The 144,179-nt window shown below is 43.9% G+C and overlaps 2 protein-coding genes across 16 annotated transcripts; both read right to left on the reverse strand.

Moving 5' to 3' along the window:
* Positions 1-11,409: 11,409 nt before the first annotated feature.
* On the reverse strand, positions 11,410-67,654 carry NOD1 (nucleotide binding oligomerization domain containing 1). Of its 12 annotated transcripts, none has more exons than XM_055347271.1 (14): positions 67,019-67,654; positions 40,742-40,885; positions 39,995-40,083; positions 37,567-37,888; positions 35,978-36,152; positions 32,059-33,883; positions 29,139-29,222; positions 27,808-27,891; positions 26,982-27,065; positions 24,491-24,574; positions 22,913-22,996; positions 19,995-20,078; positions 16,279-16,362; positions 11,410-12,593 (listed from the first exon to the last, which is right to left on the reverse strand). In XM_055347271.1, exons 4-14 carry the CDS (start codon positions 37,765-37,767, stop codon positions 12,521-12,523), a joined length of 2,862 nt encoding a protein of 953 aa, XP_055203246.1. In that variant the 5' UTR covers positions 37,768-37,888; positions 39,995-40,083; positions 40,742-40,885; positions 67,019-67,654; the 3' UTR covers positions 11,410-12,520. The 12 variants fall into 12 exon arrangements, 11 of the variants coding, with proteins under 11 accessions (XP_055203246.1, XP_018887151.2, XP_063564511.1 ...); XM_019031606.4 differs by lacking the exon at positions 67,019-67,654 and adding an exon at positions 59,389-59,984; XM_063708441.1 differs by lacking the exon at positions 67,019-67,654 and adding an exon at positions 56,657-56,964.
* A 9,494-nt stretch (positions 67,655-77,148) lies between these two features.
* Positions 77,149-87,773, reverse strand: GGCT (gamma-glutamylcyclotransferase). Of its 4 annotated transcripts, XM_055347282.2 has the most exons (5): positions 85,138-85,421; positions 81,099-81,244; positions 79,365-79,500; positions 78,271-78,428; positions 77,149-77,763 (listed from the first exon to the last, which is right to left on the reverse strand). In XM_055347282.2, exons 1-5 carry the CDS (start codon positions 85,276-85,278, stop codon positions 77,706-77,708), a joined length of 639 nt encoding a protein of 212 aa, XP_055203257.1. In that variant the 5' UTR covers positions 85,279-85,421; the 3' UTR covers positions 77,149-77,705. The 4 variants fall into 4 exon arrangements, with proteins under 4 accessions (XP_055203257.1, XP_004045302.1, XP_055203258.1 ...); XM_004045254.3 differs by lacking the exon at positions 78,271-78,428 and having other exon boundaries at positions 85,138-87,773; XM_055347283.2 differs by lacking the exons at positions 78,271-78,428; positions 79,365-79,500.
* Between the last annotated feature and the right edge of the window lie 56,406 nt (positions 87,774-144,179).

Consider the following 144,179-nt stretch of genomic DNA (forward strand, 5'->3'; position numbering starts at 1 on the left):
TTTGGTTTGAGCCTTATTTAAATAGAACAATGTGCCAGTCACCAGACCCCATGCACGGTTGAATCCTTTGGCCACTTACATAATGGATTAATTACTGGACACATGCTGCCCTCTTGTGATGAAAGTCACTCAATTGCAACCTTCTCCACTTCTCTGGAATGTACCCAGTTACTTCCTTTGTTCCAGTCTCATGGTTGGGGGATGGAGGATCTGTAGCCAGTGACGAAGCTGTTGGCTCTGTAGAGCCAAGATGTCACCTGCCATTCTGCGTGGTGCTCCCGGGCTGTTGGCTCTGTAGAGTCAAGATGTCACTTGCCATTCTGCAGGGTGCTCCCAGCCTGTGACTCCAGCCATGAGACATGACCCCAGAGTCCTGCAACTTGTAGCAACTGAATATAGGAGAAAAGATCAGGCTTCCTGAAGAAATCCTAGGAACATTAAAGAGACCCCATCTGTGTCCTTGGGGAAAGAGCTCCATTTTGCCTAACTTGCCCTAGCAGATTGGAACCAGTGATAGTGACAGAAGGCAGCCAAATGCCTAGGTAAATGGGACAGGTCCCAGGTGAAACCCCACCTTAAAGCCAAAAAACAGCCTGGGGGGTGAAAGGCCAGATTGCTGGTCCCTGATGAAACCCACGACCTAGAGTGAGAACTTCTGTTCCTGTTTGCCCGCCCTTTCCTGATTGATTCTTTCTGAAGAATGCCTTTTAACCAATCGAATGTTGCCTTTTCCAATACTACCTATGACCTGCCCCTTTCCCATTCTCAGCACATAAAAGCCCCAGACTCAGCCACAGTGGGGGGACTTTCCCACCTTCAGGTAGGGGGACCACCCCTGTATCCCCTCTCCGCTGAAAGCTGTTTCATCACTCAGACTCCTTGCCTTGCTCACTCTTCGATTGTCAACATATCCTCATTCTTCTTGGGTGTGGGACAAGCACCCGGGAACCAGTGCACAAGCCAGACTTGTCGCGGGCAGGCTGTCTCCTGCAGCAGGGTAGCATGGCTGAGCAAGGCCCAGGTGGGGCGTCGCTGGCCAGAGGTCCCTGGCTTGCAAAGTGGCCAAGAAAAAAATCCTGTGTCACCAGGTGATAGATTTGGCAGAAAGATGGTCAGTTGCAGAGTGAACTGAAGGTCACAAACCCTATCAGAACAGAGGGAAAATAAAACCAGACAGAAACCCTGTTCTTGTTCTACCAGTAGTTAAAGTGACCTTGAGTGAGTATCTTTTGCTCTCTGACACCAGTTTCCTCACTGGGAGAATGAGGAGATTGAAATCTTAGATATTGCCAGGAAAAACATTCTGCATTTGCCTAGATCCCTTCCCTGAATAGATTTGATAGTTTTGTTTTGCTTTATTTTATTTTATTTTATTTTTTTATTATACTTTAAGTTTTAGGGTACATGTGCACATTGTGCAGGTTAGTTACATATGTATACATGTGCCATGCTGGTGCGCTGCATCCACTAACTCGTCATCTAGCATTAGGTATATCTCCCAATGCTATCCCTCCCCCCTACCCCCACCCCACCACAGTCCCCAGAGTGTGATATTCCCCTTCCTGTGTCCATGTGATCTCATTGTTCAGTTCCCACCTATGAGTGAGAATATGCGGTGTTTGGTTTTTTGTTCTTGCGATAGTTTACTGAGAATGATGATTTCCAATTTCATCCATGTCCCTACAAAGGACATGAACTCATCATTTTTTATGGCTGCATAGTATTCCATGGTGTATATGTGCCACATTTTCTTAATCCAGTCTATCACTGTTGGACATTTGGGTTGGTTCCAAGTCTTTGCTATTGTGAATAATGCCGCAGTAAACATACGTGTGCATGTGTCTTTATAGCAGCATGATTTATAGTCCTTTGGGTATATAGCCAGTAATGGGATGGCTGGGTCAAATGGTATTTCTAGTTCTAGATCCCTGAGGAATCGCCACACTGACTTCCACAATGGTTGAACTAGTTTACAGTCCCACCAACAGTGTAAAAGTGTTCCTATTTCTCCACATCCTCTCCAGCACCTGTTGTTTCCTGACTTTTTCATGATTGCCATTCTAACTGGTGTGAGATGGTATCTCATTGTGGTTTTGATTTGCATTTCTCTGATGGCCAGTGATGATGAGCATTTTTTCATGTGTTTGTTGGCTGCATAAATGTCTTCTTTTGAGAAGTGTCTGTTCATGTCCTTCGCCCACTTTTTGATGGGGTTGTTTGTTTTTTTCTTGTAAATTTGTTTGAGTTCATTGTAGATTCTGGATATTAGCCCTTTGTCAGATGAGTAGGTTGCGAAAATTTTCTCCCATTTTGTAGGTTGCCTGTTCACTCTGATGGTAGTTTCTTTTGCTGTGCAGAAGCTCTTTAGTTTAATTAGATCCCATTTGTCAATTTTGTCTTTTGTTGCCATTGCTTTTGGTGTTTTAGACATGAAGTCCTTGCCCATGCCTATGTCCTGAATGGTAATGCCTAGGTTTTCTTCTAGGGTTTTTATGGTTTTAGGTCTAATGTTTAAGTCTTTAATCCATCTTGAATTGATTTTTGTATAAGGTGTAAGGAAGGGATCCAGTTTCAGCTTTCTACATATAGCTAGCCAGTTTTCCCAGCACCATTTATTAAATAGGGAATCCTTTCCCCATTGCTTGTTTTTCTCAGGTTTGTCAAAGATCAGATAGTTGTAGATATGCGGCGTTATTTCTGAGGGCTCTGTTCTGTTCCATTGATCTATATCTCTGTTTTGGTAGCAGTACCATGCTGTTTTGGTTACTGTAGCCTTGTAGTGTAGTTTGAAGTCAGGTAGCGTGATGCCTCCAGCTTTGTTCTTTTGGCTTAGGATTGCCTTGGCGATGCGGGCTCTTTTTTGGTTCCATATGAACTTTAAAGTAGTTTTTTCCAATTCTGTGAAGAAAGTCATTGGTAGCTTGATGGGGATGGCATTGAATCTGTAAATTACCTTGGGCAGTATGGCCATTTTCATGATATTGATTCTTCCTTCCCATGAGCATGGAATGTTCTTCCATTTGTTTGTATCCTCTTTTATTTCCTTGAGCAGTGGTTTGTAGTTCTCCTTGAAGAGGTCCTTCACATCCCTTGTAAGTTGGATTCCTAGGTATTTTACTCTCTTTGAAGCAGTTGTGAATGGGAGTTCACTCATGATTTGGCTCTCTGTTTGTCTGTTGTTGGTGTATAAGAATGCTTGTGATTTTTGTACATTGATTTTGTATCCTGAGACTTTGCTGAAGTTGCTTATCAGCTTAAGGAGATTTTGGGTTGAGACAATGGGGTTTTCTAGATATACAATCATGTCGTCTGCAAACAGGGACAATTTGACTTCCTCTTTTCTTAATTGAATACCCTTTATTTCCTTCTCCTGCCTAATTGCCCTGGCCAAAACTTCCAACACTATGTTGAATAGGAGTGGTGAGAGAGGGCATCCCTGTCTTGTACCAGTTTTCAAAGGGAGTGCTTCCAGTTTTTGCCCATTCAGTATGATATTGGCTGTGGATTTGTCATAGATAGCTCTTATTATTTTGAAATATGTCCCATCAATACCTAATTTATTGAGAGTTTTTAGCATGAAGGGTTGTTGAATTTTGTCAAAGGCTTTTTCTGCATCTATTGAGATAATCATGTGGTTTTTGTCTTTGGCTCTGTTTATATGCTGGATTACATTTATTGATTTGCATATATTGAACCAGCCTTGCATCCCAGGGATGAAGCCCACTTGATCATGGTGGATAAGCTTTTTGATGTGCTGCTGGATTCGTTTTGCCAGTATTTTATTGAGGATTTTTGCATCAATGTTCATCAAGGATATTGGTCTAAAATTCTCTTTTTTGGTTGTGTCTCTGCCCTGCTTTGGTATCAGAATGATGCTGGCCTCATAAAATGAGTTAGGGAGGATTCCCTCTTTTTCTATTGATTGGAATAGTTTCAGAAGGAATGGTACCAGTTCCTCCTTGTACCTCTGGTAGAATTCGGCTGTGAATCCATCTGGTCCTGGACTCTTTTTGGTTAGTAAACTATTGATTATTGCCACAATTTCAGATCCTGTTATTGGTCTCTTCAGAGATTCAACTTCTTCCTGGTTTAGTCTTGGGAGAGTGTATGTGTCCAGGAATTTATCCATTTCTTCTAGATTTTCTAGTTTATTTGCGTAGAGGTGTTTGTGCTATTCTCTGATCGTAGTTTGTATTTCTGTGGGATCAGTGGTGATATCCCCTTTATCATTTTTTATTGCGTTTATTAGATTCTTCTCTTTTTTTCTTTATTAGTCTTGCTAGCGATCTATCAATTTTGTTGATCCTTTCAAAAAACCAGCTCCTGGATTCATTAATTTTTTGAAGGGTTTTTTGTGTCTCTATTTCCTTCAGTTCTGCTCTGATCTTGGTTATTTCTTGCCTTCTGCTAGCTTTTGAATGTGTTTGCTCTTGCTTTTCTAGTCCTTTTAATTGTGATGTTAGGGTGTCAATTTTGGATCTTTCCTGCTTTCTCTTGTGGGCATTTAGTGCTATAAATTTCCCTCTACACACTGCTTTGAATGCGTCCCAGAGATTCTGGTATGTTGTGTCTTTGTTCTCATTGGTTTCAAAGAACATCTTTATTTTTGCCTTCATTTTGTTATGTATCCAGTAGTCATTCAGGAGCAGGTTGTTCAGTTTCCATGTAGTTGAGCGGTTTTGAGTGAGATTCTTAATCGTGAGTTCTAGTTTGATTGCACTGTGGTCTGAGAGATAGTTTGTTATAATTTCTGTTCTTTTACATTTGCTGAGGAGAGCTTTACTTCCAAGTATGTGGTCAATTTTGGAATAGGTGTGGTGTGGTGCTGAAAAAAATGTATATTCTGTTGATTTGGGGTGGAGAGTTCTGTAGATGTCTATTAGGTCCGCTTGGTGCAGAGCTGAGTTCAATTCCTGGGTATCCTTGTTGACTTTCTGTCTCGTTGATCTGTCTAATGTTGGTAGTGGGGTGTTAAAGTCTCCCATTATTAATGTGTGGAAGTCTAAGTCTCTGTGTAGGTCACTCAGGACTTGCTTTATGAATCTGGGTGCTCCTGTATTGGGTGCATATATATTTAGGATAGTTAGCTCTTCTTGTTGAATTGATCCCTTTACCATTATGTAATGGCCTTCTTTGTCTCTTTTGATCTTTGTTGGTTTAAAGTCTGTTTTATCAGAGACTAGGATTGCAACCCCTACCTTTTTTTGTTTTCCATTTGCTTAGTAGATCTTCCTCCATCCTTTTATTTTGAGCCTATGTGTGTCTCTGCACGTGAGATGGGTTTCCTGAATACAGCACACTGATGGGTCTTGACTCTTTATCCAATTTGCCAGTCTGTGTCTTTTAATTGGAGCATTTAGTCCATTTACATTTAAAGTTAATATTGTTATGTGTGAATTTGATCCTGTCATTGTGATGTTAGCTGGTGATTTTGCTCGTTAGTTGATGCAGTTTCTTCCTAGTCTCGATGGTCTTTACACTTTGGCATGATTTTGCAGCGGCTGTTACCGATTGTTCCTTTCCATGTTTAGCGCTTCCTTCAGGAGCTCTTTTAGGGCAGGCCTGGTGGTGATGAAATCTCTCAGCATTTGCTTGTCTGTAAAGTATTTTATTTCTCCTTCACTTATGAAGCTTAGTTTGGCTGGATATGAAATTCTGGGTTGAAAATTCTTTTCTTTAAGAATGTTGAATATTGGCCCCCACTCTCTTCTGGCTTGTAGGGTTTCTGCCGAGAGATCCGCTGTTAGTCTGATGGGCTTCCCTTTGTGGGTAACCTGACCTTTCTCTCTGGCTGCCCTTAACATTTTTTCCTTCATTTCAACTTTGGTGAATCTGACAATTATGTGTCTTGGAGTTGCTCTTCTCGAGGAGTATCTTTGTGGCGTTCTCTGTATTTCCTGAATCTGAACGTTGGCCTGCCTTGCTAGATTGGGGAAGTTCTCCTGGATAATATCCTGCAGAGTGTTTTCCAACTTGGTTCCATTCTCCCCATCACTTTCAGGTACACCAATCAGACGTAGATTTGGTCTTTTCACATAGTCCCATATTTCTTGGAGGCTTTGCTTGTTTCTTTTTATTCTTTTTTCTCTAAACTTCCCTTCTCGCTTCATTTCATTCATTTCATCTTCCATCGCTGATACCCTTTCTTCCAGTTGATCGCATCGGCTCCTGAGGCTTCTGCATTCTTCACGTAGTTCTCGAGCCTTGGTTTTCAGCTCCATCAGCTCCTTTAAGCACTTCTCTGTATTGGTTATTCTAGTTATACATTCTTCTAAATTGTTTTCAAAGTTTTCAACTTCTTTGCCTTTGGTTTGAATGTCCTCCCGTAGCTCAGAGTAATTTGATCATCTGAAGCCTTCTTCTCTCAGCTCGTCAAAGTCATTCTCCATCCAGCTTTGTTCTGTTGCTGGTGAGGAACTGCGTTCCTTTGGAGGAGGAGAGGCGCTCTGCGTTTTAGAGTTTCCAGTTTTTCTGTTCTGTTTTTTCCCATCTTTGTGGTTTTATCTACTTTGGGTCTTTGATGATGATGATGTACAGATGGGTTTTTGGTGTGGATGTCCTTTCTGTTTGTTAGTTTTCCTTCTAACAGACAGGACCCTCAGCTGCAGGTCTGTTGGAATACCCTGCCGTGTGAGGTGTCAGTGTGCCCCTGCTGGGGGGTGCCTCCCAGTTAGGCTGCTCGGGGGTCAGGGGTCAGGGACCCACTTGAGGAGGCAGTCTGCCCGTTCTCAGATCTCCAGCTGCGTGCTGGGAGAACCACTGCTCTCTTCAAAGCTGTCAGACAGGGACATTTAAGTCTGCAGAGGTTACTGCTGTCTTTTTGTTTGTCTGTGCCCTGCCCCCAGAGGTGGAGCCTACAGAGGCAGGCAAGCCTCCTTGAGCTGTGGTGGGCTCCACCCAGTTCGAGCTTCCCGGCTGCTTTGTTTACCTAAGCAATCCTGGGCAATGGCGGGTGCCCCTCCCCCAGCCTCGCTGCCGCCTTGCAGTTTGATCTCAGACTGCTGTGCTAGCAATCAGCGAGACTCCGTGGGCGTAGGACCCTCCGAGCCAGGTGCGGGATATAATCTCGGTGCGCTGTTTTTTAAGCCGGTCCGAAAAGCGCAATATTCGGGTGGGAGTGACCCGATTTTCCAGGTGCGTCCGTCACCCCTTTCTTTGACTCGGAAAGGGAACTCCCTGACCCCTTGTGCTTCCCAAGTGAGGCAATGCCTCGCCCTGCTTCGGCTGGCGCACGGTGCGCGCACCCACTGACCTGCGCCCACTGTCTGGCACTCCCTAGTGAGATGAACCTGGTACCTCAGATGGAAATGCAGAAATCACCCGTCTTCTGCGTCACTCACGCTGGGAGCTGTAGACCGGAGCTGTTCCTATTCGGCCATCTTGGCTCCTCCGCTTTTTTTTTATTTTTATACAAATCCTGATTAGTAAGATACATATTCATATTATTAGTCCTCAGTTTCCTCATTCAGGAAATAATTCTACTTCACAGGGTCATTGGGAGGAAGTTTTTATTTGGCCTGATGTTCATGGGTTTAGCCAGGCTGGGTTTGTTTAGGCAAAGGAAGGACACATACACACATTTATAAATAAAAAGGTTTTACATGAAGGAAAACTGATTTTAAAGATTGTGACACTTGCCCACTAGTAAGTGGTTATCTTCAACAGTGCCACTTTAAAACAGATGCTGATGTGTTCATTTATTCTTCCCTGCAGCCAGTCATTGGCATAGCACACGTATGTGTATGGGCGGTGCCTGAACACTTGTCTGGTGTGAAGGTTAGGGCAGGGAGTTTTATTCTATTCAAAAGAGACACTGCTGGCTTCACATTACATTGGTCTCTAATTTTCACTTGCTTCCAAACTTACTACACCCTTGACATAGGTTAAAAAATAATATTTCATAGCAAGGGTCCGGGTTTTTTGGTTTGTTTTTGGTTTTGTTTTTGTTTTGAGATAGGGTCTCACTGTGTCACCCAGGCTCACTTACAGGCTTGACCTCCTGGGCTCAAGCGGTCCTCCCACCTTAGCCTCTGGAGTAGCTGGGACCACAGTTATACATCACCATACCCGGCTAATTAATAGCAAGAATCTTTGCCTTGATAATCTCATTCCAAAGAAATAACTATAAAGAATTTTTTAATTCCATAGAAATATTGTCTATAGTGACCACCACCACAGTCAATCTGGAAACTTGAAGGTCTAACCTGAACGTCTGGAATATTATTAAGCAAATTCTCAAACTGGTAGAATATATTAATAAATAATAAAGACTAACAGTGTGGGAAAATGACAAAAAGAACTGCTAATGTACTCTGTGATTATAATTATGTAAAAAGATGTCTCAAAGTAGGCAGAGCATGGAAGATTACATACAAAAATTAAAATAGCTGTGTTAGTGTTGTGTTATTATAAACATTAAATTTTTCCCTTTATGACATTACTGACGAGGCTAATCCCCCCTAAAATGGAATATTTTCCTATTTGGTACCACAAAGCCAATACACAAAATTGAAAGTGTGCATCTAGCAGTGCAGGCTTTATTTGATGCCCATAGAATTGAGATGTGGGAGCCTGGCTCACAAATCAACTTCTCAGCCCATGAGGGATAGGGCATCCCCCTATGACAGCCAAGAAATCACAAATATAGGACATTCCCCATGAGAGCCAGGAAGTCACAGATATGGAGCATCTTTAATGAAGGGGTTGGGGAATTAAAAGCAAGGGAAAAAGTATTCATGTCTTTTCTGGGAATTAGGTAGATAACTTCTCAGAACCAGAGTTTTTGTCCCCCTTTTTTGTCCTTTTATGGTTTCTTCTGGTCATTGTCATGGTGATTGTCAGCTGTCTTGGCACTGGGGGGAGGGTCATTTAGCATGGAAATTAGATTATAATGAAGTTAGAGGTTCTTCAGAGGTCAAGTGAGCTGCCATCTTGGTTCCCACCACTCTTAGCTGGTTTGGTGTCATGATGGGGAGCTTTTGACCACAGACATCCCATTTCCTAAAGATAACCAGAGTTAAGGTGGGGAAGAAATTTACTTAGGTCACACAGACATTACACTGGGTAACAACATTACTTTGACAACAAAAATAAATGCACTTTATAACAGAAAAAAGTCCAGGAAAAAATTGAGACACTTTAATATTTGTTATTGGTCTGAAAAAACACCCAAGTAGTCATGGGAAAAATTAGAAACTTGTTTAACATCTTTGCACTTACTTTATAATTTAGTATTTAAATATTTTCGTTATAGATCCAGAGGGGCCTATAACCTTTTCAGTACTTAATGTCTCTAAGAGTCTTAAGCTGGTCTTGGGTGCAGTTCATTCCATTTTAAGGTTGAGAGAGTAGTGTTGGGATGTCCCCTGGTAAAATGAGTCTCAGCCTCCTCACAATGCCATTCTACTTTCATTAAAATTCTTCTTCATGATCCTGGGTTAATGGTTATGGTTTTGCCTTTCAGCTCTAGAGCAAGGTTTTTTTCTTGTAAGTAAGCAATTGGTTACTGGAAACAGACCTGTGGTCCACCTGGAAGTGAACCAAAATATGGATGAGCAGAAAGCGCTTTCCCGCTTGGCAAAGGCTCATGGGCCTGGCTCCGTAGGGTGGTGCCAGCTCCTGCCCTGTTCTTTTGTGCAGTGAAGACACAGGTGCCCCCTATGTTCAGTGACTTGACACTTAAATGGCAGTATGGTCTTTGGTAATAATAATGAAAACTAACAGCTATGCTTTTCACTGACAAAGGTAGGATATTGCAGGAAGCTTGATGTTGAATATTTTGGGGTTTTACTTTGAGAACTCCTAGTCCTGTATTGGACCTTGTTGGAAAGTTCCCTGAGCCTATGAGTGAGAAGGGGACAACTTGGGAGTCCCACGGTGAGCAGAAATGAGACCTGCTGGCTTGATAGTAACTGCCATACGTTGAGCAGGACCCTGTGCCAGGCTTTGTGCCAGCTACTTTCCATGACTCATTTAATCCTCTCAACAACCTTTTGAGTCAGATTCTCTCAGTTTTTCCAAGGAGGAAATCAAGATTCTGGCCGTCTTAGAGTGCTCCAAAGCCATACAGCTAGGGCGCTCCAGAGAGCTAATACCACATGGCCACACAGTGGCTCCACATGGCTTTTTAAAGAAGTTCCATGTCAGCATGGACATGACACAAGTGCAGGTGTGAAATATGGGAGCTGTAGCTTCTTTCCCAAAATCAATCAAGATGTCCTGCGGAAAGAAAGAGATATAGCCCTCGTTTACAGAATTTTTTTTTTCAATTGTCTTTTTCTTGATTAGGAAAATTCTCCATGTTTCTGCTCAGAAGCTCACCTGTTTCTAATAAGAGAACCTTTCCATCAAATTAGGAGCCTGGTCTCAGTTTTACAGGAGGAATAGAAAATCTACCACTTGCCATCTGGAAGATCAAAGTATTTCCAAATAGAATTTAAGTGAATACCACACAAATTCTAATTCCCTAGAGGCAGCAGTTTTAATTTTGATAGTCTCTAAAAGCAATAACATTTGGTAGTTTCTGAGTAAATTTTAGACTCTCAAGGGTTTAGTTTTAGCAGTTTAATAAAATGTGAATTTTGTCTGCTGAGAAGTGAACTTCGTGGTAAGACTTGGCGAGTCTGAGGTCTGTGGTACTCCGCCTTTGGCCTTCAGTGGGCCATGCTCATTCCCTTGTTCTTTCTGGGCATATTTGCTGCCCAGATTCTGCAGTAAGGAGAGAGTGGCTGCCTTGGGGTGATTATTAGGTGAATACTCAGGTCTGGGGTTGGGAGGGACCTCGTAGGAACCACCAAAATCGAGGCTTTAAGGGAACTGCCGCCTTGTAGTTGCTTAACTGTACAGGATTTCCCCCGCAACGGTCCCCTTCCTAACAGGCTGCTCTACAAAGCCAGGCTTGGACTCTAAGAACTCACTCAGAGGTGGACCGTTGGAGGCCCCGCATGCCTTCCTCTGTCACGTGCTACCCCTCGCAGCTTGGTGCTTCTTGCCGTGGGCCTACCTGGATCCGCCACTCAGCAGTGAACAGCCGAGGAAGGTAGGGGACGTCGAACCTGGCCCGTGGGCTCTACCATGGCATGGTGATGAAGGCATGAACTTTGGCCCACTTGGCCTGTCCTGGCACCAGCCACCCCCTACTCACAAGTTATTTCCTCTGATAAGCCACCTGAAGAGATTCAGAGGCCAGATGGAGAGACCTCAGAGGCTGCCACAGCCTCTTCCTGTCCCTTGGTAGGCAGAGAGGCCTGTGAAGGATCAAACTGGTGACACCCCTGGCCTTCATCAGGCTCTCCTCATAGCACATCACCCCAGAGCCCCTTCCCCCCAGTGGAGTGAATCAGGATGGGGCTCAGGAGTCAATGAGTGCTTACCAGGCCAAGTCCCTTCAAAAACTCCAGACTCAACCTGTAAGAGTGTTTTCAGTATTTTATTAACAAATGAGCTGGCAAGAGGACAAGTGATCTAGTAATATCACCCCCACCCTCATGGAGCAGCCACCACAAGCCCACCATGGTGGGGGGTGTCCAACATGCTCTGCTGGCCCAGTTCCCAGCTGATCCCCTGAGTCTTGGCACCAGTTTAGTCACCCTTCAGTTGCTTGGGAGGCAGGAAGAGACTTCCCCTCTTCACGAGGTAAGGGAGACAAAAGCAGCCATTTGGATGCCAGGGCCACAAAGGCAAGCCATGCCCTATTTCTTTGGAGGGACAGAATCACTTCTTCCCGAGGCCAGACACTGTAGCCCATGGTACTCAGCCTTCTAGAGGAGGGTAGCCTAGCAGAGGAGAAGCCCTAAGGGGAAGCAGCATTTTGAAGGCATCGTCATTCTTAGACCAGCTAAGAGCTGAGGGCATTCTCTATCTTTGCCAGTAGACAGTGAGACTCCAGGATTAAAATTAAAAGCCCGTGGTGCATCCTTTCCTTGACATTAACTTTCCACAAAACCTTGGAGGAGTCAAATCCCACACTGCACATACTCCGGTGTCTCCAGCTGTGAAGTGGGACCAGTATCAATACATGGGAAAGTGCTGAGAAGGAAGAAAATATTTCAGGTATAATACTAATCCATCAAACACGTTTTATTCAAGAAGCTTGGCACCAACTTTGTGCCACATCCTCAACTCTTCAATGAAAACAGCAGTGACCAACTCGCTCCCGTTGGTCCCTATGGCAGGTGTTGGAATGAGTTGAGGCTGGCCTCCTCTGTTTGCTCACAGCTTTATTCCTCTAGCTTCAGATAAAAATAATTATAATAGGCAATAAAGTCTCTTCACAGTGTATTTACTGTAACTACAACAGCTCACAAGACACATTCTTTTTCTGCAGAATTGTAGCGGGTACTTGGGGAGTTTGCCGACCAGACCTTCTGCACAGGAAGCTGGCTTGCATCATGGAGGCAGTGGACTCCTGATAGTCCCGCCTGCGCAGGCCCCTTTAAGACACTGACACAAAAGACTGCCCAGAGTGGCATTTGCTGCTGAGGCTGCAGGGCAAAAACCCCATGCACAGGAAAGCATCCTCTCAGAAACAGATAATCCGCTTCTCATCTTCATAGACTTTGGCCTCCTCTGGTTTTATCAGGTTTCCATTTAGGCTATTGAAAAGGAGGAAGACAAAAGTACACAGGTAAAATGTTAAGGACCCTCGCACACTCCTTCCCAAGGTGTGTTCATAGCACACACTCGTGTATCACACAATACACGTGTATCCCTGAAATTAAGGAACATACCCTTTGCAGATAGTTCCTTCATATTAGCATGGATCCTCTCCAGCTGCCATCCCTCTGTTCACTGGGTCTCACTAAGGTCACCTGTAGCCTCCATAAGCCTGAATTTAATGACATTTTCCAGGTCTTGTCTTTCTTGGCCCTCACAGGATTTTGGCTGTCCTGACCTCTCCTCTCCCTCCTTCTTGAGGCACTCCCTCCCCTTGGCTTGGTTATATGCCCTGATTTTTCTCCTGCATCTGAGCACTCTACTTCAATTTCCTTTCCTATATTCTCCTCCATGTGACCTCTACATCTGAGATTTCCTCCAGGTTTGGGGCTAAGCCCTTTTCCCCACCGGATCTCATCAATGCCACGGCCTTGTTTGTATGTCCGTGGAGGCGGTTACCTGCTTGGCATCCTCACTTGGACCTCTCCCCCACACCTCAAAGTAGCCACACCCCCTAGGGTCCCCTGGCTTAGTGAATGGACCACTCTCATCCTGCTGAGCAGGTTAGTAACCTGGGGGTCAACCTGGACACCTTCCTTCTCATCCCCATGTTCCTTGTATCACAAAGTTCTCCCCTAATTCCTAAGAATCTAGAATGCCTCCCTGGAACCTCTATGTCTTTGGCCGGCCATCTTGGTCTGAGCACCCATCATCTCTTCCCTGCATCAGTACAATGTCCTACTGACAGGTCATTTCCATGTACTCTGGCCTTCTCCAATTCAGTTTCCTAGAAGAGCCAAGAATTGGTCTTTTTGCAATGCAGAGCTGATCACATTCCTCTCCTGCTTCAAACTGTTCACTGACTTTCCATCACTTTTAGGATAAAGACCAAAATGCACATCATGACCCACAGATCTTTTATGGTCCAGTCCCTGCCTATCTCCTCAGCCTCCTGTAGTCCCCTCTTCCACACTGTCTGAACCCTGGGGCACAGCAGCTTCTGGCAGTTCTTCCAGGACACCACACTCCCTCCTGCCCCAGACCCTTTGCACATGCTGTTCCCTACACGGAATACTCACCTCAGCTGACTAGCTCCTATTCATCCTTCACGGCTTAGTGTAAGTGCTGCTTCCTCAGAGAGGCCTTCCCTGCAACCTCATCTAAATCAGGTTCCCTCTTGGCCTTCCCCTTTGTGATAGTACCCATCACAGTTGTAATTAAATAATTACACAAATGATTTTTTCTTTAATGTGCATCTCCCTTTCTAGACAGTGAACCCATGAAGCCACGTTGTTCACCACTGGATTTCCGGTGCTAGCACAGTCCCTGATGCTCAAGCGTTTCGTTATTCAAGGAATAAATGAAGACACAGCACTAGTCCCTAGGACCAAAGTCCCTAGGACCTTGACTCAGGCCCCACCCTCCCAGAGCCACAGTCTGGAGGAGATAGCCTCACAGAAAGCTGTTATACTGGAGTGGGATACATTTCTGTAATTTACAGTGTTCATTGTTCACCTCTAATTTCTGTTCTTAAAGACACAACTCATCAAGGGACTTCAGACTTCCAAGTTATTTTCAGAAAGGAATGAGGTAGAAATAAGTGTCAGTACAGATAACAAGTCCAAGGAGAAGGCTCACCCTGTAAGTGTTGGCTCCAAGCAGAGCTGCTCCCTGAACCTGGCTCCCCGGCCAGCTCAACCACAACCCTGTGGCCTGGTGTGGCAGTCCCTGGCAGGGCCAACAAAGCCACAAGCCTTCTCAGAGCCCAGTCCCATGAAGTCACACACAGAGGAGCATGCTCTGGAGGCTCCCAGAACAAGCCAGGGACCTAAGTGAAGACACTCCCAAGACCAGTACCCATGCCGCCTGTCCTGCCCTCTCTGAATTGGTGGCCAGTTCCCCTCTCCACCCTGACACAAGTGCAGGCCTTGAAGCTGAAGTCTCCTGGCCCTACTCAAATGGTTCCTTGTGTAGGAATGGTGACCCTCAAGAGGGAAGCAATGCAGATTTTGAAACTTGACAGAATTAAAGCAACTGTAGGTCTTTACTACCCGCCTGACCAGCTACAGAGAAAAGTGGAAGCCAACTGTGCTCTGCAAACTGTTCTGTAGTCTGGCAGTCTCCTTCCTCTCCCCCTCTGCCTGCTGTCCTCAAAACGTAAGAATCAGCAGAAACGGAGTGGCCTGAGGGCAAAGACCCATGCAAACAGTTCCAGTGCCCTCCAGTGCTTCCCAGGCTGCTGGGCAGGCTGGGCATCACAGGCACACAGGCCACAGGTGTCTGGTTAGATCTGGGCTCTATTCTCTATGACGGTGTTTTTCTTTTTTTCTTTTTTGTTTTTTGAGACAGGGTCTCTGGCACCCAGGCTGGATTGCAGTGGCATGATCCTGGCTCACTGCAGCCTTGATCTCCCATGCATCCATGCTCCCACATCAGCTTCCTGAGTAGCTGGGACTACAGGCACATAGCACCATGTCGGGCTAATTTTTGTAGTGACGGGGTTTCGCATGTTGCCCAGGCTGGTCTCAAACTCCTGTGCTCAAGAGATCTGCCCATCTTGGCCTCCCAAAGCGCTGGTATTACAGGCATGAGCCACCATACCTAGCCAACAGTGTTTTTTTTAAAAAAAAACCTTTTGTCTACAACCCTAAATAAGAATTACATTTTATGTTGTAAACCAACACTTATGCAAACACACACCCACTCACATGCAAGCATGAACTAAGATGAATGAAATGATACTTCCATACCATGCACATTGCATCCTGGTATTTTGTTCTGTTCTGTTTTCTTTTTAAATATTGTTGGTTGCAACTCACCAAAGTGATCTGATTTTATGACAAGTTCCAAACAAGTTCTAAAGCAAAGTTTAAAAAACACTGTATGAGGAGCCTGTGTTGGCCAAGGAGCTGTTTTTTGTTTTTTTTTTTTAATTAGCTATGAAATTCTCCCCAGTCATGGAAGGAGGACATAGTTAATGAGGCCCCTCTCCCAGCATCCACCCAGTCCCACGTCACCCAGGCAATTAAGTTGTTAAGGGAGCTGCTGAGTGGGGAGTGTCTGTGCCTTATGGGAGGCAAGAAAGAAGTGGCATGGCGCTCAATGTCACAGTAAAGCAAACTTTTTTTCTTCTATTAGCATAAGGAAGTTCTCAAAGCAGGAAAAAGAAGTAGACAAAGAGCACAGGTCAGTTCAAGTCAGCCTGGAAATCTCTCACGGAGCCCAGAAAAGGGGAAGAATGAGCTCCAAACTCCTGGCCAACACAGTCATCTCTCAATTGCTGAGTCCCGGGGGGATTTACTTCCACTAGGAAATCATTTCACTGGCCACTTCCCCCATCCCACCCAATGAAGGTAGATGAGGGCGGGGGCCCAGGGCAGGAGAGCACAGAATATGGAATCAGGCATTCTGGGCTGAATTCTAGCTTCTCTCGTAGTGACCTTGGGCAACCTTATTTCACTGGTCTGGGCCTCTGTCTACCTCTGTAAAACAGAGGTAATACCACTACTGTGCAGGGTTGCTGGAGGAATAAACAGAAACCACCCTGCGTTGTGCCTTGCACAGTCAGTGGTGGTGAGTAAACAGTCACTGGTGTTATTACTGTGACAAACGCTGGGATCTTACCAAATCTCTGTTATGCCAGTGTTGCTCTGTAACGCATCTGCCAGCTGGGCAGTCCCCTTAGCTGTGATCTGATTCTGGATAAGCCTGAAAGAAGAACATAACTTGTATAAAATCCATAATACTGGATCAAATTTGACCCCTTCGTAAGGGAGTTGCAAGGGTGTTTTGGGATAAGAGACAAGTTGGTCAGGGGAAGAACTGAGTCCATGTGACTTTGTATCTGGCTAAAAGTGTCTAGATAAGATCCACTAGAGTAAAGGATAGCTTGATATTTTTTAAATTTTCTGTTTGTTTTTATAGTGAACATAATGTAATACATGAACAGATGTGTGTGTTTGCATTTTTCACTGCAGAGGTGCATAATCAAAATATTTGGGGCCGGGTGCACTGGCTCACACCTGTAATCCCAGCACTTTGGGAGGCCGAGGTGGGTGGATCACGAGCTCAGGAGATCGATACCATCCTGGCCAACCTGTCTCTATTAAAAATACAAAAAAATTAGCTGGGCATGGTGGTGTGCGCCTGTACTCCCAGCTACTCAGGAGACTGAGGTAGGAGAATTGCTTGAACCGGGAGGTGGAGGTTGCATTGAGCCAAGATCGTGCCACTGCACTCCAGCCTGGGTGACAGAGTGAGACTCCATTTATATTTTTATATATATTTGGGAGACCACCAATCTGAACAACAAATTGTAAGAAACACACCATGGGACAGGAAGTCTGACGTCTCCTTCCAGGTAGCTAGGGAAAGGCAAGGCAGGTTTTAAAGTTAACAGGCTACCAACATGCAAGAGGGAGGGAGGAGAAACAGTTATGCTGCCATGAAATAGTTCTCATGAATAGCTCTCATGGGGCTCAGTGGAAAAGCTTTAATAATGGGGCCTCTGAGAATGCACCCCATTGTTCTGGGTAGCAGTGATTCAAATGAAACAAAGTTTTCAGCTATCGCTAGGAAGCCAGGCCTCTCCTGAAATGCTCCCTTGGGCAGCTATGCTTCTAACCCAACCAGGAAATAAATGCATCAAGAGGCTGTGGTGTCTCCGCTTCATCACAGAGTCATTCCCTGCTCCTGGCTGTCTGTAGAATAGGCTCCTGCTAAACATGACCCTTAGAAATCCTGGCACTGACCCAAGAAGGAAGCCCTTACCAGGAAGACGAGGGCCCTATGCTGTCATGAGTGAAGAGGACTCCCTCGTGAGAGGCAGTATTGCAGAGCGGCTGCAGCTCCTCTTAAACCCTCCCTCCCCACTTTTCAGCTACAGAACCTTGAAGAAATAAACGTATCTGTCTGTGCCTCAGTTGTGTCATCTGTAAACTGAGAATAACTATAAGAGTGCCCCCCATCCACTGGGTGTATGAGATTTCAAGAGGAGGGTATTAGGCACAGTGTCTAGGGGAAGGGAGCTCTTGTCACTGTTACTGCCCAAGCACACAGGACCACTGGTGGCTGGGCTGCAGCCAGGATCTGGTGCTCCCAGCCATACCCCACAAGGGCTAGGGCCCCTGGGTTCAATGGCAGAGGTAATGACCTTCCCTTTCAAAAGGGACAAAAATAGAACCAGGAAGTGGGCACCAAGTTCTGTATTCAGTTACACTCTGCTGTTTTCTAGTCACCACTTAGGCTTTTTTGAAGGCAGGGAAGGCAGCCTCCAACCAAGATGTGGCAGGAGGCCAGGAAGGAGAGCACCTAATGCCCCTAAAAAGCCTGCAGTGTCCAGGCACATCCACCCACTCGGGCTGCCTTCACTAGGGCCAGTGCAGGTTGGGAATGCACAAAGCAGCCAAGACTCTCTTTCTGGCCCTGTCCTAGCTCTGCTCTCCCTGGAGAGGCTGGCCTGCACTTAGGGAATGGGATCAAATAATTCTGCAGGCTAAAAAGCAAAGAAAAAACAATATGTAGCAGAGTCTAGTCTTTTTGCAGAAATTGACAAGGTGAGTTTGAATTCATAAGAAATGCAAAGAACCCAGAATGGTCTAAACAATCTTGAGAAAGAAGAACAAAGTAGAACTCATACCTCCTGATTTCAAAATGTACTACAAAGCTACAGCAATGGTCCTGGCATAGGAGATACATATAAATCAATGGGCCAGAACAGAGAATTCAGAAATAAACCCATACGTTTATGGTCAATTGATTTTTGACAAGGGTGTCAAGGCCACTCAATAGGAAAAGATAATCTGTTCAACACGTGGTGCTGCCAGGACAGCTGGATATCCACGTGCAAGAGAATGAGGTTAACCCTCACTTTACACTATACAAAAATTAACTCAAAATGGATTGCAGACCTATATGTGAGGGGAAACAACTATAACGCTTAACAGAAAACTTAGGTGGAGTTCTTTGTGATCTTGGATTAGGCAATCATTTCTTAGATAAGACACTGAAAGCACAAGCAACCAAAGAAAAAAATAGATAAATTGGACTTCATCAAAATTAAAAACTATTGGCCAGGTGTAGTGGCTTTTCGCCTGTAATCCCAGCACTTTGGGAGGCTGAGGCAGGTGGATCACCTGAGGTCAGGAGTTCAAGACCAGCCTGGGCCTAAATGATGAAACCCCATCTCTACTAAAAATACAAAATGAGACAGGCATGGTGGCTCACGCCTGTAATCCCAACTACTCAGGAGGCTGAGGCAGAAGAATCGCTTGAAGCCAGGAGGTGGAGGTTGCAGAGAGCTGAGATCATGCCACTGCACTCCTGCCTGGGTGACAAAGCAAGACTCCATCTCAAAAAAAAACAAAAATTAAAAACTGTTGTCCTTTAAAGGTCACTATCAAGAAAGAGGAAAAACTCCACAGAAAGAAAATACTTGCAAAACCTGTATCTAGTAAAGGTCTAGCACCCAGAATATATAGAGAACCCCTATAACTCAGCATTAGAAGACAAACCCAATTTTAAAATGGGCAAAGGATATGGAGACATTTCTCCAAAGAAGCTATACAGACTCCCAGTAGGCACATAAAAAGACATTCAACATTGTTGTCATCAGGGAAATGCAAATCAAAACCACAATATTACTTCACATCCACTAGTATAACTAGATTTTAAAAGATGGACAATAATAAGTGTTGGTGAAGTTGTGGAGAAATTGGAACCCACATACATTGCTGGTGAGAATGTAAAATAGTACATCCACTTTAGAAAACAGTTTGGTGGCTCCTCAAAAAGTTACAGAATTGCCATATGACCCAGAAATTCTATTCCCAGGTATATTCCCAAAAGAGATGAAAACATATGTTCACCCAAAAGCATGAACAGGAGTGTTCACAGTAGCATTACGCATAATAGTCAAAAAGTAGAAACAACCCAAATGTCCCATCAACTGATTAATAAACTGCAAAATTTCCTTAGAGTGAATTATCATTTAGCCATAAAAAGGAATGAAGCATGCTAGAACACAGAGACAAAAGGTCACATATTGCTTGATTCCATTTATATGAAATGCCCAGAGTAGGCAAATCCATAGAGACAGAAAGCGGATTAGTGGTTGCCAGGGTCTGGGGAGGAGAAGGATAGGGAGTGACTGCTTAATGGATACCAGGGCTTTTTGGAGTGGGGAGGAGGAGTGAAAATGTTCTAGAATTAGGTGGTGATGGTTGCACTAAAAGCCTCTGAATTGTATACTTTAAGAGAGTGAATTTTACAGTATGTAAATTTTATCTCAAAAAATACTTGAAAAGTAGCACAGTCTGAAATTCTAAGGCTCTCTGAGTTACCATAAATGCTTTAACGTCTGGTTGACTTTCAACATTTCTGCCAAACTCTCTGCCACTTCATCGTTGAGTTCATTTTGGGTCAGCCTAAGGAAAAAAAAAGGAAGTATTTACTCAAGAGAGCCTACTTGGCAGACATTGTTTTAGAGTTCACAGGAGTGGGGGCTCAGCCCAAGGCTCTCCAGCTATGCAGATGATCACTTGCTGAGAACCCAGAAAACAGCCAGGCTCCAAGCCCAGCCTGTCAGCCCCACAGAAGGTCAATGGGACACATTTCTAATGCAAATCCTGTACCTGGGCTCCTATTTCTTAGCCCAGCTACCTGTAGAGGAGCCCACCCTCCCTCCCCACCTTTGCTGAATCCTCAGATTTCACAGAAGATGGGGGCCCATGGAAAACAAAGGGCCAATGCCTGCTTCTCAGTTCTCCTCTAGTCCCAAGGTCCCTTGAACACCACTGACAGTGTGTTATCCAAGTTAGTTTGAAGACCTGAAACAGCCACTGACTGCACATTAAAATGCGTTCAGTACTTTGCTCTCAGTTAACTTGTGAGGGACCCAAGTTAAGTGACTGAAAGTTCAGGAAGTCTCTCAATGGTCCTTAGAACCAGAAGTGGTCTGGATAAAGCACCAAAGCTCCTCGGTGTAAACAGGGTAGGACCCACTTGTGCCAGTGGACGAAAGAAGCATTAGGAAGAAGAATAGAACAGAAAGAACATTTAAAAAAAAATAATTCCTTGAAGGGCAGTTTGGATGTGCCTGCCCAAATTTTTAATGTGTTTCATTTTAAGACAATTAGACTTCTAGAAATTTACCCTACAGTGTGCAAGGATATACACACAAAGCTTTATACATTGCAGCATGCATTGTGGTATTATCCTAATGTAAAATCTGAACAAATTTAGATCAGAAACAACTGATGAAATATATTGTGATATCTATTCAACGAGATGTTGTGCAGCTTGTAGGGAGAATGAGGTAGAATGAGGAGAGAGAAGAACACAGCGTTGACATCTGCTCCGGACTCAGCCTGAGCAGGTTTGTATCACCCACCAGCAGGGTGACCTCGGGCAACACGCTTAAGTTCTTTGGGTCTGAGTTTTCTCACTGGTGAACGTTAACAGTATAGATCGTATAGAGGGTTGTGAGGCTGAGTGAGTTAACACAGGGAAAAAGTGTAGAATAACACATGGCATGCAGTCAGCACTTGAGGGCTTCTAGGTGTTGACATTACTACTATCCATGTGATTTCACTCTCCATGGGGCACTTGGCCATGTCCGGAGGCATTTTTGATCCTCACCACTGGGAGGTACAGGGCAGAGATACGGCTAAACCTCCTATGGTGCACAGGACAGCCCTACCATAATAAAGAATCACTTGGACCAAAACGTCAACAGCATCAAGATTGAGAAACCCTAAAGGAGACATGTAAAATATGTGTAATCCGTGATTACAATATTTTTAGAGCCACTGGTTGAATGCTATTCTATTTTGCATATCTTTGAACATACACAGAACAAAAGGCTAGAAAGGAAAGGTTATTTTGGAAAACACGAAGGGAGGTACTTTCACTTCCTCCTTTTAGCAGGAACTTTAGGAGGTACTTTCATGTCCTCCTTTAGTGTCTTACATTTTTTCCAAAAAACATAAACTACTTTTCAAAATGTTAAACGATTTGTTGAGGGGAAGGAATTTAAAATGCACTTACTGGACAGCAGGCCTAATGTCAAAACTCTCTCATGAAGATGATATTGTCATTATTCTCAGTAACTAATTTAGCAAGATCAAATGAGCACTGAGCTCTAAGTAGATGATAGGGAGGGTGTAATACACCTCCCTCACTTAACCTGTAACGAATTTTTTTTTTTTTTTTTGTAGATAGAGGGTCTTGCTATATTGCCCAGGCTAGTCTCGAACTCTTGGACTCAAGCGATCCTCCCACCTCAGCCTTCCAAAGTACTGGGATTACAGATGTGAGTCACTGCTCCCAGCCACCTGTATGGAATTTACGATACAGAGATGTAAATACAAATAAAGCAAAATAAAACATTAAGTGGCCATAAAAAAGGGAACACCAACAAAAAAACACTCTCAGGAGGCCACATCCACTTAGTAAGTGCCCTGGAGTGCAGAGAGGGAGCGAGGACTGTGGGCTTCAGGTGACAAGTGACAGATGAGCTGGATGGAGCATAAAGGCCAAACCCTGATGTGAAGACCTGGGGAAGGAGGAGGCTGCCTGGGGGAAGGCAGGTGAAGAGGAGGAAGGGAGAAAATTTTGAGCCAAGTGTGTGGAAGTTGGCCTCTGCTAAGCACATCTGAAGGTATCCAAGGATACCTGGATAGCTTGCATGGCCAGCGTTCTGGTTCTCCTGGGGCCTAGAAGGCCAAGGCCTCAGATCCAGGCTCCTGGAGCCCACCTCCTCCTCCTGTACCTGTTTATGCTTGTAGAAGTGGCTATTCTCTTCTCTAGGAGGAAATTATCAACTTAACTGAAAGGCCTAGAGCCTTTCCAATTGGGAGACACCTTTTCTGTTAAGATTCCAGGCCATGTGCAGCCCCTGGGATAATTCCTGGGACCTAAACCCTCCAAAATGACTCTGTGCCAGGTGCAGTGGCTCACACCTGCAATCCCACGGCTTTGAGAAGCCAGGGCAGGAGAACTGCTTGAGCCCAGGAGTTCAAGACCAGCCTGGGTAACATAGCAAAACCCCATCTCTACAAAAAATTTTAAAATTAACTGGGTGTGGTGGTGCATGCCTATAGTCTCAGGACTCGGAAGGCCAAGGCGGGAGGTTCGAATGAGCCTGGGAGGTGGAGGCTGCAGTGAGCCGAGATCACACCAATGCACTCAAGCCTGGACGACAAAGCAAGACCCTATCGCAGAAAAACAAACAAACAAATGAAATGACTCGAGCTATTACCACAGTATTTCTAGAGACGTGTTCTGCTGCAGGGCCCTCGCAAGGCTCTTTCCTCCTTCTGTGGAGATGCCGTTGGACGCAAGACTAGGAAGGAACACGCTTGGGGTGAATTATTAAAGACACATCTACATTCAGTCTTAGCTTCAACATCAGAACAGCTGGGAAGCCTCTGCCTGGCTGTGGCCCCAGCCCAGGCTCACTCGGGGCAGGATGCAGAAGTGTTCAGCTGCAGCAGTAGTGCCCAGGCGCTGCTGCCCCAGAGCCCACACAGAGAGCACAAGGGCAAGCTGGACGGGAAATGGGTCATCAGCACAGCCTGCTCACACAACAGTGGGCTGGGGTCGGCACCTCAGGTTTCCGCACATGGGCAGGAGGCTGGGGAGGCCTGGCAAGCTGTCCTTCTAAAGGCTGGCCCCATCAAGGTACCCCATCTGCGAGACCTGGCAAAGTCTCTTCTGCTACTGTCCCCACCTTCTTGGACTCTTTTTCAGTGGTAGGAAGAACAGCAGCAGAGCCTTGGACATACCAAGGTCCCAAGATTTGGCCAGCAGCCTAAGCGGGGGCTGGGTAGGAGCATCCCCATTTATAGAGAGGAAGAGTCCCTCTTTTCCAGCATCATCCTGAGGACAAGGAAGGGGCAGGAATCTGCTGGCCAGCATCTTATTAAGTTTCATCTGCACTTAGGAAACCCTCCCTCTACCAGCAAGGGACATGCAGGGATGGCTGAGGGGCTGGAAATGTCCTCTGTCTTGATGGGGGTGGTGGTTGGCTGGTGTGGGACACATGCAGAATTCACTGAGCTGAATAAACACTTAAGGTGATTCCTCAGGGATCTAGAACCAGAAATACCATTTGACTCAGCAATCCCATTACTGGGCATTTACCCAAAGGATTATAAATCATTCTGCTATAAAGACACAAGCACATGTATGTTTATTGCAGCACTATTTACAACAGCAAAGACTTGGAACCAACCCAAATGCCCATCAATGATAGACTGGATAAAGAAAATGTGGCACATACACATTATGGAATACTATGCAACCATAAAAAAAAGAATGAGATCATGTCCTTTGCTGGCACATGGATGAAGCTGGAAACCATCATTCTCAGCAAACTAACACAGGAACAAAAAACCAAACACCGCATGTTCTCACTCGTAAGTGGGAGTTGAACAATGAGAACACATGGACAGAGGGAGGGGAACAACACACACCAGGGCCTGTTGGGGGGTGGGGGGCAAGGGGAGGGCAAGCATTAGGACAAATACCTAATGCACGCAGGGCTTAAAACCTAGATGACAGGTTGATAGGTGCAGCAAATCACCATGGCACGCGTTTGCCTATGTAACAAACCTGCACATCTTCTACATGTATCCCAGAACTTAAAGTTAAAAAAAAAGAAGAATGTGCTTTACTAGATGGCCTCTTATGCATCAAAGAAAGGTTTGACAAGAGTAAGGAAAATCACACATGCAAATTCCTCTTCTATTAGGAGCATGAATCACCCTTCCCCAGCAAACCTAGAGCAGCTGGGAGGGATCAGGTTGGCCCCCAGAGATAGCAGGGCCACAGTTACCTCAGGGTGGTCAAGCTGGGGTGGTTCCGCAGAGCCTCTGCGAAGGCTTTTGCTCCTTCATCCCCAACTTGATTGCCCCACATCCTGAGGGAGGAGACAAGATAGTGAATGTTAGCTCCCCCAGAAACAGCCATGCTCACCGCTCCTTTTTTGCCAATGGCCACAGCTCATTTCCTACCCAACAGGCAGATGTTTGTGCCCAGTCCCTGGATCTGTGGCCTGGACACTAATTCCTCACACTGGTCTCTGAATGGGCTGCTCTGGATTTCAAATTCAAGGGGTGATGCAAGATCGAAGAGCAGGGGAAGCCTTGGGAACAGAGGCCATTGGCAAGTGGCACACTTAGAGACCGAGCCTCACCACGAGCTTTGGAGAGCTGTCAGCCCAGGAGCCTGAGCTCATGAGAGAAAGCACCTGCATGTCTCCTGTGGAGCACAGAGGTGCGCAGAGTCCTGGAGGGAAGGCCGTGTGCAGGTGCTGGGTTCCCAGCATCTGTTCAACTCTGGGCAGGGTCAGAGACGTTCCTGAAGACACAGTCTTCCAGGAGACAAAGAGCAGGAAGTACCTTCAGAAACCCCATCAGCAATGTTCCTGTCATATAAAGAGGACGTTACCCAACCAAGCTCTGTGGCTGTGGCCATCTTGGTGGACAGGTGCGGCGATAAAGCTGTATTCTGTCCCCTACAGCAGATCCGGAGAGTCTGGCTAAAACAGTCTGCGTGGTAAGATGGTGGACTCCTGACCTGGCTCTGCCATCTGCTACCTGTGTGAACTTTGGGAAATTATGTAGTCTCTTGGACCTCGGTTGCCCCATCTATAAAATGGGGATAATTAGAGCATTCCGTCATGCAGTTGTTGTGAGGATTCATTGAGTTAACAGATGCAAAGCACTTAGAACCGTGTGTGGCTCACACAAAGCGTTGGCTGTTCCTAATAGGATCAGCACACACTGTCCACACACAACAAAACAAGTTCGTGTGGCCCACTCACAACACAATGGCAGCTGCCTCAACAACACGTTCACACCAAGCAAACTACCTGCTTACACCATTCCAGGTATGGCTTGCTGGAACCCAGAATAAGAGTTTTCAGTGTTTTGCTTACATATATGTATTTACTATACAATTGAATGGCATCACATTTTTAATAAAGTGGAAAGCTACTCAAGGCATGAGATTAAGTGAAAAAGGAAGGATACATATAGTCTCACCCCTACTATAGTATAGATAATATAGTCTCACCCCTACTATATTTTTTAAAAGTAGTACAAAGAGAGAGAAGGAAGAGAAAGTGAGAGAGCTTAACTGAGCTTAAATGTTAACAAGAATTATTTTCTGAGAAGATAATTTTTATTATTTTTCACAGTTTCCAAATAAAATTACCTGTGTTCCTTTTGTAATCCAATAAAAATTATAATGAAACAAAAAGCTTTAAAAAGCCTCAAGAATCAAAACCACAATGAGACAGGACCTCACACTCATTAGGATGGGTACTGTCAAAAAGAGAAAATAGCAAGTGTCGGCAAGGATGTGGAGAAACTAGAATGAACTGTTGGTGGGAACATAAAATGGTGCTGCTGACGTGGAAAACAGTATGATGATTCTTCAAAAAATTAAAAATTACCATGTGATCCAGCAATCCCACTGCTGGATATATACCCAAAAGAATTGAAGGCAGTCCTTGAAGAGACATTTGTATGCCCATGTGCACAGCAGCATTATTCACAATAGCCAAAGCATAGAAGCAAGCCAGTGTCTGTTCTTGGATGAATGAGTAAACAAAATGCGGCATAGCCATGCAATGGAGTATTACTCAGCCTTAAAAAAGAAGGAAATCCTGGCGGGGCACAGTGGCTCACGCCTATAATCCCGACACTTTGGGAGACCGAGGTGGGTGGATCATTTGAGGTCAGGAGTTTGAGACCAGCCTGGCCAACATGGTGAAACCCCGCCTCTACTAAAAATACAAAAATTAGCTGGGATTGGTGGCGGGTGCCTATAATCCCAGCTACTCGTGTGGCTGAGGCGAGAGAATCGCTTGAACCCAGAAGGCAGAGGTTGCAGTGAGCCGAGATCATGCCACTGCACTCCAGCCTGGGCAACAGAGCGAGACTCTGTCAAAAAAAAAAAAAAAAAAAGGAAATCCTGTCCCATGCTTCCATGTGGACGAACCTTGAGGACATGATGCTAGTGAAATCAGCCATCCCCAAAAGGCAAATACTGTATGATTCCACTTATATGAGATATAGTAGTCAAAACCATAGAGAGAGTAAGTAGCAGGGTGGCTGCAAGGGGCAGGGGAGAGGGGGACCGGGGAGTTATTGCTTAATGGGCACAGTTTCAGTTTTGCAGCATGGTGAAAGCTCTCCACTATCTCTCCCTGACAGCGAGCCCCAGTGGTCCTTCTGGTGTACTGATGTATGAAAAGAACAGCAGGGGCCCCCTCCACACACAGCAGGTTGTACCACATACATCCGTCCCCTTCTACTCACCCAACCTCAGAGATTGATTTGCTGTTCTTCACAGCCAGGGCGAGATACTTCCCTCCTTCACTCGTTATTTTGTTTTTTCCCAGTCTGCAGAGAGAGTCACACACAGTCAGCCTCCAGCTATGCAGGGGCTCCAATGTGGGTCACCCTCCTCCCCAGCACAGAGCCCCTTCCAGTCCCATCTTGGGAACCGTACACTTTCTTCTGGGATCCACAAGAGCCATGGCCTGGGCCTCCTGTCAGGGAGGGACCTGAAGCCCTGGGGACAGTCAGTCAGGGTTCCTCTCCAGGAGATGGTCCACAGTCTCTGCAGAAGCTCAGGGACCTGAGCCCTCCCTGAGGTCCTCTAAGTGACCTCAGCAGCATCACTGACTTCCGTCGGGAGACCTGGGAGGTCCCACTTTGACTGCCAAGGGTCAAGGTATGTGGCCACTGTCAGGGCAGGACCAGAGGCTCCAAGCCTGGCGCACTGTCACCCCCTGCGCAGGGCACACCTACAGCAGGGCAAGGGCCCAAGCTCTTCCTTGCAACCAGACAGGAAACTCCCTTGGGGCAAAAAGACCACCAGAAAGGGTGAGAGTTAGTCTTTTCTTCGGGCTAGTAGTTAATGAAATCAAAATGCCAACCTTTCCCCCTACCAATAACAGGAGGCCCTTCCAGAATCCAAGCCTCACAGATCACACAGAGGTATCTTTACTTGACCAACATGGCCCTGGGACAAGTGGAAGGCTTTAGGATGAAAGCTCTTTACTGTGACATTTAATCTTTGAACAACAGAAGGGGGTGATCAAGAGAATATACTAAGGAACCTGGTGCCTACCCCACTTACTTAAGATGCGTGAGGCCTTTGCATTCATCCAGGATTTTGGTGACGTACCTGGCTCCGACATCGGTGATCTGGTTGTTGTATAAACTTCAAGAGAAAGCACAGCCATGAGACTTTCTGGCTCCTGATGTCATTTTAATAGCCCCTGTTTTTTGAAGCATATAGTGTCTACTGATTTCCAAAGTCTGGGTTGAAAGGGGAACACACAGGCACCAGAGTTTAGGGCTCTGAGGTCTCACAGCTCAGGTTCAAAACCAGCTCCACTACTTTCCCCAGCTTTATGGCCTGAGACAAGTCACCTTACCTCTCTGTGCCTCAGTTTCTCCATCTGTAATACAGAGGTAATGATGATAGCCCCCTTGCAGGGTGGTTATGAGGATCTTAGGACATAACACAAAGCCCTGGTGCATGAGTGCTCGGTGACTGGCAGGTGATGGGTATTTACAACTAAGATTACATTCAGCATCTTGAGAAGAAAAGATTCTGAATATTGAAACTTCTCGATGTCTACCTTTCAGCCATCTCACTGCTCAATGCCAATTCAATAGTACAGCAGATGGAAGTTGAAAGGCAGCTAAGCTCAGGCTTCCAGGGTTCCACAGCCACACAGAGCCCTGGAGCCGAGTGTGGCCCAGGGTCATTTGCGTCCATGTCCTCATTAACATCGAAGGCCACTGAGGCCCCAAGAAACTGAACAACTGCTCCAGCTTGCAGAGCCACCAGTGGTGTGGGGCTGGCCCGCAATCCCTTCTCTCAGACTCCAAAACCTCAAAGGCTCTGAATGCCCAAAGTTTCTCACAATTCTTTTGGCAACTGATGTGGAGCTACTTATAGTCTTTCTTACCACACTTGGTTTGACTGTTTCATACATTCTGCGGGAGAAATATGAAAGTGTTTGAAAATGGGGCACTGCCTTAGACCCCTGCGGCCACGTCATGCCATAGCATGCACTCAGAATCCCCATTCGGGTCTTGCCCCAAAGGCTCTGGATGAGGGATTATGGACCCAAAATAGTCCAGACTAATATGTAAACGGGATTCTAGCATTTATTAAATATATCCCCTTATATTCTCGTTGCATCCCCCAATAACCAGTTGTAAGCCTACTTGCCTATACTGGGATCCCAGTTTTACAGGTGAGGAGGCTGAGGCTCAGCAAGACTTCATGACTGGCCGAGCCACAAAGAGAACCCAGGACTCTCAACTCCTGGGCCAGTGTTCTTCCCAGCCCTGGGCCATCCGTGCCGATCATCCAGGGACCTACAGGAATGTGAATTCCCTGCAGCTCTGTATTATTACTAGGTAGTTGGCCCAGTATTCTGGAGAAAGACATACCCCAAATAGGTCACAATTTTGTATTTGGTCAGCTCTTCACTTAGCACCTTTACCCCACCGTCAGTGATCTGGTTTACGCTGAGTCTGAAATAAAACAGCAAAAAAATTACGAGTCAGGGCAGGCACTCATTATGAAGGACCATTAATCTTACAAAGATCCAGAAGCCTTCAGGCCCTGGAGTTTTCTCAGGTATAGACGCCCCTGGAGAATGGCCGCAGCAATCAGCCAAATAAATAGCCCCTTACAAAGCCTGGCCAACGTGGGGCCGCCAGACCCATCCTGCACCAGCCCATGAGCGAGGCTGCAGCACAGCCCCTGGCTCCTCACACGACCATGAAGGACACAGGGAGGACGTGTGAGGCCTGCCACCTCTGACATCCACCCTTTGCGTGTGACCTATGTGTCAGCCAGACCCTGTACCTGGTTCTTGTATGGTGGAGGGCATGGGTTTGGAAACGTCAGGGGCTGCTTTTAGTGGTTGTGACTGGAGGAGGGAGTGCCCCGTCATCTTGCAGGCAGGGCCAATGATGTTAGGTGTCCTGCAAAATGCTGGACAGGTCTCACAAGAACTGTTATACCCAAAATGCCAACAGCTTCCCCCATCCAGAAACACATGGGCTAACCCTGATTTGTCACTGGAAAAGGCTGTGAGTCCCACTGTCAAAGGAGACTGCTCATGTCATTCTGTAAAGTGTCAGACAGCAAATATTTTAGGCTCTGTGAGCCACGTGGTCTCTGTCACAGCTACTCAGCTGTGTAGTGTGAAGCAGCCAGTAAGTAAATAAATGGGTACGGCTGTGTTCCAATAAAACTTTACTTAGAAACACAAGCCTTGGGCCCAATTAGACCCACAAGCTGACCTTGATAACAAGTAAAAGGCTGAACAATTAAAAGCTTGATTTTTAGGCCACATCAAAATGATCAAGTCAGACACTCTGGACCCTTCCCCTCAAGAGTCCCCAGCTTGGTGCTGGGAAATAGCGTGTATGTACATGGCACGGCCAGCCCAAGAAGCACAGGCTACTAGACATTCCCAATATCTATACTTTCTTAGCAATAGATTCCCCCATCTTTTAGCTGGGCCCATCTCATTAAGTTCTGCCCACACCATTAAGTTCTGAAATCTAAGCAGCAATATAATTAGTAATAGCCAGAAGTGTTCTTAAAAGATTGAGGCATGCCCTCCATCTTTGCCCTTCCTTCTTACTGATAGCTAGAGTGTCTACTAGATGGCTGGAGTTTGAGCAGCCCTCTTGGGCCAAGATGGGAAAGCCGGGTAGTGAGGTTAGCAGAACAGGAAGGCAGAAGAGAGCCTGGGCTCCGGAGGGTCATGGAGACTCCATACCAGTCCTGAACTACCTATCTCTAGACTTTTACATGAGAGAAATAAGCTTGTAACTCACCAATATTTGGGGTTTTCTCTCTCAGCTAAAACTAATCCTAACTGATGCAGCCAGAGAACTGAGTGTGCTTCCCGTGGTTACCCATATCCTCTGCTTTCCTACAAGCTGTTTTTTCTTGCACTGGTGTTTAGGAGAGCTTCACCTGGGGACAGCAGGAAGGGCAGGGCCACCACACTGGTGTGGAGTTTCCCATTGAAAAGATGGACAGAGGGGTCGGGTACGGCGGCTCGTGCCTGTAACCCCAACATTCTGGAGGGCCGAGGTGGGCGGATCACCTGAGGTCAGGAGTTCAAGACCAGCCTGGCCAACATGGGGAAACCCCGTCCTATTAAAAATACAAAAAACTTAGCCGGACATGGTGGCGTGTGCCTGTAATCCCAGCTACTCAGGAGGCTGAGGCAAGAGAATCGCTTGAACCCAGGAGGCGGAGGTTGCAGTGAGCTGAGATCATGCCACTGCACTCCAGCCTGGGCAACAGAGCGGGACTCCATTTGGGGGAGAAAAAAAAAAGATGGACAGAGGGTGGCACTGAGTGTGAGACTGCCTGGGGCTACAGAGGGAGAGTCACTGGCTGAGAGTACAGAGAACAGACTCCAGGTTTTCCAATTCCCAGGCTAGGGCAGCCTTCGGCCCCCTGCACCCCATGTCCCCATGCAATTATTTATACTCTGACACTGGTGTGACAGGCACTGGGAGTCAGTTCCAAATCCCTACTGCTTTTTAGAAATGCGTGAGTCAAGTAATGGCAAATTTAACCCCCTGTAGAGATTTACAAGGTTTATTTTACATAGGAAATGCTAATAGAAGAAAACAGACTGGCCTCTGTTTCCCGTAAACTATGGAACAGGAAAACAACCACGAGTCAGCATTTTAACTGAGGTCTCTAGCAGTGTGAAGGGCTGCTAGCTTTGATCACAGAAAGTCACCAGTGCCAACTGGCACAAGGTCTGCTTTCTCTGCAGTAATAAAAGCTCCCATATTCCAGAAACTTTTTGAGGGCTATCTCGGAGCCTTACATTAATCTTAAAAGGAAGGTTCTTTATGCATTCTGGCACTGCTATGTCTGAGCTGTGTGACCTAAAGCAAGCTATTAACTTCTCTGTGCCTCCACTTCCTTATCTGCCAAAATAGAGACAATAACAGTACCTAAGTTATAGGGTTGTAAAGAACATTCCATTAGGTAATATTTGTAATGCACTTCACCCATTCTCAATTAACATTGGTCCTTGTGGCCATAATTGATAGGATTATGAGCATCTTCTTTTTCCAGATGAGGGCGTGGAGGCTCTGAGAGTTAAGCACTTTGTTCAAGGGCACCCAGCTGTGGCTGATCCAGGTCCACCTGCCTCGAAGCTTTGCACCTTGCCCTCTGCCCTGCTAAGAAAGAAAAGGTCTGGACATTCCAAGGGCCATGGTCATGAGTCCTGGGGGATCCTGGTCCATGATGACAATCCTGATGCCCTCCGAGCCTGGCCCGCCCGGCCCACCTGTTGCTCCCCTTGCCTGGCAGCCTCACCTGAGAACAGTGAGGCGGCTGAAGCAGGGCTGCAGCTCCCGCACGCCGTAGTCGTTGAGATTGTTGTTGTCTAGGTCTAGGGCCAGCCGCTTGGGGAAGTGATGCAGGACGAAGGAGAGGGCGCTGCAGTCGGCCGAGCAGGCGTTGCAGTAGGTCAGCTTGAGGTAGTTGGCGCAGATGCCCCTGGCCGCCAGCTGCCCCACCTTCTGGCTCTGTGTCTCGTAGATGCAGCGCAGCATCCAGATGAACGTGGGCATGGCCTGCACCTGGTTGAAGCTTTCGACCTGAACGCGGGGCAGGCTCTTCAGGTAGCCCCGCAGGCTGGAAAACAGGTGTGCCCACAGGGCCTTGCGCTTCCTCCTCAGGGCCGCCGCGGGCACCAGGTGCCGCAGGAGTTTCTGTTTGGCTTTGGACAACAGCCCGCACAGGAAGAGGTTGGTGAACTGGAAGTGATCCTTGTTCTTGAAGAGGTCTTCCCGCGCCGGACCACTGCCCTGCAGGCACTGGAACGGGAGGAAGGGAGGATAGCAGGACGTGGTCGCTGCCCCCGCAGGGGGCATCCATTCCTGGAAGAACCTGAGCAGCTCCTGAGTGCCCACCCTGTCGTCCAGCACGAGGAAGAAGGCTGTAAAGAAGGCCTGGAGGGTGAGGTGGAAAAACTCATAGGACTGCTGGTCACCCCCGGGGCCCAGCTCTGGCAAAGCCCGCAGGAAGCCCAGCTGCATGTCTCTCTCCTGCAGCCCGGAGGCCTGCACCTCCTCCTGGGTGAAGACAAAGAGGCTCTTCTCCATGCCCCGGTGGGCCACCTGCCCCAGCGAGCACAGAGTGTCCCGGCCGGCGTGGAGGGTCTCCACTGGGCTGCGTGTGTTCCGCTGCACCAGGCTGCTGGGCTGCATCCTGTTCAGATGGACCTCGGTGACCAGGAGGAAGACATCTGTCAGGGTCATCGTGCAGTCGGGCAGCTGTGGTGAGCCTTCAAAGGCAGCACGGAAGTGCTGGAAGCACCGGAAGATGATCCAGCAGAAGAGGGGCACAGAGCACAGGCTGCAGAGGTTGGGGTTGGCCTCCAGCTGGCTCAGCAGGCGGTCCTGCAGGGCCCGCTCGGGGAACATCCTCCTGGCATAGGCGCGCAGGTGGCTGGGGGAGAAGCCCCGGAGAAGCACCTTCTTCCGCAGGAACTGGCGCGGGACCTCGATGCCTGTGCGGGCCGTGAGCAGCTTGCTAGCCCCCTTGAGCAGCTTCCCACTGAGCAGGTTGGCCAGCAAGACCAGGGGGTGGGCAGGCTCCCAGGGGCAGGAGCTGTCAGGCACACGGCTCAGGTCCAAGTCCGAGTGCAGCTCGTCCAGGCCATCGAAGGTGAAGAGGGCCACATGGGGGAAGCGCAGCAGGAAGGCAAACACCTCCTCGGGGTCCCGCTCTGGGTAGCAGTAGTGCTTGAAGAGCAGGTCCTGTAGACACAGCCTGTCACTTTCCTTGAAGCAGCTGAACATGCGGCAGCGAAAGTGGAAGAAGAATTTGACCCCTGTGTCTAGCCGGCCCGTGGCCCAGAGGCTCTGCAGCCGCTGCAGCAGCATGGACTTGCCCACCCCAGCATCACCCAGGATGAAGATGGTCTCACCCTGCTCATTGAGGATGCCGGTGGTGTGGTCCAGGAGGCAGGCCAGGCTGTTCAGGCTGCCCAGGCTCTCATTGCTGAAGCCAACCAGCTCCATGATGGTGTCCATGTAGATCTCCTCCAGCAGCAGCTCCTCCTTCTGGGCATAGCACAGCACGAACTTGGAGTCACGGCCCAGATGGTGTCGCAGCTGCTGGGTATACCTGCTCACTGGAGGGAGGGGTGGCAGGGCACAGCAGCAGGGTGAGGAGAGAGGCAGAAACAGCATCAAACAGGGAGGTCTCAAAGAGGAGAGGCAAGTGCATAAACAAAATTCACAACCTGGGCCCTGAGGCCAGCGCAGCCACTCCTCAGATGCAGGACCTGGGGAGCGTCACAGAGCCAGCATTCCTGACCCTGAGGGCCCCAGGCTTTGATCTCTCTGCTTGACCTCAGATTTGCCAGAGAGAAGGTGACAAACTTTAGCTGGGATCAGTGTCTGAGACAGGCCACCCTTATTCCTCCACAGTGTCATCACTGAACTGCAGCTAAACACTGAAGCCCCTTGCACTCGAGGGCCAGACCAGATGGCCACGCTGGCCCTCCTCCACCAACACTGCTTTTTTGTTGTTAGAGATAGGGTCCTGCTCTGTCACTCAGGCTAAGGTGCAGTGACCCAATCATGCAGTCTCAAACTCCCAGGCTCAAGCAATCCTCCCACCTCAGCCTCCCAAGTAGTTGGGACACAGGCATATGCCACCAAGCCCAACTAATTTTTGTGTTTTTTTGTAGAGATGGGGTCTCGCCATGTTGCCCAGGCTGGTCTCAAACTCCTGGGTTCAAGCGATCTGCCCACCTCGGCCTCCCAAAGTGTTAGGGAGTGTTATATATTCGTCAATAATTTTTAGTAAGTTTACAAAGTTGTGCAAACCTCACCACAGTCCAGGTCTAGAACATCTCTACCATCTTCCCAGAGTTTTCTGGAGCCTATTTGTAGCCAATCCCTGGGCCGTAGGCAACTACTGATTTGCTTTGTCTATAGATTTACCTTTTCTGGACATTTCATATAAACAGAATCATACAATATGTAGTCTTTTGTGTGAGACTGCTTGTAGAGTGAATTACACTGCAAAAGCTAGTAAAGTAGCTGGCTAACGGAACCAACAGAGAAGTCTTTTGAAAGAATGATTCCTCATGGGAATACTTGCTTTTTTTTTCATGGGGGAAGGAAACAAGGGGAGACAGGAAGGAGCAGACAGAATCAGAAGCTAGCAGTGGCTGGCAGGCACCTGCAGGGGCTGTGGAAGCTGGAGCCTAGCACTGACACTCTGCCGGCTGGCCTTGTTTCCCCTAAGCACACACCTGTCTTGTGCTTCTGTTTCCAACAACATATTGGATTCTTTAAAAGGCAGGATTTAGGTCCTTGGTGCTGGTATGTTACCAACAGCTGTCTCAAAGTGGAGAGTTCAAAAGCAGGGAAAGAAGACTCCTGCCCCCAGAGCAGATCCTGGCCTTAATGATATGTTCTCACATGCCTTGGACTGCCGCTGTCCTGACACATTTTTGAGATTGCTGACTGGTGGTCTCTTCCAGCAGACTTGAAGCTCCCTGAGGGCAGGAACCCTATCTGTGTCTGCTCACCGCTGTCTCCCTGACATCCAGCACAGTGTAGGGTCTTGGCATGTGGTGGATACAGCAAAAAATACTTATTGAACTAATCAGTTAACTGATGGGGTCTTCCATTAGTTTGGAAATAAGGACTGGCACTCAACGGTGACAGAATACTTTGCCTAGAATCAAACCTGGCAAGGCTTTTTAATTTTTTTCTTTCCTTTTTTAGAGACAGGGTCTCACTCTGTCACCCAGGCTGGAGTGTAGGGGCACAATCATAGCTCGCTGCAGCCTTAGACTCTGGGGCTCAAGCAGTCCTCTTGCCTCAGCCTCCCAAGTAGCTGGAACTACAGGTGTGTGCTACCATGTCCAGCTAAAGATTTTTTTAAAAGAAAAAAAAATACAACCTTGAATTTGTGCAACCATTAAAATGTCTACATATGTCAGAATAGGAAGAAAGCAAGGGGTCAGAACAGAGGCCATTCCCACACTTCCAAAGGCCCCTCTATAAACCAGACCATCGAGGTGTGGGCAGTTCAATCACAGCCACCTGGGCTGCACTTGGGAGACAGGATTCAGCTGTTCCTTTCTAAAATCAAAATAGCACCTGGGCCTGCTTCCTGAGGTGGCACTCAGGGCTGGCCCAGCCATTACCAAACCCCCCAGGGCCCTACTTGCACTGGTGCCTGCGGTCTTGCTGAGGCTGACTCCTACCTGGGTCAGTGTTGACCACGACTTTGCTCTGAGTGAGCAGGGAAGGGGAGAAGCCGATCTCCAGCAGCCAAGGCCTGAGGTCCACGTAGGCATCTGCAAGTTGCTGGAGCAAGTAGAGGAAGAACTCGGACACCTCCTCGCCCTTGCTCTGTACCAGGTCCAGAATTTTGCGGACCTGGAGGTGACGCAAGCATGAGGGCACGGGCTGGCATGAGGGGCATCCTCCTACCATAAGGACCCTCAGGCAGGCTCAGGGCAGGGGTCTGAGTTCTTAGTACAGCCGGTAGCTATGCCATCCCCCCAGCTGCTGTGACAGTCAACATATTGGAGCCTGAAAATCTGTGAAATGACCTCCTGAGCAAGAAATAAAACCACCCAGCTCTAAGAAACCAGGAGGCTTCCATGAGCCTAAAAATAAAAAGGACAAATAGCCATGGAATTCTCTACTTCTTTTTTTTTTCTTTTTCTTTTTCTTTTTTGAGACAGAGTCTTGCTCTGTCACCCAGGCTGGAGGGCTGGAGTGCAATGGCACAATCTTGGCTCACTGCAACCTCCACCTCCCAGGTTCAAGGAATTCTCTTTCCTCAGCCTCCCAAGTGGCTGGGATTACAGGCACCCACCACCATGCCCGACTAATTTTTGTATTTTTATTAGAGACGGAGTTTCCCCATGTTGGCCAGGCTGGTCTCAAACTCCTGACCTTAGGTGATCTGCCTGCCTCGGCCTCCCAAAGTGCTGGGATTACAGGCGTGAGCCACGGTGCCCAGCCTTCTCCTTGTCCCTCTTAACCTGACACAACTGCTGTGCAGGAATGAGAGTGGAGAGGTGGGAACCACCTCTTGGGCATAATGAGGTGGGCACCCGGGCCACACAGTAGGAGGGCGACAGGCCATATATTAAAAACGGTTTTTTTTCTTGTTAAAAATGCAGGAAAACAAATCAAGAGAAGAGAACAAAGCACACGAGTGTGCTACTGCTTCCCCCAGAAACTGTCCTGGTCTCTTCTGAGTCCCAGCGGGGTCATGTCATAAATGAGTTGTGTCATTCCTCTAACCAAGAAGGAATTTGTGGTCTCCATTTTATTTTTCAGGAGATAACACAAAGCTTAAGTGGAAGTAAGGGCTGTTAAGGCATCCCACAGTGGAGCAGGGAAGATTCTTCACTGTGGACCCACCGTGGGATGTCATCATTCCTGACCCTGAGTCGGTTCCCCTCCGAGTCTCACCCAGCAACAAGCAGCCCTCCAGCCTTCAGAGGCACTGAATGAACATCGCTGCTGGGGATGCTTTTATGCTTATGTTCTTCTTCCCTCCTAATTTAAAGGGGATCTAAAAATGAAGTGTCTGGGAACCAATACACACAGCAATGAGAACTGAGATGTCAGGGTTTGCTCCAGACACAAACACAGAAGTAAAATACCGGATTGTGCAACCTGCTAACCCAGGCATTTGTGTGCTATTAGTACCCCAAAATGCAGCCCTGCCCGCTGGACTAAACTCCCATGCTCTTCACTCAGATCAGCAGGGAGAGGCCTCTTCTAGCTCCCGGGGTCCACACAATGCCCATACCCGTCCCTGTCCCCGGGGCACCTTGTCGGGCTGGGTGGGGCAGGCACACACAATCTCCGCATCTTCGGCCGAGAAGTAGTCATTCTTCAGCAAGTTGTCCACCAGACACTGAGTGTTGCGGATGTGAGTGACCAGAAGTTCCCGATTGCTTTTCAGTAATTGAATGTGGGGGTGAGACTCTGATGGGATTATTTCCATCTCACTGTGGCCCTGCTCTTCCATAGTTAAAGTAGCAAGCGGCTACTTTCCCCAAATTCATCTTCAGCTGCGTGTGTCCTCCCAGCAGAAGGGCAATCAGGATTCAGGCCCCGCCCTCCAGGGCCCCTGCTACTCTGCGCAGCCCCTGAAGAGATCAATGACATCATCAGCAAAGCAAAAGCTACAGAAAGAGCCCACCCCACCTCCCACTGGTCGTGGGGTTTCTCTACCTAGAGCAGGAAGGAGCCATGCTTAAGACCTTTATCTGGCCAGGCAAGTTGGCTCAAGACTGTAATCCCAGCGCTTTGGGAGGCTGAGATGGGTAGATAGCTTGAAGTAAGGCCAGTAGTTTGAGACCAGCCTGTGCAACATAGTGAGACCCCCATCTCTACAAAAATAAAAAAAATTAGCCAGGCATGGTGGCGCACCTGTAGTCCCAGCTATTGGGGAGGCTAAGGCAGGAGGATCACATGAGCACAAGAGTTCAAGGCTGCAGTGAGCTATGATCACACCACTGCACTCCAGCCTGGGTGACAGAGCAAGGCCCTGTCTCTAAAAAAAACTTTTATCTTAGATGCATTAAAGAAAAAAAATCATAATTTAATTGTTTGCACTTGAGGGTTACATCTCTAGGGTAGGTGACCAGAGATAGCCAACTCTTTTTTATTTTTAAATCAAAACTTCTTTATTATTACTATAAAGCAAAAGTGTGCTTTGATCCTAGACTGGGATAGAGATGGAAAGGTGTTTATTTTACATAATAAGGTTAACAGGGCTTGGAGGTTTCTGCATTCCCCAAGCAGGGAACAGGCCCAGAACTGAGAAAGAAAGACCTGTGGGGTTTCGTGGGAGACAGTCTCAGCACAAAATAGCCTGAGAAGAGACAGCAGCATGAAGTCTCCTGTGGTAGCCAGAGCCAAGGAACCTGGGGACGGTGATGTCTCAGTCACTGTTGCCCATTTTGGGTTGTGCTATAACCTCTTCCCCCGTGTCCTTGACCTTCAGCAAAGTCTGTTATACACAAGCACCCTGGGAAAGGAGGGAAAAGCAATGGCCCATGTGGCATGAAGTGGGACAGAGGGAGGGCAGAGGTGCAGGAGGAAGAGGGAGAGCCGGCACAGAGTTCCCGGGATTAGATTCCCAAGAGAGGTATCTCTCTGGAAACCCTTGAAAACCTGGTGCAAGTGCTGAGTTAATCTTGTCTGGGTAGGAACAGGGACCCAAGCTATTTTATTTGGGCATTAAAAAACATTTGGGTTCATCTGAGTTATCCCAAAATTGCACTCACTACCTTCCTTGTAACAATAACAGCAAAAAATAATAATTAAAAAAAAAAATCCCACAAAAGATCCTTCAGCCTCTTCTTGTCCAGGAATACTTGCGTGTGTAAAATGATCTTGGAAGTGGAAAGGCCTGGAATTGGCCACTTTGTCGTTCGTCTAGGCAGGAAAACCCATGCATTTCAGACAGAGAGTAAAAAAAAGGTGTTTTTGTAGTTCAAAAAAAAGCTCATAGATCTTTTAACACTATCCACATCATTAATATGTTTCACAAGCCACATCTGTTAACATTCAGGTCCAGTGGTTCTCAATTTTTTTTCCACCAAGTGGCACATTAGTCTCCTGCTCTTTGACATGCTTCTATGTTTTCTTTTTTTAACCTATCAAATGCCAGACCCCACACAATAGCTTTCTTTTTAGAACCCAAATGATAGAGCAGGAAAGAGTACAATTTAAAATTATCAGCAACAGAAGGGCAAGAGATCCTCACCAAAAAAATTTAAAGGGATGAAAATATTAGTTATTGTTCCAATAAAAGTTATTAAATGCTAATCCAGCCTTTTCTTTTTTTTTTTTGACAGAGTCCCACTGTGTGGCTCAGGCTGGAGTGCAGTGGCACAATCTCGGCTCACTGCAACATCTGCCTCCTGAGCTCAAGCAATTCTCCTGCATCAGCCACCCGAGTAGCTAGAACTACAGGCGGGCGCCACCATGCCCAGCTAATTTTTGTATTTTTAGTAAAGACAGGGTTTCACCATGTTGGCCAAGCTGGTCTTGAACTCCTGACCTCAAGTGATCTGCCCACCTCGGCCTCCCAAAGTGCTTGGATTACAGGTGTGAGCCACCACGCCCGGCTATTTTCCATGGCAGTCAATTCTATGACCCACTTTAGGATCCTCAGCTTTAGAAAATCGGTTCATTTAAAGCATACCAGCTGACAATATTAAATTTAAATTAGCAGTTAATAATACCTTTTTAAGTTTCTGGCATCGTTCTTTGAAGTTAGAATATTTTAAAACAACATTGTTTAAATCTTCAATTTCCAATTTCTTTCTGGAATCTGCAAAATCAAAGAAAGACTTAAAAAAATTATTGTGGCACATGGTGAATGAATGAATAAAATTGGCAAGAGAATAATTTTAAAATCTAGTACTCCCGGGTATCAGACTACTCTCTGTACCTTCTTCTTTTAGGACAGTGTTTTCTAAATGTTCAACATCCCCACCATAGTCACTTTTTTGTTGTTCTTGCCATAATTGAGTCACACCTGTACTTTATTTGCTTAACTTTTTGCTTTCAATTGAGTTTTGAAAACTAATAATTTTAAAGGAATGTTATGTCACCATTAGAAACACACAAAAAAAATCCTTTGCAATACATAGAAAGTAACACAAAAATTAATTCACCAGAAATACCACAATGTTACTGTATTCCAGCTAGTCCTGCTGCCTGGAAAGGCTCCAGGGTTGGGGCCTGTTTTCTCTCGGAAGCATTTGAGAGATGTTAAAGACACAGTAGCACAGAATTGAGACTTTCTCTTTAAGATCATCACAAGGCTGAGAGAAAACTGGAAAGAAGTCACTTCTCACTTTGTGATTTAGCATTTTGCAATGCCATGCTCCATTCTTTAGAAAGCTGGGAAGGGGTGTTGCACAACTTCCTTCATCCCTCCTTTCCCGACCTTTGCCTGCCTACCATGAGGGGCCCATTTTACTCACTGCTTCTGTCTCTTCCAAGCCTGCGATTCCCATAAAAACAGCAGCTTGTCTTCCCAGATGTTTTCTGTAATCGCCGCCACAGACATCTCCACCTCTTGCCATCAAAGGCAGAAACCGAAGGAAAGTCTCCTGACTTACAATCACCTAAATAAAGCAATATATTATATGACAGCCATCTGGCAAGGAGGCTGCTTTATAATGTCCACAGCCCTGGCTGAAGATTTAATCAGGTGTGCAGAGTTAGCTCAATTCAGCAAGAACTTAACAAGGTATGGATGTTGGAAGGGAAAGCAGAGAAACTGAACTCTGCGTTGGTAAACAGAATCTAAGGGTAGACCAAAACCATACCATGGGAGACTGGAGATCAATTCGAAGTTCATGGGCACTTATTACCAGAAACGCCAGACAGCCAGAGATCTGCTGGCCCTGGGGGGCGATCCTTTCCTTTCTTTACTTGGTAAAGGGTGGGTCCAGTTGATGAAGAGGGTCTGGTCCTCTCTTCCAGGCAAAGAGAGGACGGAGATTGGGCTGGGGTCAGGTATCTGGGAGCTGGGTCTGCTCTCCTGGGTGGGGCTTTCCAGGGCCAGTGGTGCAGACCAATGGGGACTGAAGCTGGAGATCCTGGTAAGGCAGCTCCAGGGATACCCAAAGGAAAAAACCAAGCTAATGGAGGCAGCCAGAAAACAGGACACACCGCAGATCAAAAGATGGATCACCAAGTGGAAAAATGAAGCAGAGGAGATCGGAGGAGGGTGAGTCCACCACCAAAAGCCATCTCCTGAGGCAAAGGCAGGTGGGGGTAGAGCCTGTGGGCAGTGAGGGAGCCCCGAAGGGAGCTGGGGGTTGCACAGGCATTTCCTCCCAACCCCTCTTCTTTCTAGCTTTCTGCCCTCAGAGAGGGTTAGTTTCCAGGGTAAGGGAATCCCAGGGGCAATTCACCACTCCGGGCTCCTCACAGAAACCAGTGCCCAAGTCCCCTCCTGCAATGTGATCTTCCAAACTAAAGAAAAGGTCTGCAGAGCCTCCAGGAGAAGATTCAGGGAAGCTGCTCTGGTGAAAAGGAAGCAGGGATTGCAGAATGGCGGCTCTTCAAAGGGAAAAAGGAGACCACAGAGCAGCTCTGTTAAACTGAAATATGACACAGCTTTCCTAGTAATTTAAAACTTTCTAGTAGCCACACTAATAAAAGTAAAAATGGACAGGTGAAATTAATTTCAATGATATATTTTAATTCTAATACACTCAAAATATTTCAGTATGTCATCCATACAAAATTTATTTATTATTATTATTATTTTTTGAGATGAAGTCTCACTCACTCTGTTGCCCAGGCTGGAGTGCAGTGGCGCAATCTCGGCTCACTGCAGCCTCCGCCTCCCAGGTTCAAGCAATTCTCCTGCCTCAGCCTCCTAAGTAGCTGGGATTACAGGTGCACACCCCCATGCCTGGCTAATTTTTGTATTTTTAGTAGAGGCAGGGTTTCATCATATTGCCCAGGCTGGTCTTGAACTCCTGGCCTCAAGTGATCCTCCCACCTCAGCCTCCCAAAATGCTGGGATTACAGGTGTGAGCCACTGCACCCAGCCCATCAACAAAAAATTTATTAATAAGATAGTTTACATTCTTTTTCTTCATACTAAGGCTTGGAAACCTGGCATGTGTTTTAATCGCACATCTCAGTTTGGATCAACCACATTTCCAGTGCTCAAGAGCCACATGCGGCCAGGGGCTACTCAAGTGGACAAGTGCCACTCCAGGGCAATCACTAAAAGCTAGGGTGGTGAGACATCAGAGTTCCTGCCTGCTGCCCTTCCATTTGAAATACTGATGCCAGGAATGATCTTTTTTGTTGTTGTTGTTGTTGAGACGGAGTCTCTGTCACCCAGGCGGGAGTGCAGTGGCACGATCTTGGCTCACTGCAAGCTCCGCCTCCCGGGTTCACGCCATTCTCCTGCCTCAGCCTCCCAAGTAGCTGGGACTACAGGCACCCGCCACCATGCCCAGCTAATTTTTTGTATTTTTAGTAGGGACGCGGTTTCACCGTGTTAGCCAGGATGGTCTTGATCTCCTGACCTCGTGATCCACCCACCTCGGCCTCCCAAAGTGCTGAGATTACAGGCGTGAGCCACCGTGCCTGGCCAGGAGTGATCTTAATTGGCTTTTCAGATCAGTTTCATCGGCAACTCAGTGAGACAGAGGTTAAAGACATGAAGTCACTGAAAATTCTGCAAACTCAGGAAGAAAATACATACTGGACCTACTGGTTTATACTCAATGTAAAATTCCCTTCACTGCTGCATACAATTTTGCAGCTTTGCATCCTCACAAAGATAGAGAGTAAGATACAAAAATGCTGTTGATGTTTGGTGAGTCAGGACTCTCCTATACCACTGGTGGAAATGTAAATCTGTGGAAGTCTCTGGAAAGTCCTTTGACACAGTATGTGTCAACAGACTCTGAAAACTTTCTATTTAGTAACTTCCCCTTCTAGAAACCCACCTTTTGAAAAGAATCAGGGGTTCTGATGGTTTTTTTTTTTTGCTGTTTTTTCTTTTTAAACAAGGGACTTCCAGTCCTGGCTATAATAGAATAACTTGTAGCTCACACAGAGGACAACTGCTGGTGAATGGATTGACAAAGTATAGCATATTCATACAGTAGAACACAATTCAACAATAAATGCCAATGAAACAAGAATACATCATGAATGAGTGTCACAGATACTACACTAAGTGAGAGAAGCCAGACTCAAAAGAGTACTTAGGGCTGGGTGCGGTGGCTCACGCTTGTAATCCTAGCACTTTGGGAGGCCAAGGCAGGTGGATCACTTGAGGCCAGGAGTTCAAGACCAGCCTGGCCAACATTGTGAAACCCTGTCTCCACGAAAAATACAAAAATTAGCAGGGCATCGTGGCGCACACCTGTAATCCCAGCTACTAGGGAGGCTGAGGCAGGAGAATTGGTTGAATCCGGGAGGCAGAGGTTGCAGTGAGCCAAGATCGTGCCATTGCACTCCAGCCTGGGTGACAGAGTGAGACTCCATCTCAAAAAAAAAAAAGATTTCATGCATATGATTCTGAAAATCTGATCTAGAAATCAGATCAATGGTTTCCTGAGGCAGGGGGCAGATGGGAATGGGGGAAAAATTGACTGCAAAGAGGAATAAGGAAAATTTCTGGGGAGATAGAAATGTTCTGTGTCTTGATTGCATGCTTGCTCTCTCCCTTGTATACAGTCACATATGTGTGTGTATGTATATATGAATATACATATAGATACATACGACTTGTCAAAAGTCAGCAACCCATATGCTTGAAATCTGTGAATGTTATTGTATGAAATTACACTTCCATGAAATTGATTTTCTTTTAAGGAAAGGCAAAATAAAGTTTTTCCAGACAAAAACTGAGACTTTGTTGCTACCGTATCTGCACTAAAATGAACACTAAATAGACTTCTTCAGGTAGAAAAAAAATGATCCCAAGACAAAAACAAAAATGATGAGCAACAGGAAGTGTTCATAAGCTGGGAAACAGAAATGGGTACTAACCGAACTATATTATATTAATATCTCGTGAGGTCACCAGGACCCCCCAGGAAATGATTGACCTAGAAAGGAGTCTCACCTCCTGGAGAGCAACCAGGACTCTGTCCCTGAATCATGGGGTGGCCCCAGAGAAACCACAGATACACACACACACTCAGTGTCACTTTCGCCGCAGGCTTCTTTCTTTCCTTGCACTGTCCCAGGGGACCCTGAGCGGAGATGTGCATTTCTTATAACTGAGATGCTAAGATTAAAAAAAAAAAAACATTTTATAAAGATGTTCTCCACATGTTCCTTTCTATGTTTTAATAACTTTTTCTGTAAGTATAAAACAATACCTGCTCACTGTAGAAAATTTGGGAAATGCAAAAAAAAAATTTAGAGGAATAAATTAAGTTCCCTATTATCCACATGCAATAACCACTATTCTCATTTTGGAGCACTTCCTTTCAGCTTTTCTCTGCATGCATTTGCGCCCACACTGACTTTTTGCTTGTTTGGCATCACACCATGTTTTTGTTGTACTCTTACCATTATCTTGTGTTTCTTTGTAACTTCTAAGGCCCTCTTTGGAGCTGCAGAAGCTGGCTTCTGGGTGACTTGCCTTCTAGAAAGCAGAATGCTTTGCTTTCCCTGGTTTTTCTCTTATAAAGAAGGGTAAGAACTCACCTGCCACTCTGCTGCTTTAAAGCTCTGCATCTGAGAAATTCCACGTGCCAAAGGGAGGCTCAAAGATAATGGCAAATGGTCTCCCTTTCCTTGGCCCGGCCATGCCTGCCTGAACTGCTACAGCAAACCTGGACACCTTGCCCAGCAGCCTCTGCCAGCTGCGAGGCACATGACAGTGCTCTACCATCAGCGTGACCCATGGGATAGCTGCGAGGGGGTGGGCAGGGGTGGAGAGTGGTGGGACAACTCCATGAGGTTGCAGCTGTTCATTCCTTCTACAGAGATCCACTGAGCACTTCCTCATGTCCGGCCCTGCAACGTGCAAGGGCCCCAGCAGGGCCTAGTCTGATAATAGCTAACACCAAGTGTTTTACTAGGGCATCAGCATGGATGTTAAGGCTTTATACACATGGTGAGAGGCAGGACAACACAAGGGTGAAATCTGTGGTGTCTGGGATCTCTAGAGACAGCAGTGTTCAAATTCTGACTCATGAGCAAATTAGAGGGAAGTTCCTGCTAAATGGACCATGTTTGCTAGTGATTTTAGGCTGTGGGGAACAGGGGCACTCTCAGTTTATGTCTGTTCATGGGACTTTATTATAAGATCACTCATTATAAGGACCACCACTTGTTAGCAAGTTAGCCATCCTTTCTGTGCCGTGATTGCCTCAAGGTAAGAGTTCTACCTCAAAATGTTGCTGTAAGGATTAAGTAAGTTAATATGCACAAAATGCCTAGGCCAGGGCTGGCACTCAGTAATGAGCGAATCATTTACTAATTTCTATTATCTCAATCCTTGCAACAACCCTAGGTGGCAGGGGTCATTGTTACCACCAATTTACACATGAGGAAACTGAGGCACACAGAGGTCAAGTAGCTCCCTGACCTCACAGAGTTTATAACTGGGCAGGACAGACAGATGCAGAACAAGGAATCACAAGTATGGTGAATGTGTGGAAGAAGAAATGAGCAGAGAGAGACAGGGGGGTGCCATGGCTCTCAAGGGCTTTCTTGGGCTCCAGCCAGCATGATCACAGACGTGTCTGCTCCACTGCAGCCCTCTGTAATGGCAGGTGACAGGGAGACCCAGTTAGAGCTCCTCTCTCAGGGAGTTTGAATTTGAGACATTTAGAGAGATGCTGAGTCCCAAAAACCCACAGGAGGTGTGGGTTTGGCTGCCCACAGCTGAGGCCACCAGCCACGGCTTCCCTTATTTTGTGTATCTTTATAATAAACCCCCATGAACATAGACAGCCTCAGTGTGGCCCTGTTGTCTGCAGCCTAAAAAACACTAGCAAACATGATCCATTTAGCAGGAGCTTCATGCTGTGCAGAATCACCCAGCAGAGGTTTCCCTGCTCCATTGTGACTATGAGCGCCTTCCTCCCAGCATGAGCAGACAAGACTGGACTCCATCCCAACTGATGGGGCCAGATTGAGAACAGAAACCTCAAGAAAGTCATTTCCCATCATCCACACTGGCCTCATGATTTCACTCTTTCTTCAGGCACCCAATTGTTGGGAATCATTATTCGCTCTTTTTTTTTTCATGTTTATATTTCAAAATAAATAACACAGCTTTCCATAAATTGGTGTTGCAACAGTAGCAGCTAAGATTCCTAACAGATCTAAGCCCTGTTATAAAACATTCTTTAGCAATGTAGCAGATGCTATCTTAGAGTTACAACCCAGCGTTTTTCAACAGTGAGCTCTGTGTAGTCAGGCCATTCTGTAAGTTTTTCTACTGTGATACTTGCTATATAGTTTGGAAACAAATACAAGCATAAGCAAAACCAAGGCCAGCTTTGCTGGCACTCAGGTCATATGGAACCTGGCCCAGTGCCATGCCATCTGCCTCTGTTCCTGTCCTGACCCTCCCTCCTCAAGCTCTGACCACTTCTTGAAGTGAGTTCCCAAACAGCTCTGCTCTCTGCAACCTTGGCGGCCACAGGAAAAGGCCAGTGATTTTATGAACACAGAAAGGATTGGCTTCTAGGATATAACTTCATGGGTCACAGGAGAGTTTTCAAAGACTTTTCCACCCCTTCCTTGAAAACCAACACAGTGGCAGAAGTATTCGGTTCATCAAACAGTTCCGGTTCTTCTCCTAGACACCTGGTAGGATTACACTTCCCTACCCCTTTGAAGTTACAGGCTTTAACTCATGAAACATGAGCAGAAGTGGAATGTGTTGCTTTGGGTAGGAGGCTTTTAGCCATCACTGCATAATTTATCAATGTGCAATTTTTTTTTTTTTGCTTCTGGCACTATGATTAGCACAAGATGGGGGCAGCTGCATCAGCTCAGGCCCACAAATAACCACAATGAGTAGCTCTTGCCAACTCGCAAAGGACATAAGATATGAGGAAGAAATCAACCTTGATTGGTTGATAACCAGGCATGGTGGTGCACGCCTACTGTCCTAATGACCCAGGAGGCCGAGGCAGGAGGATCACTTGAGCCCAGGAGTTCAGAGTTCGAGGCTACAGTGAGCTATGATCACACCACTGTACTCCAGCCTGGGTGACAAGTGAGACCCCTGTTTCTTAAAAAATAAACAAAACAAAAAACCTTCGTTGTCTGAACCCACTACATTAAAGGACCCCTCTTAGCACAGAAAAGTCACTACAACCTTTTTCAGATACTATAACTATTTATGGAATTAAGATTTAAGATAAAATATAACACCATTCCCTGTCTACCTCAGACTCAGCAGTAATCTATATAGGGAGATACTACTTTACTAGGAAGAAAAATAGGCAGAACATGCACCTTCTTTATTTGTCCTTAGGTTACATCATTCACCTTCTCCCAACTCGTGTTGGGTCCTGCCACCTCACTCCACCCCTCACTTGGCTCCACAGAACCACATCCATCATTTCTGTTAGAATTACTGGGTGGGTATCCTTAAAAGCCAAGCCGACCAGTGATGAAAAAGAACATGGTGGAGCTACATGTACTGACATAGAAAGAGCCTTAAGACATCCTGTCACTTGAAAAATGTAAGTTGCAGAAAGAAATATAGAGTGTAATAACATTTATATGGCTTGCCCACATCCCCTGCCCTCCAAATACACAAAGCACTCCACGTTTTCTACAGGCATACGTCCGTGAATGTAAATGCAAAGAAAACCACCTGTGAGAAGACACACGGTGTGAGAATAAAAATTACTTCTGGAAAGGGAGAGGACACCAGGAGTAGGGTAGTACTTTTATTCGTAATGTTTTATTTTTTTATAAGAAGGCTATACACTTGCATGATTAAAATATTTTAGGGCCTTTTCCTCATTAGGGCATCTCAGGACATCTTGAGGCAGGCCAGCACAACATCCTCAGCGACTGCCTTGTTTTGAGGAACTATGACTTTCAACTCAAAGGGCCCACCTGCCCTAGAGAGAAAATGCTTGGTCTTCATTAAACTAAACGATGGTTCATTAAGACCAAACAAACTCAGATGAGATGTTAAGACTTTCTGTGCACCTGTAAATCAATAAAAAGCTCTTCCTGTTTTGTGAAAGTATCACAATAAATCTGATGGGATTGTGGGTGGGAACAGTTTTGTTGTTGTTGTTATTTTTGTTTGTTTGTTTTGAGACAGAGTTTCACTCTTGTCGCCCAGGCTGGAGTGCAATGGCGCGATCTCGGCTCACTGCAACCTCCGCCTCATGGGTTCAAGTGATTCTCCTGCCTCAGCCTCCTGAGTAGCTGGGATTACAGGCACCTGCCACCACACCCGGCTAATTTTTGTATTTTTAGTAGAGATGGGGTTTCACCACGTTGGCCAGGCTGGTCTTGAACTCCTGACCTCAGGTGATCCACCTGCCTCGACCTCCCAAAGTGCTAGGATTACAGGAGTGAGCCACCGCGCCCGGCCTATATTTTGTTTTAAATTTAGTAGAAGGCCATCAACTTAGGGTATTACCATTAAGCCTAGTTAGAAATAAGGAATATAAAGTGAAAAATAATCAGTCCCCACAAAAATAGTACAGAGCAAAAGTCAACAATACTGGCTTTCAAGTGGATTTTTAAAATCCCAGAGCCACAAGAAATACCATATTGAAGAAATGCTCAATGGTTGCCAAACGTTTCATTTCCTTTGTCTTATATTTCCTCTTTTTTTCATAAAACACATACCTCTGAACACTTCAAAACATTAGCAGCTCAACTGCCTTCTGGAACATTCTGACACCGAGTGATGTTTTAATTTTGATTTCTCAGCAGCAAATGGATGATGTCAAAGGGGCCTCACATTTTCCTAACCAGTATCAGCTCCCCAACCCAAATGGTTATTATTACCAAGGAAACTAGTTCAGATTCTTTTTCCCTTTCTGTTAAAAACACATCCTATCACCCAAGTTTAACCAGAAAATGCCATCTCTGGTAAAGTCACAACCTGCCATATACAACATGGGCTTCTAAGACATTCTGCCCACCACCATCCTGGACAATAGGAATAGATAACGGATATTCATTTATTGAATGAACTAAGTTAAAGCCATCATTCCCTGCCTACCTCATGTAGGTACCTGCCTACCTCAGAGGTGATATAACCCAGATTGCAAATGTCAATTAGAGTGGGCTCCACCAACCCCCAACATAACTGGCACACATATACCCATGAATGGGGACCACATCTGAATTCTCCTTTAGGAAATGACTTCTCTTGAATATGATTCATTTTGGTGAATTTAATCCACAGGCTCCACAGTTTTACAAGTAAAGAAGATAATTATACTCTAGTTGTTGACATGAACTGCTTGGATGTTCAGGGTTGTGGTGATGACGTGAACAACAGACTTCTTCACTCTGCAAGTTACCCAACAGCAAGCTGGGTGGATGAAGCCATGCCAACAGCATCTGGCAGGAGCCAGCACCAAGCACATTTTACACAGCTTCGACAGAGCTGCACGGAGAACACATATGCTTGGTCAGCTCAAATGGGGTCCTACTTTTCCTGCTGCATGATCCACAACAATCTGTGTTCTGTTGTTGTCTGTTTGTTTTTCTTGCTTGGTTTACAATTTCTTAAGGAACTTAACCTGGAAAACAAGCCCGGTCATGTGGGCCTCTGCCATGCCAGAACACTATAGACAGCCGACTCTGGAGAAAATTTAGCAGATGGATGAAGCTACAATTATTATTGGAAGCTTTTTAACTCCATTGACACTCACTGACTTTAAGTATCTGAAAGCACTTAATCCCTCAGAATTTGAAAGCAGATGGAAGTCAGTCCCTCCCGGAATCACCTTTCTCTCTCCCGGCTTCCTTCCCCTCCCTACTCCCTCTTCCCTCCCTCTAGCTCCCTCTGTCTCTCATACAAAGTACCTTATAGTGTGAGCTCCAGACACACAGACACTGCCATCCTGCCTACAAAGAAAGGAATGCAGACACAGCCAACGTCAGCATTCGGGGTGGGACCACAGTGGAATGCATACATCCTTTCACAGCTGCCAAGGCCTTCTGGGAAGTCCAGTGCCTGCCCCCACATCTCTCAGAGCCAAACATCTTCTTCTGGTCAAGAAACCCTGTTCAGAGTGCACAGAGAGCCAGCTCCTCCCCTCTCTGCTGAAATCCTGGGCTCCTGAGGTCAAACAGAATGTTGTCCAAGCCACCTATTTTAGAGATGGGAAAACAGAGGCCCTGGGCAGGGCCCCGGACTTGTCCGGATCAATCAAAACTAGCATCCAAGTCTCCTGGCTGCGAGACAGTTGCTTCTTTTGTCTACTTCTGGCCAGAGTAGCCTCTTCAGTAGCCAAACATTTCCTCCATCCCCCCAGCGGGGATGTCACCTGTCAGAATGGGAAAAGGGTAGGGTTCCCACCTTACTCTGTTTCTCCCCTAAGCCCATCTCTCCCTGCTGGGAAGGCCCATGGTATTCTATCCCCGCCTCTCTCAGAGGGCGTGCAACTTTGTGTCCCAAGTTGATTATTTTCCTTTCACATTGGTTGATAGCGGCAGTGAAGGACACAGACTCTAAAGCCAGGCTATCTGGTTCCAATCACCAGCTATGTGACTTGGACAAATAATGCTCTCTTCTGTGCTTCTGTTTTCTTCTCTGTAAGTACAGATAATAACTGCACCTACTCCATGTAGGGATCTCTGTGAGCATGCAATGAGTTAATACACGTACATACGGTATTTAGAACAGCACTGGTCACATAGTAAGCACCGGCCGTGACCTACAAGAGGGCAGCCTAGGCCAGCATTTCCATCTGTCATCTTCAAGGCCAGCACTGACGACAAGGGAGGGCGACCATCTGGTGAGTCACCGTATCTCCAGCACATAGAGGGTGCTCGATAGGAACTGTCGAATGAATGAATCTGGCCCGGTGCACTGCGTATAGCAGGTGCTTCATCATGTCCACTGATACCTGGATTTCCATAATTCACAGGCTCACTTAGGGAATGTCACTTACCAAGTTTATTGGTGAATAAATTCAATTTTCCATCACCAATATTTTCTGTTGCTCTAAGGCATTTATCTTCGCTGCTGTCTTTAAAAGGTTAACCAGAGCCCAGCTGTCAATGTCAAAAGCATTGCCTGTGCGACCACTTGGTACTTAATCACCTACTGCTTGACATTTTCTTGGTTTTATCCAGGCTTTGAAAAACCAAGTTCCCAAAACACTGCACTTGATATTCATCTCCGAGGGGCCAGTGAATAAAAATATCTTAACGAAGAAAGCCAACAGAAAACAACAGAGCCTTGAAGTGGAAACCGGTTTCCTGGAACTCCACTCTGCGAGAGGAAAGTGCCACACAAGTGGCCAATCTGGAAGCTGGAGGACATCTGGATATGGCATTTAGGACTGACACAGAAAGTGTCTGGGGCTTATCAAATGAAAAGCACTCCACAAGAACAAAATATATTAGTCACCACCAAAGTGGGAGTTGAAACCGGGCCCGCAGCAAATAAACACTCTGCTGATCGCTGGCCAAAATGCTTAGCTGAAGACTTTTATTAACCCCATTGAACATGTATACAGAGTCAGCAAGCATCTAGGACACAAACCTGTCACAGAGCTAAGTGGGAGAGTACCCAGGGATTTATGTGTGGTGACCCTGAGTGGCATTAAGAGGTTGAGAAGATGATAGAGCCATAACCCCTAAAGCATCTGCCCCAGACACTGCACCCCCTGGGCCAGGACTGCTCTCTTCCCTCACTAAGTGAGGTCCCATGTTAAGCAGAAGGCCCGCCCAACCAGCCGAGATACACCTGGCCTGCAACACATCTGGCACTGCAACCTCATGACCGCTTCACAGCAAGGAAGGAGAAACAGGGTCAGTGCAGATGCCTGGAAGCAGCCAGCATGCGGTGCTAAGGATGTGGGCCCCACACAGTGGAGGCTTTTCCCGTGACCTGAAAACTCCCAATAAAGAATTTTGTTTTTACCAAACCCTGGGCCTCCCAAGTGCACACAAATGATGAATTCAGATTTTCAAAGGTGAACAGAGCTGGGAAGGCACCCCCTTTGGGATTTCTGGGCAACAGCTAGGAGGAGCAGAACAGACTAGCGTGAAAAACTGACAGCCCTTCCCATAGCCAGGGTGCCCTGACATTTGGTGCCTGCAGATTCTGACCCCCTGACCTGTACATGCCCAACCTCCCTCCACTCTTCGGGGTCTTTTGTTCCTGTTTCTAAAGAGCCAGGAAAGACTGGACTCCACCCTAGTCCATCCACTGAAGCTCCTGATGAAGGATGCCGGGTGCCTAGGAGGCCCACACGCATTTACACTCATCTGTCCCAGAAACTACAGAGCATGTGCCGTGGGCTGGGCAGGCCTGGTTCCAAATCCTGCCTCTGCCTTCTTTCACTTTGTTTTGAGCCTCAGTTCCCTCATCTGGAGATTGAAAACTAGACACTCCAGAATTGTTTCACACACTAAGACAAGGTTTATATAGCTTAAGAAGTAGAGATTGTTCATTATCTGAATAAATAGAAGTGACTAATGATCTTTTTCTTGTATATTATGAATGACAGGAAAAAGTCAGGAGGGGAAATTCCTCCAAAGCTTCCCTCTGCACTTTAGAATAAAATCCCAAATCCTTACCCAGCCCAGGAGGCCTTACTTGGCCTGAGCGTGTCTCATTATTTAGCTCTGTACCCTCCTGGGCTTGGGCCTTACCACACTAGCCACTCAACACACCTACATCCTTCCCATTCACCTCTGGGTCTTTGAACCCACTGTTCTCTGCATCCAGCATGATTTCACTCTTTTTTTCATCCCAAGTCCTAGTTGAAAAGGCTCATTCCTTGAGAGGCGTCCCCAGACTCTCCTAATTCTAGTTCCGCTCTGATCTCCTGTCTCATGACATGCTGTTGTTTTCACTTAAAGCACTTTCCACAAGTTATAATTATGTATTTACCTGTGTGCTTACTGCCCTAACCTCCTACTTATGGACTGATGTTTATGTCCCTCCAAAGTTCACATGGTGAGGGAGAACCCCCGATTTGATGGTGTTTACAGATAGGGCTGTTGGGAGGTGAATAGGTTTAAATGAGGTCGTGGGGGTGGAGCCCCAATGATGGGATTAGTGCCCTTATAGCAAGAGACATGAGAAACCTCTTTCACAAATCAGGAAGAGGGTCCTCACCAAACTCCCATGCTGGCAAGCAGGTCCCACACTTCCAGCCTGCAGAAGTGTGAGGGATAAATGTCTGTGGCTTAAGCCCCCCAGTCTATGACAGTTTTAGCAACCCAGGCTGACTAAGACATCCTCTCCACCCCGCAGCCTACAAATTCCATATGGCCAGAGGCTGGGTCTGTTTCATTCATTGCTGTAATCCAAGTACTTAGTAGACTCCTGGCACCAGCAAGATTTTCTGATAATATTTGTTGAATTAACATGTTGCAGAATTGAAGCCGCAAAGTGCCAGAAGGAACCAAGAGCTATAAATAGCTTTCTAACAGCCTTCCACACCAGGGTGGGGGGCCAGCAGAGCACTTCACACACACAGAAAGCCAGAAAAACAATTACTACCTCATTATCGGGAATGCTAAAGCAGCCACACCTCACTCAACTGAGAATTTGCCTTTCTGGGCCCCCAAATTCCACTGACCCAGACCTCAGGGAAGATTGCCAGAACTCAAGAAGAGGCCAAAGCCACTGGGCTAAGGGAGGGGGAGGATGAGTAAGGAATGTCAGAAAAGGTGGTGTACTTAGAACAGACCACTGCACCTTTGATGTAATATTATTTTCAATACTGTTGCTGTCCACCTGAGTCTCAACCTGGGATCTCCTAGGCCTGGTTTCTGTCTTCCAAACACCCCCCACATCTGTCTGGGTGAAGGCACGTTTTATTACACACAGGCTAACAATCTCAGTGCATCAAGATGACATTTATCTCAAAACTAACATTGAAACCCACTCTAATAATGTTAGTCAATATCAGTATCAGATTTTTTTTTCCAGTTGATATTAGATTAACCAGCCTAAGCAATGGATGAGGTTTAATGTTATCTGGAAGTGGGAGGAGGCGACAGGAGGAGTGAGCTGCCACTTTCACTTCCTAAGTAAGCTGCTCTTTGGAAGCAGGGGCTCTGTTTCCAGAAATATGGCCCTACACAGAGCATAAGCACATCTGACTGTTAATGGCAGGAGGTGGGCTTCAGGAGGTAGGTAGAATAAGCAGGGGTGGGGGTACTCACTGAGCAGCTGGGGCAGTGGTTAAGAACAGGGACTCTGCTTCAAGTCCTGGGATAGACTTTGGGCTAGTTATTTAATCTTGTTAAGCCTCAGTTGTCTCCTCTATAAAACAAGGGAAATGATAACCACTGCACAGGGTCGCTGGGAAGATAAAATGAGCTAAAAACAAACAACAAAAGCCCTAAACTCTTAGACCAGTGTGGGACACAGGAAGTCTATGTAAATGCTATTCTTATTTAGGGTCTACCAGATCAGGCCTGTCATCATTTCATTTAATCAAATCAAGCCTCAAAGCAATCTTTCCAGATAGGTAGAGTTAGCCCATTTTACAGATTCAAAAGCCGAGGCTCAAGAAGATTAAAAACCTTATCTGAAGTCACACAACTAGGAGAAGGAAAGACCAGCCCTGGAACCAAAGTAATCATCATAATCTTTATCATCATAATCATGACTTACTAGAAGGTGGGTGATGTGGTAAGCACTTTACATAGATTAGCTCATCAAATATTGAAAACTACCCAGCAAGGAAAGCATTATTGTAACTATTTTACAAAGGAGGACACAGAGTTGGAGTGGTTAAGTATGTTGGTGAAGGTCACACAGTTAGTTAAGGCAGTGACCCCCAACCTTTTTGGCACGAGGAACTGGTTTCATGGAAGACAATTTTTCCACAGACAGTGGCGAGTAGGGGCACAGGGGAGATCGTTTTAGGATGAAACTGTCTACCTCAGATCATCAGGCGTTAGATTCTCATAAGGAATGTGCAGCCTAGATCCCTCGTGTGTGCGGTTCACCATAGGGTTCCCCTCGCAAGAGAATCTGATGCCACTGCTGATCTGACAGGAGGCAGAGTTCAGGCGGTAATGCTTGCTCACTGCTGCTCACCTCCTGCTGTGCGGCCCACCTAAGAGGCCACCGACTGGTATTGGTCCATGGCCTAGGGATTGGGGACCCCTGAAGTAAGGAATAAAATAGGAATTGGATCCTGGTTCTGACTCCAAAACCCATTGTTTCTTCCATTTCAGCCCTGCATGTCTGGTATACTTTATAGACCCAACATCTCTATTTGAAATCATCAACATGCCTGTTTTCATATTAAGTATGAAACACTAGCTTTGTTAAATGGAGTCCAGAAATGACCCACTCACTGAAGGGGCCTGTGTCGTAAGGAGTTAGGATATCCCCTGCCAAAAAAGCCTAGCTTTCCCCCAGTTCCTTCCAAGAAGGTTTGGTTTTGAGGTCATAGGCAGCAATCTGGGCATGTGTTACAAGAAGCAGAAGTTCTTACTCATTAGACTTTTAATCTTTTGGGAATTAGAAAAGGAATACTCTCCCAAGTAAATAATCATCTGCTATCAGCTCTGCTACCATGTAAGGCGTTTCCTTAGCAATATGTGACTGCCAGGCCCAGTTGCATGTGGCTCTGAAAATATCTACCAAGTGACTACATTCTCCCAATTCTGACCCTAACCTGTATGGTGGCAATGACAGAACAGAAGGCCAAGGGACATCAACTTTCTGAAACAAATGTAATCAAGGTGAATGTTCATGTTTTATTAAAATCTTAATCTGCCAAAACCTGGCACTAATCTGGTGCTCACTTTGAAATTATCTGGGCCTTACTACAGTGCTCTATAATTTAGAGGAAAAGGACGCTTCAGTAAAACAAATTCTAAAGTGGCAGTTTACCGGAGAGTAACTTTTAATTTCCATGCAATATAATACAAAATTGCCTTGTTGGCTCTAAGGACGTGCATCCCTCATCAGGGAACTCTGCCCCATTAGAGGACCAAGGTAAGATCCCTTCAGAGTGGCATCATCCCCGGTTGGCTCAATGGCTCCAGAGACAGGGAGGATGGCGAAGAGAAGGGCTGGTGGCATGCCTGCCTTAGCCAACTCTGCACAGGAATCTCTGCCCACAGTTTGGTCTGTGGCAGTTCCAGATAAAACACATGTTTAAATAAGAGTTCGAGCCAGGAAGTCTTGCTTGAATGAACTTTCTAGCGTGGGTAAAAAATGTCAGCTAACTGACATGCCAGTGACTACTCACCTCTCACCACAAGAGTCAAGTTTAGAAACAACACTTGCCCTCAACAAGTATTTGATGCGCTAAAGAGTTTTTCCAGAAACCAGGTCAGACGTTTTGGATAAATCAAAGGAGGCCCCTTGTGTGACATGCAACTAACTGTCCCTAGAAGATAAAAGAAAACGGGACTTCTGAAAACTTGTAAAATCAGCATGACAAAAATTCAGCATAAGTACACATTTTAGCTTTTCTAATTTCTTCTTGCCTAAAAAAAATCCCCCCAATAATAAGAATGATAGAAAAAACTAGTAACTTAAACCTTAAATCCTACGTTCATATCTTAGATTTTGAACAAATATTGAATCCTTTTCTTTGAATAAGAGATAAGACTTTGATAGTCTTGTTTAAGCAAATATCGGTGATCACACATACACTAGAAAAACACTTGATCTTTATGCCTATATTACTTACTGTTTCTATTTCTGATGTCTAATTTAAACAGCACTGCTGTTAGGATCAAAGTGACCATTCATGATGCACAGAGCATGTACCAGGGTAAAGTTCCAGCTGGGACGCAGGCATCAGCAATTGTAGAATTTGGGTTCTCCCTTCCTCAGATCCCTGACTGTCCTTGGTCATTCAAGAAAGATTCACTGTCCCTAGGCCAAGAGTCAGGAGCAAAACAGGAACACCAAGGGTATGGTCTGAGGATGTTGTCAGCAGGGAGCAACGTGCGTGTGTGTGCACATACACTAATTCTGAGACACTGTGCACAGCCCAGCTTTCTTGGAAAGCCATTTAAAAGATATATATGTGGCAACAGAGAGGAGGAAGTCTCAAGATTAAGAACAGCTTTTGAGTGTGTGTGTGTCAAAATATTCATTCCTATCACATGCAGTAAAACTGTATTCCAGAGCCATTAATACGCCCTGGGGGACTGAGGGGATTTGCAGCGTAAGATTTCAGACTTAAAGCCCGCTAAGGCCCTGAGCGGGGCAGCAGGGCAGGAGAAGGAATGGAGCGTTGAAGGGGACATTTTATAGACAAACATTCTCCCTCATAGTGGCTGTACTAAGTAAACAATTAACGGGCACAAACTGCCACTCCAGTGTCTAATAACTACCTCTGCCAGAGCACCTGCCAGCGCCACCACCTTCCAGGTGTGTGATGCACATCATCTCGCTGAACTATGCTAGCCTCAGGAGAGAGTTGCTCTTTATTTTACAGGTGGGAAAACAGGGGCTTGAAGAGGTCAAGGAACTTGCCCAAAGTCACAGCATAGAAGTGACAGAATCCGAGTTTCGACCCAGATTTGATGGGTTCCAAAGCGTGAACTTATTTCTCCACTCCACAAAAATAAAACCTACTCTTCTTACAATATTTGAAAGAGCCCTCTTCTACCACTCTGCTGTTTGTTTTAAACACAGCTTGCTTATCTGTCTGGCATATTCGGTAGAAGTCTGTACTTTGTCAATGCCTGGTTTGCCTGGATTTCAGCTACCTGGCCCCTGGCATCTACGCCTGGGTGAGAACAGGGAATCCACTCCTCTCTAAGATGCATCGTGGAGTTACTCTTTTACTCTTCCCTGAAAGTGATAGTTCAATCTTCAACAGGGGCTTTGAGGGAGAACAAACTCGACCCTTTGGCAAGCACGACTTCTGGCTTCACCGTTTTTTTTTTTTTTTTTTTTTTTGACGGAGTTTCGCTCTTGTTGCCCAGGCTGGAGCGCAACGGCGCGATCTCGGCTTACTGCAACCTCTGCCTCCCGGGTTCAAGCAATTCTCCTGCTTCAGCCTCCCGAGTAGCTGGGATTACAGGCATGCGCCACCACGCCCGGTTAATTTTTTTTTTTTTTTAGTAGAGACGGTTTCACCATGTTGGGCCAGGCTGGTCTCGAACTCTCGACCTCAGGTGATCCGCCTGCCTTGGCCTCCCAAAGTGCTGGGATTACAGGCGTGAGCCACCGCGCCCGGCCCTGGCTTCACCCTTAAAGCAGAAAGGCCAGAAGTCATCAAGGCCATGGGTTTACTAGCTTCCCCAGACTTAATTTCAAACACCAACAACCGAAATGTTTCCTAGAATGCAGAGCTAATGAGACATCAACCTCTGTCATTTCCTATGTTTTTCACAGTGTGCCAAAACAACTGCGCACATTGGAGGCGTTTTTGAATGTGATATTCAGGCGACCTTGCCAAGCATTGTCTCATTTCCTTACTTTGTGGAGCATGAAACCCAAGGGAAGTTCTCACCCTGTCTGCAGGACCAAGCAGGACACTGGGAGCTGCTGTCCCGTCTGCAGGCGGGACTCCATGAAGGCCCCTGTCTGCCCTTCCAGCCTTTGTCACAAACCCTCGAACGCTGGCTGCACACTGGAATCACTTGGGGAGCTTTTAAAAGATACGGAGGCCTGGGTCTGACTCCGTGAGATTCTGATGGAATTGATCTAGGGTGCAGCCTGGATATCTGGATTTTAAAAGCTCCCCAGGTGGTTCTAAGCTGCTGGCACGATTGAGAACCCCTGCATTCGACCACAGTGGGATAAACGATTCCGCTGACTGTGAAGTTCATCCCTCTCAACTTTCGCTACATGCTTCAAACTCGCGGGTTTCTCTGCTTGGTTCCACCCAGAGCTCCTCCAGAGCCGCGCTGCGTTCTGCCCGCACGCAGATCCCGCCTCCCTGTGCCTCCTCGCTCGCGGCGCCCAGGACCCCAGAAAGGGTCTGCCCCGCGCGAATCCCCAGTCGCTGGGACTTACTTGGCCACCAGGTTTACAGACTTCGCAGCCGCTGAGAGCTAGAGAAGAGCCCGGAGAGCGCCATGGTCCGGGGACGCCGGGGCCGGGAGGACGCTGCTCCCGCAGTAGCGCGAGGGAGGGGCAGAACCGGGGCGGCCGCCTCGCGGGCCCGGAACGGGAACTGGCTGCGACTACAGCCGCAGCCGCGCCCCTCTGTTGGCGCGCCCAAGAGCCTGCCCGCTGCTGGGAGAGGCCGCCGTCGGGCGGGGGCGGTCAAGGCAGGGTCCCACGGTGCTGCCATTCGCCCGGGTCTGGCGCGGGGGGGCGAGAGAAGCTGCGCGCAGAGGGGCGCCCGGTGCGAGAGGGTGAGCCTCTGGCCACCGCGCAGGGCCGAGTGGACAGGCCCAAGTTCGCCCAGAGGTGACACACTTGGGAATTTATGGTGCCATCGTGCCAGGCCCCTCCTCGTAAAAGTGCCTACCCAGCGCCTGCAACCAGAGCCAAAGCCTGGACATGATAGGGAAACTCTTGTTAAAACGCGACACGTGGTCCTGATGAAATGGAGGTTAACGTAATCAAATGTTAATTACACTGCATACATTTCAATTTATACTTTTTTAAAAATGTAAGCTTTTCTTCCTATCCTTAAATTTGTTCTTGGCAGTGTACATTTTATGTTCTATGCATATGCTCTAATAGGTTGTAAAAGAGTTTTAACATGCTAATAAATGTCCCCAATAAAATAGTTTTAAAACGTTTTGAATGGGGAACGTGTCCATAAGGGATATCATGCTACAGAAAGTTGTCACTTATTCACACTGAAGAAGTACATTCAATCATATAGCCACTGATGCTTGTGAGTATTAAAATTCCCATCAGAGGCTGCCCTCTGAGAAACAGAAAGTATGTTCTTAAATCAAAAGTGAAAGTGCAAACTAAAGTTGATAGGATCAAATGTGCCAACTTGTGTCAGGCCTCTGAGCCCAAGCCTGCGTGTACACATCCAGATGGCCTGAAGCAACTGAGGAATCACAAAGGTAGTGAAAATGGCTGGTTCCTGCCTTAACTGATGACATTACCTTGTGAAATTCCTTCTCCTGGCTCAGAAGCTCCCCCACTGAGCACTTTGTAGACCCTCCACCCCCCCGGCCCCGCCCTTGCCCACCAGAGAACAACCCCCTTTGACTGTAATTTTCCACTACCCACACAAATCCTATAAAACTACCACACCCCTAACTCCCTTTGCTGACTCTTTTTTCGTACTCGGCCCACCTGCACCCAGGTGAAATAAACAGCTTTATTGCTCACGCAAAGCCTTTTGGTGGTCTCTTCACACGGACACGTGTGACATTTGGTGCCGAAGACCCGGGACAGGAGGACTCCTTCAGGAGACCAGTCCCCTGTCCTCACCCTCACTCTGTGAGGAGATCCACCTATGACCTCGGGTCGTCAGACCAAACAGCCCAAGGAACATCTCACCAATTTCAAATCGGGTAAGCGGTCTTTTCACTGTCTTCTCCAGCCTCTCTCACTACCCTTCAATCTCCCTCTGTTTCCAATTCCAGTTCTTTCTCCTCTCTAGTAGAGACAAAGGAGACATATTTTATCCATGGACCCAAAACTCCAGCTCCAGTCACGGACTCGGGAAAACAGTCGTCCCTTGGTGTTTAATCACTGCAGGGACACCTGCCTGATTATTCACCTACATTTCATTGGTGTCTGATCACCGCAGGGATGCCTGCCTTGGTCATTCACCCACATTCCCTTGGTGGCAAGTCAATTGTGGGTCACCTGCTTTGGCTGCTCAGCCACATTGCAGCCCAGGGCTGCTCACCACCCCCCTTCTCTGGGTCTCTACCCTCTTTTCTCTGGGCTTGCCTCCTTCACTATGGGCAACCTTCCACCCTCCATTCCCCCTTCTTCTCCCTTAGCCTGTGTTCTCAAGAACTTAAAACCTCTTCAACTCACACCTGACCTAAAACCTAAACGCCTTATTTTTTTCTGCAATACCGTTTGACCCCAATACAGACTCAACAATGGTTCCAAATAGCCAGAAAACGGCACTTTCAATTTCTCCATCCTGCGTGATCTAGATAATTATTGTCGTAAAATGGGCAAATAGTCTGAGGTGCCTGATGTCCAGGCATTCTTTTACACACTGGTCCCTTCCTAATCTAATCTCTGCTCCCAATGTGACTCATCCCAAATCTTCTTTCTCTCCTGTCTGTTCCTTCAGTCTCCACCCCAAGCTCTGAGTCCTGTGAATCCTCCTTTTCTATGGACCCATCTAACCTCTCCCCTCCTCCCCAGGCTGCTCCTCGCCAGGCCGAGCCAGGTCCCAATTCTTCCTCAGCCTCCACTCCCCCACCCTATAATCCTTCTATCACCTCACCTCCTCACACCTGGTCCAGCTTACAGTTTCGTTCCGCAACTAGCCCTCCCCTACCTACCCAACAATTTCCTCAAGGTTAATGCTCCTTTTTCTTTATCCAACCTCTCCCAAATCAATTAGCATTTAGGCTTTTTTTCATCAAATATGAAAACATAGCCCAGTCCATGGCTTTTTTGGCAACAATCCTTAGACACTTTACAGCCCTAGACCCTGAAAGGTCAGAAGGCTGTCTTATTCTCAATACGCATTTTAGTACCCAATCCACTCCCAACGTTACATAAAGCTCCAAAAATTAGAATTCGGCCCTCAAACCCCACAAAAGGAATTAATCAACCTCACCTTCAAGGTGTACAATAATAGAAACGAGGCAGCCAGACAGCAATGCATTTCTGAGTTACAATTACTTGCCTCTGCTGTAAGACAAAACCCAGCCGCACCTCCAGCACACAAGAACATCAGAATGCCTGAGCCGCACATGCCTGAGCCGCACATGCCTGAGCCGCAGCGGTCAAGCATTCCTACAGGACCTCCCCCATCAGGATCTTGCTTCAAGTGCCAGAAATCTGGCCACTGGGCCAAGGAATGTGTGCAGCCCGGGATTCCTCCCAAGCCATGTCCCATCTGTGCAGGACCCCACTGGAAATCAGACTGTCCAACTCGCCCAGCAGCCACTGCCAGAGCCCCTGGAACTCTGGCCCAAGGCTGTCTGACTGACTCCTTTACAGATCTTCTCGGACTGACGCTGCCCGATCGCCTCAGAAGCCTCCTGGACCATCACAGAGGCTTTGGGTAGCTCTTACGGTGGAGGGTAAGTCGGTCCCCTTCTTAATTAATACGGAGGCTACCCACTCCACATTACCTTCTTTACAAAGGCCTGTTTCCTTTGCGTCCATAAATGTTGTGGGTATTGATGGCCAGGCTTCTAAACCTCTTAAAATTTCCCAATTCTGGTGCCAACTTGGACAACATTCTTTTATGCACTCCTTTTTAGTTATCCCCACCTGCCCAGTTCCCTTATTAGGTCAAGAAATTTTAACTAAATTATCCGCTTCCCTGACTATTCCTAGGCTACAGCCACACCTCATTGCTGCCCTTTTTCCCAGTTCAAAGCCTCCTTTGCATCCTCCTTTTGTATCACCCCACCTTAATCCACAAGTGTAGGACACCTCTACTTCCTCCTTGGCAACCGATCACGCACCCTGTACCATCCCATTAAAACCTAATCACCCTTACCCCGCTCAACGCCAATATCCCATCCCACAGCATGCTTTAAAAGGATTAAAGCCTGTTATCACTCACCTGTTAACAGCATGGCTTTTTAAATCCTATAAACTCTCCTTACAATTCCCCCATTTTACCTGTCCAAAAACCAGACAAGCCTTACAGGTTAGTTCAGGATCTGCGCCTTATCAACCAAATTGTCTTGCCTATCCACCCCGTGGTGCCAAACCCATATACTCTCCTATCCTCAATACCTCCCTCCACAACCCCTCCATAACCCATTATTCTATTCTGGATCTCAAACATGCTTTCTTTACTATTCCTTTGCACCCTTCATCCCAGCCTCTCTTTGCTTTCACTTAGACTAATCCTGACATCCATCAGTCTCAGCAACTTACCTGGGCTGTACTGCCATAAGGCTTCACGGACAGCCCCCATTGCTTCAGTCAAGCCCAAATTTCTTCCTCATCCATTACCTGTCTTGGCATAATTCTTCATGAAAAAACACATGCTCTCTCTGCTGATCCTGACTGGCTAATCTCCCAAACCCCAGCCACTTCTACAAAACAACAACTCCTTTCCTTCCTAGGCATGGGTAGGTACTTCCACCTTTGGATACCTAGTTTTACCATCCTGACTAAACCATTATATAAACTCACAAAAGCAAACCTAGCTGACCCCATTAATCCTAAATCCTTTCCCCACTCCTCTTTCCATTCCTTAAAAAACAGCCCTAAAAGCTGCTCCCACACTAGCTCTCCGTAACTCATCCCAACCCTTTTTTCATTACACACAGCCGAAGTGCAGGGCTGTGCAGTCAGAATTCTTACACAAGAGCTGGGATTGTGCCCTGTAGCCTTTCTGTCCAAATAACTTAACCCTACTGTTTTAGGCTAGCTCCCATTATTCCTGATACCACACCTGACCCCCATGACTGTGTCTCTCTAAATCCACCTGGCATTCACTCCATTTCCCCATATTTCCTTCTTTCCTGTTCCTCACCTTGACCACACTTGGTTTATTGTTGGCAGTTCCACCAGGCCTAATTGCCATTCACCAGCAAAGGCAGGCTATGCTATAGTAGTATCTTCCACATCTATCCTTGAGGCTACCACTCTGCCCCGCTCCCCTACCTCTCAGCAAGCCAAACTCATTGCCTTAACTTGAGCCCTCACTCTTGCAAAAGGACTACACGTCAATATTTATACTGTCTCTAAATATGCCTTCCATATCCTGCACCACCATGCTGTTATATAGGCAGAAAAAGGTTCCCTCACTATGCAAAGGTCCTCCATCATTAATGCCTCTTTAATAAAAACTCTTCTCAAGGCCGCTTTACTTCCAAAGGAAGCTGGAGTCATTCACTGCAAGGGCCATCAAAAGGCATCAGATCTCATCACTCAGGGCAATGCTTATGCTGATAAGGTAGCTAAAGAAGCAGCTAGAGTTCCAACTTCTGTCCCTCGTGGTCAGTTTTTATCCTTCTCATCGGTCACTCCCACCTACTGTCCCACTGAAACTTCCACTTATCAATCTCTTCCCACACAAGGCAAATGGTTCTAGGACCAAGGAAAATATCTCTTTCCAGCCTCACAGGCCCATTCTATTCTGTGATCATTTCATAACCTCTTCACTGTAGGTTACAAGCTGCTAGCCCATCTCTTAAAACCTCTCATTTCCTTTCCATTGTAAAAATCTGTCCTCAGAAAATCACTTCTCAGTGTTCCATCTGCTATTCTATGTCTCCTCAGGGATTTCTCAGGCCCCCTCCCTTCCCTACACATCAAGCTTGAGAATTTACCCCTGCCCAGGACTGGTAAATTGACTTTACTCACATGCCCCGAGTCAGAAAACTAAAATACCTCTTGGTCTGGGTAAACACTTTCACTAGATAGGTAGAGGCCTTTCCCACAGGGTCTGAGAAGGCCACCGCGGTCATTTCTTCCCTTCTGTCAGACGTAATTGCTCGGTTTGGCCTTCCCACCTCTATACAGTCCAATAATGGACCAGCCTTTATTAGTCAAATCACCCAAGCAGTTTCTCAGGTTCTTGATATTCAGTAAAACCTTCAATACCCCTTACCATTCTCAATCTTCAGGAATGGTAAAATGGACTAATGGTCTTTTAAAAACACACCTCACCAAGCTCAGCCTCCAACTTAAAAAGAACTGGACAATACTTTTACCACTTGCCCTTCTCAGAATTCAGGCCTGTCCTTGGGATGCTACAGGGTACAGCCCATTTGAGCTCCTGTATGGACACTCCTTTTTATTAGGCCCCAGTCTCATTCCAAATGCCAGCCCAACTTGAACTGTACCCCAAAAACTTGGATAGAACCTAAAAACTTGCCAACCAAGCAAGTAATTATGCTGAACCCCTTTGGTTACTCTCTAATTAGATGTCCTGGGTCCTCCCAATTCTTAGTCCTTTAATACCTGTTTTTCTCCTTCTCTTATTCGGACCTGTGTCTTCCGTTTAGTTTTTCAATTCATACAAAACTGCATCCAGGCCATCACCAATCATTCTATATGACAAATGTTCCTTCTAACAGCCTTACCACAAAATCTTCCTTCAGCTTAATATCTCCCACTCTAGGTTCCCACACTGCCCCTAATCCCGCTCAAAGCAGCCCTGAGAAACATCGCCCATTATCTCTCCATACCACCCCCCAAAATATTCACTGCCCCAACACTTCAACACTATTTTGTTTTATTTTTCTTATTAATATAAAAAGACAGGAATGCAGGCCTCCGAGCCCAAGCCTGCACGTATACGTCCAGATGGCCTGAAGCAACTGAAGAATCACAAAAGAAAGGAAAATGTCTGGTTCCTGCCTAACTGATGACATTACCTTGTGAAATTCCTTCTCCTGGCTCAGAAACTCCCCCACCAAGCACCTTGTGACCCCTGCCCCTGCCCACCAGAGAACAACCCCCTTTGACTGTAATTTTCCACTACCCACCCAAATCCTATAAAACTGTCCCACCCCTAACTCCCTTTGCTGACTCTCTTTTTGGACTCAGCCCACCTCTACCCAGGTGATTAAAAAACTTAATTGCTCATGCAAAGCCTGTTTGGTGGTCTCTTCACACGGACGTGCGTGACAGTAAGAACCAGAATTATGGCTAGGATATGTGAACCCCCAATATCTGAGGCGGTCTCAGTTAATTTAGAAAGTTTATTTTGCCAAGGTTGAGGGTGCTCACCTGTGACGCAGCCTCGGGAGGTCTTGATGACATGTGCCCAAGGTGGTCAGAGCACAGTTTGGTTTTATATATTTTAGGGACACGTGAGACATCAATCAATATATGTAAGATGAACATTGGTTCGGTCTGGAAAGGCAGGACAACTCAAGCAAGGATGTCTTCCAGGTCACAGGTAGGTGAGAGACAAACGTTGCATCCTTTTGAGTTTCTGATTAGCCTTTCCAAAGGAGCCAATCAGATACGCATTTATCTCAGTGAGCAGAGGGATGACTTTGAATAGAATGGGAGGCAGGTTTGCCCTAAGCAGATCCCAACTTGACTTTTCCCTTTAGCTTAGTGATTTTGGGGCCCCAAGATTTATTTTCCTTCACAGATACTAATTCCTCCAGTCTATCCTTATATGAGCCTATGGTAGAAAAATTAGACACTTTTTTTTTCTTTTCCTCTAGGATTCTGAACTTTATCTTCCATGTCGTAACCTCTCATTCTATTTTCCTTATCCTGTTTCTCTGGCTGCATTCTGAGTCACTTCAGTTCTGTCTTTTGACTCAGCAATTATTTTGTAGATGTTTGAATCTGCTTTTTAACCTGTCTATGGCAGGCAGAGTAATCTCCCCCCAGTGATGTCCACATCCTACCCCTGGAACCTGTGAATATGGCAAAGGGGCACTAAAGTTGCAGGTGGAATTAAGATTGCTAATCAACTGATCTTGATGGAGGGATTATCCTGGGTTATTGAGGTGGGCCCAATGTAATCACAAGGGAACTAAAAAGTGGAAGAAGGAGGCAGAAGAGGGAGAACCAGAGAGATGGCAGCCTGAGAAGGACTTGCCTGAGAAGGACTCGGCCGACATTGCTGGCTTTGAAGATGGAGAAATGAGACTGAGCCAAGGAATGCAGGTGGCCTCTGGTGCTGCAAAAGACAAGGAAAAGGATTATCCCACAGACCCTCCAGAAGGAATGCAGACCTGCCAACACTATGATTTTAGTCCAGTGAGACCCATTTTGGAATGCTGGCCTCCAGAACCCTAAGACAATAAATTTGTATTGTTTAAGACACTAAATTTATGGTAACTTGTTATAGCAGCAGTAGGAAAGTAATACACCATCTATTTAAGTTCTTAATTTTAACAATAATATCTTTATTTTCTAGGATTTTTAGATATTTTTTGGTCTTTCTAGCTGTCTTGGTCATTTTTAATAGTCTCCTTTTCTTTGCTGATTTTATATTTTAAAAACTATTTTATAGTTGTTTTTGCTTTTAAAATAATTTATTATTGAGACATAATGTTTGTATTTTTATGGGGTACATGTGGTATTTTGTTACATGCATAGATTGTGTGTAATAATCAAGTCAGGGTATTTGGAGTGTCCACCACTTTCTTTCTTTTTTTTTCTGTTTTTTTGAGATGGAGTATTTATCCCTTCTTTCTTTCTTTCTTTCTTTCTTTCTTTCTTTCTTTCTTTCTTTCTTTCTTCCTTCCTTCCTTTCTGTCTCTCTCTTTCTTTCTTTCTCTCTCTTTCTTTCTGTCTCTTTCTTTCTTTCTTTCTTTCCTTTCCTTTCTTTCTTTCTTTCTGTCTCTTTCTTTCTTTCTCTCTCTTTCTTTCTTTCTGTCTCTTTCTTTCTTTCTGTCTCTTTCTTTCTTTCTTTCCCTTCCTTCCTTCCTTCCTTTCTTTCTTTCTTTCTTTTTTCTTCCTTTCTTTCTTTTTTGAGACGGAGTTTCACTCTTGTCACCCAGGCTGGAGTGCAGTGAGTGGCATGATCTTGGCTCACTGCAACTTCTGCATCACAGGTTCAAGCGATTCTTCTGCCTCAGCCTCCTGAAGTAGCTGGGATTACAGGCACCCACCACCACGCTCAGCTAATTCTTTGTATTTTTAGTTGAGACGGGGTTTCACCATGTTGGCCAGGCTGGTCTTGAACTTCTGACCTCAGGTGATCCACCCACCTCGGCCTCCCAAAGTGCTGGGATTACAGCCTTGAGCTACCACACTCAGCCGAGTATTCATTATTTGTATGTATTGGGAACATTTCAAGTCCTCTCTTCTAGCTTTTATGAAATATAAAATACATTGTCAATAACTATAGTCACTCCACTCTGATATAGAACATTAGAACTTACTCCTTCTCTCTAACTCTATTTTTGTACACATTAACCTATGCCTCTTCATCACCCCACCACCTGCCCTTCCCCGATTCCCAGCCTGTGGTAACTATCATGCTATTCTACCCTCTACCTCCATGAGACTAACTTATTTTTAGCTCCCACATGTGAGAACATGCAGTATCTGTCTTTCTGTACCTGGCTCATTTCACTTAACATAATGACCTCCAGTTCCATCCATGTTGCTGCAAATGACAGGATCTCATTCTTTTTATGGACAAATAGTATTCTGTCATGTATATATTTGGTTTGTTTTTAAACTTTTTGAGATCACTCTAAATTCACATACAGTTGCAAGAAAGAGAGATCCATGTATCCTAACCCAATTTTCCTCAGTGGTAACATCTTGCAAAGCTATAATAGAATATTACGACCAGAAGGTAGACATTAATGCCATCAAGATACAGATCATTTCCATTACCACAAACCTCCTTCATGTTGCTCTTTATACTACCTCCTCCTCTACTTAACGCGTGGCAACCACTGTTTGTTATCCATTTCTACAGTTTTGTCATTTCAAGAATCATACATAAATGGAATCATACATTATGTAACATTTTGGAATACTTGTTTTCAGTCAGCATAATTCTTTGAAGATTCATTCAGGCTGTTGCATGTATCAATAGTTCTTTCCTTTTTATTGTAAGTAGTATTGCTTGGTGTGAATTACCGTAGTTTGTTGAAAGGCATCTGGGTTATCTCCAGATTTGGACTATTATGAATAAAGCCACTATAGGCATTCATATACAAGTTTATGTGTGAAAATAAGTTTTCATTTCCCTGGGAAATGTCCAGAAGTGCAACTGCTGAGTTGAGAAACTTACAAAGTTTTCCCCAGAATGACTGTACTATTTTACATTCCACCAGCAATGTATGAGTGATCCAACGTCATAGCATACTCACCTGCATTTGGTGCTGTCATAATTTTTTGTTTTAGCTATTCTGATATATGTATAGAGCAACCGATACATCATTGTGGTTTTAATCTGCTAATAATGATTTTGAACATCTTTTCATGCACTTATTTGCTGTGTCTTCTCTTGGGTGAAATGTATCTTCATAGCTTTTCTTCATTTTTATTTTTTATTTTTTTTATTTTTTGAGACTGGGTCTCACTCTGTTGCCCAGGCTGGAGTGCAGTGGCACGATCATGGCTTACTGCAGCCTTCACCTCCTAGGCTGAAGTGATCCTCCTGCCTTGGCCTCCTAAAATGCTGGGACTACAGGCATGAACTACCATGCCCAGCCTTTTTGCTTCCTTTTCTGATTGGATTGTTTGCTTTTTTACTGTTGAGTTTTGAGAGTTCTATATTTGGTGTGTAAATGTTTTGTCCCTCTCCTAGCTTGTCTTTTCATTCTCTTAGGGTCTTTCAGAGAGCAAAGGTTTTGTTTGTTTGTTTGTTTTTTTAATGAAGTCTAATTTATCCATTTTTCCCTTTATGAATCATGTTTTTGGTGTCAAATCTAAGAACCGTTTGCCAAGCCCTAGATTGCAAAGATTTTTGACTATGTTTATTTATTTACTTATTTATGTTTACTAGGAGTTTTATAGTTTTATGTCAGACATTTAAGCGCAAGATGGACTTTGAGGTAATTTTTGTATAAGGTGTGAGACTTAGGTCAAGGTTATTTTTGTCTTTTTCTTTTGACTATGGATGTCTAATTGCTGCTCTGACACCATTTGTTGAAAAGACTGTCCCTCCTCCATTAAATTCCCTTTGCACCTTTTCAAAAAACCAGGTGAGTATATTCGTGTTGATCTATTTCTAGATTCTCTGTTCTGTTCCATCGATCTATGTGTTTATCTCTATGCTAATAACATACAATCTTGAAATTGGGTAGAGTGATCCCTCTCAATTTATTCATCTTTTTAAAAATTGTTTGAGTTCCCTCTGCTTTCCATATAAATTTTAGAAAAATAATTATGCTGGTATTTTGAGAGAAATTTTGTTAAACCTGCATATCAATCTGGGGGAGAATTGACATCTCTACTATGTTGAGTCTTCCAATCCATGAACATGGCATGCCTTTCCATTTATTTAGATCTGTGAGTTCTTTCATCAGTGTTTTATAGTTTTTAGCATACAAGTCCTGTACATGTTTTGTGAGAGTTACACTTACGTATTTCTTTTTTTTTAAATAAAGCAATTGTATATATTGCTGGTAGGAATGTAAAATGGTTCAGCCAATGTGGGAAACATTTTGGGAGTTCCTCAAACAGTTAAACATAGAATTACCATATAGCCCAGCAATTCTACTCCTTGGTATGACTCTATAATTGAAAAAAGGTACTCACACAAACATATGTACATAAATGTTTAGAGCAGCACTATTCACAATGATCAAGGGTGAAAATAATCTAAATGTCCATCGATAGATATATGGATAAGCAATTTATGGTATACCCATAAAGCAGAATATTATTCAACCATAAAAAGGAATGAAATACTGATACATGATACAATGTGGATGGAGCTTGAAGATATTATGCTAAGTGAGAGACACCATACACAAGGTCACACATTGTATGGTTCCATTTATATTAAATACCCAGGATACCTAAATCCATAGAGACAAAAAATAGATTAGAAGTTTCCAGGGTCTGGGGAAAGGAGAAATGGGCAGTAACTGCTTAATGGGTATGCGGTTTCCTTTAGGGGTGATGAAAATATTTTTGGAGTAGGTAGAGGTGGTGGTTGCACAACATTGTGAATTTATTAAATGCTACTGTATTGTTTACTTTAAAATTAATTTTGCTATGTGAATTTCATCTTATAAATAAATATGCAATTAAAATGCAATTGTAAATGTTATTGCATTTTAAAATTTGGTGTCCATGTATTCATTTCTAGTATATAGGAATGCAATTGATTTTTTATGTTTATATTGTATCCCATAATGCTGCTGAACTTACTTACTTGTTCTAGGGGATATGTTTTGTAGATTCTTTGGGATTTTCTGCATAGACAATAATGTCATCTGAAAATAGGGATGGTTTCATTTATTCCTTTCTGATTTGTGTGCTTTTTATTTCCCTTTCTTACCTTATTGCACTGGCTAGAACTTCCAGCACTATGTTGAATAAGATGGGTAAGAGCAGGCTAGGCACAGTGCCTCAAACCTGTAATCCCACTCCTTTGGGAGGCTGAGGCAGGAGGACTGCCTGAGGCCAGAAGATTGAGACCAATGTAGGCAACATAGTGAGACCCATCTCTACAAACATTTTTTTAAAAATTAGCCAGGTGTGGTGGTGTGCACCTGTAGTCCCAGCTACTAAGGAGGCTGATGCAAGAGGATTGCTTAAGTCCAGGATTTTGAGGCTACAGTGACCTATGATTGTGCCACGGCACTCCAGACTGGGTGACAGAGTGTCTCAAAAAGAAAAAAAAAAAAAGACTGGTGAGAGCAAACATCCTTGTCTTGTTCTCAATTTTAGGTAGAAATCATTCAGTCTTTTATTACTATGTATTAATATAATGTTAGATCTAGGTAATTTATAGATGCTCTTAATCAAATTGTTGAAATTCCCCTCTATTCCTATTTTTCTGAGAATTTTTATCATGCATGGGTGTTGAATTATGCCAGATGCTTTTTCTGCACCAATTGATATGATCATATAACCTTTCTTCTTTAGCCTGTTAAAAAAAAGTGGCATATTTTGATTGATTTTCAAGTATTGAACCAGCATTGCATCTCTGGAATAAACCCCACTTGGTTATGATGTATAATTGTTTTTATGTACTCCTGAATTCTGTTTGCTTATATATTGATAACGATTTTTGCATCTATAGAGATATTGATCTGTTGGCTTATTTTTGTTTACTTGTGTTTATATTGTCTCTGATTTTGGTATCAGAACAATGCAAGTTTCATTAAATGAATTGGTAGGGGTTACCATATACCCTTCCCTGTCTCTGGTAATTTTCTTTGCTCTACAATTTACTTTATCTGATATTAATATAGCCACTTGTTTTTTCCTTTGGTTAATGTTTGCATTGTATATGTTTTTCCATCATTTTTACTTCCAAATTGCCTATATTGTTATAGTTGAAGTAAGTTTCTTGTGGACAGCATAAATTTGGGTCATGATTTTTAGTCCATTCTGCCAATGTCTGTCTTTTACCTTGTGTATTTAAACCATTTATATTTAATGTAATCATTAATATATTAGGGTTTAAGCCTGCCATTTCATGTTTTATGTTCTGTTTGTTCTGTTTTTAATTTCTCTCTTTTCTTATCCCTGCCTTCCTGTGGGTTACTTGAACATTGTTTTGGAATTCGATTTTGATTTATTTGTTGTGTTTTTTAGTATATCTCTTTGTATACTTTTTTAGTGGTTCTAGGTACTATATATATATAATTTTTCAGTCTACTGGTATCATCGTTTTACCAGTTCAAATAAAATGCAGAAAACTTATTTCCCTTAGCTCTCCCCATTTATAATCATTTAAAATATTACCTCTACATATATTTAGAACCATTAGTGTTATAATTTCTGCTTCAACAAACATTTAAAGAAACTCAAGAGAAGTAAAGTGTATTGTATTTACCCATATTTTTGCTCACAGTGATCATTTTTTCCTTTCTGATGTTCCAGTGTTCCTATATTTATTATTTTCTCTCTGTTTGGAGAACTCCCTTCAGCCATTCTTTTTAGGGAAAGTTTCTGGCAACAAATTTTATTAGTTTTTCCTCATCTGAGAATGTCTTGATTTCTCCATTCTCAAAGGCTATTTTCACTGGATTCTGAGTTGATGGTTCTTTTCTTTCAGCACTTGAAAAATGTGCCATTTCCTTTGGACTACCATGGTTTGTGATGAGAAATCTGGTGTCATTCGAATAGCTTTTTCCCTATAGATAAGGTGTCGTTTCTTGCTGTTCTTAAGAATTTTTCTGTCTTTAGTTTTCAGAAGTTTAACTATGATGTGACTTGGTGTGAATTTCTTTATGTTAGGGGTTCACTCCACTTCCTGAATCTGTAGGTTTATGTCTTTTGCCAAACTTGAGAGACATTTTAGTCATTATTTATTTGGGTACTTTCTCAGCCTGCTCTTTCTCATCTGCTGAGGCTCCCATGATAAAAGCATTAGATCTTCTAGTATAGTCCCACAAGTCCCTGAGGCTCTCATAGTTTTATTTTCCCTCAAGTATATTTTATGTCTATTGTTCAAATTGGATAATTTCTGTTGTTGTATCTTTCCAGTTCCCTGATTCTTCCCTCTGCCCCCACCATTTTGTTGTTGAGCCCATCTGTTGAGTCTGTAGTTTCAGTTATTATATTTTTTCAGTTCTAAAATTTCCATTTGGTTCTTCTTTATGTCTTCTATTTCTTTGCCAAGACTTTCTATATTTTCATTTGTTTCAAGCATGTTCCTCATTGCTCACTAAAATATTTTTATGATGGCTGCTTTAAAATCTTTGTCAGATAATTCTAATATTATCTTAGTTTTGGCATCTATGGATTGTCTTTTTCCATTTAATTTGAGATCTTTCTGGTTCTTGGAATGAGTGATTTTTCAATTGAAACCTGGGCATTTTGGAGATTGTTATGAGATTCTATATCTTATTTAAATTTACTGTTTTAGCTGGCTTACTCTGAAACCACTTCAGCAAGAGAAAGTGAGGGGCACTTCTTCAATACTGCCAGGTGGGGGTAGAAATTCAGCTTTCCCACTCAGTTTCTCTTGTCACCAAAGTGGGCGGGGTGGGTGGAATGCACCTTGTTACTGAGGAGTAACAGTAGGGGTGGGAAGGCTGGGAGTTTCAATTGCCCATTAGTTCTCTAATGATACCTTCTTGGCTGTGAGTGGGAATGCTTTGTTACTGCTTCCCATGTGACCTCCACCAACACCACAAAAAGAGTGGCTTAGTTACCACTGAGAGGTAGTGAAAGTCCTGACTCTTTACTTGGACTTTGATCCCAACCCAGCAGGAAGGGCCAGGGGCACTATTACTGCCAGATGGGGGTGTAAGTCCAGGCTCCCCACATGGTTCCCACCCACACCTTGAGGGAAGGAGTCTTGTTATTGCCAGAAGGCTCCCTACTTAGCTTTTTCTGACCCTACCTGGTGGTGGTGAGGTTAGGGTTCCTCATTATAGCCTGGCAAGTGTGGAAGTCTAGGCTCTCCTCTTGACCTTTGCTGGCATGAGTGGAGACTGGCATCCACAATTTTTTCTGTGGTATAACTGGAATAGACTGATTATTCTCTAAAACCTTTGTCATACTAGGCTGTCCTTTTCCTGGTTCTTTGACGACAGCAGGCTTTTCTTTTGGGGTGTGCGTGTGTGTGTGTCTGTGCTCACTGGTGCTTTCAAGTTGCTGATTTCTTAAACTGCAAGTACGAGATGTATGAACCAAAGAAAACTGAGAATTCAGCATCATGTTGTACCTTGGGTCCTGAGATCCCTGAAGTCTGTCCTTTCTCCACCTTTCAGTCTTCTTCTCTTTGTTTTATGTATAATGTTCAAAGATTTTTAGTTGCTCTGAACTAGAGAAATAGGGAAAATCACACCTATTCCATCTTCACAGAAGCCGGTCTCCACACATACTTATTTCATATTGTTTTAAATAGTTTTAATATCTTTTTTTTTGAGACAGAGTCTCGCTCTGTCGTCCAGGCTAGAGTGCAGTGGCACGAACTCGGCTCACTGCAAGCTCCGCCTCCCAGGTTCACGCCATTCTCCTGCCTCAGCCTCCTGAGTAGCTGGGACTACAGCCACCCGCCATCACGCCTGGCTAAATTTTTTTTGTATTTTTTTAGTAGAGACGGGGTTTCACTGTGTTAGCCAGCATGGTCTTGATCTCCTGACCTCATGATCAGCCCGCCTCAGCCTCCCAAAGTGCTGGGATTACAGGCATGAGCCACTGTGCCCGGTCGATAGTTTCGATATCTTAACACCTTGGGGATCTAAATGTGTTTTTTCTTAACAAATCAGTTTTTTCTGCTCTCATTCATGATGTATCATTTTCCTTATTATCTTTTACATTTTTAAGGGAAGTCCTGAGAACCTAAATTTAAGCTTTCTCCAGAGAGGATTTGCTTCTGCTTCTGCCGGGAGCCACTGGGGCTACCAACTGGTGACAATTTTAGTTCTCTTTAAGGGTCCTGGCTTCATACAGAGTTCTCAGGTTCAGTTTTCCTGTCCTGCAGCAAGGGTGCTCCAGTGTTAGTAGTCCAATTCTAGAGCTATTACTGGCGTTTGTGCCCAAGAACATCAGGATCATTTGTTTACCAATACTCTTTGTCCTTTCAGCTCACAGTTCATCTTTCTTCTTTTTGTGGAGGAGGAATTGGTACACCTTGAAGATTTTCCTTATTTTCTTGCAAGTCCAGAGGTGGTTTTCAAAAACTATTTGTTATAGTTTATACAGGATCTGTCAGTATTGTGGTTAGAGGGCCAAAATCACTGGTAGAAAGGGAAACCTCTTACATATAACATTTGCATTTTAAATATTACCTTGAATACAATTTTAAAAAAACACCAGTATTTCTCATGACTATCAGGCTTTCCTTTCTTCTATTTTTTTTTTTTAGACAGGGTCTCGCTCTGTTGCCCAGGCTGGAAACCAGTGGCACAATCATAGCTTGCTGCAGCCTCGAACTCCTAGGCTCAAGTGATCCTCCCACCTCAGCTTCCTGAGTAGCTGGGACTACAAGTACGTGCCACCATACCTAATTTTTTAACTTTTTTGTAGAGATGGCTTTTTGCTGTGTTTCCCAGGCTGGTCTTGAGCTCCTATCCTCAAGTGATCCTCCCACCTCTGCCTCCCAGAGTGCTGGATTACAGGTGTAAGCCACCGTGCCCAGCCCCAGATTTTTCTTAAAAGGCAGACATGAAGGTTTTTATTGTTAGCATTTTGAATTCTTTAACTAAAGTTGTCATTTTATGTGAGAGATTATTAGAATAATATTCAATTCGTAGTATCTACAGCAAAACTGAGTCTTGCTCACTATACTACTATAAGCCTTATAAGTGGGTTCTTGCTCACTGACAAACTTGGTTTTCTTGGGAGGAATTAAGAACAAGGAGGAAACTAGAATATGGGAGCGGATATATGGGAAATAGTGAGGTGTGACAGCTATGAAATATGGTCTAACATGTAGCCTATGATAGCCTCACTACAGAATTGCGCCTGTAGCCTGAAAAGTCCTTTTACATTTTTCACAAGAGAACACATTTTTATTTTATACTCCCGCAACTAGATCAGCCGCATTCCAGTTCAGAAGGCACAGCTCACTGCATTCCACAGAGACATTAAGAGAATTTTTGATAACTAATATGCATGACTCTTGTTTCCTTCATTTATTCAGTAAATAAATTTAAGGTCACCATTTCTCAAAAAGTCAAGTGCCTCTGCCTCCCCACATTTTTCACTTCATAGTACTGACTCTCTCACTTTAAAATCCAAGCATGGCCCTGGACAAATTTAATTCTTCAATAAAATAAGAATTGCTAATACTTACCATATGCCACTTTCTATCCTAATCTTATTTTATATATATATATATACACACACACACACATACATATACTCATTTAATCCTCAAAATAATCCTAAGATGTAGATGTTTTGATTATCTTCACTTTATATGTGAGGAAACTGAGACACAGAGAATAAACGAACCCAAAGTCTCACAGTGAGAAATGGTGGCACAGACAATTGGTCCTTGGCTATTTGGCTCCAGAGTCTGTACAATACCACTCCACTACAGATGCTGCATGGCCAAGAGCAGACCCAGCATGTGTGATGATTTAACAACATAATGAAATGAAGTACTTTAGTAGAGACAACAGGTTAAACCACAAATACGTTTATTCCTCTAAAAACAGTATACCATCTTTCCAATTTTCAAAATGTTATTATCAATTGTCTGCAGATTACTCTCATTAAGCTGATTTTTAAAAATCTCAGACAGAGCAGAGCAATTCACCAGCACCATCATCAAGTGAGCTACAAATCTATCTTTTACCAGAGCAAGGAGACACCTAAGATCAATTCAAGAGAATAGCTTTCAGTGTTCACAGAACGGGTACTCACATTCATTTGTCACATATTTCAGGCCCTCATACACCCCTTTTAAATTGTCTAACTCCTATCCCAGTTTATTTTTATAGTCTGAAAACAAGGAATCACCCAAGTAAGATACTCCTTCAGAGCACTGCTGAAAATGGATCAAACGTGGAGATCCCCCAGATCCCTGTTCTCAAGTGTTAAAAATATTTTGTATTAGCACATAGAATACCCTTAGATATATTCTGTTATGTCCTAAAGAGTTTGTGTTTCCCCCTTTTTGATGATGTCTTCAATTTCTTCTGAGACCTTTCCTGTATAGTCATTTGGTTCTATTGCTTTTAACTTCTCTTGATACTCCAGCGGCAAACCATTTTCTTTTGCACCCATGCAAATAATCTGGAAACGGTTAAAACAAACAAACAAAAAAAACCCTTTCAGTTAGGAATATAATTTAATGTACCATACCACAGCTTTATTTGCCTTCTCAAAGTATGAAGTATTAGCTTTCAGATAACTCTAGAATAAACAATTATATAAAATAGAATACCATCATTCCTCTCACACTGAGCATGAATGTGTATCGAGTTTTCAAAGCCAAATGAAGCATCCTCATGGAATATCAACTTTCTCAATATATGATTTTAAATATTTTAATATTAAGACAAACATATCTATATAGAATTTATATGACCTTTTAAGAAAAAAAAATACCATTCTTCAAAAAAAATTTAAAGTTTACAGAGAGCAGTTTCGGTTACAATGCCAGAGTTTACCCTTGCTCTGAATTGGACATGGGGGAATAAATGGCAACTGTGTTTAGCGGTACTTTCATAATCTATACCAGGCTAATTTCTCTAGGTTTCATACTAAAAAATTCCAGACGAGGCCTAGGAACCAGATTACCTATTACAGGTGCCATGACCTGATTGGGCCTGCCAACAGAGAGCTAAGCTTAGGTTCTGAACAGGAATTTTGGGGTCTCTATATCCCACATTCTTGTCTTGTGCTTGCAAGGGTGATTTCCCTGATTCTGAAAGGCAGTGTGACGTTTCTTTCTCCACCTAGGGATGAAAAACATTTCAGCAGTAGAAAGTATGTTTTTTTCCCCTATAAAAATGAATCTTGGTATTCATAAAATACTGTGTTACGGGGAGAAAAACATTATAAAAGCATATATATATATATATATATATATATATATATACACACACACACACACACATACGTATATACATATACGTATATATATATAGAGAGAAAGAGAGAGCGAGAGAGAGAGAGACTAAATCTATTAAAATACACTCATAAATATTCTTTTCTACTTTAATACATGTCTACATCATAAAAATGAAGCAAAAATTTATTGCCAGGCAAAAGAAAGAAAGAAAGAGAGAAAGAAAAAAAGAAAGAAACAAAGAAAATACATGTCTAGAATTCTGACTCACATATATTTCTAAAAATTTTTTTAATAAATAGTTTTAAAAACATAATTCTATCATTACACATAATATTTTTGAATCTGTACATTAGGTAAATAACTATCATTTTTATATTTAAAAACATTTTCATTAAAATAAATGTTTACGTGGAATTTAAAACATACAAAACCTTTTATTTCTTTTTTAGAAATTTTTTTGAGAGTGTCTCACTATCACCCAGGCTGGAGTGCAGTGGCCTGATCTCAGCTCACTGCAACCTCCACCTCCTGGGTTCAAGCAATTCTTATGCCTCAGCCTTCCAAGTAGCTGGGATTACAGGTGCTCACCACCACGGCCTCCTAGTTTTGTATTTTTAGTAGAGACGAGGTTTCACCACGTTGGCTAGGCTGGTCTCAAACTCCTAACTTCAGGTGACCTGCCCGCCCCAGCCTTCCAAAGTGGTGGCATTACAGGCATGAGCCACCACGTTGGGCCTAAAGTCTTTTAAAAACAATATATTCTTTAGTTTCTCTCAGTGAAATTTAAAAAGTAATCACCACCAGTCTGTAAATAGCTTACCTTTTTATACTGTGGGGATGGGGGAGCACTTTCGTAATTTGTCATCAGATAACTTCGACAGGTTATTTCTTTTCCTTCTTGAGTTGCAACTTTAACTTCTATTACAACATACATTCCACTTTTAACCCCTTCTTGCCTGAAACCAGAACAGCCAAATTTGAACCATATTTGACCTAGCCAATTTAGCTCACTGGGTAAGGTCTTTTTATAATAGTCAAGATGGTGTATGGGATTAAACATTTAACTACATCTGAACATACTTGCTCCCTATGTATTTGGGATAGAGAATATATAAATTTACCACATCAAAAGTAAGCTTAGCATTTAGGCTGGGTACGGTGGCTCACATCTGTAATCCCAGCACTTTGGGAGGCCGAGGTGGATCACTTGAGGTCAGGAGTTCAAGACCAGCCTGGCCAACATGGTGAAACGCCATCTCCACTAAAATACAAAAATTAGCCGGGCGTGGTGGTGGGCGCCTATAGTCCCAGCTACTCAATAGGCTGAGGCTGGAGAATCACTTGAACCCGGGAGGTGGAGGTTGCAGTGAGCCGAGATTGCACTGTGGCAATCCAGGCTGGGAGACAGCAAGACTCCATCTCAAAAAGAAAAAAAAAAGGCCAGGTGCAGTGGCTCACACCTGTAATCCTAGCACTTTGGGAGGCCGAAGCAGGTGGATCACCTGAGGTCAGGAGTTCGAGGCCAGCCTGACCAACATGGAGAAACCTTGTCTCTACTAAAAAAAAAAACACACAAAAAATTAGTCCGACATGGTGGTGCATGCCCGTAATCCCAGCTACTCGGGAGGCTGAGGCGGGAGAATCACTTGAACCCGGGAAGCAGAGGTTGGGGTGAGCCGAGATCACGCCATTGCACTCCAGCCTGGGCAACAAGAGTGAAACTCCGTTACAAAAAAAAAAAAGTAAGCTTAGCTTAGCATTTCAATTAGAAGGCCTGAGACATAATATTACTTGTTATACTCCTAACATAACTCTCCGTATTTATCTTGTCTTAAAAGAGGCTTCAATGTAGTTTTTTTCTTTTTTCAACTTTATACTGTGGAAACATTGTTCTTTGGGCTACAAAAATGGATGGTGTTCTGACAGCAAGAGAATATCCACCTAGAACAAAGGTAGAGAGGATGGCTCTTTCTCCTTCACAAGTGAGGTAAAGTATCGAGCATGTCAGATAACCCTCTCTTCTCAAGGCCTACTCTTTTCTGCAACTTTTCTTTGTATGAAATGCTCTGCCACACAACTCTGAGAGCTCTAGTCATAAAAAGTATCAAAGCATTTCTAACATGTCCTCAGATGCTTTTACAAAGTATTACTTATTTACTGATTCACCTGCCATCTTAAATAATTGTTCTTTAAAAACTGAATTCAAGTACTTTCAAAATCAACAAAAATATGTAACAATTACAGAAATCTTCATGCCTTTTCACAGTATGAAACTACAAAGAAAAATTATGAAAGACAATAGAATGAAAAATAAGGGCTTCCATCTTTTACATAAGAGATTACAAACATCCCCCCAAATCTTTATGAGAAAATATAGCCTTTCTAGAACTTTTTAGCAAACTCACATTATCATGCCTTTTATGTTGACTCTAAAAGTATAATGAATATGTCTGTAGTATGTGGTTTTGAAAAACTAACACACAGATACACATCCTCACATACAATCTGCTTTCTGAATTAATTACTGTTTAACTTATAATTAGAAGCCACCTACTCATCCAGAGAATTTAAATTGCTTTTGTTCATTTTCCATACTACTCCCCACACTTCATCGCCAGGACTCTGAAAAATGGTGGCTATCCCTCCATGCCAAGTTTGACTTGTTTTGCCTTGGGAATTGCCAAAGTCAAGCTTAAAATCCTACAAAGGAAATCAAAGTGATATGATCAATATCCACTTGAATCCAAATTTCCCTCATCAAAATAAAAAGGATTTACCTTGAACTCCATGCAATTAAAACATTCAATAAACTGAGTTCCTTCTATGAGTAAGAAGCTGTGGAAAATATAAAGTTAAACAGACAGGACCCAGATCCCAAGGATTATGTTTTAAAAATATTTTTCTTTAAAAATGAAACATACACTGAATATGTATAGACATCTTAACAAAAACAAAAAGTTTAAGGAAAAAAAAAAATCCCATAACCCCAATGCCTGAACACAACTGTTTTCATTTTTGCAAATTACTTCCCAGTCTTCTTACATACACATAAATTTTTACTTAGAGACAAGCTGGGTGATGGCTACATGTGGGTTATAATATTCTCTCTCCTTTTATGTCTGTAGAGTATCCTACCAACATATATCACCAAATTTGCCCTGAGGGACCTGGCATTTGAGGATGAATGATTTGTGTACTTATGAATACTAATACTCAAGAATTATACTAATTTATCTACAATAATCGTAAGAGCACCTAACACTAACTGCAAATGGGAAGGCCATTTAAGCAGGGGACGAGCATGCCCAAAGACATGGATAAAAGAGTGTGTTTTGGGGGCCAGGTGCAGGGGCTTACGTCTGTAATTCCAATATTCTGGGAGGCCGTGGCAGGTGGGTCATTTTGTACACAGTGCTACTGGCTAATATATAATATAATTATGGACCATTCCCTTTTATTTTGCTAACAACTTTCTTATACCCATTTTACAGCAATAAACACTGTGGGTTAGAAAGATTAAGCAATCTTCCTAAGTTCTTGGAACTAATAAGTAATGAAATTAGGTTTCTAGTTTAACTTCTTTCCTCACAGAGGTGAGCAATCAGGGGATAGAGTCCTAGGGAAGATTAAAAATCCTTACATGAAAAAGCAAACTAAAAAATAAACAAAAACAAAACAAATAAAAAACAGAATCCTTATGTGGCTTATTTGGTCTAGGAAGATCTTTCCAGAGCTTAGTTTCCTTACAGATAAATTTTAAAAGTTGAACTAAATGATAATTCTAGGATCCTTTTCAGGTTTATATTTTATCCCTGTCACTTATATTTTCTCGAAAAACTTGTCAGACATCTCAGGAATTGGGTTGGTTGGAGTGACCAGTACCTTTATTCAGCATAAGAGATGTTCTTCTAGGACCACATGTCCCTGGCAGGACACCAGGAGATGTGATAAAAGTTACAATTCACACTAACTGGTTGTGTATTGCTAAATCCAATAAACTATTTTCATTCCTCATCTTGTTCCACTTCTCAGCGGAACATAGGTAACCACCTTCTCCTGATCTGCCTCTTTCCTGATTTTCAGGCTGTTCCTTGATTTCAATCCCCTTTGCCAACTCCTCCTCCATTACCTGATTTTTAAATGTTGGAGTTGCTCAAGGCTCAGTCTAGGCCATGGGTGTCCAACCCTTTGGATGCAAGAACTTTTTTGCTTACCTGTGGTGGCGGACATCACGAAAATTATGCATGGGCCTTTTTTTTGTTTTTGTTTTTGTTTTTGTTTTAGCTCATCAGCTATCATTAGTTTTAGTGTATTTTATGTGTGGCCCAAGACAATTTTTCTTCTTCCAGTGTGGCCCAAGGAAGCCAAAAGGTTGGACACCCATGGTCTAGGCCATTTTCTCTATTCATTCGGCAATTTGCTCAAGACATTCTCATCTCCTCCAATGGCTTCAAATATTCTGATCATCTTTAAACCCAGACCAGATCTCTCTTCTGAGCTTCAGAAGTGCTTAGAACAGGGCCTAGCACACAGTAAGTACTTAATAAATGTTTGCTAATATTATTCTGTTCACTTCACTGTTTAGCAAGCATTTCAAATTCAAAATGTTCAAACTGAACTTAAAATTTTCTCCTCCCAAACCGGATTTTCCTCCTTTCTCTGCAAACATCACCTGCATCTACCTGGTGCCAAAAACCTGAGTCATCTTTGATATTCTCTTCACACTCAATCACTATGCTTTAACAATGTTATCTCCAAATTAGTTCTCAAATCCATCCACCCTGCCCTGCCACCACCCTAGTTCAAGATGCCATTCATTATCTTTGGCATAAATTGCTGCAAAAACTTCTTGAACTCTCCACATCCACTCTTCCCTCCTTCAAATCTATTTTCCATGTGACCAGAATGGGCTTTTGGAGATAGAAATCTGATCTTTCATGTGCTTTAGTTCTGCAGTGTGTCTTATTTGGCTTCTGTGGTCCTGGAAGATGTGGCCCTTCCACATATCTCCAGTCTTCATGCCACATTCCCCTTACTAAACTCCAGCCACACTGACTGAAAGATCCAGCTTCCTCTTTCTTCAGGTCCTTTGCAGAAGATGCTGTTCCGTTTTGTGTGCTCCCCACCTCTACAATCATTCAGGTCTCAACTTAAAAGTCACATTTTCAGGCAGGGCTTTCCTGAGCATCCTGGTTAGGTCAGGTACCCTGGTCATACGCCCCATTGCACTTTGCATGCCTCCTTTTTAAGATGGACCATATACCTGTAACTGAATAATCCCTTGTTTAATATCTCTTCCCCTTGCCCTGACTGTAAGCATTTGGACTCCCTTCCTACAGTTGGGAAATTCCCTACCTTACGAGTTTGGGAATAGGGAGTATCAGAGCCTGACTCCCATTTTTGAGGCTTCAAAGGCCAATAGCTGGTTCTCTCAGTTTTGCTTAAAATCATGGCATGGGTACGTGGCCAAAACTTAGCCAATCAGGACATTCTGGGGCTTTCAATTAGAAGCTAGTGCCCAAGACAGCAGGGACTCCAGAGAGGCTGACACATTTGGGTTTCAGGAACTGCAGGGATGTACAGAGGCAGGCAGTGTCCAGGGCAGGGGGTGGTGGTGGTGGACAATACAGCATGCACGTTTACCAAGTTCAGCAGTGGTGCGGAAGAGGCTCCGTGGGCTGGTTCTGTTGTGTGATGCCCACTGTATTACAGTTGCTGTGCCTCCCTTTATGCTTGTCCGTTTTGTCAGCTTTGTACTCCTGCCTTCCTGGTCATTCTGTGAGCTCTCCAATAGCCTTTCAACACATTCTTTTTTTTTTTTTTTTTTTTTTGCTTAAATCAGCCACTTTCTGTTGCTTGCAACTAAGAACTCTGACGATGTTAGCAGAGATCATGTTTGTCTCATTCGACGCTGTCAAAAAGGTTTTGAACATAATCTATTGCACCTCTGTCCTACAGACTAAGAGTTCCTCAAAACAGCCACTTTACTCAATCATGTTTATACCCTTAGTGTTAAGTGCCGGAAGAATATGTACTAAATGAATGAATGGACTGGGCTGAAGAGCAATAATTTACCAACACTGGTTATAGTTCATCCAGCCCCTTGACCTAACTGAACACAGCATTATTACAAATAAGACATGGTCCCAGCTTTCAGGACCTCTCAGATGAGGAGCGAAAGGCAGGTAAACGGATTTTCACAATGCCAGGTGAGAAGTGCTGTAACAAAGGTATGTACAGAACACAAGGCAACCAATTCCCAGACTCGGGTCAGAGAAGACTCCCCAGAAGTACCAACTGTATGCTATCTGTTAAGTTAGTGGACGAGAGGCCAAATCGGTGCAGACCGAGCAGCCGGTGCAAAGGCCAGGAGGGGGAAAGCTCCAGGCAGCCCGAGAGGGCACCGTGGCCGGGGCAGGGCCGGGCAGTGGGCGCAGCGGAGGAGGTGGACCCGCCCAGGAGGCGGAAGCCGCGTCCTAGTACCCTCATCAAGAAGAACTGCATTCCTGGCCCGATCGGCCACATATGCCCCCGAGGAAGCGCCTTCTGGGCATCCCGGCCCCGGCGTGGGTAGCGCGGGCGGGGGCACTCACCTGCAGGCGGGCCACACAGAAGAACGCCGCCGAGGGGTTTCGGAGGTGGATCCTCTCTGTCAGCAGGTTGCTGCCGTAGGCAAAGTACAGAAAACTCTCCTCATCTGGACCCGTGACGTCCTTGCAGCCCGAGTTGGCCATATCCCACTACGCCCCTACACTGGAGCCTGGAGCAGAGCTGTAACGAACGGCCAGAGAGCGCAACACTGGGGCCCACTACCCCGGCGCAGTGACCGCCGCGCCGCAACCTCAGGGTTACGGGACTGGCGGGAAGCGTGGGCCGGTCGAGTCAGGAGCGAGCGCTCTCCTGATTGGCTGCCGGTCCCCACCGACCTGAGTCGCCCCCTTTGATTGGCCATCCCCACGGCCTTCTCTCCGCCTTCCGCCGAGACTCAGAAATAGTCTGTCCTGAAGCAATCCGGCGCTGGCTCCTCATTGGACACGACCTACTGATGTCCCGCCCCTCCTTGCTCAAGGCTTCCTCTGATTGAGGGGTGGACAGGCACTCATCACAGGCGGGTCGGGTCCCATGGACACTGGCTGAAGCTCCTGGCGCGTGACTGGTTTCTCCGCTCTGGGGTGCGCGTGTGTGGTTCTTTGGTACTTTCTGCGCCTTAGGAAGTTCTGGTCAGATCTGAAGCGAAACAGCGGCCCTGGCCACTCCATCAACGGCTCCCTCATCCGGCAGCTAGCCCGGTCCTGCCTTCCTGGCCTAGAGGAGTCGGGCAGGACGGCTCCGTTCACCCTTTCTGCTGGTTCCGGCACCCCCAGCCCTGGTCATCAACCTGACCCCTTTCCACGGACCCGTCGCCTCCTGGAGCAGCCCCTCTGAATGCTTGGGACTCCCTTCCCTGTTACATGGAAGTTACATGCCTGGGCTTAAATCCCGACGCTGCCATTTACTAGCCAAGTAACTTTGGGCACCTCTGGTCTCCGTTTCCTCTTTTTAAAAATCGGGATCATAATATAAGTTAGGGTCACAGTAGAAACCGCTATATTGTGTTTTGGTTCCCCCCTCCCACAGACACACACATCCTGAGTGTATTTTTTAAAACCTATATTGTTAACTTTTGAATGAAAATAAGGGCATAGGAGCATTGTCTAGCCTTGACACCCAGCTATTAATCTCTAAATACCACCCCCCACTAAAAGGTACCAAGTGATCCTTCGAGAAATGACTGATGCCAGGTCAGGAGCTAGGAGTGAATGAGGACAACTTGGAACATCTTGTGTCAGAAGCTCAGGACGCCTCTCAAGACGAACGAGGTCCTTCTAAAAGGACATGGGAACCAGCCTGAAGTTGCCCACTGGCCAAAATTAGAACAATTTGAGAATCAAAAATAACAATGACTGCAAACCGAAAAATGATTGGAAACTTTAAACATAAAAAAGCCATTCTCCCCAAAGAGTAATCCAAATTAAAAAAAAACTAACTTCATTTGCCACACTATTGGTGGTGACTATTACACCAACTTTACTCTGCAAAGTGATAATTTAAGAAAACAAACAGGTATTCCGCCTTTCTAGTAGCAGCTGTATTTCGGGGTAACTGAAATACAGCTGATGATGAGCACCAGTTGATGAGGAAACAGTTCTCTTTACAAAAGTATGCCAACTAAGTAATCCTAAATGAATAATGGAATTTTATAATTGATTCATGCCAGGATCATCAATGATATCATTTGGTGAAAAGGTGATAGGGAACAGGATATTCACTTGATGCCAAATTACTCCCTGGGGATTACTGTTGGTTACAATTTATTTATTTTTTTTTGAGACAGAGTCTCACTCTGTCGCCCAGGCTGAAGTGCAGTGGTGTGATGTCGGCTCACTGCAAGCTCCGTCTCCCGGGTTCACACCATTCTCCTGCCTCAGCTTTCTGAGTAGCTGGGACTACAGGCACCCGCCACCATGCCTGGCTAATTTTTTGTATTTTTAGTAGAGACGGGGTTTCACCGTGTTGGCCAGGATGGTCTTGATCTCCTGACCTCGTGATCCACCCGCCTCGGCCTCCCAAAGTGCTGGTGTGTCCGGAATTGTGGGTTCTTGGTTGCACTGACTTAATGAAGCCGCTGACCCTCGCGGTGAGTGTTACAGTTCTTAAAGATGGTGTGTCCGGAGTTCGTTCCTTCAGATGTTCAGATGTGTCTGGAGTTTCTTCCTTCTGGTGGGTTTGTGGTCTCACTGACTTCAGGAGTGAAGCTGCAGACCCTCGCGGTGAGTGTTACAGCTCTTAAAGGTGATGCATCTGGAGTTGTTCATTCCTTCTGGTGGGTTTGTGGTCTTGCTGACTTCAGGAGTGAAGCTGCAGACCTTCACGGTGAATGTTACAGTTCATAAAGGTGGCGCGTCCAGAGTCGTTCATTCCTCCCATCCGGAGTTGTTCATTCCTCCCGTCCAGAATTGTTCGTTCCTCCTGTCTGGAGTTGTTCCTTCCCGTGGGTTCATGGTCTCGTTGGCTTCAGGAGTGAAGCTGCAGACCTTGGTGGTGAGTGTTACAGCTCATAAAGGCGGCGTGGACCCAAAGAGTGAGCAGCAGCAAGATTTATTGCAAAGAGCAAAAGAACAAAGCTTCCACAGCCTGGAGGGGGACCTAAGTGGGTTGCCCCTGCTGGCTTGGGTGGCCTGCTTTTATTCCCTTATTTGGCCCCACCCACATCCTGCTGATTGGTCCATTTCACAGAGAGCTGATTGGTCTGTTTTGACAGAGCCCTGATCGGTGTGTTTACAAACCTTTAGCTAGACACAGAGCGCTGATTGGTGCATTTACAATCCTTTAACTAGACGGAAAATTTCTCTAAGTCTCCTACCTGGTTAGCTAGACACAGAGCCCCGATTGGTGCATTTAAAAACCTTTAGCTAAACACAGAGTGCTGATTGGTGCGTTTACAAACCTTTAGCTAGGCACAGAGTGCTGATTGGTGTGTTTACAATCCTTTAGCTAGACAGAAAAGTTCTCCAAGTCTCCACCCGACCCCGAAGTCCAGCTGGCTTCACCTGTCACTGGGATTACAGGCATGAGCCACCGCACCTGGCCTACTGCTGGTTACATTTTTACAACACAGGGAAATCTTGCCCCTCCTACCTTAACCCAGAACAATCTTATCACCATAAAAGTGGCCCAGCCTGACATTAAATGTCTCCCAATTTGATGCAATATGAAGCTCCAGCATCATCTATGAAGTATTCTTTCCAAAAAATTTTAACCTCAACATCATCAAGCCTTAAAATCTATCTTCCTGTCTCAGGAACTGCAAGGATAGAAAAATAAAATGACAGCAGGAGAAAACAACCAGAAAAACCCAGAATAAATGGTGGAACACCCTACTGAACACATGGCCCAGTGTCTTCAATAAGTCAGTGTCATTAAAAAGAAAAAAAGCAGCAATGAGGGATGGCTGCTCTAGATTAAAAGAAATCTAAAAAACGTGGCTGGGTGTGGTGGTTCACGCCTGTAATCCCAGCAATTTGGGAGGCTGAGGCGTGCAGATCACAATGTCAAGAGATGGAGACCTTCCTGGCCAACATGGCGAAACCCCATCTCTACTAAAAATACAAAAATTAGCTGGGCATGGTGGCACGCCTGTAGTCCCAGCTACTCGGGAGGCTGAGGCAGAAGAATTGTTTGAACCTGGGAGGCAGAATTTGCAGTGAGCCAAGATCACGCCATTGCACTCCAGCCTGGCAACAGAGCAAGACTCCGTCTCAAAAACAAACAAACAAACAATAACCAAATGTATGGCTTGTCCTCTGTTGATTCTGGTTTAATAAGCCAGATATAAAAGATATTTCGGGGACAACTGAAGAAATTTGAGTTTTCACTGGGGCATTAGGTGATATTAGGCAATTGTTATTAGGTGTGATAATGGTATTGTGCTTCGGTAGAAAAATGTCTCTATTTTTAGACATGTATACTGGCATATATAGGGTTGAAATATTTGATACCTATATTTTAAGATAATTCAGAACAAAAAAATACAGAAAGTGTTAAATGTTAAATGTAGTGATGTACATGGATGTTCATTATATTTTTAATCTATATATGTTTGAATATTTTCATGTTAAAAAAAGAACAAGGAAAAAGGTGATATATGGAAAGCCCTTGCCATGTAGTGAGCACTCAATAAGCAATAGCATTATTATTATTATACAGTCTGCAAATAGGAAGATTATTGTGGGATCTGCCCAGCAGCGCGCAATGCAATGGGGCTCTTTCCTTGTTCACGGGCAGATCGGCAGGTCGAGAAATAATAGACGCACACGAGATAGTGAAAGCTGGGTCCGGGGGGGTCACCATCTTCTGGTCCCGTGGTGCTGCCAATGCACTGGATATACCAGCATTTATTATTAAGTTTAGTGAGGTCAGGGGTAGGTTAGTGAGGGATTTAGGGTCGTTTGATTATGAGGTGAGATAGTCACAGGGGGATGAAGTAATTCTCTAACATAACATCTATATGCAGAAGTACAGTATACAGAGATAAGAATTTACATCAGTCATTTCTAACAGAGCCTTAAAACAGAAACACGGTCTTTCCATAACCTATGATTAGCAAGATATTAATCAGCAGTAACTGTTGCAGCAAAAGCTGGTTACAAACAATCCATGGAAATAGGACGTGAAGCTAGACAACCGGTTAGACCAGAAATTCTCAGAAGGGAGTATGCCTTAACCCTAAAGAGGCCTAGAAGAGCCGTGGCAAGATGAGGGTGTTTATAGCCCTATCTTATCCATATGAACAGGTGCCCCTCATGCATCTGCTTATAGGCTCTCCACAAGCTTTGCATTCCATTCCCAGAGCTCTGAACATCTGCTTTTCTGGGACAGGAATCTTGGTGATGTGAAACCTCCCTGACTGCACGTCTGTTCATAGGCTCTCTGCAGGGGGAAGCACATCACGCGCTGTTGGCTCATTCTGGCAGCCCAACCTGGCATTGTCTTTACACAATCCTGCATGCAACTTTGTATTTACAATAACCAGGAGCATTTCATCTTTTATTCTGTAGCAGTAGTTTCAGGGGGTCTCCCTACAGAAGATAATACCTCCTCCCACCCCTCAAACATCTAGGCAGAACTTGAAATACATACTTGGTCATTTCAGGGAGCCAGTTGCTTTTCCTGGCAAATCATATTCTATTACACCATAAATTCTCAAGGGTCCTATTTTAGAACACTGCAATTTAGAATGTCTTGCTTTTCAACTGCTCTTTAGAATCTAAAATGTGCTTATTATTTAATTATTGTTACAGATATTTAATTTCTCTTCCTATACTTCTTGCTAATTACTTAATTTCATGACAATTGATTTTTCTCAAGACTATTTTGCAAAAATATTCATAAGTTTAGCATTGATATTACCCTCAACACTGAAAATCTTTCCTTACTCCAAGCACTTATTTATTTAGCTTCCCCACATAGATGGCAGTGTACTGACCCAGGTTGGCCAGCAAGGGGCAGTAGGTAACAAAGTTACCTACACAAAGTTGTGTTTTTGTGTTTGTTTTTTCAAATTTAACCAAAGCCAGGTTAATATTAGTTAACATTCATTGAGCACTTCTTAAATGCCAGGCACTGGCCTAAATTCTTAAATGTAGTAGCTCATTTAATCCTGAAAATAGTCATATATGGAAAGTACTGCTATTATTCTCCTTTTACAGTGAGGAAACAGGCATAGCAGGTCAACTAACTTGCCCCAGGTTGTAGTTAGCAATGACTGAAGCAGAGATTCATCCATGCAGTCTGACTCTAAGTCACTACTGGGTGCTGCTTCTCAAATTTCTAACAATTGTAAAACCTTGGTGCTCTAGATATATCTAGTTATTAATAGCCCACTTTCAAGTACAATCGTTATCTACAAGATTATTAAATAATGATTATAGCCTTCAATCACTTGATAATAAAGACAATGAGATCAGATTTCTTCTTAATGTCATCTTTTATTTTTATTTTTTGAAGCAAAGCCTTGCTCTGTCTCCCAGGCTGGAGTGGTGCAATCATGGCTCACTGCAGCGTCGACCTTGCAGGCTCAAGTGATCGTCCCACTTCAGTTTCTTGAACAGCTGGGACTACAGGTGCAACACATCTGGCTAATTTTTGTATTTTTTGTAGAGATGGTGTTTCGCCATGTTGCCCATGGCTGGTCTTGATCTCCTGGGCTCAAGCGATCCCCTCACCTCAGCTTCCCAAAGTGCTGAGACTACAGACTTGAGCCATTGTGCTGGGCCCTAAATACCATCTTTTAATCCAGTGGTCTTTAAAGTTTTTTGATTGTGCCATTAAAAATTTTTGAACACACACAATTATATGTTAATATTAATATATGATTATAATAGTATATAATTATATGTATATTAATGTATAAAATACATTCTATAATACCCACAAAATAGAAATTTTAAAATAAAAAAGCTATTTTATCTGTCATTAATTGTGGTAGTTTCAATCAATCATTGGCCAATCTCAAGGGAAATACACATATAGGTCAAAGTTAGTTATAAGTTATAGTAGATGGAAATTTTTATTGCTAATAGCCCTCCTAGGTGGAGGGCTAAATTCTTATATGTATCATTTTGGCTGACCTTGTCAGATGTTACTAGATCACCATTATTTTTACAACACAATGAATGTGATGAGGAGCTTGTACCAGAAGTATGAGAAATGTCGGCTCTGTCCCTTTCTTTTTTTCTTTTCTTCTGCTTACAATTTTGACAAGAGTTCCTGTCCAATTCTTTGCAGAAATCTTTTAAATTATGTTCCCATTTTGTGAGAGTTAATTCTCTATAAATCTGTTCAGCTAAGCCCAGATAAATGACAGTAAATACCAAGATAAGGAAAGTGACTGACTGAGAGCCAGAGCCACCATCAGCCTCTTCCCCAGGGGGGGCACTCCCATTCCTCCTCAGGACACCTTTTATGTGACAGATGATGACTGCCTGGCTAACTGAGGGTTCTACTGTTTTAGTAAAGCAAAATTCTTATATTAGTGTATATTTACTAAATATAGCAAAGTATAGGAAACAAAATTCTCTCTAATATTGTAGATTAAAAATTAAAATAGAATTTGTTTTCACATCTCAGCAGATCAACTTGCTCATCCACTTTCAATAGCATTGTAATCAGTTTTAGCATTTATCATTTTCAGAAGAGCATTTCAAGGAAAGACATTTGTACATCATAGCAAGTCTGAAGAGTTATATGGTACAAAGGCTGTGTGTCTGCTGAGGAAGGCCAGCTGTCTGTGCAGGCAATGCCATTCAGGGGCAGTAGAACTCTAGTGGTATAGACAGAGACTGGGTCTCATGAGTCTGTGTCTTAGCTCTGTGGGTTGAGAAACACAATCTTGTCAGTACTACCGGAGGGGGCAGATTCACACTAAGCAGACTCATAAGAGATGGATGTACACATCAGAATGTCAGTTTGTTGACATGCAATGAGAACTGTAACAGATAAACCGTGTATTTGTGTTCACAGATCAATGCATTTTCTTCCACTAGGAAAATAAATCCAAATGAGGCATGAGTTTATTAGCATGATTGAGGTCAGGAGGTCAAGTGATTAGAGTGGAAGGAACAAAAACAGGAGCAGTAGGAGATGAGGTAGAGAGATAGGCAGGGGCTGGGTCAAGTGGGCCCTTGAGGCCATGTTAAGGAATCTAGATTCTAAGAGGTCACAAGCTATTGGGGGTGGTTTAGGTAGGAATATGATCTGATTTTCAAAGGGATAATTCTGCATGCTGAGTAGAGAATCAATTCTAAGGGGATAGAAATGATAGTTAAGAAATTAGAAAAGACAGGGCCAGGTGCGGTGGCTCACGCCTGTAATCCCAGCACTTTGGGAAGCTGAGGTGGGTGGATTATGAGGTCAGAAGATGGAGACCATTCTGGCTAACACGGTGAAACCCCATCTCTACTAAAAATACAAAAAAATTAGCTGGGCATGGTGGCGGGCGCCTGTACTCCCAGCTACTCGGGAGGCTGAGGCAGGAGAATGGCGTGAACCCGGGAGGCAGAGCTTGCAGTGAGCCGAGATCGCGCCACTGCACTCCAGCCTGGGTGACAGAGTGAGACTCCGTTTAAAAAAAAAGAAAAAGAAAAGAAATAAGCAAAGACAGTCCTGCAGAGGTTTTGACAAGGGTGGATGGTGGCTTTGGACTAGGGAGTGAAGCTGGGAAAAGGATGGATTTGGGTTGCTTTTTTTTTATGGTAGAGCAATTAAGACTTGCTGGGAGATTAGAGAGGTGATTCCACGCTTACCAAACAACCTTCCAGCTGTAATTTGTCTTCTTAGTAGGTTTTTCTTCTTAGAGAAGGAAGCACTGGTCAGGGAACATAGGGATCTGATATTTCTGCTGGTTCCAGTTTTCTTCCCTGAGAATGTGTACCTGAGTCTAAGAGGGTTGGGTCTCTCTCTCTCCGAGCACCTACACATTTGGAACACTCTGAGCTGGTCCCAGCCATGTTAGACATGTGGGCTGAGAAGTGGAGGAAGATGATCTGAGCTACAGAGAAGGAGAAAGCAGACCACAGCTCAAGCAGAGAAGGGAGCTAGAGAAAAGTCCTGGGCACATTTGAGTGCCCACTCCAGCTCTCAAGACCCAGTGGAATTTCTCACTGTAGGTTTCACAGACACTTTCCTAAGTCTTATACTCCAAACCACACTGGGAATGAAATAAAGATTCTTATTCAATGTATCTATTAATGGTTTACGTGGAAAGCAGTGTATCTAACTCCACAATAATATTTTAGAGTGTATCTTAAAGACATCTGGCTCCAAAAGTAAAGTATTTGGTTATGCCTGCATTAAGGTAAATATATATATATAAATATATATATTTATATTTATATATTTGTATATATTTATATATATATATTCATGATCTAGAATACAGAGAAATCATCATTAATTATATATGGTCCCAGGTTATACAGGCAGTATGAAATAAATATCAACCTCCAATAGCCACAAGGATGTGGGATGAGTAGTTATTGAGAAAGATTTGTATTTGTTGCCTAAAACTGAAAATGAGTTACCTTTGACTCACCTCTCTCCTTCACACCCTATCTGCCATCAGTCATTAAGGTCTGTGGCTACTCCCTGTGTCCCACCCTCCTCCTCATCCCCACACGCTCACCCTCTCCCTCCCATCCTCATCTCACTCCTGGATTACTGCAACAATTCCTAGGGTGGTTTTTCTGACTGCTTTTCTATGGAGATAGGGTTGCAGGGGAGGACAAGAAGAGGGCGGGAATTACATAAGGACATCACAGAGGTGGCTTTGGAAAATGGCTTCAATTTCAACAGAGCAAGGGGTTAATATTAGGAAATGGGAGACAGTCTGGAAGGAGATTAATATTGTTTCTGGCAGGGCCTTGAGTTTCACACCAAAAAGTTCAGACTATTTGGTGGCCAAAGAAGAGTCATTTTTGGCTTTTGAGCAGAGACGTTCCCTTGCGTATGACTAGAAAATCAAACATGTGGCCTGTGTTCAGGATGGCTTGGGAGGAAGTAGTGGGAGAGATGGCAGAGTGCTGAATACAAGGTCACCGCAAATAGGCAAAGTCATGAAAGCCTAAGCCAGGGTAGCATTCATGGAATGGAAATGAAAGGCCGGAAGGGAGGTAAGACACATTGTTTAAATTTGACTTTATCATCTCATTTCTATCTATAAAAACCTGTAGAGGCTGTCTTTTGTTCATTACCTTATCAAATTCAGGCTCTTATGCAAGCCTTCATTATCTGAGTCTTTCCTGTCTGATTAGTCGGATTTCTCAGTAGATGGTAAGCCCTTTGGAGGCAGGTATCACACCTTCTATTTATGCATACTACAGTGCTTACCACAACACAGATGAATGATACTTATTTGCTAATTAGGTGCACTGGAGTCAAAAACCTCCCCTGCTTCATACAGGCACCCATATCCTTTTTCTCTATGGTCTTTTCCCCTGGCTTTCCTTGATTTACTGAGAGAAACTTGTTCTTTAGCTCTGACTTAAGATGTAGACATTTATACTAATGCTTTAGCATATTCTGAGCAAATTTTGTTAGACATAGTGTTATTTATATTTATATCTCTTTCAGCTTATGGTTTGCCACATGGCAGGAAACATGCCAGAATATATGAAATCAGAAATGTTCTGGGGGAAAAAAAGAATGTATTAAAATTCCAGTATGTTTAATGGACAATCTGTATTCTTGTTCTGAGAGTAACTTTGAAAAATAGACCCAACGTAGTTTATTGTTGAGTGCTTAGCCCATGCTCATCTTTGATATCTCTGTATCACATTTCTATTCAGATCTATAACTATACATTTTGGAAAGACAAACACCAAAATGTTAGCCATGATCACCTATAGGAAAAGAAATGGAATTGAAGAAGTGGGAAGAAGAGCAGCAAGTTGAACAAAAAGCTTTTATTTAAAAAATTCTGTAGTCTTTTGTATTTTTGGCACTTTTGAGCATATATTCTTAGGTTACTTTTTTGTCTTTGTTTTTTCTTTTTGTCGTATTACTTTTATTTTAAAATATACTATTAATTAAAACACATATGTTATTAAAATTCAGAACAAAAATTCCTATCTTATGGAATTTGGGCCAATATCTAGAAATCAAATATCAGGAGGATAAAAAGATTGATGACCAAATAAATTGCCCAGAGAGAAATCAGGCACAGCGAATACATTCCCAAGTAGTCCTGCCTCTCACCACATCAATCAGAGAATTAGGCCAGATCAAATCAACCTTGCTGTATGGAAAAATACAGTCTCATCCTGAGAGGCCTGCAACTGCAGAATGTCATGGTGCCTTCCTCTTTGCCCTTTGAGATGTCAGTGAATAAAGAACCAGAATTTTCCCAGTCTGGTTTAGGAGAAGGCCACAACTGTTCTAGGACAATAACCTGCTAGATCCCACGGCCAACCTTAATAGTCACTTTTGAAAAGTCCTGGAAATACAACAATTCAGCGATCTCTATGTCATTTACCATAGCTATACTGGAATGAGATGTATCGATCCCAAGATTCACTGCTGTTAAAACCTGACAGACTGCATCAGAGTTAATACATTCATTCCCTTAGCTTATGTAGTCATGGTATTTATAACACTTTAAATGCAGTTGAAATTCAAATGTAAAAGGAAAATTTTGCTTCATGTGTCTGTTGCCAACAAGAGCACTAGTACCATTTTAAATGAGAATACAGCTTTACTTAAATGAAAATCCCAATGTTTCTTTTGGGTGTAGACCTCATTCTTTCCTTCATAGAAAGAAATGTAAACTCAGTAAATTCTTAATCTCTTGTATAATAATTAGATGAGAGCCAAGCGTTTTCTTAAAGATCCTCTAAAAAGAATGGCTTTGGAATGATGACTAGAAAACATTTATGGAGTGTGGGAGCTATGCTTGCATTATTTGCTTAATTAATGTGCTTGGATGTTGTGCTTTCAGTCTATTCAACAATATTTAATCAATTATTACATTTTCTTAGAGACATATACTTAAATGAAGCATTTTAATTGACTACTTTTAAAAAACTCCGGGCTATGTGTAGTGGCTCAGGCCTATAATCCTGGCACTTTAGGAGGCCGAGGCAGAAGGATTACTTGAGGAGTTTGACACCAGCCTGGGCAAATGGCAATACCCCACCTATACAAAACTAAAAATTAGCCAAGCATGGTGATGCATGCCTGTAGTCCCACCCAGCTACTCAGGGGCCTAAGGTATGAAAGGTGTGAGGATTGTTTGAGCCCAGGAGTTTGAGACTGTAGTGAGCTATGATTGCACCACTCCACCTTAGCCTGGGTGACAGAGCAAGACCCTGCCTCTAAAAAAGAAAAGAAAAGACAACAAACAAACAAACACAAAAAAACCTCTGAGTGTTTAAAAATCTTTCCAGAATAGCTGATCCGCTGATGTCAGCCTTTTAAAAAATATTATTACTGTCCAGGCACAGCGGCTCATGCCTGTAATCCCAGCACTTTGAGAGACCGAGGCAGGTGGATCACTTGAGGATGGGAGTTCGAGACCAGCCTAACCAACATAGCAAAACCCCCTCTCTACTAAAACTTAAAAATAAAATAAAATAAAAATTTCTTTCTTCACATGAATACAACCCTTCCCAATAACAGAGCTGCTGAAAGCCATCTTTATTACGGTCTTTGTTAAACTTTGTTGACTAAAAAGACATCAGGAACTCTGTATACCTGAATAACAGAAACTCAAATGACTCACTGAAAATGAACAGTTACTCATGGGATAAATAGGTATATGTAGAGGAGAAACTTGCTTCAGTAAGTTACTGGAATCTTCCAGAGGGTAATGCATTTTATATGCATCTTTGAAAAACGTATTAAAAATGGGGCCGGGTGTGGTGGCTCACACATGTAATCTCAGCACTTTGGGAGGCTGAGGCAGGTGGATCACGAGGTCAGGAGATCGAGACCATCCTGGCTAACACAGTGAAACCCTGTCTCTACTAAAAATACCAAAAATTAGCCAGGCATGGTGGGGGGCGCCTGTAGTCCCAGCTACTAGGGAGGCTGAGGCAGGAGAATGGCGGGAATCCGGGAGGCAGAGCTTGCAGTGAGCCGAGATTGCACCACTGCACTCCAGCCTGGGTGACAGAAGGAGACTCCATCTCTGAAAAAACAAAACAAAACAAAACAAAACAACAACAACAACAAAAGGTATTAAAAATGATGTCTCAAGCTAGCTAAGTCATACGAACTATTCAATTTGCCTTAGGAAGCCACAAAATTGTAGTGGCAAGATGAATTCTCTAACCCAGCAATTCCACACCTAGGTATATCCCCAAACAGATTGGAAACAAAATACTGGGACAAGAGTCTTCATAGCAGCACTATTCACAATGGTCCAAAGGTGAAAACAAATGACCGTCAATGGGTGAATGGACAAACAGATGTGGTCTATCCATACAATGGAACGTTATGCAGCCATAAAGAGAACCGAAGCACAGGTGTATGCCACAATGTAGATGAAACTAAAAAGCATGCTGCTATTAGAAAGAAACCAGACATGAAAGGTCACATACTGGTTGATTAAATTTATATGAAATATGCAGAATAGGTAGACCCATAGGAATAGAAAGCTGATTGGTAGTTACTAGGGGCTAGGGGAAAGAGGGAATAGGAAATTAACTACTTATCAGGTACAGAGTTTTATTTTGGGGAGATGGAATGCTTTAATACTAGACAGAAGTGGTGGATGCACAACAATGTGAATGGACTGCATGCCACTGAATTGTTCACATTAAAATCGTTAATTTTATGTTATGTGAATTTCACCTTTAAAAAAAATGAAAAACCTAGCCAGGTGCAGTGGTTCACTCCAGTAATCCCAGCACTTTGGGAGGCTCAGGCAAATGGATTGCTTGAGCTCAGGACTTCAAGACCAGCCTGGGCAACATGGCAAAACCCAGTCTCTACAAAAAATACAAAAAAATGAACCAGGCATGGTAATGCATGCCTGCAGTTCCAGCTACTTGGGAGGCTGAGACAGGAGGATCACCAGAGCCCAGGTGATGGAGGCTGTGGTGAGCAGTGATCGCACCACTGCACTCCAGCCTGGGTGATAGAGTGATACCCTGTCTCAAAACAAAAACAAAGCAAAACAAAAAATCCCACACCAAAACAATTTGAGGTGTTCAAGAATAACAATTATACTCAAATAGCAACATTTCCCAAAATATGATCTGTGGGCCACTGGGGCCACTAGGTGATTCTCAAACAAGGCTTCTGTGGTCCAGTGACCTGGAAAACACTGCATTCCATATTTCCACTTAGAGATTCACAATGCACATCGCCGTATGAAGGCAGCTGAGAATGCCTGTAGCAAGGGAACCTGTGGAGCTCTGTTTAATCCTGAGTTTCCAAAACCTCCTGGGTCACAGAACCCCTTTGATGCAGACAGCGTTTTACTGAGAGTGTGGGAAATGCTGCTCTGTGATGATACACTGACTTTGATTTGTTTAGGATGATCGTTCAGTTCTCGAAGAATCATATTCAATAAAATCCTAAATTATCCAGAAAATTGAAGATAAGCAATAGTGTGTTATCCAGAAAGGGAAGAATTCCAAATCTTTACCTTGTTCTGGTTTGCGACTGACTGGGTTTGTGGGTGATAACTTTTCATTACAGGATTGACTTATACAAATATTGCATGGCTTTGCTGGTTAAACACCTGATAATCAGTTTGAAACTGCAGGGCTATAAAAATATCCATCAACCTCTATTAAATGCAGTGAGGGTTGCAGCCTGGCAAAAAATAAGGATCAGATTGTAAGGCTGAGAGCAAATGTGACAGAGCCCCAAATTATTGATTAAACTAGAAGAAAATTGGGCGCCTTGGCTTTCTATTTCCCATCATTCTTACTTTGTTCCTTTTTGTCTCTTTTACGATGGTCAAAGCAGTTTACGGGTTTAATAGAACAGGTTAGACAACTTCACGGGAAAGTGCCTAACTGGCATCAATAATAGTGGCAGGCCTTGTTAGACCAGTAGCATCTTGACACAAAATGCTTGCTCTAGCTCACTAAAACATTTTAGTAAGTGTCAGTATTAATACATGTTTCTTGCTGCAAATAAAATTTATTTCCAAATTCCAATTTAGAGACATCTGGTGGCCTAGAAAATACTATTCCCTGATGTAATGTGATTTTCCATGCTGTCATGCAATTGGGAATTTTCTCAGTACTTCAAATCACTAGTGAATTGATAATAACAAATTATATTGCTGCATTTGGCCATTACAAGTCCTTTTGCCATTTTCGTTTAGTGGGTATGGTAGCTGATGGTCCTCTGAACTGCTCTAAAGAGGCAAATAACAGTAAACACTGGTCTGCTATGGAACAGGGGGTGTTTTCTGGGTTCTCAGCCAGGTGTCAAAGAGGAAGGTTTAGAGGTAATCTGAAGACCATTTTTTAGGGAGAACATCTTCCACCTGGCCTAGAAAATACAAGAAATTAAAAGGTTCTTTCAGGAAGAAACTTAGAATACTTTTTTTCTTGAATTAATGTCGTCTACTTTGTAAAAAATAATCTCTTTTGTAGAGTTATTTTACATCTAACTTTGACCACCTATCACTGTCTTGGAAACAAACACAAAAACAATTAAAATCCAGGGAAGTATTGATAAATATTTATATTTGCAAGTTAGGATTAGACAGAAGTGACAAAACCAATCCCGTGGACAATAAGACCTATGAGTATAATAATTTTGGTCTGCCTGCAAAGACCTTTCCTACTTTCCATTCCTGGAAAACTCATATTTGTTCTTCAACATCAAGCAAATGTTACCTCTTCTATCAAGTCATCCCTAACTTCCAGGTAGATATGGCATTCTACATGTATAGTACTTGATTGATTCCTTTACTATTGTACTAAAACAACTTTATTTGTTTACATGCCTCTTCCCCCTACTAGACTATGATGCCCAGAGAGAGCAGGAATTATTATTTATTCAATATATATGTCTTGAGTGCTTACTATGTGCCAGGACATTTTGCTTCTCCTTAGGACCACAATATACATCTCTTTATTCCCAAAATTAGTACATGCCTGTCCCCTCATGGAGGAGGCACTCAATAATCAGTTGCTAAATAAACAGCTGAGTGAATGAAAGGGTGAATGAATGAATGAGCCCTATTGTGTAAGATACAAAAGGCACCGATTTTACAGTGATGTTTCAGTTCCCCAGTTTGCAAACAGAATTGGTGTAAAGTTAAGCTACTAAGGAAAGCATGATTTGTCATTCTGCAGGGAGATGCAGTGACTCAATTCCTGGTTGACCTGTGGGGTTTACAAAAACCAGGGCTTAGTTTCTTTGAATTAACTTTAGGAGACGGCAGTCCTGGCCTGGTCCCTTTTATGTGCTGGAGCACCACCCTAAAAACTGTTGGCTGGCTACATCACAGAGAATTCCCAGGGCTCTCTTGCTAGCAGCCAGAGTGGAGAGAGGCAGGAAGGAAGGGAGAGAGAAAGAGAGAGAGAGAAGGAGAGAGAGAGAGTGAGAGAGAGAGAGAGACAGTCCAAAAAGGAAGGAATAATGCAAACGAGTCATTTGAAAGACAGTGGATTTTCCTGTTACGGCAGTATGTTTGCTGCAGATTACATAAGGCTTGTTGATTATTCTCTTACAATACTTCCTGATAGTCTATCCCTCTTCATAAATAATGTGCTAGACTTGATGTAGCTGTTGCAAATCATTTTGACATCAGGGAGTACTTTTCAAGATAAGCCTGAGCCATCCTCATCCCTGAATTCACTCATTAGCAGTTTGCCCACAAAGGTGTTCTCTGGGGTAGGCTCAGAGAGGCCCCCAGCCTCTGAATTTCACGATTGAGATAAAGATTCATTATGTGGAGTCTGATCTGGTTCCATCAGCAAAATGATTTCTGTAGTTGGGTTTAGCATAAAGGTAGGTAGGCTCAATCTTATTTGTGTTCCAAGTTAATTCCCTTTCCTGTTTTCTGCCTGGCTGTTCCAATCTCTTAGCAGTCTTGCCAAGCCACCTCATTGTCAGCAGACAACATACCTCATATTTTAATGTTACAGAAACATTTATCTTTTATCCTTTCTATCTTTTCATCTTTCACCTGTCATTCTCTGATTTCCTTCTGCCTCAGAGAAAATCTGTATATGTTACCCTTTGTAACAAATTACCCCAAAATTTAGCAGCTTAAAAGAACAAATATGTGTTATCTCATAGTTTCTGTGAGTCAGGAATTTGGAGGTTGCTTAGCTGAGTGGTTCTAGTACAGAGTCTTTCATGAGGTTGCAGACAAGATATCAGCTGGGGCTGCAGTCATCTGAAAGCTAGACTAGGAGTGGAGCCTTCACTTCCAAGATGGTGTACTCACATGCCTATTGGCAGGAGGCCTCAGTCCCTCACTGCCCGGCACCTCCCCAGAGAGTGCTTGAGTGTTCAAGTGAAAAGTCAGCTGGCTTCCTCCAGATTGTGTGATCCAAGAGAAGAAGCATGGAGTAAGTCACATGCCTTTTACAACTTACTCTCAAAAGCTGAACATTGTCATTTCAACCACATTCTATTATTTAGAGGTAATTCACTAAGCATCCCTTGCACTCAAGAAGAGAGGAATTAGATCCTATCTTTTGAAGGAAGGGATAGCAAAGAATCTGTGGACATCTTTTCAAACCACCACAGAGAGATTTCTCTTCCTTTTCAGGGTGAATTCTTCAACCTGTGAGCTTGATCCCATCCCTTCCCACCTGGACTTGGCTAATCAATTATGCTGTCTCTCGTAGTCTCATAATAGTAGATCCCATTTATTGAGTATCTACTATGTCCTGACCATAAAGTTCCAAGAACTTTATGTAGATAAATTACTTAATACAAACAACAGCTCCATAAGGTAGGGAAATGATTAACTCACTTTTACAATTGAGGAGACCAAAGCTCAGGAGATTGTGAGCCTCCTGAGCTCGCAGAGGTGAGATGTCCAACATCACCTAATAAGTAAAAAAGTTACACTTAAGGCCAGCCCTGACTAATTTCATATCTATGCCCCCTCCACTAATCTATTTCCACAGCGCCTCATATACTCCTTTAGTCTCTCCATCAGCTTCTTCTCCTTAGCCTTGAGAAAGGCTCAAGTTGTCCTCATACAAAAATTACCTTCCTTTAAATCGTACCTCATCTTAAGCTTTATCACATCTTCCCATCACCACAATTTTTTTGCAATACTGGTCTGCACACCATCCATGCATCTCTGCTGCATACAATGCCACACCTCCCATTTGTCCAACTCACAGCCATCTAGCGCTGCACTTACCAATCTACTGAAATGGATTTCTCCAAGTAAGATCACCAGCGACTTCCTAAATTTTAAGTCCGGTGCTTTCTTTTCAGCTCACATTCTGGTGTATTTGATCAATTCTAAGACATATGATTTCCAACATTTCTCAAATAGAGGTGTCTTTAAATCAATGGCACTTTGGGTTGATAAAACAAAGGTGTTTATACCCCTCTCCAGGGGTGTCTGGAGAAGAGAGAGTCGGCAAAGAGGGCTGCAAAAGAAGGGCCATACTGCGTGCTCTGGGGTCCCTCTAGGTGAGGCCTGGGAGCCCCAGTTCCCTATTTGTCCTTGGCACCAGGTGCCCCTAGCTCCTTTCCTCAGGGCCCCAAGGGGAAACTGGAGCCCAGGATTGGCAGCGTGGAATAAGGGGACCCCACTGGACTCTTACCAAAGATTTGATGGTGTTATTCAGTTGACTGATTTTTATGGACCTCGAGTCCAGGACTACTGCTAGTTCTTGGCACGGGCTCTGAGGTGCATGCAGAGACGAGGAGGTGGAGGAGGAGTGGGGGAGAGGTAGAGAGAACAATCATTAAGGCTGGGGTGTGTGTGGGCTGTCTCAGCTGGCAGAGGGGCACGCCATCCCCACTGTGGGAGGAGGTTGGAGGGCTGGCCTGCAGGGTCACTGCTCCTCTCCCCAGAGCCTCTTACCTCCAGATCCTTCAGGGTAGCAGATGATGTAGGGCCCTCCCCGTGGATACCTGTTGCTGACTACCAGAGATGAGAGTGCACATGGAGATGTTCTGTCCCCCTCAGTGTCTAAGCCCTCTGACTTCCTTTCTTCCCCATCAACTGGCTACATTTTCTTTTCTGCCTATCTTGGACGCTTTGTCCCATAACTCCTTTGTGCCAACTTCTCTCATGGTTCTTATCCCCCCACCATCCCACCCTGAGGCCCTTTCAGTGACTCTTGATGGCAAGTGGCTGTTCTCATTGTCCTGGCTTCCCCTTGAGACTGGGGATGAGGAAAATCAAAGAGCAATGACAATATCCTGGGTGTCCTGGGTGTTTACAGCAGGCCATGTACTAGGGATTAACATAAAAACAACAATAAAAAATCTCATTTAAACCTCACAAATGGAAGTCAAACAATACCACCTCTATTATACAGATGTAATAAGAGAGGCCCAAAGAGCTCAAGCAACTTGCCCTAAATCATATCCCTAGCAGACGGAGAGGCAGGATTCAAACCCAGAATTCCTTTTTTTTTTTTTTTTTTCTGAGACGGAGTCTCGCTTTGTCTCCCAGGCTGGAGTGTGGTGGCACAATGTCAACTCACTGCAAGCTCCGCCTCCCAGGTTCACGCCATTCTCCTGCCTCAGCCTCCCGAGTAGCTGGGACTACAGGCACCCGTCACCAAGCCTGGCTAATTTTTTTGTATTTTTAGGAGAGACAGGGTTTCACCGTGTTAGCCAGGATGGTCTCAATTTCCTGAGCTCGTGATCCACCTGCCTCAGTCTCCCAAAGTGCTGGGATTACAGGCATGAGCCACCGTGCCTGGCCAAACCCAGAATTCTTAACCAGTACCCAACAGTCCATCCACAATCTTAAAAATTACCCTCTACTGCGCCTTGGGCCCCCTGTCCCCAGGAGCCGGGCCTGCCAAGACTCACATCCTCAGGTGAGTGGCAACCACCAGAAGTGGCTGTTTCAGGGCTACTGCCACTTGTTTTCCTGTTCCTCTTCACTCCTGCTGGAACACCAAGGCTGTTTCTCTGCCAATATTCTTTTAACTGTGGGAAAGAAGAGCAGTAACACTCATGAGAACTATCAGCCCCTACAGCCACATCCTTCTTTACAGTTTTTACAAAATACTCTTATACACCATCTGATTTAATGACACCAACAACTGTACAAGGTGTTGTCACAATCATTTAGTGACTGAGAGGGATTGATATCATGGCTATGAAAAAAAAGAAAAAGGCGATACTGGAACTTCGAAACTCAGTCTTCTGACTCTGGGGTTTTGCCAAGAATCAGCAGCTACCAGGGACCAAAACCAGAGGCAGAGGTAGAAAAGTAAACATTAAATAGGCAGGAACTGTTTGCTGTGTGGTTTAGAGTCATACATTCTCACATGTCTGTTAGTGTGAAGAAGTGCACCAGTACCTCAAACTTTTATATCAATGTGTCCTCATGGCAGAAGGCAGCCTTTCTGTTAAATCTGGGAATTTATCAGAAAGAGGACAACCCAAGCCTCATTTCAGAGAGAAATCTGGTATACTTTTAGAAACCTATGTGACTGTCATCCCTAAGTACATTAATGTTTTTTCTCTTGATCTCAAGAGAATCAAGGGAAACTGATGCTTCAGAAAGATGTCCCACATTTATCCTGTGGCACTCAAAGTACCCCAGGTTGAGATAATATGAGGAAGATTCAAGCTGTCAAGTTCAGTTTCCCAAGATCTATTCCACAGAAGATGAGCAAATCTCACTTCAGAGACCACTGAGTGAAGGGCAGTCTGGTCCTAGAACCATGGAAAATTAGAATATGAGGTGGAGAACTCAGAAAAAATGTTAAAATCTGTCTGGAAAGTAGAAGCCTGGAAGAAAACCAAACCAAACCCATTCTCTCATTGCCACCCAGAGATATTGTCAATGTTTTGAGCTCATGGGGGAAGTGTAGGCTTTTCCCACTGTCAATGTCTATGTTAAGGGAATAAGGCAGCCTGAAACCTCTTGCTCCTAGGTCCCATAGTCTCCATTCTCCTTCCAGCTGGAAATTTGTGCTGTGACCAGAGGAACCAGAAATGGGGTGACAATGCTTAGGGGACTGGGTTGTAAGATCAAAGGCCAGTATTGCAGTAATGACAGTTCCTAGGCCGATTGTGATATCACTACATTCCACTCCTCCTGGTTGTGGGGAGGGACCACATCAGCGCGTTGTCTGAGTCGCTGCTCCATGATGGGGGAGGGAAACACAGGGTTGGGACCCAGGTCCTTGGAGATGCCAGCACAAAGAGCCCAGGGAGGTTGACCTTGAGGCTTCAGGAGGGGAGGGTAGAGTCTGCAGCAGGGAGCCCCAGGAGTCACCAGCCCAAAGTCACCCAGGGACAACTGGTGAAGGTGGGGCCTGGGGCTGGGGGACAAAAGTCTTTGGAGACATGAGCCCAAAGAGCCCAGGGAGGTCGAGTTTGGGGTAGCAGGAGGTGAGGGCCCAGTAATGGAGTGGGAAACCCCGGGAGTCACCCATCCAAAGTCACCCTGGGGAGATTGGCAAGGGCAGGGACTAGGCTGCTTGCTGAAGGGGTGGGGCTGACTGACGAGACTTTGGTGGAGGAATCCAGAGGCACCAGGGTTGCGGGGCCCAGTCCAGTGTGCCTCAGGAGTGGTATGGACTCTGGCAGTGGTCTTGTCATCAAGGGGATCTGTGGCTGGGTTGGGGGGCCCTGATCTGGTGCGTTTTTACCTTTTTCTTGGCTATGGCCAATTTGCTTTGTCGAGTTTCTTCTGCCATTGCGGGGTGGGGAGGGAGGGAGGGTTGGGGCCACATCAGCAAAATCCCAGCGAGCACCGATCAACGCCTCCAGTCATCTACCAGGCAGCTGTGCAACTAAGCCAGAGGAGGCGTAACCAGGGCCCCAGTAGAATGCAGAATAGGGGTGTGGCCCTAATGCTCCAAGCCCATTGGTCAATAAGAAAGATGAAAAGGAAAGGGGGCTTGGCCAGGCAGCAGTGTGTCCAGGGGGACCTGTGGCTCACAAGGAAAGCTGCCCATGCAACCACTGTCCCTGCCCACTCTGGGAGAGGGGAGGGGCCAGCTTTTGCTTTAAAAGCTTTAAAACTTTAAAAAATACATGTGTGTGTACTTTATATATATATATATGTGTGTGTGTGTGTGTGTCTGTGTATGTGTATCTGTGTGTTCCTCCAGAGCTGTCTTCATTACCCAGCTTCTATGCAAGGTCTATGATTTTGGTCTATATTTTTCATCTTCAAATACAGTACAAAAATTACCAGTATTACCTTAACTGAGATACAGGTCCTATAAAAATGGAAAATCTATAGCATGCTTGATGATTAATGAAGCAGACTATATTATCCAACATTCCAATAAGATAAAATAATCCCAATGATTTCTCTTTTTTGGAAAAACATTTCTCTTATTCTCCTACGTTGTTGTTAAGATTTTTTTCTTAAAAAAGAAACATGTCTAATATCTGTAAAAATACAAAGCTTTTGGGCTGGGTGCAGTGGCTTACACCTGTAATCCCAGCACTTTGGGAGCCCAAAGCAGGTGGATCACTTGAGATCAGGAGTTTGAGACCAGCCTGGCCAACATGGTGAAACCCCGCCTCTACTAAAAATACAAAAACTAGCCAGGCGTGGTGGTGGGTGCCTGTAATCCCTGCTATTTGGGAGGCTGAGGCAGGAGAATCACTTGAACCTGGGAGACGGAGGTTGCAGTGAGCCAAGCTCATGCCACTGAACTCCAGCCTTGGTGACAGAGTCAGACTCCATCTCAAAAGAAATAAAATACAAAATAAATTTTAAAAGCTTTCAATTTAATAAGCACTCAAAGCTCTTTACCAATTTAAAACAAATACAAGGCCCATTTTTCTAGAATCACCTGGTTTCTCTAAGCCTTGCAAATGAAACTGAATTTCTCACTTGATACTTGGCTATGACTTGCAATCATGAAAACCAAGAATTGTGTTATGTCACTTTGTGCTGTTTGTTACCTGAATTTCACACGAGGCTAGGATCAAGGGTTGAATCTTTCATGATTTGCTCCATAACCTCTGTGCTTCTTATCCCAGACCAAACTAAGCTTTTGTCTAGAGTTCTACAATTTACAGTTAGTAGACAAGAGTGGATCTCAGTTAATGTCGTCTCTGGACTGGCAGCACCAGCAGCACCTGAGAACTTTTTATAAGTGCAAATTCTCAGGCCCTACCCTGGACCTGGTGAATCAGAAACTCTGGAGTAGGGCTCAGCAATCTGTGCTGCAGTAATCCCTCCAGGTGTTCAGGAACCTCTGGCATACAGCAGGTAGAAAAATATGTTTCCTTCTGTACTTCCAAAGCCAGGGATATTATATGTTCTGTCTTGATATGAAACAATGACATGCAATTAAAACACATAACTCTCCTTCCTACTCCCACCCTCCATCCAAAGTGTTTTATTTTTATGAATTCAATAAGAAAACAACTGGCAATCAGAAGTTTAGTCTAAAAAGTATATTTACAAGTATTAGCTCTCATCCAGCTTGATCTCATACGAAGCCATTTACATCCTCTTACAGCTAAAGTTTTAAAAAAGTATCTTCACAAAGTAAGTCTCAGGCACACTAGGGGTTCTATCATAAAACACCAAGTAGATCAGAATGTCCAAACTTACTAGAGAAGAAAAGTGGAATTATTGGCTATATTTTCAAATTGCATTCAAAGGAAATTTAAGTTCTGAATTTTTTTCACCTTCATACTTCCAAGTTAATAGAATTCAACCAGAACACTCCATTCCTTCAAAGCCTCTAGCCAGGCAAAGTTTTACTGTATTACTTCTTGCTTTCCATGGACATAAAGCAGAGTCCTGGTAGGCACATTTTGCATACCTGCAAAGATGCAGAACTAAACAGTTCCATCTGTTCCATATTAAAACAAAAGTCCTGTGAACCTTGGATGGTGAGTGTGATACTTCAGCACTAGCACCAAAGCCTCAAATATGAAAAGATACCAAGAACACCACTAGCAAACAAAACTAAATTCTCGACCAGGAGCAGTAGCTCACACCTGTAATCCCAGGACTTTGACAAACCAAGGTGGGAGGATTACTTGAAGTCAGGAGTTCAAGAAAAGCCTGGGAAGCTTAGTGAATTCACATCTCCACAAAAAATTTTAAAAAACAGCTGGGCATGGTGGCACACACCTGTAGTCCTAGCTACTTGGCAGGCTGAGGTGGGAAAATTGCTTCTGCCCAGGAGTTCGAGGCTGCAGTAGCTATGATGATGGCACTGCACTCCAGCCTGGGTGACAGAGCAAGACCTAGATAATTACATTCTCTCCTGCTCCTGTTTACACTAAAATCACTAAGTTAAAACGCTTTCAAATTTGGCCAAATAAAAATTAGTGAAATATGACTTTGGGGTTTGGAGGGAGAAGGAAGGAAGGGAGGGAGGGAAGGAAGGAGGGAGGGAGGGAAGGAAGGAAGGAAGGAAAAAGAAAAGAAAGGAAAGGAAAGGAAGAAGGCAGGAAGGAAAAGGAAAGAAAGGAAGGAAAGAAAGGAAAAAAGGAAGGAAAGAAAAAAGAAAAGATAGGAAAGGAAAAGAAAAGAAAGGAAAGGAAAGGGAAGGAAAGGGAAGGGTAGGAAGAAAGAAAAGAAAAAATAAAATGAAATGATAAATTACTTACTGGGAGAAAGTTTTTGTAACCTCAATAACAAATAAAAGGTTTGTGTTCTTAGCCTATAAAGAAATCTTTTAAATTACTCAGAAAAATACAAATGATTTTCAACAGAAAATGGGCAACGGAGAAACAGGCATTTCTCACAAAAATAAAAATGGCCAATAGGTATATAAAAAAGATTCAAAAGCACTGAAAATCAAGGAAATATCATGAAAACAATGATATTTGCTGTTCAAAGGCAGCAAAGATGATGAATGGAAGGGGGAACCTGGAGCTCTGTCCCTGTTGGTGGGAGTATAAACTGAGCCACTTTTCCTGGAGGATAATTTGAAAATTTCTATTAAAGACTCTAAAAATTATTGCCCGCCAGAAATTCTACTTCTATGAATTCAGTCCAAAAACGCTTGCTCGAGTCCATTAAAATGTATATGTAAGAAAATTCACCTCTGGGGTGGCAATGATTAACAATATACATCCAGCTATTAAAAATGATGATGCCAGAATATATTTACTGCCACAGAAATATGCCCAAAATATAGTAAGTGACAAAAGACTATCTATTGTGATTCCACTTTTTAAAATGTTTACATGCATAAAAAAGTATAAAAAGCAACAAACCAGAATGTTTTGAGTGGCAAATTAAAGATTTTTCTTAATATTTGTCATCTAAATTATTACAAAAAGAATGTGATTTCCTTTATAATCAGAGAGAAGTGTTATTTTCATTTATTTATATTTAAATCTCTTTTCTTTTTCTTATTGTTTTCTCCCATATGTATCCCATGAAGGCTAGCATCCCTGCCTCTTGAAAGAAACCAGCCCATTTTTGGGAAGTGCTCTACATAAAGCTGCCCCATCTTCCTTTCATTTCAAGAGATCTGGAAACATTTTTATTTCAAATTGTTTTATCATTCTTAGAATATTTTTTTTTAATATATGAAATTGAGGAAAAGACAAAGGAAAAGCTGACTCCCTACCCTACTGGGGCTACTCTTCCAATTTATCCTGCTATTGTTATGTATTAATATTCACTGCGTACTAAAAAAGATGGGCAGCCCCTTAGATCCTTTTTTCTTATCTCTTTCTCATAATCCTACTTCATTCCTTCATTCACTTATTTTTAAAAGGGTCATGTGTACAAATACATAGTTCAGAAAAATTTTAAATATAACTATAAAAGTATGTGGCAAAATCCCATTCACAGTCTTATTCTCCTTCCACAGCCAAACACTTTTAATTGGCTTCTTATATATCTTTTCAGAATTTATCTTTGCAAATACACATGTATATTCTTACTCTACTCTTCTCTCTCAACACAAAAAGTAGCATACCATACATAGGATACCATTCCTTCTTCTTTTTAAAAAACACACACAATATATCTGAGTCCTTCTACATGAGTACAGAGGTCTTTCTCATTCTTCTTTTCAACTGCACAGTATGCATCATTTGGATGTACCACAGTTTACTTAACCTTAACCAGTTCCCTGTTGGCAGACGCTGAAATCATCCCTATCATACTATTACAAACAATAATGCCAAGCATAACCGCCTACACACACCAAGTTCATTTCTGAATCTGCCTCTGATGAAGCCTCTGTTTGAATCACTATAAGGTCACAAGGCTGAAAAGTTAGCCCCTTTTTTAGTTTTCATTATGTACAGCAGTATGTAGCAAAAGACTGCCTCAGGCAAAGCAAACCTACTCTTTGGGGATTTACTTCATAACAATAAATGGATAAACAGAACACCAAGGAGAACCATTTCTATTTAACCATGCATACGTATGTATACAATACATGCATATGCATAGAAAGTATAAAATAAGTAAATCCATCAAAGCATTAAGCATTGTCTCAGTATGGTGGATCTATGCAGTGCTTTGTAGACCACCCTCCTTGCCTGTCAATTCTTTCTAATTTCACAACAGTAAATATGTACAACTTCTGCAATATAAAATTTCAAAAAATGTTAAATTAAGCTGCATATATCCCTTCAGTCTGTCCTATATTTGTATGGCGCTCCAGAGTGCTCAAATATCACTTCATTAACAAAAATTTATTTATTTATTTTTCAAATATAGAGATGGCAGCGTCTTGCTCTGTTGACCAGGCTGGTCTCGAACTCCTAGGTCATCCTGGATCCTCCTACTTCCACCTCCCAAAGTGCTGGTATTACAAGTGTGAGACATCATGCCTGGCCGGCTTCATTTCAGAAATCTTTCCCCAGCACTCCATATATTACGAATAATTCCTTTCTTCTTCTTTAGATAGCATTGTAGTCATATCTCTATTACCTCACTTGTCACATGATAATCAGTTGCTCACCCATCCATCTCCCTTGATTGCTCATGAGTTCCTTGAGAAGAGTCTGATTTTCAGCACCTTGATCAATGTGTGACACATACATGCTTCATACGCAGAGAAGGAAATGATTTCACTACAGTGTAATTATTCCCAGAATTCAATACCTGTATTTCTAAATTGTTCTAGATACTCTGCCAACAACCTGAGAATGTTATGGTTTTTCCCTAAAACTTCCATAAATTACTGAGTGTCTACGGTCATAGTTAACTCAATGGTGACGTGACCTCTCACCAAGCCCATTCATAGTTTTTTTTTTTGGTGATTTTTAATCTTAATTTTTGATTTTGATTGTTTCCTTTTTGTTTTCTTAATCTAGCAGTGTTTGGTAAACTTCAACATCTCTATATCCCTGTGTCTTTGCACCTGCTGGTCTCTGCTTGGAATAATGTCTCAAGGTTTTATTCACCTGGAAAACATTTCCACTCACCTTTAAAGAATCAGCTTAAATAGGCCTGGCATTGTGGCTCATGCCTGTAATCCCAGCACTTTGGGAGGCCAAGTCAGGTGGATCACCTGAGGTCAGTAGTTCAAGACTAGCCTGCCCAACATGGTGAAACCCCATCTCTACTAAAAATACAAAAAAGAGTTGGGCGCGGTGGCAGATGCCTGTAATCTCAGCCACCTGGGAGGCTGAGGCAGGAGAATTGCTTGAACTGCAGAGGTTGCAGTGAGCTGAGATCATGCCACTGCACTCCAGCCTGGGTGACAGAGCGAGATGTCATCTTAAAAAAAAAACAAACCTTAAATAACACCTTCTCTGAGAAGCCTTTATATCTTCCTATTCTTTCAGGAAGATTTGAAAATTCCTCAACTTTTGAAACATTTGTGCCTCTATTACTATGTATCAGGCACTGAACTGAATGCCTAGGGATAGAAAGATGAGACTGTAGACCCTGCCCTCATGAGCTCATGGTCGAGTATGGAAAACAGCCATATGAACAAATAACCACACTATAGGTCTTCAGAGCTCAAATCCTATCCTAAATACTGCTAAATTAATGTTCTGTGAGGTTTTGAAAGTACTAGGGCCAGAGACAATATGGCTGCTTGGATGACTTTCCATCAAAGTTAACATTCAGCCTTCACCACCAAAGGTGGTGTGTGTATGCCTCTTCCTTGCAACCCACCAGGGCCTAACACATCATATCACCACTTCTGAAATTACGAAACAGGCTCAGAAGTCCAAGAGCTTGACCAAAGTAACTCAGCTGGTATGTAGCAGAACCAGGTCAGTATGATTCTTCTTCAATATCTTGCCAGTAAAATGGGCAAGTGGCCTCAAAATCAACAAAAGACAAGTAGAGGTTGATATGCGTCAATGGAGAGAAGCTCAAAAGGAAGAGTTTATACACAAGAACAGAATAGAAATGTTCTGGAAGTATGTCTGGGGATGTGAAGTAGGAGGGGGCACACCAGGTTTCACCTTGGTCAAGTGAATCTATAATTTCAATCTGGGCCTCACCCCCCGAGCTCCAGACTTAGCTATCTGTCTTTCTTACTCGAATATAAAATCCACAGGGCAGGACCTTAATCTCTAGTTTGTTCATCACAGATTAAAGCAGAGCCTGGCTTATAATAAGTACTTAATAAATACATTAATGAATAAATAAACTATCAAAGAAGCTAAAGAAACATTCTACACTCTTGGGGAAAGACATTACCATGAAACAGGCCCTAGCGGTCACTTACAAATACAGTTGACCCTCATTATTTGTGAATCCCATATTTGCAAATTTGCTTACTTGCTAAAAGTGTCTTTGTAATCCCCAAATTAATACTTGTGGAGCTTTCAAGGTGGCTCCTGGATAGACACAGTAGTGAAAACTCTGTCACTCTTTGCACACGTCCCAAGCTAAGGTCAAAAAAGGTGACCCTTCGTCTTCTTGTTTCAGCTCTCATACAAAGATGACCTGAGGACAGAGACAGTAGAGGACAGTGCAGGGTAGTGCAAGAAGCTATGGCTCTGGGGTCTGGTCAAGATGCCGCTTTCTTCTGTTATGAAGCTTTCCCACTCCTCTGCCTGCTTTCGCATCTCTTCCAAAATACAAGTGATGGCGTGTGACTCCCTTGTTAGAGCAGGCTCTCAATAAATAGGCTTTGCTTGATTTCATTTGGTTCATCTTCATTTATTTCCACAATAGAAAAAGTACCTTTAAACTGGATGCCAGATACGGTTCCCAGAATCAAAGGAGGAAAAACGTCAAATACTTGGTGAAGGTTCTCTGATGGGCATAACTAAGTTTAGCCTTACTTTGGGTTTTTCGATTTTGGCCCTGTTCGATTCCACGGGCCGTGTGAGGGAAGCACACAGCTCTCCCTGACAGGCGGGCCTTCTCCTGGCCTCCCTCCCTAGACCCTAAACAGCGCAGCAGAGCCTGGCAATGTGCAGGAATCCCTTTCCCAGAGTGGGACTTTAATTTAGAATAATGTCACTGAGGAGCTCCAACAGAGGAGTCCAGGCTGGGCACAGGCACCCCAGGGTGGGGCCCTTCCAGCTCTCCCACACAAGGCAAAGCAAAGTCACAGCCCTTCCTTTTGCAGACAGTCTCCCAGTCCCACGAGGATAACCCTTGGGCAGAAGCCCACACATAGAGCTTACATGGACAAACAATGCTCAGGGATGGTGCAGCGGGAACCTGTGTCAACCAATAGGAACATTTTCCTAAAGTAGCATAATTGGAAATAAGGTTCCTTTGCCGTAAAAAAACCTCACTCTTCCCACATGATTGGAAGAATCATCCTCTTCCCTGTACCTCACTATGCAGAATTATACTTGCACTTTGCTCTTCCTCCACTTCCTGACCCTGCCTGGGGTCTTCCTGTCCACCATTTTGGAATCCTTGTTGGCCCCTCCAAACCACCTAATCCTCACCTTGTGCCTCGCTGACCACACGGAGAATGAGGAGGAGCTTGGAAAGCTGGTTTTTATTTGCAGTTCATATTCTTAAACACTGCTGTGTCTTCTCACAAGTCCGGATTAAGAAGAATGTGAGAGTATGAAGATTTGCTCTCCCCTTATCCAGAGCAAACCCTAATGGGTAGGGGTGAAGATAGTGGGGGTTGGGGAGAGTTTTTCTACTCAAACTTGTGTAGGAAGATACGACTTGAATATTGCTTGAATACTTACATATTTAATTATTGCTGCTTTAAAATTTTGGCCTTTTTCTTTTCTTTTCTTTTCTTTTTCTTTCTTTCTTTTCTTTCTTGTCACCCAGGCTGGAGTGCAGTGGTGCGATCTCGGCTCACTGCAACCTCCACCTCCTAGGTTCAAGTGATTGTCTTGCCTCAGCCTCCTGAGTAGCTGGGATTACAGGCATGTGCCACCATGCCTGGCTAATTTTTGTATTTTTATTAGAGATGGGGGTTTCACTATGTTGACCAGGCTGGTCTCGAACTCTTGACCACAAGTGATCCACCCATCTCAGCCTCCCAAAGTGCTGGGATTACAAGCATGAGCCACCGCACCCAGCTCCCTTTTTTCTTTAGACAGGGTCTTGCTCTGTCACCCAGGCTAGAGCAGTGATGCAATCATGGCTTCCTTTAGCCTTAACTTCCCAGGCTCAAATGATCCTCCTGCCTCAGCCCCCTGAGTAGCTGGGACTACAGGTGAGCACCATCACACCTGGCTAATTTTTCTTTTTTGATAGAGATGGGATCTCACTATGTTGCCCAGGCTTGTCTCATACTTCTGGGCTCAAGTGATCCACCTGCTTTGGCCTCTCAAAGTGCTGTGATTACAGATGTGAGCCACCATGCTTGGCTACAATTCTGTTTAATTGGGGTAAAATACACATAAAATTTACGATTGTAACCATTCTTAAGTGTACAAGTCAGTAGCGTTCAGCACATTCACGTTGCTGTACAATGCAGTGACCACCCTCCCTCTCCAGGACTCTTTCATCTTAAGAAATCTGAAACTCTTATCCATTAAACAACAACTCTCCATGCCTCTCTCCCCACAGCTTTTGGCAACGACCATTCTGCTTCCTGTCTCGGTAAATTTGAGTACTATAGACATCTCATATAAGAGAAATCACATAGCATTTGTCTTTTTGTGACTGGCTTATTTCACTTAGCATCATCATGTCAACATTCCTACATGGTATAGCATGTATCATGTGTCACAGTTTTCTTCTTCCTGTTCTTCCTCTTCTTCTTCTTTTTCTTTTTTTTTTTTTTTTGAGGTAGAGTCTAATTTTTGTATTTTTATTAGAGATGGCATTTTGCCATGTTGGCCAGACTGGTCTCGAGCTCCTAACCTCAGGTGATCCACCCGCCTTGGCCTCCCAAAGTGCTGAGATTACAGACATGAGCCACTGTGCCCACCCCAGAATTTTCTTCTTTTTTAAGGCTGAATAACATGCCACTGTATGTACATGACACGTTTTGCTTATCCATTCATGCATGGTGGACATTGGGTTGCTTCCACCTCTTGGCTGTTGTGAAGAATGCTGCTATCAAATAGAGGTGTTGCTTTTCTTTTATTCCCTCGTTCTTGACCCTCCTCTGGATGGAGATTCTGACAGTACCTCAGGTAGTGTTGTTAGGGTAAAAATAATCAATGTTCAGTTTTAAATGTAATTATGTTATTTTACTTCTGAAATATACCTTCAAAACTAAAGGAAGGTATGAGGAGAACAGAGCTCTGAGTTTTTGCTAAGACAATTGTTGGGAAAAAGCTGAGTGTCGGGAGAAACTGAGGCAGGGCTTGCATGTCTGACATGTCCTCTGGAATGTATCTAGACTTGCTGGCTCTTTGCTTCTAGCCTTCCTAGGTTCCTACTCCCATTATCTCAAGTAGCAGAACATGTTCCATATAAACGCTAAACCATCACAGCTGTAAATCATGTGCTTAATGCAATGTGTCCTTTCGACCTCCACATTCTCACCACTTGTTTCTTTGTTGGATTACCAATAAATAGCATGGGCTCCCAGAGCTCAGGGCCTTCACAGCCTCCACGATGGTGATGGCCCCCTGGTGTCCCACCTTTCTCTCTCAAACTGTCTACTTCTCAATCCTTTGACTCTGCCGGACTATGTCACCCCCAAGACCTGGTGTTGGGTCTGATCACCCCAACATTCCTGGCTGCTCAATGTGGGGAGACAAAGACCCCAGTGAAGGAACGCTAGAGTGTGTGAAAGCGGAGGATGCATCATCAAAGGACACCTGAGGACGTCTAAAAGAAGCTCAGTGGGACAGCTGAGCACTTGGAAGAACCAGGGTAACAATGAGACAAAGTGAAAGCAGACATTCTGCTTATCTAAATTTCTTAAGGCATTTATTACGAAGATGGGGAGTGAAAGTTAGTGCTCAGAATTTGTTATCACTCACTCTTCAGTGCAGTAAAGCAGTTTTGCCCATGGTTCCCAGAATAAGGGACTGTAGAGTTGGAGGAATGGGAGAGAACTGGCTGAGAATTTTTAAAAAGCATATAAAGATGGAGCAAAAATTCCAGTCTTGGTTTGGTCAATATGGGCACTAATGAAAGCAACTCTTGAGCCATTTCAAACAGATGATGAGGCAGATTCAGATGAGGAAGAGGAGGACGAGTGTAAAGAACTAAATTCAGATTCTGAATGTGACGAACAGGAAATGGAGGAAATTAAAGAAAAGAAAGGGAAAATGAAAAAAGTATGTTTTACTAGCCCATTGGGTCCACCTGCTGAATTAAGTGAATGGCCACCTCTTCTCTCTTCCCTTAATGGGCGAGAAAATGAATTAGCTACAAAACTTACCATTCCTGTAGTTGCAACATTAAAACCTGGAGCAATTGGTAGCACTAAGACCCAGTGGAATCTGAGGCTTGTTTATTCAGAGAGCACCTCAATAAACCAAGGCATATCTGGCACAGCCAGTGCCCTTACAAATGGCAGCAATTGTCTGCCGCTGTGGTGGGCAGTGCTGCCATGGACCTTTGCAGTGCAGTTTCCATTTCTGTGCTTCCTGGGGAGCACCAGAGGGGGTCCCCATGGGAGTTGGGGGACTCTTGCCCTCAGGAACAGTCTATTACTTGAAAGATCTAGAGAGATTCCAAGATGGCCAAATAGGAACAGCTCCAACCTACAGCTCCCAGTGTGAGCAATGCAGAAGACGGGTGATTTCTGCATTTCCAATGGAGGTACCAGGTTCATCTCACTGGAGCTTGTTGGACAGTGGGTGCAGCCCACGGAGCAGGGCAGGGCATCACCTCACCTGGGAAGTGCAAGGGGTCAGGGAATTCCCTTTCCTAGCCAAGGGAAGCCATGACAGATGGTACCTGGAAAATCGGGACACTCTCACCCTAATACTGCACTTTTCCAATGGTCTTAGCAAACAGCACACCAGGAGATTATATCCCACACATGGCTTGGAGGGTCCCACGCCCATGGAGCCTCGCTCTCTGCTAGCACAGCAGTCTGAGATCGAACAGCAAGGCCGCAGCAAGGCTGGGGGAGGAGCGCCCACCATTGCTGAGGCTTGAGTAGGTAAACAAAGCGGCCAGGAAGCTCAAACTGGGTGGAGCCTACTGCAGCTCAAGGAGGCCTGCCTGTCTCTGTAGACTCCACCTCTGGGGGCAGGGCATAGCTGAACAAAAGGCAGCAGAAACTTCTGCAGACTTAAACATCCCTGTCTGACAGCTTTGAAGAGAGTAGGGGTTCTCCCGGCATGGAGTTTCAGATCTGAGAACGGACAGACTGCCTCCTCAAGTGGGTCCCTGACCCCTGAGTAGCCTAACTGGGAGGCACCTCCCAGTAGGGGCCAACTGACACCTCATGCAGCCAGGTGCCCCTCTGAGATGAAGCTTCCAGAGGCAGGATCAGGCAGCAACATTTGCTCTTCTGCAATATTTGCTGTTCTGCAGCCTCCGCTGGCAATACCCAGGCAAAAAGGGTCTGGAGTGGACCTCCAGCAAACTCCAACAGACCTGCAGCTGAGGGTCCTGACTGTTAGAAGGAAAACTAACAAACAGAAAGGACATCCACACCAAAACCCCATCTGTACATCACCATCATCAAAGACCAAAGACAGATAAAACCACAAAGATGGGGAGAAGCCAGAACAGAAAAGCTGAAAATTCTAAAAATCTGAGCACCTCTTCTCCTCCAAAGGAATGCAGCTCCTCGCCAGCAATGGAACAAAGCTGGACAGAGAATGACTTTGACGAAATTGGGAGAAGAAGGCTTCAGATGATCGGTAATAACAAACTTCTCCGAGCTAAAGGAGGATGTTCAAACCCATTGCAAAGAAGCTAAAAACCTTGAAAAAAGATTAGATGAATGGATAACTAGAATAAGTAGTGTAGAGAAGACCTTAAATGACCTGATGGAGCTGAAAACCATGGCATGAGAACTACGTGACGCATGCACAAGCTTCAGTAGCCAATTCAATCAAGCAGAAGAAAGGGTATCAGTGATTGAAGATCAAATGAATGAAATGAAGTGAGAAGAGTTTAGAGAAAAAAAAGAGTAAAAAGAAATGAACAAGGCCTCCAAGAAATATGGGCCTATGTGAAAAGACCAAATCTATGTCTGATTGGTGTACGTGAAAGTGACGGGGACAATGGAACCAAGTTGGAAAACACTGTTCAGGATATTATCCGGGAGAACTTCCCCAACCTAGCAAGGCAGGCCAACATTCAAATTCAGGAAATACAGAAAATGCCACAGAGATACTCCTCAAGAAGAGCAACTCCAAAACACATAATTGTCAGATTCACCAAAGTTGAAATGAAGGAAAAAATGTTAAGGGCAGCCAGAGAGAAAGGTCGGGATACCCACAAAGGGAAGTCCATCAAACTAATAGCGGATCTCTTGGCAGAAACTCTACAAGCCAGAAGAGAGAGGGGGCCAATATTCAACATTCTTAAAGAAAAGAATTTTCAACCCAGAATTTCATATCCAGCCAAATTAAGCTTCATACATGAAGGAGAAATAAAGTCCTTTACAGAAAAACAAATGCTGAGACATTTTGTCACCACCAGGCCTGCCTTACAAGAGCTCCTGAAGGAAGCACTAAACACGGAAAGCAACAACTGGTACCAGCCACTACAAAAACATGCAAAATTGTAAAGACCATCGATGCTAGGAAGAAACTGCATCAACTAACGAGCAAAATAACCAGCTAACATCATAATGACAGGATCAAATTCACACATAACAATATTAACCTTGAACGTAAATGGACTAAATGCTCCAATTAAAAGACACAAACTGACAAATCGGATAAACAGCCAAGACCCATCAGTGTGCTGTATTCAGGATCTCACGTGCAGAGACACACATAGGCTCAAAATAAAGGTTTGGAGAAAGATCTACCAAGTAAATGGAAAACAAAAAAAGCAGGGGTTGCAATCCTAGTCTCTGATAAAACAGACTTTAAACGAACAAAGATCAAAAGAGAAAAGAAGGCCATTACATAATGGAAAGGGGATCAATTCAACAAGAAGAGCTAACTATCCTAAATATATATACACCCAATACAGGCGCACCCAGATTCATAAAGCAAGCCCATAGAGACCTACAAAGAGACTTAGACTCCCACACAATAATAATGGGAGACTTTAATACCCCACTGTCAACATTAGACAGATCGATGAGACCGAAAGTTAACAAGGATATCCAGGAATTGAACTCACCTCTGCACCAAGTGGACCTAATAGACATCTACAGAACTCTGTACCCCAAATCAACAGAATATACATTCTTCTCATCACTGCATCACACTTATTCCAAAATTAACTGGTTGGAAGTAAAGCACTCCTCAACAAATGTAAAAGAAGAGAAATTATATAACAAACTGTCTGTCAGACCACAGTGCAATCAAACTGGAACTCAGGACTAAGAAATCACTCAAAACCGCTCAACTACATGGAAACTGAACAACCTGCTCCTGAATGATTACTGGATACATATCGAAATGAAGGCAGAAATAAAGATGTTCTTTGAAACCAATGAGAACAAAGACACAACATACCAGAATCTCTGGAATACATTTAAAGCAGTGTGTAGAGGGAAGTTTATAGGGCTAAATGTCCACAAGAGAAAGGAGGAAAGATCTAAAATTGACATCCTAACATTGCAATTAAAAGAACTAGAGAAGCAAGAGCAAACACATTCAAAAGCTAGCAGAAGGCAAGAAATAACTAAGATTAGAGCAGAACTGAAGGAGATAGAGACACAAAAAACCCTTCAACAAAATCAATGAATTCAGGAGCTGGTTTTTTGAAAAGATCAACAAAATTGATAGACTGCTAGCAAGACTAATAAAGAAGAAAAGAGAGAAGAATCAAATAGGCACAATAAAAAATGATAAAAGGGATATCACCACCTATCCCACAGAAATACAAACTACCATCAGAGAATACTATAAACACCTCTATGCAAATAAACTGGAAAATCTAGAAGAAATGGATAAATTCCTCAACACATACACCTGCCAAGACTAAACCAGGAAGAAGTTGAATCCCTGAATAGACCAATAACAGGCTCTGAAATTGAGGCAATAGTTTATAGCCTACCAACCAAAAAAAAGTCCAGGACCAGATGGATTCACAACCGAATTCTACCAGAGGTACAAAGAGGAGCTGGTACCATTCCTTCTGAAACTATTCCAATCAATAGAAAAAGTGGGAATCCTCCCTAACTCATTTTATGAGGTCAGCATCATCCTGATACCAAAGTCTGGCAGAGACACAACAAAAAAAGAGAATTTTAGACCAATATCCCTGATGAACATCAATGCAAAAATCCTCAATAAAATACTGGCAAACCGAATCCAGCAGCACATCAAAAAGCTTATCCACCACAATCAAGTTGGCTTCATCCCTGGGATTCAAGGCTGGTTCAACATACGCAAATCAATAAACGTAATCCAGCATATAAGTAGAATCAAAGACAAAAACCACATGATTATCTCAATAGATGCAGAAAAGGCCTTTGACAAAATTCAACAACCTTCATGCTAAAAACTCTCAATAAACTAGGTATTGATGGGACGTATTTCAAAATAATAAAAGCTATTTATGACAAACCCGCACCCAATATCATACTGAATGGGCAAAAACTGGAAGCATTCCCTTTGAAAACTGGCGCAAGACAGGGATGCCCTCTCTCACCATTCCTATTCAACATAGTGTTGGAAGTTCTGGCCAGGGCAATCAGGCAGGAGAAAGAAATAAAGGGTATTCAATTAGGAAAAGAGGAAGTCAAATTGTCCCTGTTTGCAGATGACAAGATTGTATATTTAGAAAACCCCATCGTCTCAGCCCAAAATCTCCTTAAGTTGATAAGCAACTTCAGCAAAGTCTCAGGATACAAAATCAATGTGCAAAAATCACAAGCATTCCTATACACCAGTAACAGACAGAGAGCCAAATCTTGAGTGAACTCCCATTCACAATTGCTTCAAAGAGAATAAAATACCTAGGAATCCAACTTATAAGGGATGTGAAGGACCTCTTCAAGGAGAACTACAAGCCACTGCTCACTGAAATAAAAGAGGACACAAACAAATGGAAGAACATTCCATGCTCACGGATAGGAAGAATCAATATCATGAAAATGGCCATACTGCCCAAGGTAATTTATAGATTCAATGCCATCCCCATCAAGCTACCAATGACTTTCTTCACAGAATTGGAAAAAACTACTTTAAACTTCATAGGGAACCAAAAAAGAGCCCACATTGCCAAGACAATCCTAAGTCAAAAGAACAAAGCTGGAGGCATCATGCTACCTGACTTCAAACTATACTACAAGGCTACAGTAACCAAAACAGCATGGTACTGGTACCAAAACAGAGACATAGACCAATGGAACAGAACAGAGCCCTCAGAAATAATGCCACACATCTACAACAATCTGATCTTTGACAAACCTGAGAAAAACAAGAAATGAGGAAAGGATTCCCTATTTAATAAATGGTGCTGGGAAAACTGGCTAGCCATATGTAGAATGCTGAAACTTGATCCCTTCCTTACACCTTACACAAAAATTAATTCAGGATGGATTAAAGACTTAAATTTTAGACCTAAAACCATAAAAACTCTAGAAGAAAACCTAGACAATACCTTTCAGGACATAGGCATGGGCAAGAACTTCATGACTAAAACACCAAAAGCAATGGCAACAAAAGCCAAAATTGACAAATGGGATCTAATTAAACTAAAGAGCTTCAGCACAGCAAAGGAAACTGCCATCAGAGTGAGCAGGTAACCTACAGAGTGGGAGAAAATCTTTACAATCTACCCATCTGACAAAGGGCTAATATCCAGAATCTACAAAGAACTTAAACAAAATTTACAAGAAAAAAATCAAACAACCCCATCAAAAAGTGGGCAAAGGATATGAACGGACACCTCTCAAAAGAAGACATTTATGCAGCCAACAGACACATGAAAAAATGCTCATCATCACTGGCCATCAGACAAATGCAAATCAAAACCACAATGAGATACCATCTCACACCAGTTAGAATGGTGATCATTAAAAAGTCAGGAAACAACAGGTGCTGGAGAGGATGTGGAGAAATAGGAACACTTTTACACTGTTGGTGGGACTGTAAACTAGTTCAACCATTGTGGAAGACAGTGTGGCGATTCCTCAAGGATCTAGAGCTAGAAATACCGTTTGACCCAGCCATCCCATTACTGGGTATATAACCAAGGGATTATAAATCATGCTGCTGTAAAGACACATGCACACTTATGTTTATTGTGGCACTATTCACAATAGCAAATACTTGGAACCAACCCAAATGTCCATCAATGATAGACTGGATTAAGAAAATGTGGCACATATACACCATGGAATACTATGCAGCCATAAAAAGGGATAAGTTTATGTCCTTTGTAGGGACATGGATGAAGCTGGAAACCATCATTCTCAGCAAACTATCGCAAGGACAGAAAACCAAACACGCATGTTCTCACTCATAGGTGGGAAATGAACAATGAGAACACTTGGACACAGGAAGGGGAACATCACACACTGGGGCCTGTAGTGGGGTGGTGGAAGTGGGGAGAGATAGCATTAGGAGATATACCTAATGTAAATGACGAGTTAATGGGTGCAGCACACCCACATGGCGCATGTATACATATGTAACAAACCTGCACGTTGTGCACATGCACCCTAGAACTTAAAGTATAACAATAATAAAAAAGAAAGACCTAGAGATGTAACTGTGCATATGGGCATGATTGGTTCTGATTATACTGGAGAAATTCAATTAGTTATTAGTTCTTCAACTCCGTGGTCTGCTTCTCTAGGAGAAAGAATTGCTCAGTTGTTGACATAAAGCTGGGAAGCAGCACAGTGAAAAGAACTGGAGGCTTTGGTAGTACTAATCCAACAGGAAAGGCTATATATTGGGTTAATCAAGTGTCTGACAAAAGACCTATTTGTACAGTAGACCTGCTGTTGGATGCTTACCGGTTGACACACAGGCCTGGTTGTCAGTAGTCCCCAGAAAAAATAAATCATGGGCTGCTTTGCACAGGGCAAGTAAAGTCATCTTGAAGCTTCAGTTTCATGGTTAACCTACCTCTGCTAGAGAAAAATGATTTAATGAGCACACAAGGAATGTGTTCATCGTGGTATTTGTGGCCTTTATGATGGGAATGTTCAACGTCTACTCCTACTACATTGGTGCAAAACAAAATGAAGCCTTCACAACAGAGTTTTAAGACACTGTTCTGAGCTATATTTGGACTTTCTGAAGTGAAATCAGTGGTCATCAACTATAACCACAAATTCATTGCTGTAATGTTCCAGGAAATTGAGGATGACGCTGATGTGGAGTGGAAATTTGCAAGGGCCAAACTCTTGTTTTCCTGCTTTGGGGCGGGGAGAGCACTTCCTGTTCCCTTCAATCTGGTGCAGGGTCCAGGGTCCCTGTTTTTCTCTTGGTGAAGCTTAAAGGGTGGATTTCTGAGCTCTACTCAGGGTCATAAAAAAGGTTTCCAGAAAAGATGTAGAGATAAGTAAGTAGAGATAAGTAGAGACAAGTAAGTAAGTAGAGATAAGTAAGTCTAAGTAGAGATAAGTAAGTACAGCTAACGGAGATAAATATAGAGATAAATAGAGATAGAGATAGACATAGATAGAGATAAATAGAGATAGAGACAGAGACTTGCAGGAACTCACAGGTACCACAGGGACAGATAGGGATAGATGAAGACTAGCAATATAATATCAGTGCCCTAAAGAGGTACAAAAGCAAAGACTAGCAATATAAGGTCAGTGCCCTAAAGAGGTACAAAAGTAGAGACTAGCAAAGACTAGCAGAGATTTGCAGGGACAGACGAGAACATTCTGAATTATGGAAATTAGCTATGGCTCAAAGGGCAAATATAAAAGGAATAGAGGGGAGGAAGGTAAGGATAAAAATGCTTTTTCTTTTTTCTCCAATAGGACTGTTTGGTCCTTTAAACTTAAAGGGCAGATGCATTGGTGTCTGTGGTCTTTGCTGATGCACAAGAATTCCATTCTTTAATATGAGGAAGAGGATTTGTTTGTGTCTCTCCAGGTGATGATCAGGTGCCTGTGTGGGTGCTCACCAAACATCTGAAGATCTATCATGAGCCACAGCATCTAGTGGACCCACCTGTACAGTGCAAATTGAAGGTTTAAGGATTGCTTTTAAGCCTTGATTTGCTTTCCTGGTGCCTTCTGTTGGAAGGGCCTGTTTCTCAATATCAGCGGCCTCCCAGCTACAGCCACAACAGTTTTTGCTTCTGTTTCAGTAGATTTACTAATGTGGGGGTGAGGGTATGCTTGTGTTTTTGCAGGAGATGAACGAACCATGTGGATGCCCTCAAGATGTGTACGACCATGGAATGGGAGACTGGAGGGACCCATGGATCCTAACCATGGACTGGGTTCCCCAGTACGAGCCATGAGCCAGCTGAATCTGAATTAGAAGATGGAACGAGGACCGACCGGAGTCTTGATGCTTAACAGACCAATGCTTTCTGGCTGAGCTCCTCTCTACCCTGAATACAGAGACCCTAATTGTTAGGCAGGAGTATCATCACCCCTATTCAGCTTGAAGAAGTTACAGAAGATGGACCTTCATCCTTCTGCAACCCCTAGGATTAAGGGTCCTCTTGTAAAAGGGAAAGTGGAGATATGTGGGAAGCATTCAAACCAGAGTGACTCCGGTTTGAATAAGGGCTAAGAAAAATGAAGCTGGATCACCAACCGGCAATTAAGGGCTGCACAGCCTGCAATCACCTTGCTAATGATAGCTAGTAATAATGATACTTTCTCTTTTACAAAAAAGAGAAGGGGGGCATGTTAGGAAAAAGCTGAGTGTTGGGAGAAACTGAGGCAGGGCTTGCATATCTGACATAATGTCCTCTGGAATGTGTCTAGCCTTGCTGGCTCCTTGCTTCTGGCCTTCCTAGGCTCCTACTCCCATTATCTCAAGTAGCAAAACATGTTCCATATAAACGCTAAACCATCACAGCTGTAAATCATGTGCTTAATGCAACATGTCCTTTTGACCTCCCCATTCTCACCACATGTTTCTTTGTTGGATTGCCAATAAATAGCACGGGCTCCCAGAGCTCAGGGCCTTCACAGCCTCCACAATGGCGATGGCCCCCTGGTGTCCCACCTTTCTCTTTCAAACTATTTCTCAATCCTTTGACTCCACCAGACTTTGTCACCCCCATGACCTGGTGTTGGGTCTGATCACCCCAACAGACAATAGATTTGGAAAGAAAACAGAGCTTCTTGGCTCTGGCTGCACTGGAGAAATTTGAAAAAGTACCAGTGCCCAGGCCCTCTACCCCAGAGAGTGTCAATGAATTGGTCTGGCCGTGTTGGAATCAACTGAGAGCTTTTACACAGCTCCACTGCCCAGGCCCCACCTGAGCCCCATTAAATTAGAAATGCTGGGGGCGGGGCCCAGGCACTGACGTATTTTGAAGCTTCCCCAGTTGAATTGATTCTAGCTGGAACTGAGAACCATTCCCATCTCCACCCCACAGAAGGACAAAGGAAGGCCATCTGGGCTGGAATGGAGTTGGGAGAAGGCAGAGGCATGGTCTTATAGAAAGGGGGACAGCTGAGTGGGGTCATTCCCTAAACCGTCACATCTGTATAAATCCTATCATTAAACTCTCCTCAATATGTAAACTACACTTACTATAGCTAATTTAATAAATGGAGGTGTTCTCAACATCTTCCTCCAAAAGCAAAAAACAACAGCAGCTTTTGTCAGTTACCTTGTGTGAATGTCACCTGCTTCCTGCCAGATCCTGACTGATGTAGTTGTGCTGTGTTAGGCACCTGGTTGCAAAAAAATCAGAGGTGGTCTGGTTGCCATGAGCGTGTGGTATAAGGCAACATCTGGACAAGAGCTGGACTTGAAAGCTGTTCACGAGCCTAAGTTTAGAAAACGCTTCTGCCACCAACGGTCGTTTCCCATGCCTCTCTCAGATCAGAATGGCCACATCTTCCTGTGCTGCTTTTGGCTCTGTTCTCTCCATGCCCATTACCTGCCCCAAATCTGCAGCCCAAATGACAGCAGAGCACCAGGGTCTGGCCAGCTTCCACCTCAGGTCCTGGTGGGTATGGCGCAGTGGACACCACACCCACCTCCACCCAGAACAGTGCCTTGTGGCTTCCCTGGGTAGAGGACTTCAGACAGGGTAATGTCAGCAAAAAGGGAACAACAAACTATGCTTGATGTTTCCAGGACAAAGAACGATGACTACTCGTTCGCTTGATGGATTTTATGCATTACGTTATTTTTGCTTTTTTGGTTGATTAATAAATTATACAAAGAGCGTAAAACTTCAAGTATGCGGGTGAATACATTTTTATATATGTGCGCACCTGTGTAACCACCACTCTGAAGAAGATATAGAAACTTCCAACACTTCAGGAGACTCCCTGCACCCCTCCTGCTAGCAGTGGTAATTATCCATATGGGTCTTCAGCAACTTCAATTCTTGCCTCCTCCGAAGAAAGAATTTGACTGAGGGGCATAAGGCAGGAGAGACTAAGGCAAGTTTTAAAGCAGGAATGAAAGTTTACTTAAAAAGCTTTAGAGCAGGAAGGAAAGGAAGGATAGTACACTTGGAAGAGAACCAAGTGGGTGACTTAAAAGACAAGTGCTTGGTTTGACCTTTCGACTTGGGGTTTTTATACGTTGGCATACTTCTGGGGTCTTGTGTTGTATCTCCCAACTCCTGAGATCTTATTAGGAAGCTGCTGATCACCAGTATCAGGTGTTTCCTATCTATTAGGACAGTGTCTTTCCCTGGTGCCAGCTGTGACCAATTATTACTTTAGCTAGACAGTTCACAACTGCCTGACCAAGACCTGATGGTTGCCTGACTTTTCTGGTGTGTGTATTGGGGGAGCCCTCTCCTGCCCTGTTCATACCTGAGTGGCTACCCACGGTAACACTCCCAGTCAACTCTCCCTGCTCACCATCCCCTGCTAAGGGCAACCATTATTTATTTTTCATTCTGTCACCATAGATTAGGTTATACTTATTCTTGAACTCCATGTAAATGGAATCACCTATTATGTACTCTTTTAAGTCTGGCTTCTTCCATTCAACATAGTATCTGTGAGATTTTTCTGTGTTATTACATGCAGCAGTAGTGTTTTTCATTGCTATGTGGAATTTCCTTTATACAGATATCACAAATTATCCATTCTTCTGTTTTTTGTTTGTTTGAGATGGAGTCTCTGTCTGTCTCCCAGGCTGGAGTGCAGTGGCACAATCTCGGCTCACTGCAACCTCTGCCTCCCAGATTCAAGAGATTCTCCTGCCTCAGCCTCCTGAGTAGCTGGAGCTATAGGTACCTAATTTCTGTATTTTTAGTAGAGATGGGGTTTCACCATGTTGGCCAGGCTGGTCTCAAACCCCTGACCTCAGGTGATCCACCTGCCTTGGCCTCCCAAAGTGTTGGGATTACAGGCGTGAGCCACCATGCTTGGTCCCATTCTACTGTGAATAGATATTTGTGTTCTTAACAGTTTGGGGCTATTATGTATACAGCTGCTACAAACATTCTCAAACATGTCTTGAACACAAGCAGTAATTTCTCTTGGGAATAGACCTAGCAGTGGAATTCCTGGATCATAGGGTAGACACATGTTTTACCTTTAGAAGATACTGCCAAATTTCCAAAATGATTGCACCAATTTACATATCCACCAGCAATATATGAGATTCTCATGAATACTTGTTAGTATCAGTTTTTCTCATTTTGGCAATTCTGAGAAGGGTATGGTGGTATACCATGAGGTTTTGATTTGCATATTTCATATATTATTAAAGAAACCAATGAATTTATAAATCAAAAAAACAAAGAGTTCCGTATGTAAATTGCCACCTCAACTTATTCCCAATAATCTTTTCTTAACTTTTCCCCAATATTATGAAAAATTTAAAATACAGCAAAGATGAAAGAATTTTACAGTGACATGTATCCCACCATTTTTGTTCTTGTTTAATCACAAATCTACCCATCTCTCCATTCTTGTATCCATCCACTTCACTTCTTTTTGTTTGTTTGTTTGTTTGTTTGTGATGGAATCTCCCTCTATTGCCCAGGCTGGAATGCAGTGGCACAATCTCAGCTCACTGCAACCTCTGCCTCCTGGGTTCAAGTGCTTCTCCTGCCTCAGCCTCCTGAGTAGCTGGGATTAGAGGCACCTGACACCATGCCTGGCTAATTTTTGCATTTTTAGAAGAGATGGGGTGTCACCATGTTGGCTAGGCTGGTCTTTAACTCCTGACCTCAGGTTATCCGCCTGCTTTGGCTTTCCAAAGTGCTGGGATTACAGGCACCCACCACCATGCCCAGCTAATTTTTGTATTTTTAGTGGAGACAGGGTTTCACCATGTTGGCAGTGACTGGCCAGGCTGGTCTCGAACTCCTGACATCAGGTGATCCACCTGCCTCGGCCTCCCAAAGTGCTGGGATTACAGGTGTGAGCCACCATGCCCAGACCATCCACTTTACTTCTCTGAAGCATTTCAAATTAAATAGACATCGTTACACCCCCTCCATAAATACTTCACCATGAATGTTATTACTAGAATTTGACATTTCCTCATTTTTTTCTTTTTAATCTTAGTAAAATCATATAAAACTTACTATCCAAACCATTTGTAAGTGTATAGTTCAGTAGTGTTAAGTACATTCATATTGTTGTGGAACCAATCTCCAGAACTTTCTTATCTTACAAAACTGCAACTCCATACCTGTTCAACAACAACTTCCCATTCCCCCTTTCCCCCCAGCCCCTGGCAACCAACATTCTACTTTCTGTCTCTAAGAATTTGACTACTCTGGGTATCTCATATACATAGAATCACACGGGGTTTGTGACTAGTTTATTTTACTAAGCAGAATGTCCTCAAGTGTCTTCCCTGTAGTAGTATGTAATAGGATTTCATTTCTTTTCAAGGCTGAACACTATTTTATTGTGTGTACTCAAATTTTTTCTTTCAATGTGAAATTTAAATGCAATTAAATGAAGAAAAAAACCCTTAAGTGCACATCCACTAAGTTTCAACAATGTGTAATCCCAAATCACCCCCAAATGTTCTGGCACATCTCCTCTCAATTCATCTTTGTCCTCACCATTCCTCCTGGAGGCAACTGCTCTTCTGAGTTTAAAAAAAAAAAAAGTTTACTTTAAGTTTGGAGGTACATGTGAAAGTTTGTTACATAGGTAAACTTATGTCAAGGGGGTTTGTTGTACAGATTGTTTCATCACCCAGGTATTAAGCTCAGTACCCAATAGTTATCTTTTCTGCTCCTCTCCCTTCTCCCACCCTCCACCCTCATAAGCCCCAGTGTCTGTTGTCCTCTTCTTTCTTTCTTTTTTTTTTGAGATGGAGTCTCACTTTGTCACCCAGGCTGGAGTGCAGTGGCGCAATCTTGGCTCACTACAGCTTCTGCCTCCTGGGTTCCAGTGATTCTCCTGCCTCAGCCTCCCAAGTAGCTGGGATTACAGGCATGCACCACCATGCCTGGCTAATTTTTGTATTTTTAGTAGAGATGGGGTTTCGCCATGTTGGCCAGGCTGGTCTTGAACTCCTGGCCTCAGGTGATCTGCCTGCCTTGGCCTCCCAAAGAGCTGGGATTACAGGTGTGAGCCACTGCCCCCAGCCTGTTGTACCCTTCTTTCTGTTCATGAGTTCTTATCATTTAGCTCCCATTTATAAGTGAGAACATATGGTATTGGGTTTTCTGTTCCTGTGTTAGTTTGCTAAGGGTAATAGCCTCCAGCTCCCTGATTTTTCCACTATGGATTATTTTTGCTTTTTCTGGAACTTCATATAAATCCAGTAATCTTTAAGTGTTGTCTTTCATTAGGTATGTGGCAGAATAGGGAAGCAAAAAACAGACAAACAAAAAACCAAGATGCTGAATGAGAAGCCTCTGCTAATTGATTATCAATCAGAAAGAGATGACACAGGGACTCCTAATTTAAATTTAGTTTAAATCAATAGGAAGTCTTATTAAGACATCCAAATTCAAACACAACATTTTGGCAAAATCTTCTTTTAAGAATGCTAGTTACCTATTCACTTATCAGTTCAATGACTTATATGAATGATATGGTTTGGCTGTGTCCCCACCCAAATCTCACCTTGAATTCCCGCATGTCATGGGAGAGACCCGGTGGGAGGTAATTGAATCATGGGGGCAAGTCTTTCCCATGCTGTTCTCATGATAGTGAATAAGTCTTATGAGATCTGATAGTTTTAAAAAGAGGAATTCCCCTGTGCAAGCTCTCTCTGTTTGCCTGCTGCCATCCACGTAAGAGGTGACTTGCTCTTCCTTGCCTTCCACCATGATTGTGAGGCTTCTCCAGCCCCATGGAACTGTAAGTCCAATTAAACCTCTTTCTTTTGTAAATTGCCCAGTCTTGGGTATGTTTTTATCAGCAGCATGAAAATGGGCTAATGCAGTAAATTGGTACCAGTAGAGTGGGGCGTTACTGAAAAGATACCCAAAAATGTGGAAGCAACTTTGGAACTGGGTAACAGACAGAGGTTGGAAGAGTTTGGAGGGCTCAGAAGAAGACAGGAAAATGTGGGAAAGTTTGGAACTTCCTAGAGACTTGTTGCATGGCTTTGACAAAATTGCTGATAGCGATATGAACAATAAGGTCCAGGCTGAGGTGGTCTCAGATGGAGATGAGTAACTTGTTGGGAACTGGAGCAAAAGTGACTCTTGTTATGTTTTAGCAAAGAGACTGGCAGCATTTTGCCCTTGCCCTAGAGATTGTGGAGCTTTGAACTTGAAAGCAGCAAAGCATTCAAGAGATGACCTGGGTGCTGTTGAGGGCATTCAGTTTTATAAGGGAAGCACAGCATAAAATTTCAGAAAATTTCCAGCCTAACAATGCAATAGAAAAGAAAATTCCATATTCTGAGAGGACATTCACACCAACTGCAGAAATTTGCGTAAGTAATGAGGAGCTGAATGTTAGTCCCCAAGACAATGGGGAAAATGTCTCCAGGGCATGTCAGAGGTCTTCATGGCAGCCCTTCCCATCACAGGCCCAGAGGCCTAGGAGAAAAAGTGGTTTAGTGGGCCAGGCCCAGGGTCCCTGTGCTGTGTGCTGCCTAGGGACTTTGTGCCCTGCATCTCACCTGCTTTAGTCATGGCTGAAAGGGGCCAACGTAAAGCTTGGCCATGGCTTCAGAGCGTTCAGGCCTCAAGCACTGGCAGTTTCCATGTGGTGTTGAGCCTGTGAGTGCACAGAAGTCAAGAATTGAGGTTTGGGGACTTCTGCCTAGATTTCAGAAGATGCAAGGAAATGCCTGGATGTTCAGGCAGAAGTTTCCTGAGGCTTCCCCAGCCACATGGAACTGTATGTCCGATTAAACCTCTTTCTCTCTCACTGCATGGAGAACCTCTGCTAGGGCAGTGTGGAAGGGAAATGTGGGGTTGGAACCTCCACACAGAGTCCCTACTGGGGCACCACCTAGTGGAGCTGCGAGAAGAGGGCCACTGTCCTCCAGACCCCAGAATGGTAGATCCACTGACAACTTGTACTGTGCACCTGGAAAAGCCACAGACACTCAACGCCAGCCTGTGAAAGCAGCCAGAAAGTACCCCGCATAGCCACAAGGGTGGAGTTGCTCAAGACCATGGCAACCCACCACTTGCATCAGCATGACCTGGATGTGAGACATGGAGTCAAAGGAGATCATTTTGGAGTTTTAACTGCCCCACTGGATTTTGGACTTGCATGGGACCTGTTGCCCCTTTGTTCTGGCCAATTTCTCCCATTTGGAATGGCTGTATTTACCCAGTGCCCATACCTGCACTCTATCTAGGAAGTAACTAACCTGCTTTTGATTTTACAGGCTCATAGGTGGAAGGGGCCTGCCTTGTCTCGAATGAGACTTTGGACTGTAAACTTTTGAGTTAATGCTGACATGAGTTAAGATTTTGGGGGACTGTTTGGAAGGTATGATTAGTTTTGAAATGTGAAGATGTGAGATTTGGGAGGGGCCAGGAGTGGAATGATATGGTTTGGCTGTGTCCCCACCCAAATCTCATCTTGAATTCCCACATGTTGTGGGAGGGACCCTGTGGGAGATAATTGAATCATGGGGGCAAGTCTTTCCCATGCTGTTCTTGTGACAGTGAATAAGTTCTCATGAGATCTGATGGTTTTAAAAAGAGGAATTCCCCTGCACAAGCTCTCTCTCTTTGCCTGCTGCCATCCATGTAAGATGTGACTTGCTCTTCTTGCCTTCCACCATGATTGTGAGGCTACCCCAGCCACGTGGGACTGTAAGTCCAATTAAATCTCTTTCTTTTGTAAATTGCCCAGTCTTGGGTATGTCTTTATCAGCAGCATGAAAACAGACTAATATAATGAATGTCCCGGGATGGTAGATTCCAAACTGTGCTCCTTGAAACCCCTAGGACTTTAGATTTAAGTCAAATCCATGAAGCGGCCCAAGAGGATCTTCAGAAACTTAGGAGGGAGTTTAAAGCTGAAAAATTGTAAAAGCCATTCTCCTAAATCAGTGAGCTTTAATGATTCAAAGGAACTTAAAAATTATATCATCAAACATTTTTACTTTCAGGTAAAGAAACCATGGACAGGTCTTGTTTCCCAGGACCTTCTGACAGAGCCTCTACTGATTTTGAGTACAGTCCACAGGTCCAAAGGAGGAAGGATGGACTGGCTGCTGGCCTGCCAATGGCAGGGGTTCATGTGGCTTGGTCTACCTTACCAGTGTCCAGGTTGAACCCTTCATCACTGGTGTAATTCCTCAGTCAAGCCTATGTAAATCCAAGTGCTTATATAAAAATGAGTTATTTCAAATCAGCTTGCGACATCACGATGATGATGATGATGATTACTATTATCTTTATTGAAACAGGGTCCTGCTCTGTTGCCCAGGCTGGAGTGCCAGAGGCATGATCTCAACTCACTGCAGCCTCCACCTCCTGGGCTCAGAAGATACTCCCACCTCAGCCTCCTGAGTAGCTGGGACTATAGATGTGTGCCTTCACAACCAGCTAATGTTGGCCAGGCTGGTCTGGAATTCCTGGACTCAACCAATCCACCTCCCTCAGCTTTCCAAAGTGCTGGGATTATAGGCATGAGTCATCACACCTGACCCAATTACTTTTAATAATAATAGTGCTTGTGGTGTTGATTAACATTAGAGAACACCATGATTAGAAGGACCCTCTGAAAGGCCCCAGGCAATGATTTTGAACCTTCTCTTTGGGCATGCACTATTTTCAGAAGCTGATGAAAACTCTGGACCTTCCTCCCAGAAAAATGAATACACTTCAGACACATTCCATCTGTCCCAAAATTTCAGGGGTGTATAGACTCCTTGAAGCCCATACTTGAACTCCAGATTAAGTATTTGTGTTCTTCAGCATACACCCTGGGCAGAATTTTTCATCTGTCTTTGACAGAAGATCCAGATGGCAAAAACTTCATGGTTCACCTTTCCATCTGCCTGGTACACATCTTTTTATTTTAAACTTATTTACCTCATTAACACAGATGTAAAACAACAATAACAATCCTTTGTTATGCTAGAAAAGGAAATAAGGAGACTTGAGTCAAGTAGCCAATACACATGGATAGGAGGGCACTTTTCCTGTCATTAGTACCAAGATGATTGAGGTCCTCTCATCCCAGGCAAAGGGTGAAATGCACAAACCTAACAGCACTTTTTGCTCAGTTACTCTGTGACATATTCCTGATTTTAGATGCAGGTAAATTAACTCCTGAAAATGGACATTTAGTATTCATATATATACTAAATATTTAAGGTATGTGACCATCAGAGGTAATTTCATTACAACAAAGCATAAAGGAAAACATTTTTCAAAAATAAAGGAAAATATACATAGTGTGAGTTTCTCCAAGCCTTAAGAGGATGTGAGGAGCCTTAGGGGGTCACAGTAGCAGTTATAATTCTTGTTCCTACCTGCTACTGCAAGACTTCCAACTTCTTGCAAATTTCTCTCCAAACATTTCTCTTCCCAGGGAGTGTCTCTCAGCGCTAGTGGTGCTGGACATGATGTCCTACACCATTATTTCCACCAGGTGGCAGCGCTATGTCAACAGGCACTGCCTTCAATTTCCGTAGGGAACCTTCCTCCCAGTGAGACAAAGAAAGCCTTTCTGCCTCTGCATTACTATCAGAGAGTCCCTAAAGAGACTAAAGTTTTGTTTTGCTTTGTTTTGTTTTGAGGGTACAGCTTGTTCAGCCCTCATCTCTCCATAGGTATCAGACAGGCCCCTGAAAGCCAAATCGGAGACAAGGCCACTGGGCTGTCTTCAGAATTGCCTTGCCCTTCTAATGACAAAGGGCATTTTCTCCCTGATTTGAGGTTAGAAAAAAAAAGAAGACAAAGATGACAGGCTTTGCTGCTGGCTCTTCTCACCACCGGGTTGGTTGAGAGCTTGAGAATAAGACAAAGCTTGGGTGAGTCCAATCTCTGCCACTCGCTAGCTATGAGACTTTAGGCAGAGTAACCTCTCCAAGCCTCTGTTTCCTCATCTGTAAAATGAGGAGAATGATGGTCCCTACTTCATAGGGCTAATGTACAGATTAAATGAGAGTCTAGCATAATCTCTGGTACATGAGATGCATGTAATCAATACTAGAGCTTATTATGATAACCATGTAGACCTACAGAAGTGATACAATTGCTAACAGTGGTTATTTCTGGTGGCAGGATCAGAGACGATTTTTAATTTCTTCTTTGTTTTTCCAAATTCTCTTTAGCAGGCATGCATTGCTTTTATAATCATGAAAAGAAGCAATTAAAATATAATAGATTGCTGATCCCCTGTTCTTGATGATTCCTCTGAAACATTCAAACTTTCTCTGTGACTCAATGAGCTCCCCAAGGCTGGGCCTATATCTTATCTACTTTGGAGTCTTTGATATGAAACACATAATTTGACACACAGTAGGCAGTCAATACTCATTTCCTGAAAAAAATCTCAAAGGCAATTACTTCAGGTTTTAATTTCTCAGTGTAACTAAACATCTTATTTCCTCCAAGAATTCTCTTTTCTCACTTAGATTCAATTGCTAATCCTTTTGCCAAATTAAATCCTCTCCAGATTCTCCCCAGTCAAATTCCTTAGACTATTGAGTTGGTTTTAGGCGGTGACATGGTTTGTCTGTGTCCCCACCCAAATCTCATTGTGAATTGTAGCTCCTATAATTCCCATGTGTCATGGGAGGTAATTGAATCATGGGGGCGGGTCTTTCCCGTGCTGTTCTCGTGACAGTGAATGAGTGTCACAAGATCTGATGGTTTTTTAAAGGGGTGTTCCCCTACACAAACTCTCTCTTCCCTGCTGCCATGCAAGATGTGACTTTGCTTCTCATTCGCCTTCCACCATGATTGTGAGGCCTCCCAAGCCATGTGGAACTATAAAGGAAACCTCTTTCCTTTATAAACTACCCAGTTTCGGGTATGTGTTTATTAGCAGCTTGACAACAGACTAATACAGGCAGGTTTCCAGAAAGCATTTTACCTGAGTTCCCAGAATTCATGCTGGGGGGTGTACAGGGAGAGAGGTGGGAGATGGTCTTGGGTGGTTAGAACATTGATTTGAGATCAAATCTTTTCAGTAGCTAAATGAAGACCTAAGAGCCAGAATAACCTAGATTATATAAAGAGATTATAAAAGGAAATAGGCATTTCTAAAAATGTATTAGATTTAAAATTGAAACCCATAATGAAGAGGATGATTGTTTTTTACCCGTGGATAGAACACAGGGTTACTGATGATTACACTTGGCTATTGCTGTCATTTGGTTCTTTTGATCTTCACTTTGAGTCAATGGAACTGTTCAGGCATTCTGTAAGGAGGACAGACACCAGCATGACACTGCCTCAGCATTTCTTCTACAAAAGAAAAGTCAAAATAAATGACATTAGCCCATAGCAGCTGATATATTTTAATTCTTTCCTCATATTATTAACAAACATGAGACTTTCTCTTTCCAGGGAAGTTGGATCTGTATGGGAATCCAAAGATAATTACAGCTGAGCCATCCTGAGGTAGAGCCCCTGAGAGGCATAGAAATCTCCAAAGTGGCCTCTTTTACGCAGATTGTGGATATTCAGTTCTTCCTTTGATCCCATGTTACAAACTAGATTATTCTTTGCTTTAGATATCCAACCATTCAGACTCCTAGCTGAGTCTTACAAGTTTCCAGCTCAGGAGGGAGTTGCTAGGTGGCAGGGGGTGGCTCTGTGGTTGCTGGTTATGTGGGGAATATGTGGGAAGTGCAAGGAGAAAGGAAAGCTCCGGGCTTGCACACGTCAGTCAGGGCTGGTTCCTGTTCCTGTAACCTAAGATTTCTGTCGACATGGTGCCAATTCCCTAGCAGGCATGCAGAGATGCCTCTGTTCTCTCTGCCGCGCTGTGGCGTCTCACCTGGACACCTGGCCCCTGAAGCAGAGATCTGTCTGCTGCCACCACAGCTCCTCTCTCCAGACTGTTCAGATCTGGTCCTTGTAGGATGGAAGTACACACACTATCTCTGCCTGTCCCCAGGGAGCAAGATGTAAACTTCCTCCTTCATCATTCGGGCAAAAACTGAATAAATAGATGAACACCAAATTATGGAAATCTTCATCATGCAGGCCAGGTTGCCAAACATGCCCAGACCTGCTTAAGCTGAGAAGTAAAGGCTGATCAAGCTCACATGTAAAATCCTGGGTTATAAGAAAAATTCCAGCTGACTTGGAACACAGCCCCAACTCCTCCCACATGACCAGCAAAGAGCTGGTCCAGGAAAAATTCCACTTGTTTGGCCCGGCGTGGTGGCTCACGCCTGTAATCCCAGCACTTTGGGAGGCTGAGGCAGGTGGATCATGAGGTCAAGAGATCAAGCATCCTGGCCAACATGGTGAAACCCTGTCTCTACTAAAAATACAAAAAATTAGCTGGGCATGGTGGCGGGCACCTGTAGTCCCAGCTACTTGGGAGGCTGAGGCAGGAGAATCACTGGAACCCGGGAGGCGGAGGTTGCAGTGCACCAAGATTGCGCCACTGCACTCCAGCCTGGCAACAGAGTGAGACTCCGTCTCAAAAAAAAATAAAATAAAATAAAATAAAAATTAAAAAAAAATCCACTTGTTCAAAGATGAGTCATCAAAAAGGAAGACATGCAGGATCTCTGCAAACATAGGAAAGGGATAGGAAAAACCAATGGCAGATGTGGAATACTCACCAGGAAGAGGCTGCCATGGAGCAGACACCGGTCATAACCAAGCAATCACCAGGCACTTAAAAACTTAATGAAATGGTCGCCTTTAAGAAGGAAAAGGATAAAGTGAGCTCAGGGAAATGATGTTAAGATATCAGAAGGTGGAACATGAGCTCAGAAGAAAAGTGAAAAAAGAAAAGAAAGGCAACTAGGACTAGTCAGGGTTCTCCAAAAAAACAGAACTAATATGATCTCTATCTATCTATTATTTTGTGTGTGCATATAAAATATATATAATATATGTGTGTGTGTGTGTGTGTGTGTGTGTATATATATGTATATTCTAGAGGAAGAGAGAGAGTGAGATTTATTTTAAGGAATGGGCTGCCATGATTATGGAGGCTGGCAAGTCCAAAATCTGCAGGGTGGGGGCTGGCAGGCTGGAGACCCAGGAGAGCCACCGTTTCAGTTCAAGTGCAAAGTTCATGTGCTGGCAGAATTCCTTCTTGCCTGGAAGAGGTCAGTCTTTTGTTCTATTTAGGCCTCCAATTGATTGGCTGAGGGCCATCCACATTAGGTAGAGTCATCTGCTTTACTCAAAGTCCAATGATTTAAATGTTAATCTCATCCAAAAACACCCTCACAGAAACATCCAATGTTTGACCAAATATCTTAGTCCCATGACCCAGCCAAGTTGACACATAAAATTTAACCATCTTACCTAACCAAACCAATGCAATGATGATTCAAATCAAATTTAACAACAAATTCCAAACTAGAGTGACCTGCTCCCCTTTGGATTGTCTCTTTGAAAGGGAGAGGCCATGAATGTCCTTCCGTCAGGGATGAGGGTCTTTGCTCCCTACATTGCCTCCTGTAGTCACTGGCAATGATATCAGTGAATCTAAACTCCCATGAGTGGGTCATAATGAATACTAGACTGATATTAGATTTTATCCTAGCTATCTGAAATAAGAATGACTGGTCTCCCTTGCCCCCAGAACTTTTAGACAGTTGGCTGAGCCCGGGACCCTGGGGACATGGGTGAGATCAATATGGCAGACTTGCTGCACTGTATTGCTTGAAGTCCTGTCAATAGCAGCCTTAATTTTAAATGTGATAGGAATCAAATTAAACAGATTTGGTCCCTCTGTTGGTCAGACTAATCAGAGCAGCTGATGAGGTAGCATACTCACGGGAAAATGTGAATTTGGCCAAGGATCTGTCAGGCCTTGTGGTGGATTTTTGTGACAGGCAATTTGCCACAGGCTCTGATTGTCTCTGCATGCTCTTGCTGGGGATGACAAGAATGCAAGGTCCTGACTGTTCCTTGCTTGAGATATTTCTCAGGGTTGTGTTTGCAGTAGACAGCCTTGACAAAGCAATATCCCCCTGCCCCAGACAAAGGGCAGACTTGCTCACCACTTACTATTAAATTGTATGTTCCCAAGCTCAGTGTTCCTTAGCTGCAGTACAAACACACTGCGTGTACAGTAACCACCTGGGCCCCTCCACATCACCCCTGTGGGACTTGGGGACAAGGAAAACCAATGCTAACTAACACAAACCTCGTGCAACTTGTTCTACCATGAGTAGTGTAGTCCTTTGTCTCTGATCCAGTCTCATGTCATCTGCCAGCATCCATGAAACCATAACAGGCTTACTAGCTTGTAAGATGGGCAAAATTCCCGACTTTCACAGATTCCAACACACATGACCCAAGTAGGGCCAATCAGGGATTCTTCCCAAAGATATTTCCTCAAGAGCACTTCCCCAGAGTTCTTTCCCACTGATAGATGGGTGATGGGAAAATGCCATCCATTTTATCTCTCTCTCCTTCTTCCCTTTATTAGTTTATATACAAGTTGTTGGAGGTTAGCTTTACAATTTGGTCTTTTGGTAACAGAATATTTAGAGGGACTGTGATCAAATTCGAGTAATGAATATAGTCAGAGATAGATAAAATTGTTGTTGGCACTGAGTATCTTCTCATTTGGGAGAAAGGGTAGGAATATTTTCCCTGGTAAGAAGGATAGCTGTATTTTGTTCGTTGTCATATAGAAGTTCAGGTATGTGTAGGAGGGTGCATATGGAAACTGAGTAGCCAAAGGGGTGGGCTGTGACAGTTATCACTTTAGAGCCTCTGAATTCCAAATCCACTCTTCGTTATCCTCCTTTGTGATACTGGAGCTGAATCCTTAAACATTTCTTTGCCTGCTAGCACGATATTAAGTGCTGTCAATGGAGGGCTCTGGAGAGACACTGCAGGAAGAAGAGGCTACCTTCCTTTCCTCTTGCTCCTGCTCTTGACTGGTGCATGGGGCACCCAGGGATGCTCATCCTGGTGATTTCCTAAGGAGTTCTGCTAGCACCTCAGTCAGCTCTCCAGCAAATTTAACAGCAACCCCACAGGCAGGTTTTCACCAAACGCTGCTGAAGCCCCAGAAGGTGGCATAGTGTGTCTCATAAATGCTCCAGCAGTTGGCTCCCCTGAGTTTCAGTAACATACCACGGGTGAAGTCCTAGTGAGTGCCTGCACCTCAGAGGGCAGCTTCTCAGTGAGTGTTGTCAGCCCCCTCCCCGCTGCCCCCACCGGTGCACGGGTTTCTTGCATGCCAGCCCGGCCTCAAGCACTACGACAAACTTCTCTGCCATCCTGCGGGCTCTAGCCACACCATCTCCAATGGCATCTGAGTCTCATTCCTGGGGAGACCTTTTTCCAAGTTGGTTCCTTCCTTGGGTTCTCTGCTTCAGCCCTAGAGCTAGTGCCTGCCCCTATATCCACGATTCCTGTTTTTTCTTTGTTTGTTTGTTGTTTTTGAGATGGAATCTCACTCTATTGCCCAGGCTGGGGTGCAGTGGCACGATCTCGGCTCACTCCAACCTCCACCTCTCAGGTTCAAGCGATTTTCCTGCCTCAGCCTCCAGAGTAGCTGGGATCACAGGCATGTGCCACCACACCCAGCTCATTTTTGTATTTTTAGTAGAGACAGGGTTTCACCATGTTGGCCAGGCTGGCCTGTATTTTTTTTTTTTTTTTTTTGTGGTAAAACACACATAACATTTATCATTTTAACCATTTTTAAGTGTACAATTCCGTGACATTAGATACATTCACAATGTTTTGCGCCATCACCACTATTTCCAAAACTTTTCTATCAGTCCAAGGTGAAACTCTATACCCATTGTAATAGTCTGTTCTCACGCTGCTATAAAGATACTACCTGAGACTGGGCAATTTATGAAGAAAAGAGGTTTGATTGATTCACAGTTCTGTGTGCCTGGGGAGGCCTTGGGAAACACTCTCATGGTGGAAGGTGAGGGTAAGCAAGGCAGATCTCTTCACAAAGTGGCAGGAGAGAGAGAAAAAGAGAGACAGAAGGGAGCCACATATTTTAAACCATCAAATCTCATGAGAACTCACTCACTATCACAAGAATCACCTCCATGATCCAATCATCTCCCACCAGGTCCCTCCCTTGACATGGGATTACAATTTGAGATGAGATTTGGGTGGGGACCCAGAGCCAAACCGTATCACCCATTAAACAATATCTTCCCATTCTCCCCTTCCTCCAGCTCCTGAAAACCTCTGTTCTACTTTCTGTCTTTATGGATTGACTATTCATGGTACATTGTATAAGTGGCACCATATAATATTTGCCCTTTTGAGTCTGGCTTATTTCATTTTGCATAATGTCTTCAAGGTTTATCCATGGGGTAGCATGTATCAGAATTTCATTCCATTTTATGGCAGAATAACATTTCATTTTGTTTATCCATTCACCTGTTTCTGTAACCTTTAGACTTCTTTTTATCCCTTAGTGGCTAACCCTCTATTATTAGTTCATGATTATTTATATTACACTTTCCCTGTTGACATTGTATAGCTCCTCTCTCCTGCCTGATACGTCTGTCTTAGGAAACTGCCCTTCCATCCTTGTGACTGATGGGGCCAATCATGGAACCTCATTTCCCTCACCATATATTGTATTGGCCCATCACTCTGATAATAGTGCTGTGTCCCAGGGTAGGTACACAACCAACCAAAAGCAATCCCATGCCTTCCCCAGGATGGAAAGATGAGTACTGGGAAAAGGCTTTTCACTGGGATTGCCACACTGGGGTTCTTGAGGCCACATTCTTAGATACGTAGAGGGGCTCATCTTGTGGTAGGAGAAATTGAGGCCAACATGCAAAGAGCAATACAGATGAAAGTGAAAAATGGAGAGGTTTCTCATATACCTGGAGAAAGTGCAGCACGAGAAGAAGGTTAAAATTTAAGGAAGTGAGAGCACAAATAAGAGAGTGAGAAAGAGCAGCTGGATGTACAGAGGACACATCAGGAGATAGTGGATCATGATACCATGAAAATCAGACTGTCAAGGGAGCATTTTCTAAAAGAAGGGATGAGTAAAAGTAGGCTGGAAAATGCCACTGGCTTGGGCACTAGGTTGTGGTTGACCTTGGTGACAGCAGAGGCAGCAGAAGCAGCAGAGGCCCGGCATGGCCTGGCCTCGGTGCCTCTCCATGGCCATCTCCGGCACCCTGGAGATGCCATCCTCTGACCATACTTGCCATTTCACGGAGCTGCCACAGCTCTCAAGCTTCTCCATTTTCCTTGACCCATCCCAGTTTGTCCTCTTGACCAACTCTGACTGATTCTCCAAAATTCAGCTCAACCTTAGGTCTCCAGGTCAGTTTCTCCCAAAGAGGAGGAGATGCTCCCCAGCCCTTTGTGCATCCCTTCCTTTGATGACGTGTGATTACACTGTTTACTGTGCATGTCTGCCTCCTCCTCCAGTCTATGAGCTCCTTAAAAACAAGGACTTAGCCTTTTGCATCTTTGTATTCCAAGCACTCAGCCCAGGGCCTGGCTCTGAAATGAGCTCAGTGCACATTAATGGATCAATGCCTGGAGGGACACACCCGCTGATCTGATCCTTTTTTAGAAAAACACGATCTGGTTGCCATGGCGCTGAAAGAGCGCTTTCTATACCTGCTGTTTTCAGGATGAGCAAATCACTTTCAGCTGACCACACTGTGGCATCTGGCCAGCAGGATCCGCAGAATCCAGCAGGATGGATGCCGAGCCAACCCTGAGATGGAAGAGACACCTTTCCTCCTTCCGAGCAGGTAAACTATTGAGTAACATCAAAGAATTTCATTTTTCATTTTTTCTACCCCTGGAAGATTTAAAGAGCTCCTCTTTTGTCAATATCCTCCTAGCTCTCCTGCCAGTTTTCTCTCACCTCCTGTACAGTTTTTCTGTCTCCTTATCTGCTGCTACTCTAAGATAGGGCTTCAGCCTATAGGCCAAATCTGGCCCACCACCTGTTTTTGCAAATAAAGTTTTATTGGAAGACAGCCATACCCATTTGTTTACATATTGTCTATGGCTGCTTATACTCTACAATGGTAGAGCTGTGGCAGAGATTGCATGCCTGCAAAACTGAACATATTTACTACCTGGCCCCTTGCAAAAAATAAAAAGTTTTCTGATGGTATACTAGAGAATGAGCTTCAGCTGATAAGAGATGATAAGGAAATAGTGCAACTCAAAAATGGGACAAGGGAAATAGAAAGAGAAAAACGGAATATGCCCCTAGATTGTTGTATGAGCAATGGATGGGAGATGAAGAATACTACAGTATTTATAAACCAGATAGTAAAAGCTTAAACAAGAAGAGTAAGAGCCAAGGGAGGCTGAGGTGAGAGGATTGCTTGTGCGCTGGATCGCCTGACTGAGACCAGCCTGGGCAACACAGGGAGACACCATTTCTACAAAAAATACAAAAAAAATAGCTTGTTGTGG

The sequence above is a fragment of the Gorilla gorilla genome, chromosome 6, assembly GCF_029281585.2.
Source record: "Gorilla gorilla gorilla isolate KB3781 chromosome 6, NHGRI_mGorGor1-v2.1_pri, whole genome shotgun sequence".
Lineage (NCBI taxonomy): Eukaryota > Metazoa > Chordata > Mammalia > Primates > Hominidae > Gorilla > Gorilla gorilla.

What these genes read in the sequence shown, in the direction of transcription:
- GGCT (XM_055347282.2), bottom strand. Translation starts at nt 85,278, where the DNA reads ATGGCCAACTCGGGCTGCAAGGACGTCACGGGTCCAGATGAGGAGAGT. An exon ending in TCTGTGTGGCCCGCCTGCAG is followed by an intron (nt 81,245 to 85,137) that starts GTGAGTGCCCCC and finishes TTTCCTTTGTAG; the next exon opens with GATTTTAAGCTTGACTTTGG. An exon ending in CATCCCCACAGTATAAAAAG is followed by an intron (nt 78,429 to 79,364) that starts GTAAGCTATTTA and finishes TTTCATCCCTAG; the next exon opens with GTGGAGAAAGAAACGTCACA.
- NOD1 (XM_055347271.1), bottom strand. Translation starts at nt 37,767, where the DNA reads ATGGAAGAGCAGGGCCACAGTGAGATGGAAATAATCCCATCAGAGTCT. An exon ending in GCCCCACCCAGCCCGACAAG is followed by an intron (nt 36,153 to 37,566) that starts GTGCCCCGGGGA and finishes CGTCACCTCCAG; the next exon opens with GTCCGCAAAATTCTGGACCT. An exon ending in ACGTCTCTAGAAATACTGTG is followed by an intron (nt 20,079 to 22,912) that starts GTAATAGCTCGA and finishes TTTTTTCCTTAG; the next exon opens with GCTGACCCAAAATGAACTCA.